Source organism: Melospiza georgiana, chromosome 3 (assembly GCF_028018845.1).
Source record: "Melospiza georgiana isolate bMelGeo1 chromosome 3, bMelGeo1.pri, whole genome shotgun sequence".
NCBI classification, from domain to species: Eukaryota; Metazoa; Chordata; class Aves; order Passeriformes; family Passerellidae; genus Melospiza; species Melospiza georgiana.
Window position 1 is genome coordinate 22,807,625 of NC_080432.1, and position 144,179 is coordinate 22,951,803.

A 144,179-nucleotide genomic window follows, 5' to 3' on the forward strand; every position below is an offset into this window, starting at 1 on the left:
AAGACAAAGGAGGAAAGAGATGAAATAGGAGCTATTTACAGATACTTAACTTTGGTGCTGTCACCTTCATTCATGGCAGAAATGTCACCTCCTACACACATCAGAGAATGCTCCCTCCACAGCTGTGGTCTGTCAGTGAGGAAAACCAGGGTTTGTGGTGGGATGTGAAAGTGTGAATATTGGCCATGATCAGCCTTGGGAACTTTCTCCTGCTGCTGCTGCTGGCAAGCTTTCTGCCCAGAAGCTGGACGACTTTCTGGTGTTCTGTCACCAATGTAGCTTTAGATTTGGACAAATATCCTATCTGAAGGGCATATTTGGCCTGGGTTTCTGTTTCCCCAAAAGCTTTATAGACCTTTGTGGTGGTTTGACTTGTGTACCTTGACTGTTCCTCATTCTTTTTTCCTTTATGCGTAAGTGTGCATGCTGTTAATGCCAGGATGGCAAAGCAGGCAGAGGCTAAATATTTTAATTTCTTTTTTTGTTTTTTTTTTTCTTTTTCTCCAAAGAGAGTCTTTGTAAGTCATTTTATTCCTCATTCAAAATCCAATCCTCTTCCCACAGTTCAGTGTCACTGCTAGCATTTGGTAAAATCACTCCTGTAATGAATTTGAATTGAGATGTATGAGGGTGACCAGTGGCTTAATGGCACAACTGTAACTACTCCTTGAATCAGCTCCTGGGTAATAAGTGAGGTAAGAATAGCTCCTCATCTTGTGTGCTGCACTACCTGAGCTTCCTGCAGGCAATCATTATTACCTGCTACTTCATACTCTGTTTGGCCAGATAATGTCTTGCAATTAGGCCTTAAGAGCAAGCGTTGGAAAGCTCTCCATAAAAGCTGATTATATTTGGGCCCAGCAGCACATCCCTACCACCATTCTCTGAGATTTATCACCTTTTGGATGTCTCTCTGCTGCTGCTCTGATACAGAGGCAAGCTGTTTATCCAGGCTGCTGCAGTCCAAACCTTCAGCAGTGGTGCAGTGGCGTAGCTGCACTGAAGTCAAGGACAGTGTGGCCTGGCTCCTTCTCACTTACATCCCTTCATTTTCTGTAATGTGACCTCTATCCTGCTGGCACTTTTTAATTTCTTTTATTGCCACACTCTTTTTCAGTGAGTATAAATACCGTGTCCACATTTAGTCAATGGATCCACCACTGGAATCAGCCCTGCTTCCTGGCTTTTCCATGATGATGCTGAAATGTTTTTGTGGGCTCTGGGAGAAAGGACACAGAAAACCCTGAAAGTTTGGTGAGTGTCAATAGAGTTTGGAAATGAATCTTCATGGATGCTTACAGGGCCACGAATGGAAGGGATGGGCAGTTAAACAGCCCCACATCCTGAGGGCACAGCAGCTCCTTTGCTCCTGCACAGCAGCCAGCCAGCACAACTGGCTCCCCAAGGACAGGCAGCACTGCAAGCCCAAGCTGAGCAGATAATTCAGCTGGGAATCTGTAAGGGAATTTCCAGCCCTCCTGCATTCCACAGAGGCCAAGTGAGGCATATGAGGCCACGTGCCTTCTTTCTCCTTCCACAGCTGCTGTGGTTTGGGAGGGTGCACAACAATATTCTCTTGCTTTGTATTTGGACAAACAGCATTGATGTCCCCAAGGCTGAAAATGCAGCCTCCACATGTTACTGTGCTAGCAAAGGCCACATCACTTTACCCACAGGCCAGGCCAGTCAGGAGTGACACCAGGAGAAACGCTGCTTAGCACTGAGCATGAGCTAATGAGCCCTAATGAGATTTCTGTTCAACTTGGAGCACGTGTAGAACAGACTTGTAAAATATAATCATATCACTTTCTAAGAGACAGTACAAAGACCTCACCTCTGAGAGCTTGTGGGTCTCCAAGCACTTTGAAGTTCATCTGGGCAAGCAAAAATTAGTCAAGGTCTGGTCTTCATTTGACAGGGTTTAACAGGTTGTCTTTCACCTTTGTGGTGCATCTTAAAAACACCAAAGGAAGGTGGCCATTAAAGGTAAAACAGTCTTGCAGTCTGGTTTCAGGTTGTTATGCCTAAACTGTGGTCAGCTTAGTCCCAAAAGTATTTGCTTTTTTCATCTCATACAACAGGATGTGTCAATTGTTGATAAATTATATTATGCTAAACCATGTCATGTGAGTGAAAACTGCAGTCGAGATAAGAAAAAATAAATATATTGAGGTCAGAAAAGTGAAATATATGGTGGAGTATGTCCTTTTTTTCTGCTTTTAGCTTGCAGCACTCAAGAGATTTAAATGTTTTTTAAACATCTAAAACTTTTCTTCTCTAACCCATCAGTGAATGACATCCCAGCATTGTCACAAGGGTGACAGCAGCCACAGGAGCCCTTCTGAGTGAAAGACATGCAATCTGTCAGGGTGGGCAGGCTAACACAAATCTGTTAGCACTTGCTTTTCCTACACAGGTCAGAGTCTTCTACACTGGCCAGATTTCAATTTGGGTAGCTGTACATCTGTTAGGGCTTCAACTGCGGCTTGTAAAGTTTGTTTGAATCCTTTGAAGAGCAAGTAAATCCTGTGGAAATGCTGGGGATGGGGTTTCAGAGACAAGGGAAATTTGAGATCTTGGCTGGGATGTGAGGAGGAACCCAGGAACCCCAGCGCTTCTCTGTCCTTCCTCAGCTTCCCAGGGTGGATGCCAGTGAGTCCCTGCAGGCAGCAGGGATGCTCCTGCATTGCCAGGCCACAGCTGGGTGTGCACAGGAGCAGAGTGCAGATGCCAAAAGGGGCTGCAGGTGGGCCAGGGGGAGGTCAGAAGTTTCATGTGTGTGTTTGCAGCTCAGGAGCCCAAAGCCCAGCTTGGGCAGCTCTCTTTGGGGTTGTGCACAGATCTGCACCTCTCTGGGGTCTCTGGCTGTACCCCAGAGAATCTCCCCATCACCAGGCAGTAAATTTTCCATTAATTCCCCTGATATAATCTGTAAAATGATGCTGGAGGTCTTTATTTGCTGCAGAAATGGGGACAAAAATGGACATTAGAGCTGCAGAGCGCTTTGATGGCATGGTAATGAGGGCTATAAAGCACCTCAGAGATATGGACAAGCTTCTTTCTCATCATCTGCAGAATCTCATTAGCCTACCTGCCACTCTATTCTGTGCCTTAAGAACAAAGTCAGGACCTCATTCTTCTCCTCTGGCAGAGAGCTGGGCCTGACCTGCTCCCTCTGCATCGAGAGCAATTGCGGCAGATCAAGGATCACAGGCTCCTCTTTGTCACTCTTTGTCACCTTCCACGCCATAACCTGCTTCCTGACAGAAAAAGCGTCAAAGGACAGCTATTCCAAGGATGAATATATCACTGGGCAGTCTTACAGCACTAATTTGAGCTTTCTGAAGCAACTTGGAGTTGTTCTTTTTCATTTTTTCCAGGGCTACAGCTGCGTAAAGACTTAGACATGCCCATCTTTCCTTTCAATGCTCATTTGCTTGCTTTCAAGTGCATGTGTCATTTTTCATTATTTTATATGCTAAGGGGAAGATCCTGAATTTTTTAGCCATGTTTGGCAGAACCTTGTTCCATAAGTAATCCTATTAATTCCAGTGGATCTTTTTGTGGAAAACAGGACTGTTCAGCAGCAGCTGAGGAGACCCAGCAGGAAGCTCAGGGAAAAGTGGAAGAGGAAAATGGTTGCCAGAGATTGGAATAATATTTAGGTTTTAATGTCATTCCACATCAGCCACTGAATGAAGCAAAATAATTTTTTTTTTTTTTTTGCTGTAAAAGCTCCAGCAAAAGTAGGAAAAGCCTTGGATGACCTTCAAGGGTGCTTTAAAACAAATCTGCAATATTCATTCTCACTGTATAGTGCTAAAAGAAGATTCAGTGACTCTTTGGCTCCTAATTGTCACCTCAGGCAGCTTATTTAGCCTACCTGTCAGGAAGGTAAAAGTACACAAAACACTATTCCTGCTAAGTAATTGAGCCACTTTTTTAACCTCCTTCTATCAATATTAATAATCTACTTTAATTGCACAATGCTTCTTTTTTCTTTTCTCCTTCTTCTTCAATCTGCTACAGGGATTAGTTAGTCATCTGCATCTTCTTTAGAGGCCTTAACAAATGTTAATTTTTCACTCTTGCCTCTCTCTATTTTTTTTATTAAGTGTCAGAATGAAATTAATTTCCCGGAAGGATATTTAGTGTCTTTCATGTATCAATCACAGCTGAGTTCTTCCTTTTCTCATGCAGAGATGGTTTCTCTTAGGCTGTATGAGGTCAAAAAAAGAAATAGAAGATAGATACATTGTAAAGATATTTCTATTTCGGATCTCTTTAATGTATTTTAATGCTGGAAATGCTCACCCAACTTGAGTGAATTTAAGGAAATTTGGTTTTCAAATGGCCAAACAACAGGTTGTTAGCACTGTCTATGGGCCAATTTTAAGTATGAGAGGAATTAAACAAATTTTCTCTTTACAGATATCTCTGTACTTCAATCTTTCAAACTTCTCATGTATGCTCTGCCAGGCAGCTCTCCTTCTTTAATATGAGATTATAATTATGGCATGTGGTGGAGGCATCATTAAAGTTTCTTTAATTCATTTTATGTCATAATAAATTGTACTTGAGAGAATTAATAGCCTCTTGAATTCTAATGAGTAAGGACTTCAGGTTTGTCACTAAACTGTCCTGAATGGCAGGTTTGTGAACTTTGAAATGCTGGGCAGAAAGCATTGCCAGCCTATTTTGTTCATGCTGACAAACAGTTCTCCCTTCTTTAGGGATTAAAGACTTATAGCTCAGTAGCATATTGTAACCATGCTCAAAAGCAAGTGGCATGAGGAAAAACATGAAGAGTCAGTCTCTATTTTAAACATCCTAGGGAGATTTTTTTCCTCCCTGAGCCATAAGTAGAATCACAAAAGGATTCAGGTGAAAGAGGGACTTGGGGAGGTCCCACGTGTGGCTCAATGTGAGGTCAAACTGGGCTGCACAGGGACTTATTCAGTCTGGTCTTTTAAGCATCTGTGGAAGGAGAGAATATGACCTCTCCAGCAGCTTGTGCCCCTGCTTCAGTGTCCTCAAGGTGAAAAATTTTCTCCTTGTATCCACTCTGAATGCCACTTATTTCAACACAAATCTGCTACTTTCTGCTCTCGCACCCTTCACCTCTGCAATGAGCCTCGGTCCACTTGTTGATCATCATCCTGCAGGCTCTGGGGACTGTTTTTATGTGTCCACAGGCCATGTCTTCATAGGCACTGTGGGCTACTTTTAGCTGCCCACTGGCCACTCCTTCCCTGGGCTGAACAAACCCTGTTCTCACAGCTTCAGCTCACAGACCAAGCGCTGCTGCCCTGCCCATCGTGGTTCTTCCCTGCCCTCCCTCAGTTAAATGATGCCTGGGCATCCCAGAATGGATGCAGTGCTGTCCAAAAGTCCTGAGTAAAGGGTAATAACCACATGTCTCAATTTAGCAGCAGATCTGCTTCCTGAACAGGCAGTGCCCACCTGCATCGCTGCAGGGACTTTGTCCTCCACAGCTTTGGGGCTTTGTGTTTGTCTGTCACAGACATCTTTTATGAAAAATTGAAAAATCCTTTCCTTAGGATTTTTCCTCCTAAGAAACTGAAAGGCCTCAGGAACAAAATGTAAACATTGATTATGCTGTGGAATGCAGCAAGTGGGTCTGTGATTGGTCTCATGTGGTTGTTGCTAATTAATGGCCAATCACAGCCCAGCCGGCTCGGACAGAGAGCTGAGCCACAAACCTTTATTATCATTCCTTTCTATTCTATTCTTAGCTAGCCTTCTGATGAAGTCCTTTCTTCTCTTCTTTTAGTTTTAATGTAATATATATGATAAAATAATAAATCAAGCCTTCTGAAACATGGAGTCAGATCCTCGTCTCTTCCCTCCACCTGAGACCCCTGTGAACACGGTCACATTTGTCTGTCCCTGTTGGATTCCATGGGTTTCCCCTGGTGCTGACGTGGGCAGTGCATGGGTATTGATGCCCATGGGCAGGCTCCTTGACTCCATACTCAGGCAAGATTTCTCTTTCCTCACATCCCTGACCTTCAGGTACCTTTTTCTGGCTGGGGAAGGCGTCAGAGGAGAAAATGCGGCGCAAAGTGTGATTCTAGGCAGGCTTTGGTGTCTCTTGTGCATTATTTTGGTCTAGTCAAACCCACTCATGGACAGTGCAAAGAAAAAGTACTTCTATAACTGTGCTTCTGCAGACATGTGAGAGAAACCCAGCAGATGGGCTGCGTCTTTTATTATCGGCTGGGGATGAACAGACCTGAACCCGAGGAGCAGCACTAGGTGGAAGTGACAAAGATTAGTCTCTAACTTCACTCTTGCCTCTTGCATATGTCTCCTGTGCTATGAAAACACATGAGGTGCTTATATCCTCAGATTGCCTCAGAAAAATCACACAGATAAAGGGCTGAGTGGGAGCTTGTTAGCCATCAGGCCATAAAAGTATTGGGGCAGAGGGAAATAAAGAAAGTCAAAACTCCCCTAGCCCATAACACGAGGTCACTGAGAAGTGTCAGCAGAAACATTAGAAGTTTTTTAGACCCTTCCATGCTGGGCAACGTCCTTCCTGAGCTGAATAGATAGGTAGGACTGTTTACACAAGATCCTAATTCATCTTCAAGCAGGAGGAAAGTAAGAGCCACAGTGCAGCTACTGGCTGCTGCATTGGACACAGCTCCATGTGATGGGCAGCTTCTGCAGGGGTGCAATTTAACAAGGGAGAGACAACAGCCAAGTTGTGAGGTCAAGAGTCAGGCAGCCACAGGAAATCGTCATGGGCATAGTTCCATGCAGTTTCTGATCCTTTGCCTCACACGGGTGTGTTCTATTCCCGAATCAATGCGCTCCCTCTGGTGGATGATTTACCATCTCTGCTCCACTCCGCTTTGCAGTTGAGGTTTCATGCGAGCAGATGGCTAAAGGAACTGAGAGAGCAATAATACTGCTTTTATTAGGCTACTTTAAGGTTTTATGTTCTCGGCACCGAGGGCACAGATAAAATCTGTCCATTCAAATGTATTTTAAAATAATCCCCATTCACAGAAAGAGGTGAAGCTAAAAATATTCTGTTCAGAATGGCTATTTCTGGAAAGCGCCTAAAACATTATCTTTTTATCAGGTCAATGATCTCTTTGCCTCAATGATCTGCTGTTTTAAGACCCATGTTGGTCATTCAAAAAAGGTAAATCAGTGATGTGTCAGTGACCTTTTTAGTAATTTCCTCTAATTTCCTTTTAGGATCTGCTCCAGCTCACATTGCCAGCTTTTCTGGATAGAAAACACCTTTTTCTTCTCATAGCATGGCAATCAGGACAATAGAGGCTATTGCAGCTTGTAAAGCCACGGGGAGAAACTCTGTGCTGGAAATCCTCAAAAGCGAAAGAAATATCCACTCTGAAAGGATAAACCTCTTTTGGATGTGTTTTTTATGTCATCTGCTCATGCAGGTGATTGATTTGCCTACACGTTTTTAGAGAATGCTTATTGTTAAGCAAAGCCACTGATAAAGAGGCATTCAGTAATTAAACAGAGTTCTGAGGCTGGGAAACATCAGTAGGAACAGTATTTACTTAATTAGCTGTCATGCTGTGTTTCAGAGGAGAGAAACACAAGCAGATGCTGCTGTGGACTTGCTTGCCTGTAGGTTGAGGCACTCCAGCACCTGGTGACCTTCCTGCCTTAAGGAAAAGAGCTGCTCCCACACATCCAGCAGCTGGATTTAGGGGCTGACCTGGCCACATGAACACTGCAGAGAAAGGGCTCAGAGCTGTCTTTGAAGCAAGTTTATTGAGGGCAAGAGAGACAGAGGTGGGGTGGCTCATTTTATTTCCCACTGTAACCTCATCCATCCAGGTGACAGCATGGCCCAACACAGGCACTGCTGCTTGGTCAGAGCATGGAGTCTGCAGATCCCCTTGGTTCCTCTGGCTCAGTGTTTGCAAAATTCAACCAGAGCTGATTTTAGAGGCCAGTGCTGATTTTTAGAGGCCAGTCCTATCCACCAGACTCCCTAACTACCATCTTAAAACAAGATCCCCTGTTGAGCACATAACCTTGAATTAACTGCTTGTCTCAGACATCATCTAATTTCATAATCTGTAACATCATCATTGAATATCTGTCATAATTCACTTAATTGCATCTCTGTTGCTACAGTGCTTCAATTTGGGGAAATTTCTGTTTTCTTACTCAGGAAAACAGTTTACACTCTCAAGACCAATTTGCCAGCTGGAGCATAGTTCTTCTGCAAATGGATGCAAAGATAAGGCTCTCATAAATATCTGAAAGCACCATCATCTCTGCATTTACACTTCCAACAGCATGAATCTCAGTGGCAGTGCATGCTTGCTCCTAGCACTGATGCTCTGATGGGGGTCCTCTGCAACAGGTTCTGTGGGTTTTCAGATGTGGCCATAGCTCCAACCTGGCGCTCAGGAGTGACTTGGGAGGGCAAATTCCACAGAAAGATACCAAGAAGGGTTTTTTTCCCCCCTTCTTTTATAAGAATTTTCTTCCCAAGAGGAGATAACTGTGCTCCTGAGTTGGGAGTGAGAGGATCACCAGCTGATTCATCAGTGCAGGGGACTTGCTGATGTGGCCGTGTGACATTTGACATTCATGTGCAAAATTAGGACAGAGTTTCTCAGCTCAAAACATTAATAGACATCAGAATCTATTCCTCAAGAGCTTGGATGGTATCTTTAAAACAACTCAGAGATCCTTCTGAGTGTTCATGTATCCTCAGGGAGTTTTAGTGTGGTCCTGATTTAGTGCTTGTTCCAATATGAATGAAATGTCAGTTCTGTTTAGCATACTAGCCTGATTTTATTGAATGTAATGATACTTGCATATTTCCATCAAAATCTTATCTCTGCAGTATTACAAGAGAAACTTGCAGTCTGGATAAGGGGTTTATATTATTTAATAATTGTCATCTCATTCTTAACTGATGTAAGTGAAAGTGGAGCAGTGTGTACAGTACTGATAAAACAGTCTCACCAGACAAAAATGGAAAAGAGACAACCTCCCTCCAATATTTGTTCATTACGTTCATGATTTTCTACTGAGCATGACCTGATATTTTAAAATATCTCTATTTTACTTGCTGTATTAAAATCAAGCATAATTATTATAGTTTTGGTTTCCACTAATTAATTGGAAAAATCCCTTGTAATAATTGTGATATTTTTTGATCTCCTGACTTTTGTATATAGAAGAATTATTGCCATCATTTGAAACAACTTTCATTGTTTGATATATGAATCCCAAAGTTAATCAAATTGTGATGTCTTCATATCAGTGAAAATTGTTTTGACATTCAGAGAATGTAACCGCTTTTTCATAAATATTACTATCCATTTCATCAGTATAACATGACCTGATGAACATATACTGATGAATTTCAGCATGAAGAGATACAGCTTAAATTCCTTTTTATCCAAATACTCCTGTACCCTTTATATGCCTGAAACTTTGCATTTCATATTTTGGAGATTTTCTCAGCCTGCTTTTAGTCTATGACTAGCAGGAGTTAAGGACTTTGTATTGAAAAGACAAAACCCCAAAAGCCTCAAATGATTTGTCTTCCTGGCATTTGTTTAAATCCTGAAGTGTGTCGTTATTCCAACTTTCAGTGGGCCACAGCAAAAATTTAACTAAATAGGAATTTCTTTGATCATAGGGTGCAATTCTGCAGTTTTCATCCCACTGAGGATGAAGGTGACTGAAGGTTTTACTTATTTCAGAAGACCTTGTAGGTTTAAGATCTTTCAAAGGAAAGGGAAGACAGAGAGATAAGGAAAAAGTCGGTCAGTAAGGTTTCAGAAATTCTTTTTTTCCTGGCAGTCACTGTCTTTCTCATGAAACTTAGAAAAATGGACTCTGTTTTACACATACAACTAAAAGAATACTTTTACAACTTGTTATAAGCCTACCATTGTTAGAAAAAAAAATCATGATTTTTCCTTACTTTTTTTCCTAAGTGAATCTAAATTCTCATCTTGAGTAAGCTTAAATGAATGGGGGGAAATAACAAATATTTGGTACAACTGGGGTAAGTCTTAAGTTAAGTTTAAGAATTATTGCAATTATTTTAAAAAATTTAATTGGTTCCCTTAAGGAACATCTATATTATGAGGCTTGTTTTAAAAGTGAGAATGGTGGAAACTTTTTGTCACACAATTCAGGGAAAACATGCTGTCTTTTGTCTCATTACATTTGTTAATGCTTTTTGATTATGAAAGACAAGGAAAAAACCCCAGCCATTTAAAAAACTATGACAAACAAGCTAACAGCAGCTTTTAACAAGATTAAGAAATCCTTCCAAGCAATGGGAAGGATTAAATATGAGTCAGATTCAACAGAATCACCCATGGCTCCCTCCCTTATTTAAAATGCACATGATTTATAAGCTCTGCATGTCTTAAGCAACTATTTACAGTTTTAAAGAAAAACAAACCACTAGAACACTCAAAAAACCAAATAATTTTTTTAAAAAAACACCACAAAAAAATATTTTTGTCAAAATGCTCATTTCAGGTGCCTTGTAGAGAAGTTCTGGTCCCAGGCAATGGCCTGGTGCAGCTTGACTCAGTGACAGCAAAGAGTTCACAGGGCCCCTTCCTCAAGGATTAATATTTGTAGTGAGATAATTTAGCTCACTCAAAGAGTAAAAAAATATAAATAGGGACTCAAAGACAAGATTCAACATCCAAGCCTTCTGATGATATTCTTGAGGCTGTTTTCTTCCTGTTGTGCCACAGTCGTCTGGCAATATTTCTAGGATTTCTGTTCTAGATGATGAAATTAGTTTACCAGTCCACAGGGACAATTTGGATTGTGGTGTTTTCTTCTGTTTGGATTCCAATAAAGGTGCCAAATGGAAAAAAAAGATGAATCAGCAACTGAAAAATAATCACAGTTGTGGGGGAAAAGGCATTATTTAGCTCTGGCTTCAGGTCTGTAGAGCTCTTACCCCATGAAGTGGACTATATAAAATACTACCACCCTACTTTTGCCTAAGAGAAATACAAAAGCAGGGGTCCTTGGATCCATGAATGGGAGCATAAATAGTGCCATAAATAGAGTGCTTCACCTTTAGGGACAAAAAAAAAGGGTCTGGGCTGTAGAAAGTAAAAATGCTTTGTTGTCCCTTGGTCTCACCAAGCAAGACATGAAAAATAGTGTAGCTGAGAAGGAAGAACCTTTCCCCAGCATGTTAAAAGAGCCCTGGTTAGTACAGCTGGGCCCCCTCATTTCAACACCACTTGAAATACAAAACTCTCGTGTCATGAAAAATCAGCATTTCCCATCGCTATCCCCACTCCAACGCCATAAGGAATGTGGGGTCACAAAGTGAAACTTGCAGAGAAGTCATCCCCTAAGAGCCACATGGTTTGTCCCAGCTTTTGGGGCGGATCTTCCATCCAGGGAGCTGGCCTGGGAGGTCTCAGCGTTCCTCCTTTTCCGATAAAGGGACGGGCACAGATGTGAGGGCAGAGATGTCTCCAGCCCTCTCCTGCCTGCTGCTGCTGCTCCTGGCGGGCTGCCTGGCATGCCAGCACCCTGCCTGCCACTGCTTGGGCAGGGTCTTCATCTGCCAGGAGAGCCAGGTGGTCCAGGTTCCCCGGGACATCCCTGCCAACGCCACCGAGCTGTAAGTAGGGAGAGGGAGCGGCTGGGAGCAGCAGCCTTGAGGTTGGGAGCAGCAGCTTTGTGGTTGGGAGCAGCTCCTTTGTGGTTGGGAGCAGCAGACTTGTGGTTGAGAGCCTGGCTTTCCAAAGGAGCTGCTGCCTGGCCAGCCAAAGGTCAGATTTAGAGGAGTCACTTGGGAGACTCCAAGCCGGCTGTTTGCAGAGCACAGCCCTTCCTCTGATGCTCGGTCGATTACACCTTGAAACTCCTCTCCGTTTCTCTGATCGTGCTCATTGTGAGGTCTCTGTTAAGGAAGGATTTTGCACGTTAGAATACAAAGTGCGGGCTAAATTTGAGACAAGCATCCTTGGTGCTGTGACAGTAATTTGAAGCATAAAGTCTAAGCTTTCTTTACAGCTTTGCTTTTAGCGCTGTCGGAACGTGCAGAGCAACTTGTCTGCCCCAAACAAGTCGATGATGAGTGTTTGTTTGTACTGCAGGAGCTTTCCAAAGGTTTGTGCTTGTTTGCCAAGAAGGAACTTAATGTTTTCCCTTTGAAATCTCAAAGGCATTGCAGAAAGGACTCTGAAAACATTCAGAGAGGGATCCTCCTCTGCCACAGGAGCGGCGTGGCTGTGCTTGGAGAGAGTGAACAATGTGAAGATAGAGAGGGGGTTTTGTCTATCTTAAAGCTTCTCATTATTTTTCATAAAAGTAACGTGAGCAATGAAAAAATAACGTGTGGCAGCTGTTTTCTGTGTCAGTAGCACAGGCAAGCAGAGGAGCTTGCGCAATGGCAAATATCTAACTGCAAGTGATTGTTTTCATTTTAATAGTTTGAAGGCAAATATCACCCTTTGCCAACACCCCCACAGACAGCTGGCATTGTTACAACATAAAGCAAAACCAAAAGGAGTAGTCCTGGATAAAGCCTTTGGTAAATAAGTGGAGTGGCAAGTTCGAAGGGAGGATGCAACAAAGAATGATGTGTCACTAGTAAGAAAAATACACCCCCATCCCAATTTTACACCCCACAGTATATCCATGGTTATTATGCCACAGTTTTCTTAGGGTAGAAATTTTGTTTTCTTCTTAAGGAGGGGTTGTTATGCTCACTGACTAAGCAGACTGCAGTGAAAACTTGAGAGAAATGTCTGAATTAACCACAAAAGGTCAGTAAAAGTTTAAATCATTCTCACAACCAGAGGAAAAACTAATCCATCTGTGATTTAGGTCATCTAAATCTTGAGTGCACTGTGCTTCAGGCATGTACAGCTAATTTTGTTTAATTTTGCTTTGATTGTTTCTTTAGATTACACAGTTAAGGTCTGCCTTCCAGGGATTAAGCAAAAGCATTTTTTAATTATTTCTGCAAAGAAGCAGAGTTTTGCTGAAAAGCACCTGTTAGTAAAATGGGATTTGTTTTCTCCTTGTTAACTTCTCGAGGGTTTGTTGAGGATGCTAATTTGTGGGTTCTTAGCACAAGTGCTATTCTCTGAAACAGGCAGAATACAACATTAGTGTGACTGAAAACAGCAAACAAATCCTTTCTTCTGCCAGTGCTGTGCAAATACTGGATTTAGAATCTCTCAACTTGACTCTCTTCTCACTTTCTCAAAATAAACCAGCTTTTGGTTTCTCAGAAAGTAATTCAGGTCCCATTCCATCAGTATAGCCCTGGGACTGATTTCAGCATGCCTTAAAAATTTGAAAGCTGCCTAGAGTAGCTTTGAATATACCAAACCTTAGCATTACCAAAGGCAGATACATTAGCTGAAGAGCTATCAAGTGACAAATAAATCTTAGATTTTTCCTTCAGGATCAAAGGGGAACTCTAGAAAAGTGCTTTCCTCTGCATCTCTCCACTGAGTGCCCAGTGGGGTGATTCAGGTGACTAAAATAAGTTTTACTGCTCCAGATGACACTGCAGGTACACTCCTGCTAGCAGGAAAATCTTGTTTTATGTTTTCTCAAAAAGTCTTAATGGGTGAAAAGAGTTTTTTGATCAGTGTACCAACTTTAGCACTGAAGGCCATGGTGTCTAAGAACTCTGTACAGGACACAAGCAGAGACTTCTTGCTACATACAGATCATACAAGGTACTTTTTTCACCTAAGAGCTCATTTCTGGGAGTCTGGATGCAGTCTGTTTTTATTTATATAAATATAAAGGAGAGGGATTCATTCAGTGCACTTACAGCTCTTCACCTTCCCTTATGTGATCTTGATAACTTTCCTAAGCTATCTCAAAGTCCTTCCCTAGTGTCTTTAAAATGTTGAATAGCATGCTGGTGAATGCTTTAGAGTGAGAACATGAGCCTGATCAGCCTCAAGCACTTCTCCCTTTGCTGTGTGTTTCTATTTCACTACAGCTGTGTCTGAAGTTGGGACACTCAGCCAGCTTAGACTCTTGGTAGGAAAACTCATGATAAAGGTAAAAATAGTGCCCTCCCTAACAATTATCTCTTTCCACTGCTGGATTTTTAAATTGTTGTTATTTTTTAGTGTTTAGTGTTGGTCCTGAGCATGTGCTGCCATGAGGGGTTTCTTTGTGGCTGGCTTCCCAACAGAGAGAGCTTGGGCTGCAAGGGAAACTTGAGCTCTGCAGTGTGGTGCATGAGACAGGGGTTTGCTCCTGGCTGGATTTAGCAAGGGTGTTGCAGAGGGAAGGCCGGCAGCCTCTCAGAGTGAGTGATTTCATTCTGTACTCACCTCATGGAAACAGAGCAGGGATCAGAATCCACATGATTCCATCACTCTCATTTCTGCCACTTCTACTTTTTCACTTACAGGCCAAAATCTCATGAGAGGATAACCACAGCTTGGTTTGTCCATTGCTTTTTTCAGACTTCCAAGCATTCTGCAGGTGCCATGTTCTGAGTTACAGGGGAGGCTGTGGTTATTAGCTGCTTTGCTTTATAATCTTTGCCTGGGCAGAAGAATTTTTGGTATTTTTTTATACATACCATAATGCCTGAGAGATGGCTCTGACTTACAAATTTGGAGTCGATCTATCAGAAACCAGAGTCCAGCAGTTCAGATGGGAAATGTAGGCTCACCTGGGTCAAGTATTAACAATTATTTTCCTCTAGGGAAGAGAGGAGGGAGTGACTCAGTAGCAATTGCAGGCAGTTTGATCCCTGAAGATCTATTCCAGCCTTAAAATCCAGTGTCAAGTTTTGTAATCCATCATCAGTATTCAGTGGGATTTCATTTATTCATAAGAGGCCTTGCTTTGTAGTGCAAACAAAAATAACATTCTCAGAAGGGATCCTTCTTAAGATTTAACAAACTAAGTAGAAACATTTGGATAGCACCAAGTAACAGGAAAACAGGAAATGGTCTCAAGCTATGCCGAGGGCTCATTGTGTTCAATATTAGGAGAAATTTCTTCCCTGAAAGGGTCATCAGGCATTGGAATAGCTGCCCAGGGAAGTGGTGGAATCACTGTGGATGTGGCACTTGGGGACACGGCTGAGCGGTGAACAAGGTGGGGCTGGCTTCGCAGTTGGACTCAATTATCTGGGAGTTCTTTTGCAGCCATAATGATTCCATGATTCTAGGAGGCAGTTCAGCCATTGTCAGAGCAGTTTAGAGCTGTGTTATATAGAGTGTTTTCTCCCAAGCATCTGCAAACTATAAACAGCAGGGTTTTTTACTTGCTCGCTGCATAGGTGTTTTTTTTACAATTGCTCAAGGATATTTACTTTAGACTATCAAGTCAAGGCTGAGTAGATGTCTGAGCACTAAAACATCAGCTGCCTAGAAATAGCAAGTCCTGTGCTGTGTACTGAGTGAGTCAGATGTGCTTCCCAGCGACAGAAGCTGCAAATTATGTGAATTGTAGCTGCAACACTGTTACTGACAGCTGCAATTAGGATGTTTCTTTATTCTTTCACACTTAGAGTTGAAATTACACTGAAACCTGCAAACAGCTACACTTCTTGCTTGGGTGTTTATACTGATGGACTGACCTTAACCTGAGAAAGGCAAGGTGTGAGAGGATGAAGTAAACTCACAAAATTAAGACCCATGAAGCTTTGAACTCTCTGTATTGTGGTGATAAATCTTACAGTCAATCAATAATACCACTCTCATCTTTTCAGGAATAAGATGAGAATGTTTTCACAGCAGAGCATATTGAGAACGTATTACATGCTGACTAAAGCCTTTTTAATTATTTTAGTTTTTAATTCAAACCAGTTTTGCATCTGTTAGGGTTACATTCTTCTCTTCCTGAATTTATGATCAGCTCCTACTTTGAAACAGAAAACAACAGAGTTGCTGTAAGATTGCTGTCTGTATATCAGTGCAGTGGTCCAATCCTTAGGCTGGATTCTTATTTAACATTTTAATTGGGAGGATAAAAAGAAATGGGTAGATCATAAGAGAGGAAGAGAAAGAAACAGAGGAAAATTACACAAAAGGATAATAAACTCAGCAGGACAGATCCTTGGCTGGTAGAAATGACCAAAGATATATATATATTTACAGAAACATTCAATTTCTAAACCTCCAGGAGCTTTTGAACACAGGGAGTTGTACTGCACACAATGGAAGTGCCTTGCAGTGCAGTTCTCTGCTGGCTTAGTCCTGATGATATAAATAAATACTTGCACATGGCTCCCACCTTACTTATAGGGTCTGCAGCTTGGTGCATGCATGAGAGAGGGATGGCAAAGTCTGAAGATGTATAATTGTGTGTATATATATATATATATATATGCACACACATGTATGTATGTATGTATGTATGTATGTATGCATGTATGTATGTATGTATGTATGTATAAAATATATCTTTGCTATGAAAGGGCATTCACTTAAAATTTAATGACTTGCTAAATCACTGAGCTTTTTGCAGGGAAACAGTGAAAGCCAAGACTTGATTTTGTTTGCATGCAGCATTGGGAGGGTACAAAGCTGATGCCCTTCAATGGGGTCAGCTACAGAGAGATTCTCTCAATATATAAATTCTGGTTTTTCCAGCAGTCTCTGTTATACACATGCACACACACACACAAACCGGCTGTGTCACATCCCCACACATGTGAAACCAGGCAAAATGGGCTCCTGGGATGATGAGCTGAAATAAAGCCTCTCTGTTAGACATTTTAGATATGTTCTGGTTCAGTTCCTACAAAGAATCAAAACGTGCCTAGTGAATGAGATAATAATAAATGTTTTTCTAAAGTGTTTGGAAGATTAAAGTAGTCATTTGTGGGAGTTACATTTTCTTGTCTCAAATATGGTGTCTTCATCTTGTGTGCCTCCCCATTCAAGTCATTAATATAGTTAAAAACCCAGGAGAGTTTGACAGTAATGTTATTCATGAGATGGGATCTGGTAAGATACCAAAGTTAGTGTTGAGGCACAGCAGGAAAAAAAAAAGCCCTACTAAGATCTGAAATTAGCAGTTTTAAACTAAAATGTGGTAAAAATGGGGAAGCTGGTTAGCCTAGGGGACACTGCAAAGTAGGACGGAGGTCTGTCTTTTGCTTCTCCAATGAGAAAATGAATCACTGAGCAGATTTGAGGAGTCATGAATTCACTGGTGTCACGCACCAGTTAATTTCCTTTGCTCTGAATGGTGTGTTAGGCTAAACACTTCCACAGTATGGATGATTTCCTGTCTTCATTTACTCCTCGTACGACAGTTTCTCACAACTCATCAGTTTTCACTCTGCAGAAGTAGAACACTGCATTCCAGACTTTGTTGCCGTCTCATGTCTAATACTGCAATGTATTAACTCCATCCCTCATCCCATGCAGGGACACTTTGGCACAGGGAATCCTATTGAGTATCACTCAAAGATGACTGCTGCTAGCTGGGAGAGCAGAGCATACTCAGAGCTCTAGGGAAATGCTTTCATGAGTTTGAGTGACATTAAAGTGCTTATGTGGCTCAGTCTCAGCTTCAATGAGCTGCCTTCCCATCCCTCACAGAGGGAGCTGAGGGTGTTTATGAAGAGAGGGATGCAGACAGGGCCGTGTGTGTGGGCGCCACTGATGCTCTGACCCAGCTGCTGTACTGTAGGAGCTACCAAGCCAGGCCAGTTCATCTGTTATCCTTGTATTTGTTCATGCAGTTGTGCTTTCAGCTCCTCAATCACATTTAGCATCTTGGGAATTTGAGTTAATAATTTTCTAGATCAGACACTTAGCTGGTTCATATCAGCATTGCAGTCTCGAAGAGTAAAGCTTATTATCTCCCTCAATATCCCAGGCCATGCCAATTAAATAAAAAAATAAAATTTAAAAAAGCTTCTCAAATACTTGATAATCCCAGATAAATTTCTGAGATGATTTCTGGAGAAGAGATTCCCCAGTGGGACAGTGCCTGTAAAAGCTGCAAATCACATTCCCCTGGAAGAGGGTCACACATAAAATGTGTCACCTGATAAGCCAGCAGGAGCCCGTCTGCTGTGCCCCTCCAGGGTTTTCTGTGCAGATGCTGAGGGGGTTTCATCAGGCTGACATGTCACTGGAAACACTGCTTGTGCGAGAGTTTAACAAGGGTGACAGGAGAAAGTGGATGAGGAATGCCACAAAAACAGGAAAAGAGTTGCCCAGAGGAGAGATTATAAGTAAAAATATGCATCCCAAAGGGAGAGCTGCTCTGACTGCCAGCAGTGTGTGTGCAGGAGGGGGTCCTGCAGAGGCAAGCAGAGTTATCTGCCAAAGAAAAATAAGCAAACCTGTGAGACATCCAGCTGAGGAGCCAAAGAAACCTGTGCAGAGTTCAACATGCCTCACTGTCTCCTCTCCTGCTGGCAGTTTAGTTTAGTTAGTTCTGCTTAACTTTCCCAAGTCCTTGTGCAGGCAAGTTAACAGATAATTGGGGTAGGCTCACAGTTAATTTAAATTGTCATAGCTTCATTAACTTCAGTGGAAAGAACTCCATTCATTTTCACCATCTGGCAATGGGGAGCTCTCTCAGCCATGTGCTGTTCATTTTGGCAGCAGCTGATTGGGAATGTGTTTGTCTCTGTGTATGTGTGTGTGTCCAGTAAACAAGATAGTTTAGGCACAAAAGGCAGGTATTATTTTTCATAGCAGTCTATTAGTTTTACACAGTGAGGGGCAAGCACTCTGGTAGAAAAAGCCACTTTTCTTTGTTTAAGACCTTGACCTTTTCAGAAAAAATCTCTAAATTATTTCACGCACTTTGCCTGTGGTTTGATTGGGCTGCTCTTATTAGCAGTGAAATTTAAGTCATTAAAATGAAGCTTATTTCAAATTATAGGTCAGACCAAGCATGGATTTCATATAAGAGTATAGAAAATTATTTCTTGTAATTGTCTCACATACACTATAATAAGGAGCCTGACTTCTGCCTTTTACTCAGGTGTAATTTCTTTGATCTTGAGGGTCTAGGGTCAGAAAAGCTTGTGGTTTGTTTACTTTTGCTCGATGTTTTCCTCCAACTATCCTTAGGTCGTTCAGGAGCTCAGCCTGGAAGGTAGGGATGCTTTTTATCTCCCATTACCTTATCAATCCACCTACAATCATTTGCTCCTGGGTAGCTGGAGGAGAACTTACAGACTGTTATTATATGCAGGGGGAGATATGTGTCTGAGTGAAACGAAAACAGCCTCCAACCCAACTCAGCTGAACAAATCCTTGCTTCTCATAAGTGTATTGAGCTTGCTGAGCCTCCCTCTTTGCCTGGACTAACTAAAAAATGCTCTATCCTTATAAGTAACATACTCAGATCTTCCTATAGATAGGACAGCCTCAATTTTAAGCATGTACCCACTGGGTGAGCTGCAGGCTGAAGCTTTCAGCTCTTCTCACTCTCTTATCCATTGAAGAATGCTATTACTGGTCAGCATTTTAACATATTTGCCTGGAAATTCTGGTTTGTGCATGCCTATGGAGCATGATTCTGAGAATGGTCCTATTGGCACAAAGTTTCCCCATATCCACATACATGAGGATGTACTTTCTGATATGAATCCTTGCTCAAATACAAGTTAATTGGAATTTATTTGTAAATATTTATTAGTCAGGAATCTGTGTATCTTCAGTGATTTTCCAAAAACACTCTGTGCATAAATATGCAGTGGGTAAAATTTCCAAGTTTTCAGTGTTTCATTCATCTTTTGTTTGAGAATGGAGCAAGAGGAGGATATATTTTCAAATGAAGATGAGAAGATTTTATTTTTTTTTATTTGAAATAGTAGCATGCAATGAATGGATGGACTGTGTGAAGATTGGAAAAGAAAATGGTGCTTGTTTTCTCACGAGATTTTTTTGATGCCCAATATTTATGTTCCAAAATTTTGGGATACCATGATATACTTATAAAGACATCTTCCCTCCTTCTTACCCCAAAACCAAATCCTACCCCAAGAAGTGTGCCCACACACCTGTGTATGTACACAGAGTGTATGTGTTTAACTTCTTCCTGCACCAGTTTGGCCCTGGGAAAAGGGGATGAGATTGGAAAACACCAGTGTGGATCTATAGCTGTAATTCCTAAAATGGCCCAGGCTGAGGTGAGAGAGTAATAATGGTAGGAGACACCCTCTGCCTGTCCCTTTTTCCCAAAACCAGGAGCAGAAAGAAGTGATATGTGGTTATTTGAGGTTGGTTTTCTTCACTGAAAAGGATGTCACAAAGGCAGGGTAAGAATTATAATGGTTTTCTTTTGGACACACCTTTGGGAGCCTTTTAATGGTTTTATATTCTGTGCTATGTCTTGTGCTTAGAAATAATCTCTGGTGTGACAGCCCTGCCTACACTTGGCTTTGAGAGGTTTGGATTTCAGGGCTTACCTTCAGGGTAAGCTTTGATTTCTTTTTTTCACCATCACATGGTATAACCACATTAGGCTGCTGCCTTTAGTAGCCCAGTAGGCATTTTTGAGGCCCAGACCCTTTGTAAAAGGGTTCTGTGGGAAACATTCCTGCCTGTGAGAGCCACAGACATTCACTGAGGTAAGAAAGCACATCTGTCTCCAGCAGTGGAAGCACCACCTGTGCTGCTTCCTCTGGCATCTCCAGTCTCTCCACAGCTTTAAAAGAAAGAACACCAACAGCCAAATCCATTTTTTGCCTCTTGACAGCTACTGGGAAGCAATCAATTCTGAAGAGTCTTTCCTTGGAGTCCAGTCTCCCAGCAGGAATATTTGTAGACACACATAAATTTCTGAGCAAGGAAGGTATAAGTAGAGGGGCTATAAACCCATGGAAAGACAGTGGCTTGATGCTAAAAAACTTCTCTTGTCCCCAAAGTTTTCTTTGGCCAATGGCACTGCTATGGAAATTTTTGCTTTTCATTTTTGGCAAGTGAAGAGTCATAAAAGCAGAACAGGCTGTGTTAGGAAATGACAGCAGACCAAGAACTACCTTGGCAGAACAACTTTCTAGGTGGAATTACTGGTTTGGGGAAATACTCGCTGCATCCGAATCCCACGAGCTGCAATTTCCTATCTGCAGTATATTGTTGCCATGGCACATGAAGCCCAGACCTCATTCTCCAGTCCTTTGAAATCAGCATTAGTGGCCCCTGTGAGGGAATACCTTACAAAAAAATCTAGGGTCTGATTCCACAGGCGTTCATACACATCCTAATTGCTTGCCCAGGCTGCTCCGCTGCTTCCCAGTGGGACAAATCGCAGGTGCAAAAGTACCTGTCTGCTCTGATTTGCAGATTCAGGACTTTGTGCTATTGCAGTAGGCAGGAAACCACTGTGGGGAAAAATAAAATGGGCATTGAACACGCAAATGAAATAGCTTTTAAAAGTTTGCATTTGTTTTAAATTTTTAGGGGAGATTTTAATTGTTTTAATAGGCCACGTGGAATTGATAAAACTGTTTTAGGGCTCACAAAGTTTTCTATCTTAACAGATTTCACAACGTTCCTGGTAAGTATGTAAACATAATTTTATCCATTACAGTAACAGCAAAGCTATGGGCTGCAAGAGACAAGCAATTTCCCAAGAGTTCAGGGTTTAACCCCATGGCTTAGCCTCACCTTATTCACCAGACTGTTCTCCTATGGCAAAATGTTTCCCATTTCCAAATAGCAAATAAAAATAAATACCTCTTGCATATTTGTATTTCTTTCTAATAACTATTTCTCAGCAGAGAAAGTTATAACTCCATTATTTTTTAATATCAAGTGAGGTGTAAAGTTTCAGGACTTTTTTCCCTGAAATGCATTTTTATTGACCTGGTACATCTGCATCATCACCTCTTTCACTTTCTTCTTTCCTATACTTTTCTTGTATCAGTTTCTGTCACTGTATTAGAAGAGCAGCATTTCCCAGCAGTGTTACAGCCAGTAATTTAAAGAGAGCTGAGGTGGAGATTTTGTGAGTATTTCAATTATGGCTAACGGTTGGCTCCGTTATGGTCAGTAGGGCTGCCTATGGAGCACTAATTGGAAGGTTCTCACCCTTTTATGAGTTTAATTGCTCTCTGTATATTTCTCCTTAGCTAACGCTCTTCATAAATGCATGAATGTTGCATCCACAGGATTTTTTTAGTATATGTTTACAGTATTCATATAACAAACAAACAATATTTCTTTGACTTCCTTCAATTCTCTACATGCTATGCTGTGTTATGTCAGTATAACGTAGAGAAATGAAGGAAGTCAAGGAATATTGTTTGTTTGTTATGTGAATATGGGCCCACACCCCAGACATCATGTTGGTTTTGGAACACTTTAGAAATTGGAGCATGTCCATCCTGAGCTTAACAGTGCACTGTACAGGCTGGACAAGGAGCCAGCAGTTTCCATGAAGTTCCCACTGAGGAGAGGATTGATTCCCATTCCCTTGCATGTACTGATGTCCTAGCCTGGTGGGGACAGCTTGCAGCCTCAGGGCTGTGGCCCAGCACCAGCTCAGGCCTTGCCATTTTGTTTGTCTGTTGAGAGGTGTGGACGCTGTCTGGGAGAGACACTCTGGCGACACTGCGAATCAGGGAGACTGGGTCTTTGTTCAAGGCTTTGAAAGGCTTTGCGTTTTTTTCACCCTGGGTGTGAGGCTGCCAGGAGCCGGCCTTGGTTCTAGGTGTGCATTCATCTCTCAAGTGTCCTCCAGGCCGAGGTGGTTATCAGCTGAAACAGGCAATGAGGCAAGGGGCGCCTCAGGAGCTCCTGCTTGCGTCTCCTTGAGGATTTTCTGCATTCCACAGAAAGCTTGTTAACCTCTGATCTGGTGGGGTGGCGGATTGCTATTTTTATTAGGCTGGCTTGCTAGCTAGAGTACATCTCTACAATGTCCATTGTGTACAGGAGTTTATAGATTTCTGTAAAACACCACATGCTGGTATCCTACTTTTATGAACAGCTTTGGGCTTCAGCCTATGTTGCATAGCAACACTCAGGGTTTTGTTAGTCTGAACTCAGGTGATTCAGGATGGCTCTCAATCTTAGAAGCCCAAAAGTCCCAGAAGGCTTTAGCTTCAATAAGATGCCAACTGCTTTTCTAAAAATGGCCCAAAGAAGGAAAAAGGTGCACCTAGACTATGTGGAGGTCTAAATTTCACCTTCAACATCAAGTATAGCATCAGTGTAGGAATTTCCATGGCTTTGAGTTCCTCCCTAGTGGAAGATCTTTTTCCAACCTCAGTATCTGTATTTCAGCAGCTGCCTAATAGAAGCTTCTGCCCATATTTCCACTGCCAGCCTGCTGAGGAGCATGCTTTCCAAGCTATGCCTAGCTTGCATGGTCATCTGAATTGTCTTTGCCTTTGCTGATCTTATTGAAGAAGAGGTGATGGAAAATACTGCCCGAAAAGAAAACAGTGTCAAACCAATCACTAATCATTCCCTGCTATCTCCATGCTGAAATAGCAATACTCACTGAGAGGCTACTTCTGCCAGATAAAGGATAATCACCTAAAACATCTGTGTGCCTTAGAAGATTACCCTTGAGTGAAGGAGATAGGAAAATCAAAAAGCATAAGCAGAGGCAGAAAATATTTTGATTGTGGCTTTCTATATTTTCAATGCTTCCTGTATAGGATGTAGAAGAGGCTGTGATGCTTAATTTCTTTTTTGCCTCTTACACAGTAAGACCAGTTTTCCGCAGAGTGACCAGCCCCCTGAGCTGGTAGACCAAGGTGGAGAGAAAATAGACCCCCTGTAATCCAGGAGGAAGTAATTAGTGTTATGCTGGGCCACCTGAAAACTCACAAGACTATGGCACCAGATGTGATTCACCCAAAGGCACCAAGGGAGCTGGTGGAAGGGCTCACCAAGTCACTCTCCCTCATTTACCATCAGTCCTGCTTAACCAGGGAAGTCCCAGACAGCTGGAGGTTGGACAATGGCTCATCCATCCACAGGAAGAGCTGGGAGGAGCATCCAGGACACTACAGGCCTGTCAGCCTGATCTTGGTGCCAGGGATGGTTATGGAAGGGATCACCTTGAGTGTGATCACAAGTGCTCACAGTGTGAGCACATACAGGAGAACCAAGGAACCAGGCCCAGTGAGCAGGGCTTTGGGAGAGGCATGTCCTGTCTGACCAGCTTGGTTGTTTATGACCAGGCAACCTTCATTCCCCGTGGGTGAGGGAAAACCTGTGGATATAGGATTTCAGACTGTCTGTATTTCAGTGCAGTCTTTAATGCTGTCTCCCACAGCATTCTTCTGGAAAAGCTGGCAGCCCATGGCTTGGATGGGTGCACTCTTGGCTGGGTAAGAACAGGCTGGACCCAGGGCCTGGTGGTGAATGGCGCCACACTCAAGGTGCCTAGTGATGTCCCCAGGACTCAGTACTGGGGCTGGTCCTGTTCAATATCTTTGTTCATGATCTGGATGAGGTATCAAGGGCACCCTCGATAACAGACGACCCAAAGCTGGGTGGGAGTGTTGATCTGCAGGAGGGCAGGAAGCTCTCCAGGGGGATCTGTACAGGCTGGACAGATGGGCTGAGACCAACATTGTGAGGTTAAGCAAGACCAGGTGCTGGTCCTGCTCTTAGACCACAACAACCCCATGAAGTGCTAAAGACTGGGGGCAGAGTGGCTGAAAACTGCCCAGCAGAGGAGGACCTGTGGGTGCTGGTTGGCAGCACTGAACGTGAGCCAGGTGTGTCCAGGTGGCCAAGAAGGCCAGTGGCATCCTGGCTTGTCTCAAGAATGGTGTGGCCAGCAGAACCAAGACAGTAATTTTCCCCCTGCACTTGGCACTGGTGAGGCCACACCTGAAGTGCTGTGTCCAGTTCTGGGCCCCTCATTTAATGGAGACATTGAGGGGGTGAATAGACTCCAGAGAAGGGCAATGGAGAGGGAGTCCAAAAGCAGCAGAGAATATTCTTTTAAACAATGCAGCCTTGTAAACAAAGCCCTGGGAAATAAACATCCTTTACAGCTGTCAAACCCAGAGCAAATGTTCATTTTCTCATTGCCAGAAGCATTTCTTAATCTGAGAAAGTGAGACAGAATGGCTGTGATCATACCTACTCTTTGAACAATCCATTTGCAAGAATAGATATGAATGTCACACTAAAAAAAAAAAAAAAAAAAAAAAAAAAAAAAAAAAAAGTAGTTGGCTATTGAGGTGAAATAATCAAAAGGGGTGAAATAACAAGCTCTGAATCTAACCCAGCAGGTCAAGGGGTATAAATTAGCAGCACATTTTCTTGACAAAGTAATCAGCTACAAAATCCATGCATTCTCACATTTTTTTCCAAGGCCAACCTGTCTTTGAAACTTAAAAGACTTTTTGCCATGTAAAACAGAGGGAAAAGATAGGATATTCCGCAAGGAAGCTGCAATTAGAGTAGAGTAATGTTGCAGACCTTTGAAATAAATCTGAGGGAACACGTAATGATTCTGGAAGGGTGAGTGTGAAACATCACAGGGACGTTTCAGGTTCAGTGGTTGATGCTGACTGTCATTTTTTCTTGCCCTTAAGCTAAACCAAACATGGTTAACCAAGCCTCTTGCATCAAATTCTATCAGCTAGATAAGATGTGCAGCACTTAATGTACAGAATGTTGGCTGATTGTGGATGTCGCCAGAGAAGAATGTGAGGCCAACTCATTTTTTTGTTAGAAACTCTGATTGGGACAATTCCATCTCAGCATGAAGAGATCACTGCACCACTGATTGATTAACCTCTGTTCCCATTATTCAGGTTTCTGCATGCAATAAATTGTCTGTCCAATACATATTGAAAAATCAGTGGAAGAATTCCTATTGATTTCCATTGGATTGTGTCATAATATTGGGCCCAGTCTTTTACTGCATTGCTTTAGCACTTGGTCATCAGCAGTGAAGTGTCAGCTAGCAAAAGCTAAGGAGTTGTGGCAATGTTTTTCTCATGTGACTCATGAATGGATGTTTAGAATAAAATGAGAGCATTAGAAATAGCTAACTTCTTACACAACTTATACCCTTTAATTACCTTCTCTCACAGCAAGTTATCATTGTTTTTAATTTAGCAGATGCCCTCAGATTGGCGAAATGTGCTGTTTCATCCCTGCTGGAAATGTTGCTTTGTTTTCTTTATTTAAATTTTAATATGAGACATCCAGGAGGTGGAAGGAGAGCAGGGGTTTCAAGCACCCTGACATCCAGTACTGTATCTTATGTTTCCCTAACTCCCTCTTCAAGGTGAGCAGTCAAGATAAGCCAATGATCTGCAGCCCATCTAATTTGTTTTTCCATCATTTTCTTAAGTTGTCTTATGCACAATAATCATTACAGTGTAAGTGACACTGCTGGAAAAATCAATTCTTCCTCACTGAATAGAAAATAAATTACACTATGCTTGAATCATAATTGGTATTTTGTTTATTTTGTTGGACTTCAAGTTAACCACTGGGTACTTTGCCCAGGAAAGTTCTGTGTCTTCTGGCAAAGGCACTGCTTGCTATAAACATTAAGGAATCTACTTCCGATCGAAATGTAATAAAAAATGTTCATGGATTTGCACTGAATTTTCTGTCAGATGTTCAATATTACGTCCTTGAAGACTATAAAGTCTCTGAATATTTATTAGCAAGATGGGAGTCTGTTCCAGATAGGCTTTGAACCACGCTCACCACTGGAGCATGTGAATGACTTTCAGTAGTACATCTGTCATAAATTCTATTATTACAAGATTACTATTCCTCTTCTGCTGTTTATCTATAATTCAACCACAACAATGAAAAAGACTCTTATGTGCTATTCATGAGCACAAATCCCACATAACTGATGCCAGCTTTTCAACCTGAGGATGAATGGGAGTCAGCAGAGGTTATCAGCACCTTGCATTGTTCTCACACATCTAGGGTGTCATCCCAAAGTGTGCCAAAAACCTCTTCAGTTTTACGATATTTGATAAAACAAATTCAGGACTGCTGGTTTGTACTTGGCTTAAATTAAACAAAAAGTTTCATTGGAGGGGAAGAAAAGGGGGCTGGGGCTGTTTAAGTGCTTGAATTTTCTGTGAGGCACTTATTCCTCAGAGCAGATGCTCAGGGTGTTCAGGATGAAATCCCTGTGATGAAAGGGTGACCAGGTGCCAGGTGACAGGATAAAACCCCTGTGATGAAAGGGGAGCTCCTCAGTGACCAGCTCCTCCCATTAATAAGACACTGCAGCTTCCTGAGAGCAAAGTCCCTTTGGAAAAAAAGAATCCAACAAAACAAACAAAAAAGGATAAAGAGGAAAACAAGGTGCCTGTGTGCACCCATCCCCTCCCATTGCCCAAAGCCTGATTGAAGTTCATTCACCTCCCCTGTTCCCCTCCAGTGGATAACCCTTGGCTGAGCACTGGGGTTAGAGAGAACTTCCATGGTGTTCTCCAGCACCATTTCATAACCTACTCCATGGAAATCCACTTTTCCAGTGAGCTGACCAAGAATCTCTTCACCTGAGCATTAAATCCCATATATAATGCAGGATACTTGGTTCTTGCTTATCTATTTAGTTCTGTCCTCCCTGCAAACCCCTACATTTATCTTCAGGAAAAAATATTATTTTTTGTGTTTTATTTTTTATTTTGAGCTTTTTTTTTTTCCTTCTGGGGAAAAGGAAAGGGAGTCTATGTTTATGTTTGGATAACCTGGAGTATTTTCAGTATCCAGCTCTGTGTACAGCTGTTCTGGGAGAGATACTGAAAAGCTGCAAGTGGATTCTTTTGCCATCTTATCACATTCAGACAAGAGAAGACACCCCTTGGCTTATAATGATAAGCTACAGCCTTGATCGATTTGATCTGTGCTTTTGTTCTTCTTCATAATCTGAGCTATTGATTCTATTTATTAAAACTAATTTAAAAAACACAAGCCCTGAGTGCTCTGCTGTTCCAGATCAGGCTGCTCCAGGCAGTCTGATCTGAAGCTAATCCATTCACTGCTGATTTATTTTCACTTTGTTTTCAAGCAGAGTTCTGTTCTGTTTCTTTTTTTTTTTTTTTGTTCTCTGTTTTTCTCTGAGAAAAAAGGCATTTTGTTTCACACCTCTAGTGCAAGCAGGGACACTTAGATTCCTTTTTCTGATATATGAAGTGAACTCAGGAAAGTTTACCTGACTCTTTCACACAGGTTTTTGTTCAGAAGGTGTCCTACTGTGTATTGTTCTCTGTTGTCTTAAATCAAAGCACTACCTTTATGCTAGGAAAAAAATTTGTTTGCTTGAAAGCACTCAATCTTGCCATCTAGGAGTTCATGGGAGTCACCATGTTCCTAAAGTAAGGGCCAGCAGAGGAAATCTTTTCCCTGTACTTCCTGGGAAGCACAGGTTTGTCTAAGGCCTGGCTGATAGTTCTCTAAAAATAAATACCTTTATTCAGACTTAGATAAATAGAATGAAGCCCTTATTATTCCAAACAGATTAAAAGAGGAATCTTAAGGAGACAGACACTTTTCAGCACCAAGCTGACTTTGAGTTTGTGGGCAAAGATCAGCATTTAGTGACTTAGTTGTATTCTATTTACTGTAGGTGCATTTTGTTAGTGATGCCATTGGGCCTTCTTTCCCCCCAGTTTTATCACAATTATTTAAATCTTTAACCTCCAAATTATTTGGCTGGTTCAAAGCTCTCTGAGTGTCCAGCTTGTGCAGGGACTGCACATTGTGCCTACTGCATCTTTCAGTGTTTGCTGCTGCAATCTATTCTTCCCACAGTAAAAATAAAAACCTCATAGTCAGTTCCTAATTCATGCTGAGGTCTGCTTGGTCATCCTCACAGTCTAAAGCCTGCAATTTCTTTTGCAGCATGTCAGAGCTATCAGCTGGAATCAATCAGGCAAAACATAAGCCTTGATATTGTCATGATGGAAACAGGCATAACGTAATATAGAGTAATATCCTCTGAAGCCTTGGTGTGGCTTTGAAAACACTGGGCTTCACTTCAGAATCAATATGGGCACAGCAAGATGGAGTCAGTGTTGCTGAATACATCTCTGTAGGTTAGAAATGCCTTATGTAGTACATTAGGAAGTTATCTTTGTTTTGACTTGGGAGCCACAGGTAGATTATTGATGGGATACTTGCTATAACCAATATTTAAGTAAAACCACAGTTGTTCAGATGCAGTGAGAAACTTCCCACAGCTTGTTTACAATGTGATCTTGCCCCAGACCTTCACAGAGATGTTGGATAGCCCAGGGAGCATCTTCTGCAAGGGGTCAGCAACTCAAATTTGACCCATCAGCTCCAGCTGAGGCCGTGCTATTCCCAGTTTCCACCTCCTTGTCCCTGGGTCTCCAGCCCAGCAAAGGCAGATCATGGCAAGTTTCTCCTTCTGTACAAAGGGTCCCTCTCCTTTGCCTGCTCTCTCCCTGCAATATCAGCTGTGGCTGTATGTGAATCAAGAATCCTGTGCACTACAGGGAGTGTTGGGAGCTGCTAAGGGTAGCTTAAGAATCAGAGAAGCATTCAAGATACTTTAGCACAATACTCCTCCAGCCTTCAAATAATTCCAGCCCAGGGGGTTGCCTGGTATTTGTGTTGAAACATCAGTCATTGCCCACCCTCTCCAGGACTTCTGTGGACCTCTAGCATCCCTTTAAGCTTTCCATGCCAAAATGTCAAATTGGTTATTCCTCTTACAAAATTCATATCATGTCTTTGATCAGCATTAGTGCCCTCCTCTTTACCTTTCCCAATACTCAAATACACTTTTTGAGATGGAAGGGATCAGAACTGCACCCTCTGCTTTTACATTAGAGAAGGGAGAGGAAGGTTTTAGAGAAAGGGTGCAGCAAACAAGTGACACAAAACCCTTTAGCATTTGGAGTATTATGAGCCTCAATTTGCTTTCTAGTCCACCTTCCAAAGAGAGCCTGGGAGAAGAGTAAGGGACAACTTGAGACTTTGCACTGGCAGTCCAACTGGCCTGATTTTACAAAGATTATCAAAATTACCTAGGAAAAGAATTTGTGGAGAGCTGAAACATTCTTTTAATACTTCCATTATTAGGGTATGCTGAACTGTTCTTGTCACATTTATTTTTGGTAGTGTCTCGTGGAGCCAGTTCTGTGCAATGAAATAGGAGTCTGAATGAGGTGCTGAAAGCATTAAATCCTATCAGCAAGTGCCACATCCACATGCCTTTTTTTACCCTGTTCTATGCAAGGAGATGCCTATCAGAGTCATTTAGAGAGCTGATGTCACAGTCAAATCAAGAAATATGATGGAAGGGTGTGTAGGAAGGGGGCAGAAGTCTCATCCATTGAGGTTAGATGTTGCAAAGAATATATTTTCCCAGGCATAACTGCTAAGCTCATTCTTAGAGGTCTTCCATAATCTGCAGCTGTGCCATGTGCAGGTCAAGTTTCTCCCATCTCTATTTCACTCTTCTATCACCCTTTTTAGGAGTACCATGTATGTTTATTATTTTTAAGTGCTCTGTTGAGGGTTCATATTTGAGAAGCAGTCTGAAGGGGAGAGCAGAAAACAGATCTTTATTCTGAGCACAACCTAGCATTTCAGCTGCCAGTGTGGTCAAGGTGGCCTCTTTCTGAAACAATGCTACTCACTTTCAAATACAATAAAGGTCCATGCTTGACAACAGTGCAGGCTTTGTCCTCTGGATTACTGAGAAGAGACCTGTCAGTGTTAAAGGAAATAGTACAGTTGTTATTTTTAAGGATCATTGCACACTAGCTGCCATGCTATATTTAGTCAGGGGCATCATCTTAATACATGAAAATAAATCCATGGCTAAAGGAAGGTAGATAGATAAATTCAGCTTTTTGCAGTGGCAAGGTAATTCCAGCTAAAATAATAGGGTAATGCAATTATTTCTTTTGTTTTGTACAAGGAGAAAGAAGGAGAAATCCTTGCTTTTTCATTCCCTATCAAATTGGTGATGTCTATGGGGGAGGGACCTCAATAACAGAGAAAGACTGTCAGGGAGAAGAGACACTCTCAGGAGAGTGCAGGACAATATTGGAAGAGTCCAGGCACCTGCAATTGATATCCCTGTGATTGTTTCCCTCAGCAATCTCCAAGAGATGAGCTGAGAAAAGTTCTTGACATAGGAGCTCTGTGACTGGGAAGAGGACCAGGAATGTGGGAGTGTGTGGTGAGCAATGGCAGTGAACAGGAATTTTTACAGGACTTGAATAAAATGCGCAAAGTGCATTAAATTGCGAGGACTGTGAGCTCTTTCACAATTACAGGAACCTGTTGCTCACTTTAATCTCATGGGTACTCCCATTCTCAGTGTGCTTTGTGGCTCACTCCCTTTCACATGCAGCAGCAATTCCAAGAACCAGCCCCTGAAAGATTCAGCAGAGATTCAGATTAGAGGAAGGTATGACCAGAGGAGATTTCCTTTTTTGCATGCTGCTGGAGTGACCTAAGTTTGGGATGTTTTTCCACTATGTCACTTTGAGTGTTATTTCAAAACTTAAACTTTTAAAATTTAAATGTGTGCTTTGGTAGTTAAAAAGAGGTAAACTCTCCCCTTGCCATGGTGCTGGAGAAGCAGGAGCGTTGGGCACAGGCCCAGTACATTTCTGCATTTCAGGATAGCTGCGTCAGCACAAATCTGGTGCCCTGGGAAGAGCAGAGTAGGTGCTGTTTGACCCCTCCTGCCATAGAGGCTGTTTTCCCAATAATTCCACTTGAGTTAATTGTGTTTGACAATCACACTGCTCTTTGGAAAATACAGCACATAGTAGATAGCAGAGAGAATATTTACTTTTGCAAAGCTTATATTCAGATAGGAAAGAGGAGTACAGTGTCTCAGTACTGTTTCTTAAATGGTTTCTGACTGCTCTGGCACTGGGAGTATCTGATATCTCATTACAACTTCAAACAAGCCTTTGCATGTATCCAAATTAATCCAAATATTTGGTCGGGACCCTGTTACTTATTAGACTGTGTGCTAAGTAGGGAATGTAACAGTGAGAGTCTTTCTCTTTATTTCATTAATATTCTGGGATATTTATTTCATTAATATTCTGGGATATTTCACCTGTGTCCCATGAAGCAGCCTAGGTACAGTATCTATGAAGATATGGATAGGAAAGGAGATAAAAAGCACTCTAGCTGTTTCTAATGAATTTATCAAGATAAAGTGACACAGTTACAAATAATTAATTTGATGTTTTGCTATCCAGTGATGGCTCAGCAAGAAGTTCTGCAGAAAAGCTTCCTTTTCTCTTTTACCTTTCCTAAGGCACCCAACTCAGAACTGAAGGGATTTTGTCCCTGCAGGATTTTTCTCAGTCCATAAAAATAACATCATGTATGGTGGCCCTGCCAACATAGAAAGTCCCAAAGTCTTAGAGGCAGAAACACCACACACAAAGAACACTTGTCACCTTTTGGGAGTGACCTCAGGCAATGAACAAACCCCAGTTCTCTCCCTGCTGTGAAGTAAGACCTTTTTTGACTCATTCTTGGGACAGGAAGAGTCTAAGTGACCGGCTGTGTGTGAGCAGGATGGCTATTCTTGCACTGCATCAAAAGAGGGGAGGAAAGTTGTGAAGACAATACCTAAAAAGCTTCCCATCTGATTGGACTGTGGACATTTTCCAGAACTGTATTTGCCTTGACAATCTGCCCATGGGAAAGAACACAAAGTGAAACATTCTTTTTGCAAGAACAAAATACCCAGTACTTGTACAATGCTCCTTTTGTCAGGAAAATATGCAGAGATATTAATTTAGAGCTATTAACATAAATGGATGTAACACCAAGAATGTTGCTCAGAGTGAATGAATTTTTAATGGCTCCTCCTCACCACAAAGATGGTTGCAGATATCAAGGTCAGGTTTTAAGGAAGCTGTACATTCATCACATGCTGTACATTTCTCAAAGGCCCCCTGCAAGTAAGCTGTGAGGAACAAGGATGTGCTCTTCTAAAAGTAACACAGTGTCTTACAGGATAATCAAAACTAATAAAAGTATAGCTATTTGTAAAAATAAAGCAATCACTATTTCCTGGCTCTCTGTAACCAAGATGGGATAACTTCATTCACTGATGTTATTTATCTTGCACAGAACACTTTTCACAGCATGCCTTTGACATTAATAGAAGCAATTTTAGCTGTGCTTTCAAGCTTACTGCTGTCCTTTTTTGTGGTAACTCATTCCAAGCAGTTAAACTCTTCCCAGATGCAAACATGATAACTGTGATTCTGCTCAGAGGCCTAAAGAGGACTTGTTTGTTGCAATTTGTGCCCTTTTTCTCTGTATGTGTATACACTGTAGAGAAATCCAGAGCTCCAGATTTGCTTTGCTACAGCTCTGGGTGAGCTTAAAGCAGTGAGGAGATCCTCCCTGCCAAACCAGCATTGCTTTTTCTGCTTTACCTGATGTCATTGTGTAGTTACTGCTGCTTGCTCCTAAATCTTCAACAAAATTAATTGTCAGGGACTTTACAAAATCAGTTAACTCACACAGGCAGCTGGTCTGAATAATCACAACTCTTGTGCATCTCCAGCTTTGCCTCAGTGTAAATCAACCCAACCTAAATGCACTGAAATAACTACAATAAGTGTAGACCATTCATGAGTAAAAGCCTTGGTGTTGCATTCCTTTTTCTGATTAGGAGTTTTGCCATCTTCTCTTTTTATTTTCTCCTGTTCCTCCATATCCTGATTCCTCCCACCTTATTCGAGCAGAGCTATTTAAAAGCATCTTGGAGCTTTATTTTTAACTGGCTGCACGTGTGACCTCAGAAGGAAGCTATCTGCTGTGCCCTGGGGGATGAGGCAGCTACTGAGGACAGGGTGTGCTTTGTCCAGAAATGAAAAGGCTATCAGTGCTGAGACTAAACATGCCTTGGCTTTGGAAAACTAACCCAAGGAGGAGGGAGAGTAAGCTTTACAGGCCGGTTGCTTGACCACTTTTACAGTCTTTTACATGCTTGGTTGTTTTGTTGGTTTTTTGGTTTGGTTTTTTTTTTTTTTTTTCCTCAACAGTTTTCTGCTTCCTTATCTCTCCTTATCAGCTGTTAGCTGCCTACTGGCACTGTGGGCAATTAATTAGCTGACCTAAGCAAGGTCCTCGGGGAAAAACAAATCCCAGAGCAAATTTGCTGTGTGCCTGCGGGAGCAGCATCACAGCTCTGCTGAGAAAACAGACCTGTTGTTATCCCTGCTCTGGTGTTGTGGGCACTGGGCAAGTGAAAAGGGCATTGGGGGTGTGATCTTGAAATGCAGCTTCCCTGCAGCTTTTTGTGGCTGGGGGACATTATTACACTGCGTAAGTGTTAACTAAATTTAGAATAGGAATGCAATCATTGCTATTAATTATCCTTTTAATCTAATTCCAAGAAGAAAAGGAAATTGATTTTTATGGGAGGCCTGATAAAGATTAAGAAGTGATTTTTCATCAGCTTGCTACACTTATTCCTTTTAGATTCAGACCTGCAAAGCAAATGGACATCGCTAAAAATTTTATCAACACAGTTCCAATTGTATTTACTTTTTCTGTAAAATATTTTATTTAGTTGCTCACAAACCAAAATATTTTCTTTCTCATAGATGCCCTTTACATCTCTCCCAGACCTGAAGAGATTCCCAAGCAGCCTTCCTGCTAGGAGGACACATTCCCTCCCAGATTAACCCTACGTTTTCTGTCTTCTTCATAAAATGTGCATTGCCTAGATTTTCTTTGGAATACTCACCTTTACCAGCTTTTATTATCCCACAAGAGGAATAAACCAGCTGCACTGTCTAGATAACTTCTTCCTCGAGCATTTAAAAGGGATGAGGAGCTGTCTTAAGCACATTAGGTGGATGCAGTGATCAGATGCTTCAGTCCAGATTGTGCATGTTAGCAAGGGATTATGCTCTTTCTCTCATAAATCCATTTACATGTGTATGAAGTAGGGCCTCTCAGACACTGAAATCCATGTCTCAGTTGAACAAATGAATTGCAAAGCTCTTCCTCCATTATTCAAGTGTGCCTGAGCTATCAGGGTCCACTCTTTGAAATGAATCTGTAGTTACATGTAGAGTCATTATTAGAGAAATATTCTGCTTGGCTTTGGGTTTCTCTTAAGATAATGCCATATCTCTCTGAAAAGATGAGCCAGGAGGATGGTGGGAGATGTTTTTTGTCACTGCCTGTGGCATTCCTCATGATCCTGCTTTACTCAGCTTCACAAAGTCCCTACTTGAGAATCCCATGGAATTGAGGTGACTAATACAAATCTTTCCCCGTTCTTAAATTAAAGCCTCATGAGTGTTGAAAATAGCTTAGCAGCATGACATGAATGCACTGTAAAGACTTTAAAACCAAAAAGAAAATAAACCCAAGCTTTTTGCATTTACCTTGATGGGTTTTGAAGCCTGATGTTTAGCATCCAATTTATGACTTTTGTACTTCTCTCTGCCTGCTGTTAGGAAAGGGAAAACATAGCTTTGTCTGAAAGCACCTACAAGCTACTTAATAGATTCCAGAGGTTTTCCACCTAGGCAGCTGAGCAGGAGAAATACTTTAATGTTCATATATATCTACATATGCCCCTTCCCAGTGAGGTGTTCACTAGAACCAGGCCCCAGTCACAGTGAAGTCAGATGACAGTGTGAACCCATTTCAGGGAGCTGGAGGCTTACAAATGTTCTTCATAAATTTAAATTACATCGCATTCCGCTCTAAGGAATCTCATTATTCATTCTGGTGAGAATTAGGACAGAAGTTTAGGGCCAAAGTGACACAGATCAATTGATTTACACCATCTGGGATGTGGTCTGCAGTGTCTATTTGTCTCCTATTACAGCATGAAAAGCAAAATATTCTTTCACTGTTGCATTGACTAATCAAGCAAAAACAGAATAAAACCCACGCCACCAGGATGCAGGATCTTGTTGATTTGTGCATTTAATCAAGGGCACGTTAAATAGGTCCTAGAATCAATTTGCCTTCCCCTGATATAAAGCAAAAATTCATCTGTTGCTTGTGCAAGAACCTCCAAAGCAAGAAGCAAAAACAAAGAAACAACAAAGAAAAAATCAAAAAGAATTACAGAGACTAAATTAAATTTCACTGTAAATCTTTGTTTGACAAAATGCACATTGCTGCAGAGGATTAGAAGGTGATAGCATCAGTCTATTAGCTCAGAGATTAGAGTAAAAATGTTCTTCAAAATCCTATCACATTTATTTCTTTGGAACCAAAGTTGGTGATTTAGCATTATGGTCACTGAATCTTTTTTGGCTTTTTATTTTATTTTCCTTTGGTCTTTAAGTTATAAAGTTTATAGTGTCTGCTTGATATAGTTCATTTTAACGTCAAGAATTTGCAATTTACATGAGGCAGAGAAGATAATTCCACAATGCACACACTTTTCTGATTAACTGTGTGTGACTTAAGTAGATCTAAGAAATGTGTTTTAACGAGTGTTTTGAAAGACCTAAATTCAGCCAGGCTTTATGATGCAGAAATTGTTTTATTTTTTTTTAACCAGTCTAATTTCTGATAATCAGTGCAGTTCTTTGTTGTGCAAGGTTATTGCCAGTGGCAGGGGGAGGCCTGTGCCAAGGAAGGGAGTTGGGAAGAGGGGACACAAAATCATTGTGGGAGCAAGTTCTGGTGGAAAATTTGTGCCAAAGAGCACCTTATTAATTATTCAAAAAAACTTGTGGGACCAGGGTCTGAGAATTCTTTTGATTAATATGTAAAATGCACCATTCTGAACACAAATGGCTAACCTCACAAACACAGTGTAGCTACATTGGCTTCAGATTTCCTTTGCACTTTTTTTTCAGAGACAATTAGCAGAAGTGACCTGTATAGTTCCACTTTTTTTTATCTTCTAATTTTACAAGCCTTTTTAATCACCCGTACCTTGAGCATCAGGTATTTAAATAATGACATCCAGCCCTCCATCCTTTCATTAAGAGGTCAATCTCTTTTCTGTCACTGGAATCATGTGGGGCTGCATGAAAGAACATTAATTTTTCTCAAGATTTTTTTTCTTCATGTCTTATGCTCTGCCTGTCTGAACTACTTCAACTGAAGACTCTATTTTAAGAAAAGATCAATAAATCTCTTCATAACTGGAAATGTTAGAGGGTTATTCCAGAACATTTTAGCAGTGTCTGATAATTTCTGTTCTTTGCATCATGTCCTCTATGGGCTCTGAGATTAATTTGCCACTGCGATATTTCTGTGATACTGGACACAGCCATACAGAAACAAAATGCATTGCTATTGCTTGTTCTTCATAGTGGTATAAAGTGCAAGTCATCTGTGTCAGTGATGCTACTGTTTTAAACATCAGGTTTAAATGTCCTGTATAAATAAACAAATCTACAGGAGATAGTTCTGTCCTCATCTTGACAGGTCTAGCTTTAAGTTGTAACATTTTTTAGTAGCTTTATAATACAGGAGTATACTCAAACCCATTCATGGGACAAATGAAATTGATACAATAGAGGTATGTAAAACAATTAAAAATGAGAAATGGAAAAAAGCTGTGGGAATTTTGTATGTTCAGTCCAGAGAAATAGAGAAAGTATGAGTAGAGTAGAGTAGAGTAGAGAAAGTATCTCTACCAATAAACTACCCAAGAATCACTTTCAACAGATATTTAAGCCAGGATTTAGAAACCTCTCCTGGATATCATTGAAGCAATGGGCCAGACTGAAATCTATCCTTTTACATAGTGAATAACAATAGTTAATATTGCCATTTTTATATTTCCAGCTATGTGTATTGCCTTCCCACAATGCAGGATAACCATGCGACCATCTGGTGCTTGTTTCCTTTTCCATGCTTCCTGATGTGTCATTTGTTAAGTTTTTGGTGGCTCCAACACTGGAGTCCTTTCTGGGACCTTCTCATGCCTTGTGCTGGGCACCTGGCTCTGGGTTTTCAATCCCACACCATTCACTGAATATTTAGGCCTTTCAGTGCTTTCCTTGCTGGTACCTAAGGGCCAACATAAATTTTTAGGACCAAACACTGCAACTCTGTCTTAAGTACACATTTTTTAAAGGAAGCTTTTCTTTACTTGCTTCCCTTGACATGAAACATGCTTGAGCAAAGGTGAGCTGAATTCATTTATTTGACCCTAAAATAGTGCCAGAAACAAAACCTAGGAAATGCTTTCCATTTATTTTCTCCATGTACCTCAGAAAGAATTGGTACTGAACAGCCAGTATCTCATGTTAAGTGCAGATTGATTCTTGGAGACTAATTGGTGAGATTTATTGACACTAAAGAATTTGGCTAGTTATAATAGATTCTATTCATTATGCAATTGATAATTCAATGAGTAGCTGGTTCTAATTTTCACTGTTAGTTATGCCTTTAAGTCTGACTTTCTATAGCTCACACAGAGATGTTTAAAAACAATTAACCTTAATTTTTTTTTAGTGGAATATGAGATTTCAGCTATTAAACTTCAATTCTGTTTTAACTGCTTCAGGGCATTAGACACGTGGATCCTGAATTCTGGCACCTTATTAATACAGGATATCAGGATCTTCTAACAAAGAAACTCAAGGTCTGATTTTTAGTTTTATGCAGATGAGGCTTTTCTCATATCAGTAACCCCATCCATGAATGAGGTTTTCTCCTTTTCATTAGTTTCTGTATCAGACTGTAATTTCTTGTTGTGGTGAAGCACAGCATAGGCCAATGTTTAATTAAAAATTGCAAATGTCCTGATGACTTGTGCCTGCAGAGAGAGGATTCATTTTAGCACATTGCCATTAAAAAAAATGATAGGTGGCTTTTCAGACAAAGCCCTTTATTTTAAGGCTCAGAAATTAGGCGTGCATTTCTACAAAGCAGAGTTTGAGAGAGATTTCAAAGCAGATCAAAGTTAAAGGGTTTCCTGATGGTTCAGCTTTGTAGCACTAAGCCTGCTGGGTGTTCTGCAAGGATCCATTGTACCCATCCTCTCTGAAAGCACAGCCTCAGCTTTGCATGCATTACACCAGCCCCGTTTTCAGCCGGGTTTTACAAATTGCCTAATCCAGGTTAGGCCTTTTCTGGAAGCTCTTTTATCCTTCTAACATTTGCATAATGATCTCAATACTGTAATTCTTGTGTGACAGTGTGTTGAAGCTCTTTCTGATTTACATTAACGATAGTACAAGAATAATGAAATACAAAATTGACTTCATCGTCTTTCACAACTGAGAAAACCATAAATTTCAATGTCTAAAAAAAGTGTTGGACCAAGTTCATTCCTGGTGTTATCACTATGACATCTCTGGAACTAGGTGAGGTGTGCATTGACTTTTTTTGCTTAAGTAAATATTAACTCATGAGGGGGTAGAGTCTATTAAAGACCTACAATTAAAAAAATGTGAACTTGTCACATTGGTACTCTGACAGAATAATAGGGGGTTTTTCCCCCTAAAATTTTGATTAAAACATGATAATCCCCATTGAAAATTCTCAGCTAATCATCTGAAATAAAACATAGATGAGGATTGCATGAATACTTTATGTGAATGTTAAGGAAGTAAGTCTCTAGTTTTGAGGCATTGTGTTAAAATTTGCAGGACTGCACAGCCGGTAATAGCAGGCTGAGTTCTCATTTCTGTCCTCCTGCAGACCTTACAATGAGACAGCATATGAGCTGACAGGTGATCCTAAACAGCCATGCAAAACCAGTTCTGAGATGATGAAAATTAGGGGTGGTCTGGCAGATATGCTTACTAGATAAAATAATTCCATAGTAATGCAGAAAAAAATTCATTTCCCCTTCCATAGAAAAATAGAATAAGTAACTGAATCCCAGGGTGTGATGTATGTATGTAACATGTTCATGTGTGTAACTTGGGTGGGTGTTTTTTTTAAAATAAGGAAAAAAATCCTTTTTAACAACTGTCTCTTAATGCAACCAATATCTGATGGCTTGTGACGAGCAGGTCATGTCATATGCATTTGTTTGTGCTAGCTTCTTATCAATGATTAAATGTGTGAAAGAAAACAATCATGCAGATGACATCTTATTTCTCTGAGGAGTAGTAGAAACCCTATATATCATTGGCTGGGTTGTATCAGAAGTTTTCTAGTCCTTTTTGTTTATAGAGATTAAAGAAGACAACTCCAGGTTAACAAAAAGCCTTTCACTTCAAATATTTCAAATGGGTATTTCAAATGGGTTTTCTTCATAAAGCATACTCTGTGACCTTTAAAAATTATAAAAATGTTGTCCTGGTGCATGTGTGATCAAGTACTCCAAAGTCCCAATTTTGTGACACATTGTGAACTAATTAGAAGAGAGACTGTGAGAAGCCATAAAGTTATTAAAGTTGCAATGATGGGACACAATAGCTGACCCCTCAAATTATCTGTGCAGCAAGCAGGTCAGGGAATTTTCCTGCATGAGCGTGGATGGAGCCCTTTACAGCCTTGAGTAAGCAGCTCATCCCAGTCTGGCTCCACAGGGCTGCTTCATCCTGTGCTTGAGCATCACTCAAAAGAGCAGTTGAGAGGAGAAAGATGCTGTTCCCTCTCAGCAAACAGAGAAGCTGCAAGTCTGGATTTCTTCCTGTAGTAAAAAGGGAAATGGCAACTATTAATGATGCTTTTTACCCTGAGGAGCCCCAATGCTGTGCTGAAATTTTGGATGTTACAGATGTATTTAGATGCCAAAGACTTCAGCCATCCTTGTGCCTGTGAGAAAGGCTTCTCCTGGGCTGGCAAGGCTACTGCACAGTCCTGTGCTGTGAATAGTAAATAATCACCCTGTTTTCTCTATTTTCAGGAGATTTGTCCTCACCAAGATGAGAGTAATTCCCAAAGGAGCTTTCACAGGACTTGTTGACCTAGAGAAAATGTATGTATTGTGTTAATATTTACTAGGAAACAACTATTTTACTCCAAGCAGCACTTTCTGATTGCAACTCCTTTTACAGCCTGTGAGCAAGTTCCTATCACTGAGCTTCATATAGTTTTATCTTTCTGTCTAAAGAAAAAAAAATGGAATGGTTTTTTTATTGACACCTTCCAGAACAATGTTGTCATAAATACATTTTCATATCAGCAACCAGGCAGTCTTCAGTCAAAGGGTTGGTTGAGCATGGAGTGTCATTGCAGGTAATAAATACAGGGTCATAGCAGAAGACCACAGGAAACTGAATATTTTGTGAGTTTTGGAATGAAGCAGTTGGAAAGATTAGGGAGGAAAGAGGTCCTGTTAATAATAGGCCAGCTAATTCTCTTTTCACCGATGAATTAAATAGGATTGTTTTGTGCATGTTAGGAGGCAGCTGGCAGGATGCACGAGAGAATTTTCTTACAGGTGATGGATCCAAAAATCTTAGTACACAAAGAGTGTAAGCAGCTCATTTCTGTGAATTTTAGTGATCAGCCTGGAGGTACAATTATGAGCACCTTTGATGAACAGATGTATCTTGCATTCATTAGTATGCTGTTGTGGAGGCATTGCAGCTCCACCACTAGAAGGGAAAACCCTGTGTAACATGTTTCCTACTTCTCTTTAACAACAGAAAATCTAAGGCTTAGCTGGTGCTAGCGCCAAAAATTATAACCCTCACTGTCCAATCTGAGCTATTCTGCCTCATGTATGATTTTTCTGAAATATCTCATATATGGGCAAATCCCATTTTGCTTAGAAACAGAGCAGCACTTGCACCCTGACAGGAGGGGATCACAAACAGGCTGTTCACCCGGGAGCACTCTGAGTGGGAGTAGGGAAATTTATTTTAAATGCAGCACCTTTTTCAGTGCTGTATGTGCAATGGCAGAATTCCAAAGGACATTTCTCTGCATCATTCCTACCCTTCTCCCCTGTACTCCTGCATGAGTAAGGGATTTAGCAAGAAGGTGGTGAGGGTTTGTTTTAGCCTTGTCCTTATGGAAAATCACTGAGCACTTTGGGCTGTGAAGTGGGCTGCAAAGTGCATTGTGAGCTGCTTCTGTTATCTTTAATTACTCAGAAACCATATGTCAGATGTGTATGAAGGCATTGAATGGGATGTTTCTAAGTGGTGATTTATTGTTAACCAAAAAAATTATATATGGAAATGGGCTCAATTTGAAAATACATCCATCTACTAGTAGTACATGGAGGAGAAATGGGGACAGTGAGTTTATAGCGAAATTTCCTTGAAAATAGAAGTGTGATAAATATGTAAATGAGGCAAATTAACATCAACAAAACTGTGGTATTTGCAGATGATATAGCAAACAGATAAAATTTGAAATAGCTCACAAATCCTAAACCTAACCCATAAAACATTCATCAGAAATATTCATGATAATGTAGAGACAAAAAAAGTCAGTAATCAAATAATAGATTTGCATATAAAAACACAGCCTTTGTATGAAAGCCTTTTTACTCTTGCAAGATCATGCACAGAAAGAAAGATTAAGCAAACTGTAGCCTATTTAAGGAAAACAGCTATTAATAATGTGATACCTCCATATGGTAAAATGTGGATGGCCTGATGTATACAAATGAGACACTTCAACGTAGTGTATGTGTGTGCTCCCCTAGAACTGAGTAGGCTAAAAATGGAGAGTGACAATATTTCCTAAATGTGTTACTGAAGAAAAACAGCATCTTCTTCAGTCCAGCATAGCTGCACTTGGGATTTTCATCACTAATACATCATTCCTGTGTGTGTTTCTGAGAACAGGGTGGGTGTTAAAGCCCAGAATTTGGAGGGAAATGGTGGTGTTTGGAATCATCCCTGGGGAATGAGGCAGTTGAGTGCAAGTTGGAAATGTGATGGTCAGAGGCCATCTTGGGCATTGTTGGGGCCTCTCGCTGGTCAGAGTGACCCCAAGAAGAGTTCCAAAATCTCTTTTCCCAGCCCAGCGCTTGAAGAAGGAGTCAGGGCTCTTCATTTCTCAGTCTCAAGGTTGTTTATTGTATCTTATATCTATAAAACTCTTTCTCCTGTCCTGCCGAGGTCCATCCAGCAGGACAGTTCCAGGCACTCTGCCTGTCCCTGGGATGGTGTTATGTCTTTATACTGAAAACTACGTATACAATGTTTACAATTACATCCCAATACCTATCACCTATGTTAGACAGTGAGCTTCTACTCTAAACCAATCTGTAAGTGCCACCATTACAGCAGAAGATGGAGGCCAAGAAGAAAAAGGAGAAAGGCTGGAAATGCCCAAATCCCTCCAACTTACCCTCCTGAACTCCCATTCTAAAAACCCCAAAATCTACTTTTTCACCCCGTGATAACTTCACTATTATTCTACCTAAACTGTTGTGGTTTGCAGATATTCATCTAAGGTTGGTAATTTGCTCCATGGGTCATAATCAAAACCACAGGGGCATCTTGGGCTCTGTGCCAGGGTCTCTGAGCCCCCTGGCAGGGGTCTTGGCTGCTCAGGACAGCCAGAGGGATCTCCTGGGTCTTGACAGGGCATAGCAGACTTTGGCCTGTTTAGGACACTGGTTCAGAGAGTCCTTTGGGAAAGAGTCCTGAATAACAAAGTTCAGGAAGGCTTCAAGAAGGAGATCTTAAAGGCAGAGAAGTAGTGTCTTTATGTGCTGAAAGATAAGAGCTGTTGGAGAAGAAGACAAACCAAGCTAACACAGAGCTTTTGCAGCAAGCCAGGGAAAAAATAGTTTATGACCTTTGGAAAGGTCAGGCAACTCAGGAAGAATACAAGGATGTCATTAGGTCATGTAGAGAGAAAATTAGAAAGGCAAAAGCTCAGTTAGAATTCAATCTGGCCACTGCTGTGAAAGGAAATAAAAGGGGGTTTATAAATATATTAACAACAAAAGGGCCAAGGAAAATTTCATTCCTTTAGTGGACCCAGGGGGAAACATTGTCACCAAGGATGGGGAAAACACTGAGGCACGGAATGCTTTCTTTGCCTCAGCCTTTAACAGAAAGACTGGTTATCCTCAGGACATCTCCTGAAAGGAGGTTGTAGCCAGGTGGGGCTTGGCCTCTTCTCCCAGGCAAATAGGACAAGAGGAAATGGCCACAGGCTGTGCCAGGGGAGGTCAAGGTTGCACCATGGAGAATGTCAAAATTTCCAGAAAGGGCATTGGAAGGCATTTTAAGGAGTTGGAACAGGCTGCCCGTGGAAGTGGTGGAGTCACCACCCCTGAAGGCGTTTTCCATAAACGAGTGGACATCACAGGTTTTCTTGACATGGTGGTGTTTGGTCAAAGGTTGTACTTGATGATTTTGGAGGTCTCAATGATCCTTGAGGGACCCTTCCAGGTCAGAATATCCTGTGAAATATCTGTCTTTTCCAACCTTAATGATTCTATGATTCTAGGTTAAATCAGGGATAAGTCCTCCCTCAGAATCCTAACTCTGTTATATTTCTTCTCAAAGTGAATGAAGGCTTTTGAATTTTCTAGTTTTCAAAGAAAAATAATTCCTCGATATTTTCCTGCTTTTGCTATGCATTTTAGTATCTTCCTAAACATTTAGTATCTTCCTAAAGGTCTCAAGATTCTGAGACCTTTAAATCAATGTATTTTGCCAGAAAATGTCAAATACTTTTCAGTCAGAGTATCCAGGCAAGTTTTCAATATTTTCTATTTGAACTGTCCAAGGACTTTCCATAATGGACACTAATGACCATGATTCATAAAGGAAAAACTAGTGTGACTTGGAAATGTTGGCATGGAGATATTGATCTGACCTCCCTGGTGAAGCCCCAGTTTTAGTTACCAACATGAAATCTTTTAGGTTTCATCTGAACTTTTTTGTTTGTTTGTTTAAATTTGGAAATGTTGTCATTGGGATACTTCTGCCTTTTTTTTTTTTTTGAAGAGTAAGAGCCCATTTGAACAATTTTCTAGTTTGTCATTAACTTCTCAACCGTCTAAATTCCTCCAGTTGCTGACAAAACATGAAATGACCATTCTACAGGCTGTCTTATGGTGCAACAACTTTCCTGAAGAATGTTCTGGGAGAAGGATCTTTGCTTCTTAAATAAAATGTTTGGAGTTATGAAATAACCTTATGGGTTCAAAATATCAGAGGCTTCTCTTACTAAACATGCAACTTGAATTTTCCTACAGAAAGCCTTTCAGAATCCCTCAGGTCTGAGGAACAGCCTTGCCATCTTGTTGCCAGCAGCTCTCCAACTTCTGCACAACTCTGGCTTCATGTCAATTTAGCAAATAGGTGTTCAGGAAAGCAGATTGGTTAATTTTGCTACATGTTTAGTCTACTCCTAGGTCTTAGTCAACTGGAACGTGGTAGTTCTTCTGGATTTCTGCTTAACTAACTTATTTACACTCCCAGAGCTAATTAACCCTCCAGTTACTAAATTAAAAAGCAATCCCATGCAGGCACATACCCGGCAAAATCAATCTGACATGCTCAGCAGCAGCTGTGTCATCCTCAACCTGCACAGAAAGAGCTCAATTTGGAGTAGAGAGAGTCAGAAGCAACACCAAGTCTCTCTTTTTGTGTTTCTGAGTTTCCTGTTGTTACTATGAGGTGGCAAAGTAGATTTGTGAATCTTGATCTAACAAGGCTTGATTTGGGCATTATATATACAGGAGGCTTGATCTGATTGTGTTACCCTGTGCAAGGAAAAGAGGCTTCATGTCTGTACCCTCAGGCACAATCCCCTTGAAAATTCATCATCAGTTATTTCTTCTTTTTGAAGGGTTTAAGCTAAAACATAATGCTTTGGTTCATCATTTGCTCTCAAACCCAACTTATGTGCAGCCTAAGGAAACTCAGCTGTGAGGATGAAGTACTTCTGGAACTACAAGATGTCACAGAGGGGAAAAAAGCACCATTACTGGCCCCATTTTTATTTTGGAGTAATTGGAGGGAAGCACTTTTTTAGCAGATGCTGACAAAGACACATTTTAAGAGCATGAACCATGGTATGGACAACAGAGTTTGATGAGCTAAACCCATAATGAGCTCTGGAGACCATGGAAAGCTAAAGGTTTGAGGGTGGAGGGAAGCCATCAGAGCTGACACTCCTGGAAAAGGAAGTTTTCTGTCCATGGAAGACAGCAGCTGTCTACTTCTTCCTCATGAGTTGGTAGAGAAAAATAGCCCTGAATCATGTATTTACTCAATTACTTAGTGCATTCAAGATTTTCTGGTTTTCTCTTTGTTGAAACTGTGGATCCGTTGATAGTTCCTAAGGACAAATGCTGCTGCTCTGTGACCTAGACACACAAGCGCCAGCTAATTTCACAAACAACCAACCTGATGGGTGATGCTCAAACCTCTCCTGTTTGCCCCTCTAGGCTAAAAGGCAAGTCCCACTTTCCTTTGACTCAGCTGGATCACACTGAGTGATCACACTGAGATCACCTTTTATGTTTTGTCTAAATTCAAAGGAGTTACTTGTGGACAATGGAGACCAGAAGACAGAATTTTGAATCAAGGGGTGTCTCTCTTTCTGTGGGGGAAGGACCAGAATTCTTGCCTTGGTTGTAAGTCTCACCTAGAAAATTTGCCAGAACGCGAAGATTTCACTTTCTCTAGAAAGTTATAACAACCTGGCAAATTGATGCATTCACCATCCAAACCTTCTTCAGCAGTAGCCATCAGGCTGCCTGGGCTAGCAAGGGGCCAACCCATCCCATGTGCTCCTAAAATCAGCTTCATTAAGCTCCTGCAGGTGACTCTGTGACACTTTTCAGCATAGAGCCCAAAGACGTGGGAGGGAAGGGGGGAGGCAGGAATCACAGGATCGCCTAAGGAAGAGCAGGCTGTGTCTTCTGCTGTGTCCTCTGCTACCAAGAAAGCTGTTCAGCATTTCACAGCTTCTCCAGTTTTCCTTGTATTGTGTGCTGCCTCATTTGATATGCAAAAGACCAGGCTTAAATAAGTTCATTTCTCAAAATGAGAAAATGGTTATGATTAAGTGTAGCCAAAGCATTTCGAAATTTTGTCTAGGCAGGAGTTACTTTCTACCTTTTGTTGCATCATTTGGATTAATCTGCTTTTTATTTTTTTTTTTTTTTGCAAGTGGAAAAATATGGATTTTAGGATCTGCTGTGATATATAAGTTAAGTAGTGCATGCTTATAAAAGTATTTATTTACATCCCTTAGGTGAAAGTGGTACACAGACCATTCTGTGTACCAAAATATCTACTGAATAAGGTAAAAGTCACCCTTTGGTATCAAATACTCCAGGGTATATTCTCAAGGTGCAACTCTATGGATATTAAATTCTAATTTACATTATAGGAACTTCTGTGTAACTTTCAGCATCTTGAGGGCAGGCCGTGAAAATAAGTACGCTGCTTAATGCATTTAAATTAGTCTATGCATTTTCTCTCAGGGAACAGAGGACTACTGTTCAAAAACATTAAGGCAAGTAACCAACATAGGCAAAGAAATTTAAAATTCAGGCAGTTATCCCAAAGAATAAATGTTTGAATGGGGCCATTGCTGTGATGTGGGACTTTCCCTGCAGCCCTGGACAAGTCAGCAGGCTGGTGATCGGGCAGGGAGCAATCACAGGAGGCTTCCTGGCTCCTGCAGCTGGATTTGCAAGTCCCAGATGTCCCCACCACAGGTGACAGTTAATTTTGGATGGTGATCAGTGGCTGGAACAGGGCTTTTCCTCAGAGGAGGGGTTGGTGGCACTTCAGACCTCTGGTCCATTCCAAGATGGATGCAGCAGAATCACATGAGAAAGCTTGTCCTCAGCCACATTTCAGGCTGTGTCAGTGTTCATTTGCCCCCTCTGCCCTTCGGGATGGGCTCCCACACACGGCATGTGGAAGGTGAGCAGCCACAGGAGCTTCTCCCAGGGCTCCTGTATCCATGGTGGTGATGGAGGAGCCGGGCGGAGCAGTGACTGTGCCACTGTCTCTCCGTGAGCTGCTGGGGTAATTCTCCTTCCCCAGGCAGTGCCGTTGCTTCAGACCACCCTGCATTGCTGCAGCCTTTGGAAACATCACCCCTCCCTTTATTTTCACCCCACACATTTGTATAGGGAGCCTGGTGTTCCAAATTCAGTTTATTTCACGCCAGGAGAAGCTATGCCTTGCGTTCTAAACGCAACGAGCAATGAAGGAAGGCTGGGTGGCTTTATTACAAGCCATAAACCTTTTGCTGCATCATCACTTGGTTTTCTGCTTTTCCCTGCCAAAGCTTAACTGTGGAAGAGATCTTCCACTTGTTGTCATCCCTTGCACAACTAAAAAAACCTGAAGGAGAAATTTATTATCCATGTCAGTTACTCACTGCCGATGTCAAAGAGCAGAGATTTAATTACAGTTTTGCTACATTTCAGGGAAAGATATTCTGATCTCAGGATTTTTCTAATGCTTGGATGGAACAAAATTACAAATAAAGTAAAAACCCTTAGAAGAAGAAGCTAGGAAATGTAAAATCAATTAATGGTGTCCATATCAACATTTTCCAAATTTTCTATTCAAAAAGTCACAGAAAAACACACTAATATTTGCATATTTTAATTGAAACACATCAGAGCACAAGAAAGAAGTATTCCATAATTCTTTCTATGTGGTTTGGTATCTTGATGCTTGCTTTCTTTGATAAAATAAATTTAGAAAGAAAATACATTTTGTCATTACTTGCTTTTGTTGAGCAAGAATGAGCTTTGTGGTAATGAACTGTTAGCAGAATCTTTATTTGTTAACTGCACTGGTGTGAAGCCAGCATTAAAGACTGAAGTATTTAATGGGAGAATCATCTTGCACATCATTTCAGGTCCCTGTTTTACAGCTGTCTAGACAGAGAGAGAGAGAAAAAAAAAAGGGAACCAACTTGTCTGAATGTATGCTAAATGCTTTAATGCCTTTCCCCAGTGACATACTGTTCAGATTACCTGAATTTATAAAACATGAAACATGGGCAAAAGCTTGTGTGAGTTCCCACTCTGTTTCAGGAGGAAACTTTGATCCAGTCTTCTTCTGCCTTCCTCCATCCTAATAAGACAGATAAAACTAAATGCATGCTAAATTAAGATAGCCTTTTTGCATATATCAATGTAGGATCTCAAGTAGCCTCATTCATCCAAAATGGGATTTGAGGGTGAAATGCACAGTTCTTAAAGAAAGTCTCAGCCGGTGGAAGAAAAAAAATCCAACCTAAAAAACCAACCAAACACCCCCTCTGCAATTGAAAACGTTGTGAATTATCAATATAAGATTATTTCTCAGTCGGCTTGCCCTGCTCTTGGTCAGTTTGCTGGGCTTCCCCTGCCACCACTAGGGCAAGAAGCTGTGTCAGACAAGCTGCAGGTTCAGCATCACATGGAGACAATTCCTTCCTCTGGACCATTAAATTCTGCCAGGCAGCCCCAGTCCAGGTCCTTGCATTTGAGGGATGAAGATGATTATTGCGACTGGCAAACCTAGCAAGGAGCCTCAGGACTGATGGTCATCCTGTGGTGCAGAATTTACCTTATCATCTTTCTTCTTTTCTCCTCTGGGCATGGTCATTGCATGCTGAGGAGGCTGCTCTGTCTGCCAGATTTTTGACATTCATCTCAGGTGCTTTTGAGTGGGTTTTTTGTTCTAAAGGGAAGGATGGATGCTGGAAAAATCAAAAATTTTTCCCCAAAATCTGTCATTTCCTCAGTTTTCATCTCTTTCCTCCAGAAGATTCCCTCTATTTGGAAAGAAAGGAAGTTTCAAGTTGTATTTTATTATGAGATTCATGTGATTTCAAGGTAGAATAAATGACCATCTAAGTGAATATAAAACCATCTTTGTAAATATAAAACCATTTTTGTAAATATAAAAATATGTATTTAATAATTAACTTAAAATAATTCTTAAAGTGGCAGAATAGTACATTTATAAAATTTATTTGCATATAGCACAGAACTAAGAACTCAAAATTGCCGGTTCTATTTGCATTTTACATTTTCAAATATAATTCATCACTCCTACATGGCAAAATATATGTTTTTTCATATGTGATGTGTCAGAATATTGTCCTGAATTAAATAATTATCTTTTTCGTGATAAAATCAACATATTCATTCTAATATCCCTAAATTATTTTCAAAAAATATTCCCCTTTGTGTGTTAGTTACATATTAACTCCCAAATTTCTTGATAGAATTTAGAATTAAAATGTACTGACTTGTAAGCAGAACTGTGAATACAAAATTAAGGGGTTTTAGGAAAAAAAAAAAAAGAAAAAACAGGTATTTTCTAAATATTAAAAAAGGTTTTTATTGTTTTTTTTTTATATTAATCTTGTTGAATGTACTGTAACTGTACCAGTGAGGGACTGCAACAGGTGTGACCTCCTTGAAATTGTGCCCTATTTGCTCTAAATGGGATTTGCCTCAATTTTTATTGTTGCCACTACTAAATACTGTTTGTAGAAAGAAGAAATTGGGCACCAGATTGGAAATGGCACTTCCATTTCAGGAGGATTTCAGAAACACCTTCCCATATTAATTTTATCCAGCTTTTCTGTCTATTTTAGGAATAATGCTAGTGGAATTGACATGCTGCAATGAAGGAGTGTTTCCCATTGCTATACAAATGCTGATATAAACCTCAGCATTTATGGAAAACAAATGTTGAGATGAAGTCAAGACATTTATTTTCTAAGCAGGGGATGTTGATTCTCTGACAACATTATATTGCACAGCCTTTATTTTTATTATGCCAAATGATTGATGTGGATTTAATCATTAGTTTGATGGCTCCTTTGCTCAGTGGAGAGGCAACTGGGCATTTTATCATTATTAGTGAGCTGCATTTTGATTTTTCTATCAAAGGCTCTGCTGGCCCTAATTCATCCCAGGTGTAAAAACAGAGATTCATTTTGCCCATTGTTTGTTTTGTGACCAAGCCAAGAACAATTTGCTCACAAAATATTGTGAATATTTGTTTTGATTTCTAGAGCAGGAGCCTGGTTTGGATGTGTGTGATCCTTTAAAAATAAGTAAGAGTGGTGAACCTTTTGTGACTAGACCACTCACCACATGGCAGAATTTATATACTTATATACTTAAATACATGCATGTGTGCTGGTACATACACAGAGACTAGTCTGGGAAACATTTAAATTGCTAGGATTTAGAATGGTAGACAGATACTAAGCCAGAAAATATTTTGAATGTTGGGGAGCCGACACCACAGATGGAAATTACAAATGGTTGTGAGAGAAATGCAGAAAGCTGGAGAGCTCTTGGTGTATGTAAGTTTTCCAGAGAAGTCAGCAGAAGATTGGGAGCTGGGGACAGGGACAGAACCTCACCTGTGAGAGCTGCTGATGTCACTTTCTGAAGGAGGATGTTCAAGAGAACAACATTTCTGGAACAACTGTGAGATAGTTCATCCACGTGGAGAATGTATTTTGTCCACCTCATAGGGCGCTTCCTCCTCTGAGCAGAACAAATTCATGTAATAAATAGGGTGTTTCTCGGCCAGGAATGGCCTCTCCATTTTGTCTTAAAAAAGTTTCTTCACTAAAAGCAGGAATAATGCAGCATTTCAAGTGGGGACAGAATTAAACCATTTTTTGTTATTTGGAAGCATTGTTTACTTCTGCCTCGCTTTTCTGCTCAAGAGCACAAAGATTTACATCTTTATCTGGAAGTGTTTATCCTTCCTAGCGTAATTATGAAGTGAAGGTGCTCATTAGACATGTCTAATCCCTTTGTCAATCTTATCTTTTATTTGGAATGAGGATTTTATACTGGCCTGTTTTTCATCCTTATTCCCCACATTTTTAAGGCTTCTTGTGCTGGATTTTTAAGATTGATGCTTTTCCCATCTGTGCTGCGAGAAGGGGTGAGCACGACGCGGTGAAAAGAACGTGCTTATTTATTATTTCTGTTTCCAATGAGATGAGGCTCTCTAGGAGAGCTGGCAGCAGCAGAGCTCCCTGGAGGAAGGGCTGTGGGGTGTTTCCTTTGTGGGATAAAGGGGCTGCAAGTGGTAGGAGAGCTAGAGGCCAGAGATGGATATGTGCCACTGAGGGTCTGCCCTGGAGAGCAGGGAGCAGCCCCAGGGGTGAGGGACAGGATTTGGAGGAGGTCTGAGCAGAGCTTGCTGCCACAAGCCATTGAGGAATTTGGCCATTCAATGTTTAGAGATGGTCTGCACAAAAGAGGGGGACAAAAAGCCTGTTGCAACAGGACAAGGAATAGTGGTTTTAAACTAAACTAAAAGAGGTTCTATTTAGATCACATCTAAGGCAGAAGCTTTTCGCTGTTTTTTCGCTGTTTTTGTGCTGAGCCACTGGAATGTACTGCCCAGAGAGGTGGTGGATGAGCCATCCCTGGAAACATTTAAGGTGAGGTTGTCCTGGTCTCTGAGCAGGACAACGTGGTCTAGTAGATGTCCCTCTGGGAAGGTGGACTGGATGACCTTGAAAAGTCCCTTCCAACCTGTACTATTCTATGGTTCTGTGAACTCCAAACCTCCAAAAGTATTGGACGTCAGGCTAGGGAGGATATAAAATCTTCCCAGTTCTTTTCCAATATCCTGTAAGGTTTTTCTGCTTTGAACTTAATTATCCTAGTTGATATTCTAATAAAAGCTGCCTTTTTTGAGCTTAAAACCCTCTCATCCTTCTTTGAGACATCCTGTGCAGAGGAAGGTCAACACACATAGCCTCAAAACTCATGACTTGAAGTGTCCTCACAGGGCACTGTCCAGACTGCTTTGTCATTACGTTTTCACCATCCTGGCTCCTCCATTCCCTGATCCTGACCCTCTGTTGGGGGACCCAGTGCCATGAACTGAGGCTGCAGGCACATTTGAAGCATAGGAGTAAACTCAAGGGAGCAACAGAGGACAGAGCCAGGAGGCAATGAATTTCTACAGAGGAAAGAAAATGCATTTCAGTTCATCTGCAGCAGCCATGTGCCCAAGCATAATTGACAACACAAACTGTTTATTTAAAAATAAGCTTGGTTTTGCCTGTGTTTCTTGGTAGCAGACCTAAACACACTAACAAGTAAAGTGGTTTTTCACAAGCCTTCATCTGTCAATATCAAGGATCCCGTTTTGTATTCCCAGGACCCAGAGTAGCTCTGAGCAGCACATTATATTTCCATCCCACTGTGCTGCCAGGCACTGTGCTTTCAGGGTAACAGATAACATGTTAACGACTGAAACAGGCTGTAAAAATGAGGGGGGAATTGTGTCAGCAGGAGCAATCACTCAGGTCTCCAGACAGAGGGCCTCCTAATGGGACCTCAGCTAAGCACTGCACAGGCTTAATTCCCAGGCAGCACCTTCCTGTGAACTGGACAGTCTCCAGGTTTCAGGCACCTTTGCCACACAGGGAGATTGACTTCATATGGATAAAAAAATCTAGGACATAATTGTTCTTGATTTTGGTGGTGTGCAGTCAGCATCTGTCCCAGCAATGTGACAGTAAGGTGTATTTCCATCTGCACATGCAGGGGTGCTTCTGTTCCCCATATTTTGTGAATCTGTTGGCAGGCTGAAAGTTCTCTGCACTCAAGGGGCAAAGCTCTCATTTGCCACAACTCCTCTGGATCACAGGAGACAGAGCAATAATTGTTCTTTGGGGAAGACCACCATTCTTTGAGGAAGACCATCCAGGAGCCCTCTCTTCCTCTTCTTGCTGTTATTCACTCTCAGTAGCCTTTTTGTAAATCTGTCGAGTTTACTCCAGCTCTTACTTCAGCGCTGACCTTGTCTAATCGTATTGATTGTTAGGAACTGAAGGTTAATTAGGAAGCAAGTTGCTATGGCAATTCTTGAGTCACACATATAAAGAGAAAATACTGCTAAAACCACCAGTGCATGGTGACTATTAGCATAGTTAAACAAATTAAAAAATATAATTCATTCAGATGTATGCTGGAATTCAAATGAAGACCTAATACGCTACAAGGAAGTTTTTCCCTTGCTACCACATTTTCCTCTTTCATGGTAGGTTTTTTTTTTCCTTTTATTTGTATGTTGAATGAGTTATACAGAATTTCAGGACTAAATGACAAAGTAGGCTTTGGGTTGTTCTCCACCCCCACCAGGCAGCCCACACAAAATATGTCACAACAAGTTTGGTGTGACAGGAGAACGGCTCAGGCAGAGGGTAATGGGACTTGGAACCCCCCAGATTTCTGGGTCATTTGTTCATATCCAGTCTGCATGTGTGTGATGAATGTTTTATTTTCACTTGGGTGGGCTGATGGCTGGCGTACCAGGGGAGGGTGAGCTCAGCCTGTGCCCTCAGGAGATGGTGATTCATTGCAAGCTGGGGCTGCCACAGCTGGCTGTCAGCAGCAGCAGCCTCTCTTGGCCAGACTTTGAAATGGGGTCTCAGTGGGCGTCCAGGCTCCTTCGTGGGGCACTGTGGGACAGCTTGATTGCTTTGGCCATGCTGTGCCTCATCTGTGGATGAATGGAAGATTTTTGCCATCCACATCAATAAAGTCTTTTTACCTCACTTTTAACTAAATGTGACCTAAAAGAAAATCAAGTCTGTTTCTCCCTGTTTAGTGGCGGCCTTCCTTCTTCTCCTCTGGCACCTTCCTGAGTAATCATGTCCCTGACACATCTGAGCTCTCCTAACAGGTCTCCATCAGTACATTTTTAAGGAAGAGGACATAAGAGCTCGCTTCCTGGTGCCACCCTTCTGGACTCTTTGAATGATGAGGCAAAATGGATTTAGGAGAGTCACAGGTCTAGATGGGAGAGAGCTGTGTCCTGAGGTCAGGTCATACCCTGGACTCCAGGGGACTTTCTCTGCCCCTCTCAGTCTTCAGTGGATGAATGTCCTCAAATTGACTTCAGCAGCATACAGAGAAAAAAGTGAGCAGAAGTGGAGTTGTTTTGTAGCATTAATCTCTTTTAACAGGTCTAATCGATAAATATTCTCTGTGTGGCTTCTTGGGGCTTGCATGCTCGCAGAGGTTCATTCATTTCACTGAAAATATATTATAAAATTTATTGGAACTGTGTGCCAGTTGAAAAAAGACAAGAACAACAAACAAACACACACTCACAAGAAAACACATACAAAATGAAATCAAAATACACAAGTAGGTTTGAATTCATTAGGATCAACTAAATCCAAAACACCTGATGTGGGGCTTTGTGTGGTCCTGAAGTTAAATAGGTGCCACTGTCCTGACCTTGCCATTTTGAAGTAGCAATTGCACGATTTCAGGACAAAGACAAAAATTAAAACCCCATGTATTTAAACTGCTACATAATCTGTCCTCACCAAAGGCATTCAGGTGGAGCACAGGGCATTCACTTGGAGAATTTTTAGCCAGAGCCACACTGCAGACCCATCTTGGAACTGGTGGAAAGAGTAAAATGCCACCCTATTACCTTTGTGTAGAAGAACTTGGTGTGTGCAGGTGCTGCTGGTTGCTTTCTGTTTGCTGGATATTTCTGCATGTAAGAAAAATGCTCTTCTGTCCAGGCATCTGGTCCAAATTTCAGTAATTTCAAGACAAAGTATCTTTTGGAGAGAAATCTGATCATGTTCCATAATATTATATTTGTTTCTTCATTTTGCCATTAATACTATTTAAAAACACGTTTTTTCCATCTGGTAGAAAAAGAAACTATACCATTTTTCTCTTAGTTTTAATTCAGTATTTAACTTTCCTTTAAATCTGAGCTAATTTGCTGTCACAGGATTGCCTTTAAGTTTGTGTACTTCTGTGTTCTGTGTATTGAGCTGTGTGCTTTCTAGAGAAAACACTTATTCAAAATTGCAGGAAAATATGCACTCCTCTAAAATGTAGAATGCTAATGTAAATACATATCAACTATTAAAATCAATGAATTTTCATTCCTTCTGCTGCAGAGTCTGAAATCTTCTTCAGTCTCAAATAAGATTGAGATATTTATCAGAAAGGACAGGTTTAATTTTATTTAGTTATTGATTGATTGATTGATTTATTGTGTCTCATCATCATGACTTTTCCAAATGGTGATTTTTGTGGTTTGGCATCTCTTCAGGAATTGTTTTTCCCTCTAATCAGTAGTGTTTTCTCATAGGGTTTTAGTGGAAATACAAAAAGGTTTTGCCAGGTTTGAGCGCTGTGAAAACACTATAAGTTCCATTTTATTTACATCAATACAGGAAGTCAGACACAAAAAATATCATAAGTATATGCGACACTTTTCAGCAAAGGAATTGGCACAGCAACTTCTAAGGAAAGCATGATTTTTTTTTAATTCAAACCACATTTGCTTTTCAGCCTCTTCTTTAGTGCCGTGGCTAGGGAGGAAGACTCCTCTTTTTCCTTGATGAGGAAGGAAGAGCAAACTCCAATAAGGCTTTTTGCATCACCTCTAGGTCAAACTTTCTTCTATGCCCCAGGATAGAGGGGAGGAGAATGATTCCCAGGTAGATCAAAGCACTCTGGCACAGGAGGAACAGGCTGCTCCCAAGGGCTGAAAATTGCCTCTGGGTTTTGCCTCATTCCTATGGAATGGTTCTTCCTGAGGGCTCCCCATCAAAGGGCTGGGCCCAGCCTGAGGATTTCCTTGTGAAAGCCCCACAAGAGCAGAAAGCCTTTTTTATGTTTTGTGCTTCTCCAGAGTGGGGTACAGAGCAGCCTCCTTGGAAACGGGGTGAGGTGTGCAGAAAGGCAGCTGCTGCCTGCTTTCAGTGAGTAACAACCATCCTGTGGCCATGGATTTATTATTTTTATTGCTTTTACTGGAATATTGTGTGTATACACACACAAGCACAGAAATATATTCTAGTGAATTTTGGCCCAAGCTTTATGACATCTTCCCTTATCCCTGTTAACACTTCCTTATTCCTGTGCAGCCTTGCAGAGTTTGCTGATAAGGATTGTAACTCAGGTGGAAGCATATGATTTTCCAAGGTTTCATAGTGGACAGCTGTTCAGTTATTTGTAATATAAATAAGACGCTGGGTGTCTTGATTCAGGCTCCTCTTTGCTGCCACTTGGCAAAAGGGGTAGGGACTGTGTGCAATTCCCATGTTTCCATGTCATCTCTGCATCTTCCAGTACAGAACCTGCAGATTTGGGGTTAGCAGTAATTTTTTCTGCTCATGATGATATCATAATTATATAAATAAGTCTTGTTGCACACCTGTTTTGAAAAGCTTTTGATTTAGTAGCTTCTTGGTGGTGTGTGTTTTTTTCTCTGGCATTCTGTTGCAAGGCAGAGGTTTGGATTTAACTCTGGAAATATAAAAGAATATCCTTTTCCTTGGTTAGGTTATATGTAATCATACAAACATTTATGCAGTACCATCTTAGCTGAGCCTGGTGCCAAAGCTCAAGGATAAGAGTTTGTAGAGTTCACTTAGACACAAAACATAAGGACAGTAAGTTGCTTTGGTGGAAGGGAAGAATGAATGCAACCAAAATAAAGACACAAGGAAATATCTGTGCTGGAAAAGAATATTTCTCAGGGAGAGCTCTTAACATTGAATAATAGAAACCTAAATCCTTTCAAGAGAACATTTGAAAGATGTAGTGCATGGTGCTGGCAGCTGTTGGATGATGCCTATATTTATAATTGGCCTTAACATTAGGCAATGCTAATATTTTTCTTATGATGGGTCAAGTCATGGAGATTTATTTTCACTGAAATGAAAAGCACTGTGTGTTGTATGTACTATATGATTTGCTCTCGTGAATAATACTCAGTGTTCTGGGAGGGTTTTTAAAGCAAAAATTCAGGAGCAAGAACAAATATTTTTTTTTAGAATTTCCTATCTTAGCTAAAATGTTTAATTGTGCCTATCTGAGGCACTTGTTATTCTGGATATCCGTTTCTGTAATGTATTTGAATTAGTAATGAACTGTCCTCCAGAGGCCTCTCATGAGTGTGTGCTTCCTTAAACATTTCAGAACTGTCTGCTAAGTATCTGGGAGCATCTGCTCCAGGAGGATCTGTTTGGAAAGGCTGTCACTAGACTTTGGGTTCTGGAAGCCACATGTTCTCCCAGCCCAGGACACTCTGCCTATTGATTTTTCCCAGAAATTATTTGCTGCACTTCCTCGTTCAGCTGCTCTGCTGAGTGATTGTCTCCAATGCAATTTCTTCATCTCCCCAGGTCATCTTAATAAACTATTCATCATTAGCTGGCTACTAAAGCCAAGAGAGGAGTAATAAAAGATGTGGCAATAAATGCTGCTTGCCCATTTCCAAGGAAGGAGTTACAACTCAGGAATATCAGCATCTCTTAAAGAGAAGGTCCCTTCCTCTTCCATCTTTGGTCTCCACATCCTCTGGAGCCCACCATGCCTGAGGGGAAAAAGTGCCATTGACTGAGTGGGTGTTTCTTTTTTACTCACATTTTTCTGTCTTCCCTGCAAGCTTCCATAGCCATAAATAAAATTTAGTAATTCCTGAAGTGGGGGGCAGCAGATATGTCTGTCCCAGGGGCAGGAGGGCACTGAGTTCTGAGCCCCATCTCTCTGGGCTGCCTGTGTGGAGCCAGATTTCTGTGGAAAGTTGCCATTTCCTCCAAAGACCCTTTTTCTTGTTTGACCCTACAAAGTTTCATGCATTTTCAGCATTGCTGGCAATAAACTGAAAGGAGTGTAATACACTCCCTTAGTGCTGGAGTATGAGCAGATATCTGTCCCCCAAACTGTACTGATTATAAAATCAATTCTTGTAATGATGTAGCTTCGTCTGTGGGATCTGGTTGTTATCAGTCCCAATTCTGCAGACTAATCATGTGCCTTTTCAGATTAGAGAGACCAGTTTAAAACCTTTACATGGACAATTAATTTGATGCAACCAAACTCTCCACAGACTTTCATCTGGACTGCTGGCATGGTGCTAAAGCACAGATAGAAATAAAATCCCCTTTGCTTCTGTCTGCCGTGCAGAAATTTGCATTTTATTTTCTTTCCCAAGCCTGCAGGGATTTCTTTGAGAGCATGGTTTCCTGCCCTTTGGAGAAGACAGGAAAGCACAACATTGGCACCTCCTGATAATCTCCCTCAAAGACTGATGCACTCTCTGACTCCAAGTGTGGAGCTGCCATTAGTGTGCAGTTGGTTAAATGGGTTTTCCACCTATTAAGTAAGGCCAGTACAACATGTGTGTGTGTCTTCAGCAAAGTAAAGAGATGATGAGAAGAGTCAGTCCTTGATTTCATTTCTGAAACATCAATATCTGCTAAGAGATATTACCCTCTAACTCCCTGGTGTTCAATAAATCATGGCAGGGAGACAAGTTTTTCATGTTCACAAGGAAAAGTGACAGGAGAAAGTGTCAACTATCTATTTTTTAAAGGTCAAAAGTCTCTAATATTTTTAAGAAAAATGGCTTTCCTTTTGTAACCTGTTTAAATCAATGGAGTAGCATTTTGCTGTCACTTCAGAGGCAAGTTTTCAAAAGTAGATTTTAGACTGCCTTGTTTCTGATCAGGCTGAAGGAATAAGAGCCACTCCATCCATGACAGGGAGACGGAGGAGACAGAGGTAGCCAGGTGTTTAATTTCTCAGTTCAGACACTCTCAGGCAGGTCCCTTGGGGGCTCACCCAGTGAATGCTGGGCAGGATTGCCTGGGCAGCACCACATTTACCTGTGAAACTTGACATAAATTGTGGCATCAGTCAAAGCACTGAGTAAAACTGACCTGGAAAATTGCTCTAAAGAGCATTTATATTTATAGAAAGGGGGCAAAATAAGCACTGCTGGCCTTTTTTCCCTTCTCCTTTCCCTTAAATGAGCACAATGCTGTTGATTTGTAGCAGTACAGAGAGCACAGTGAGGCCACCTGCTCTGGGAATCAGTACCTTGAACCTCCAGCATCACTGCTGATTTCAGAGTGAAAGAAAAGCATTCCTGGGAACCCACAGGACAGCTATGCCACAGAAAAACTGCATCAAAGGTGAAGGATAATAGCCAATAAATACCCAATTATAATGTATCACAGGAAATACAAGGTGAGCAGATCAGGTGTATAACCTGTGTACACACCTGCACTGGAAGGGAATTTAAGGAAGGCTGTAGGAGTTTACAGGGATGGAGTCACCACCAGGAGAACAGAGCAGGACTGTGTGCCTGGAGAGAGGAGAAATCCCTTCTTCACCACATGTGCCACATCTGTGTGCAAGGTGCACACGCCAAGCAAGGACCACAGAGGCCTCGACAGACAGGGCAGTCCCATATGCTATTTCACCACGGAGAGAAGAAATGCAGAAATCCACAAATCCCACAAGAAATGCAGAAATCCACAAGTCCCACATTCACTGTGGCCATCAGACAGCCAAACTCACCAGGTGGGCAGCAGTTTCTCTCTGTCATTCCTGCTGCAGGAGCTACAAGGTCCTCATGCTCTAAATCACACATCCCTGGGCATTGCGTGAGGGGCTAATGCCGGTCCAAGCTGCTCTTCTGCCTCTTGTGTGCTCTGCTGTTCTTTTGACACGACTTACCACTCACTGATCTCTCTTATCTGTATATAGACATGCATATATAAGCACACAATTTTTAAAAACAGTCATATTTCCAAGCGGGAGAAGAAATTACCTTGCATCCTATCCCTGCATGCTCCACTCTGATCCTGAAAGGAATTCCTGTCATAAAAGACATAAACTTCCAGTCTATTATTCTTTTGTTATTTTGGAACATTAGACCACTTGGCCCCGAGTTTGTGAGTTTATTACAGTCATGTTTTTTCTGTAAGATGTTGGTTAGCCTAAGAGACTTTTCCTTCAGTGGACTACAGAGAAACTGCCATGAACCCTAAGTCCTTTGCTAACAGAATTGTTTAAAAGGCCATTTTGATGTGTCTTGATTTTTACAGGTTGCACTGCGGGTGCAGCTGGTTTGAAGAGGAATCCTTGCTCTGGATCACACTGTGCTCTGCCACAGATGTCACAAAGTTGTACCCCCAGCCTTGCCTAAGGGCAGCTCTGCGGGCAGATTAAATTATTTTCCATTTCTCTCTCCTTTAACACAGGCTCTGACTGTCACACATGGAAATTATACACTGCACCCAGTTGCTGGGAATGGGTAATAGTGATTCCAGTTTGCTGCTTTGGTGGCAAATTAGAGGAGATCCCTTAATCGTGTGATGTCACATCTTAGAGTCTTACATTCCCTTTGCAGAAAAATAAAAACTGTTGCCCTTTGTGCCTTTGGAAAATGCCTTTACTGAATGCTATTTCCTCTTTTGTATTTGTATGTATTTGAGTGAACAATTTATGCTTTCAAGGATCACTGGTGATTTCAACTCTGCATGCAGCGAAAACTAAGCTCAGGCAGATGCCTAAGCACTTTGCAACCACTGGGTGCTTTGGATATTTGGGGTTTTTTTGAAGAAATTTCCCCTGGTTTTTTTGCACACCATCTATTCCAAGGCTTGTCTGTTTGAGAAGTGATGCTGGGTTTGCTGGCTGGGTTTCCTGCCATAGCTACCAGTAGCACTAATAGTGTCATTCATTCCAAACAAACAACGTAATAACAGCCCTATCTTCTCTCTTGATGACATATAATCAGATTTGCATTATGAACAATCATCTGTTTGTGTGTATTTATACTGCAAGACAAAATACTTGCACAAACACTAGCCAGCAATCCCTTTTTTCTCTTTGTAGCTGCTGCCTCAGGTGTTATTTGCTCTCCTCTGCAGAGGATCTGAGTCTGCTGTGTTGGTTGTTTGATGTGAGCAGCAGTGGTGTGCACTTGTAATGTCATGGATGCCTGTATCCAAGACAGTGTTTGGGATTTCCAGGAGCAGGTGTGCACACTTTGCTAGGTATGAATAAATAGCTCACACAAATTATGCAACCAAACCCCAGATTAGTGATGCCTATTGTTCATAAGGTCATCACCACCAGGATTTCCTGGAGAGAGTGTAGCAGAGGATCCAGTTCATTGCCTAAAGGGAGAGAGGGTCATTTCCCTCACCACTGCAATCCCCTGAACACAGAGGATGCAGCCCAGCACCAGGAGGGTTGCTGCCTTCTGCCACTGACAGCTTTCCCTTCTGTTACTATGAGATGCTCATAACCTCATTAGCTGAAAAAGAGGTTTGCTTCAGCTGGAAGACAAAAAAAATGTCATTGTAAATGGACATATTTATATTCATTACCTGTTTAAAAAAACCAAGCCTGTTGCCTGTGTACCTGTGAATGGGCATGTTAGAATAAAAGCCAAGTCATTTCCCACATCTCTGAAAGCCCCCTCACACAGGTGTTATTTAATTCTGTTTAAAACACAATCTCCAAAAAACCTACTATTTTAAAAACCTAATCTTGCAAAAACAGTTTGGAGATTCCTATCTTCCTCCCTCTCTTCATTCCTTTTCTCCACCATGAATTCTCCAAGCCTTCCAGAGTGCCATGGCCTGCTGGTGCCCCAGCTTAATCAGATCTGTATCTTCCATTTCTTGAATCAAAACAAAGCCAATAACCTACCACTCTCACAGGAAGCCAAAACACTCTTCTGATGCAGAAACATTCATTTTTAAGCAATCCATTAAAAAAGCTGTGTCATCCAAGTTGTTGCAAAGTTAGATAGCAGATTGGATCATAAAAAATTATTACCCTCAGCAGCACTATCTGCTGGATGAGGTCACAACTGTATTATGTTTTCTTAATAACCCTTTTTTCCCTGTGTAAGGTCAACACATCTGCAACATTTTTTTCCTGAACTTCTTAGTGGCATGAAGTATCTTCTGACTAAATGTATTTGTTGGTGTTAAACCTGATGTTTTTTCTGAAGATTTTCTTTTTTCTAGACAACTGATTTTTAGATTGTGGGGAATGGCAAAAATACACCTGACCACCCAAAAAGAGCATGAGGAAAACCAAACCAAACCTCAAAAATGTGAGACACCTCCCACCTTGTTAAATCTTAGAGACTTAGTTAGGCAAGTGAATTTTATATTGTCATATAAATACCTCATATGGAGTATGAGGTATTTATATGCTTCTATTCTATTCTATTCTATTCTATTCTATTCTATTCTATTCTATTCTATTCTATTCTATTCTATTCTTCTTGATATTTCTACTTATATCTTGTAATTATTTTTAAAGCAAACAGGAAGATGATAAAAACTCTTTGAAGTATCCTTTGCAATGTCTGGATATCTCACATGGCATGAAGGAATCTCTCTTTCCAGGGATTTTGTTTATGCTGAAAATTAAGTAATTATGAAACATTTTATTGCTGCTGAAAATTAAGTAATAAAGAGGAACGCACTCACATGTGACCTGGTGGTTCAGCACTGCTAAACAAATGCAGTCCTCAATGTACCCTGCCAAGCACCTATTGTCAGTCCTCGTGTACTTTTATTTTCCTATTCTCCAGCCAGTTTAGAGCTCCTGGAGCAGAGCAGAGTTGGATTTCTTCCATTAAAAAAAACTTGAGGAAACAGAAGGGAAAACTTCTTATTAAACTAAAAAATATTAAACCACTAAGGCATTTTTTAAAACTGAAAAGGTCAGGTGAAAAGCATGTCTTCTTTTGCAAGGCTTCTGTTTGTCTTAAATGGGCAGGTAATCTGTCAGGTATGGTTCAGCTGTTACTTAGAAGAGAGTGGAACACATTTATATTCCTCTGATTAATTTTTGTGATTATTTTTTGGCTGTGCACCTGACATTACAATCTCTTGTTTTACCTCGGGCCTATTTGAATCTATTTGGAACCATCATAATTTCAGAAGAACAAGATATCCAGGAACAAGTGTCATCCCGTTTCCAATCTATTTATCCAAGGTTTCTTTCCAAAAATGTGTGCAGTTACCTTATGATTAAAATGCAACAGACCATGACAATATCACTGAATTACAGCTGTATTACAAATTTTACTTCCTACATCTGACCTCAGCCTGAGAAAATAACATGTTGGCACCATTTCCAAAAAAAATGGCAGTGAGGAATCTTTTGGCATGGCTGTCTTTACCTCGACCTTCCTGGCCAGTGCCAGGATAAGTGATGGGACTGGGACAGGGGACGCTGCAGTAATGCCCACTTGATTCACCAGGGGAAATCCTGAGCTCTAAATTACACCAGAGCCCAGGCCCACAGATTAAGAAAGCAAAGAAAGATGTGTTCTGGACTAGCAGGAGATGTATTCTGGTGTGGTGAGAGCAGTAAAACTGGCCATTTATATTCTGCAGCTCTCTGGCTGTAAGTGGGCATTAACTGTGTGCAGACCATGTCAAATGAGGTTTGCTCCAAGGTGTGGAAGACTTCTTCATTTCTGTGTTCTCCAGCTGCTGCTAGCAAGGGCATATCTGCTGGTGGCTTAATTTTAATCTCTGTTCTTCCCATTGAGTGAAGACAGCAGTGTCCTGTTGCTGAAGTTGTGCAATATTTCTTGGGAACTTTTTAGCTGTCTTTGTTTCCAGTCACCTTCACCCTCCTCTTTTCTTCACTGAGTTAAAAGGTTTCATTAAATTTCCTTCAGTAATTAGCAATGTCAGAAGGCCAGAAGCCCATGATGGATAGACCCTGACTTCTAATGCACAGGGAATGGTGACAGCAGTACATGCAGGGCTGATGCTGCAGATACAAACTCCAGCCTCAGATCTCTGTTCCTGACTGTTGTTGCTGCTTGCCCCTTGTACTCATCAGCATTTCTGTTTTCTTATCTGATATCCACCTTGGTTTTAAAACTCATCAGTAATCTGAGAAGTTCCTTGTGAATTTTTCACTTCTCCATTTTCCGCTTCACCATGACTTGAAATATCTTGACTTCTAAATTATTTTTCAGAGAGATCTCACAGAATGATGCCTTGGAGGTCATAGAAGCAAATGTGTTTTCCAACCTTCCCAAACTACATGAAATGTAAGTAATGAGCAATCTAAATGCAAAGGAGACAATTATAAAGATTCATTATAGGCAAGTATCAAAGGTTTTGCAGTTTGGTTCAGGTAAGCACGGAAGAATTTGTAGCATTATAGGAGCAATTGAAATCTCCCTTTGTCTTTTCCATCCTCTTATCTAGCTGCCCCTTTCTTTACCTGCTCAGGCAAAAATTTATCCTCAGATCACTGCCAGGATCGAAAGGTGGTGGGGTCTGCCTGTCCATGGTAGGCTGCTCCCTGAAATCATCCAGATCTTCTGCTGCCAAAAAGAAAACCTCAGCATATTTTTCCACTGCATCATGGGACAAACACAATTTTAAGATCCATTTATTGATATATTTTTTCTCTGATGTTTCATTTCCTCTTTGCAGAAGAATTGAGAAAGCCAACAACCTCGTGTACATCGATAAAGATGCCTTCCAACACCTTCCAAGCCTCAGATATTTGTAAGACCTTTTGCTCTTTACAACTCCTAGAGTCACTTTGAATTACACACCTGTGTGTTTGTCCAGCTGGTGCTGAGCACTTTGGGTGATAAGACAGGATGGTTCCCTTCCTCACTACCAGTTGCACGTTATCAAGACACATTTTCATGCCTGCACATTCCTCAGAAAAGCTGAAGATAAAGCTTCCACAGAGGAGTCCCACACACAAGTTCCTCGAGCCTTTCTAAGCAAGAGGTTGAAAATGAGTGATGAGCAGAGGAGCTGGAGCTTTCTTACATCTGTAGAAAAAAATTTAGGTTGAAATTCCTCCTGGAAGCTTAGAGACAAAACTAAAATCTCTCATCTGTCTTTGCTATGGTGCTGCCTTCTATTATATGTCTCATACATGATGTTAAACATTCAGATTATTTTTTCTTTGGCAAAGGTGGTGTTATAGCCATGGTCTTCATAAATGCCTGATGTGAGATGATTAGATCCCCAAAATACAAACATATAGCTGTATACAGATAAAAAATAATTGTATACAAAATAAAGCTCTATGTACAGCTTTATTTCCTCAGCCAGCCTCATCAGGAAGGTGATTTGCACCTCTGTGGTTGCCACATCTGCTTCTGTGGAGTTGCCATCAAAATTCAGTGGTAACTGAATGCATCCTTACAGAAAGCTGGTTACTCAAATACATTTTCACTGCTGTTAGCACATGGTTTTAATGTGACTGATGATCTCTCCTCTGTGTTAGAACCCCAATGAAGTCCAGTGGACTCCATTTAAAACTAGTTGGTGTTAATGGTGGCAGCTTATACAGCTCAAATGGTGCCCTTTGGTGAGCGGGACACCTGTTTGTTCACCCAGCAGGATGCCAACTTAACTTTTGTATGTCCACCAACCTGAACAATAAACCCTGTCTGATGTTCCTGACCGACACAAGAAACCTCACTCATACAAGAAGCCTTGTTTTCCTTACTCATGTGAGAAACCTGGCCATGGTTTGTACATTTCAGTACATAAAAGGAAACATTTAATTGTCTGGTTAGCGATTTTATAAAGACAGTATGAAATTAGGTCAGTGGTTTGATAAGCATAGCTCCCAGTAAGCCAAGGAGTGTTTAAAGTCTCTGAAAATCACTAATATCTGACAGGTTCTGGGCTCAAAAAATGCCAAGGGGCATTGCTTTGAATTTTTATTTTAAGATTTGAGATTTAAGACTTGGACTTTAGGAGATAAGGTGTATTTAGCACTACAGAAGCCATTACAGTTTAAACCCTCATTGAACTGGAATATGTGTCTAGATTTGGAGTAGGATTTTTGCTCTTCCCAGTATTTTGACTGATTCCCACTTTATCAAATTCATCAGGCATCTTGGTAAACTTTAAATTTTGTGTTTGCCTAACTGAAACACAGATTTTCTCTTGACAGTGGGGAAAAAAAGCTCTAAGTTTGCATTGTCATGAGAAGATATATCATGTGCCTTTTTCCTCCCATTTCAAGCCTGAGTCATTCAGCAGTGACTGCTGCCTTTGAGTAGTTCTGGCCACCTAAGACACAACAAAACCACAGCATTTGTTTATTCCATGTGAAATCCCCAGAACAATCTGCTGTGGGGAGTCCGGTTGTCAGATGTACAGATGGGTGGGAAGAATGAGAGCACATTTATCTCACATGAAATCGAAGCAGAAATGTGAACGTACTAAAGAACACACAGTGAGCATTTAAATATGGGACACAGAAATCATAGGGGAGGGTAAATTCACACTTTAAATATCTGAAATAGTGAAAGTTTTTCTCTTGGCACTAGGGGATGTTGAACACTTGTGAACACTTGTCATTCCACGCTCTCATGCATGTTTGCTCAAACATTCAAAGATTTCACCTATGTAAATTTCAGCTGCAGCAGCAATCCTATGACCTGTAGAAGCAACAAGTTGAAAATAAAGAGGATTTCTTGTCTACCTGACCATTCCCCTGTCCTCTTGAGCTAGTTTTACTTGCTTGTTGATATCAGAGGAAAGTGCATTTTGAAGTTTTTCCAAGGTTTTTTCTCCTGTGAGCATGGAGGGCTAGAAGAGACTCTCCAGCTGCTGTATCCTATTTCTTCCCAGATCCACTTCATATATCCCATTAATTAGGTGCTTTATTGAAATTCCTGATGCTCTTCACTGTTGCCTGCTTTCCTCCATTTTCCAGGAGAGGCTTTTCTAGAAACTTAATGATTTGGTAACTAGAAGATTTCCTCTCGTTTATTCACTGCCCCTCAGATCATGTTCACTCTTGTGCCAGAGCTTTTCTCTAATTTATGTTCATAAAATCCATCTTTGGTGCTTACTCCACTAATGGATTCATGCTGCATCCCCTCTGTGCCTTCATTTTTGGAGGTAAAACCCCCCAGCCCTGCATGACTATAGAGAGCTCAAAAGGGGCAGGTTCCATGGCTGGGAGCTTCTGAAGAGATGAATGTGGGGTTTGTTCTAAAAACAGGGGTTGCTGGGGGTATAAATCTGTGCAATATCGTTGGAGCCACAGCATTTCCCAACACAGGGACTGGGAGCAGGACACAAAGTTCTTGTTGGGGACTTTGTGCATCCAATGAGCAGGGCGTGATGCTGAGTAACATCATGCTCAAATCAACATGCTCAGATCACCTCTCTCTGTGTTCTCCCCTGCATTTCTGGAGCAAGGATGCCATTTTCTCCATCCCCTGGCTTCACTGACTGGTGCTCACCCTTCTGGAAACTGAATAGGCAGAAAGCTTTGCTGTTTGAAAGGGTAGGATAGTTAATTTAATGAGAAAGCAGAAACCTTGATGGAAGGCTGTAAAACACCATCTGATAAAGGTAACCCAGTCCTCATATTCTCCTTCCTATGACATGCAGGGAAGAGGCAGTACTAAAAATATAAGGTAAGGTGTCGAGGAGGTTAATAGATTGATGTTTTTTCTGTTCTGTTTTGTGGTGGTTGTTCAGGGTTTTTTATACAATACACAAGCAAAAGGTTTTAAACATGTGGGACTACAGTTTAAAATAATTCATAAAAGAGTAAAGCATCTGTGTGGAGCAGCTATTGCAGAAATGATAAAAATTTTAAGGCCATGAAAGGAAACTTGTAAAACCCGGAAACTTGTAAAACCTGGAAACTTGTAAACCTGTACATCACTGCCTAATTTTCACATTAATTGCTGTAAGTTAGGAAGGAATAGCACATGGTTTTGTCAATATCTTGTCACATAACAGATTAGGTGATAATGTCTGACTGTCTAAGGAGGTACAGAGTGACCAAGCTGCAAACAGCATCTCGAGGCACAAGGACTTGGGTACCTGCCCATCCTTGGATCATTGTGGTTCTTCTGAAGCTCCCAGCTATGGGGACAGTCTGGCAGGGTTCAAGACACGTGCTCTGATTCATTACACAGTTCTGGGGCTGTAGCAAAACTCTTAAAACACAATGCAGAAAAACTTGCAGAAAAAAATTAAATTTACTGGTGGCTATCGCTCAGAAAACAAATAAAGAGGAAAAAAAATAAATTAATCAGTCTCAATGTCCAAAATTGAGCCCAGGCACTACAGCCCATTAGTTTAATGACCTTTGCAACACATTGTTTGCAAGGCTTTCTCCGTGTTTCTACAAAAATAGTTGTAAAGCCACTGGGTCATTTTTATGGGCAGGCAAGAAGCTCTAGCTAGCCTTGTCAGTCCCCTCGTTGGTTTCATGGGCTCATTATGGCCACCAGCTGCTGAATATTAATATGCTTTTATCTCTGTCAGCTTGGAGACAAATGCATTTCCTCCCAGCCCCTTTGGCACTCCCTTTGTCTCCTGCATCATCATTACCAGTATGGCAAAAACACAAAGGAGAGGAAAATGCTGAAAAAACACAGAGCTGAACAGCCTAAACCTTCTAGAAACAGGCAACCTTAACTTTCCCACCAGTCTTTTAGAAACAGTGAAGAGAATTGCTAATTGGTTTTCTTGGGTATATGCCAGAGAGACAGGCTGCTTCAAAATGGTAACTTACTGACCTTTTCATGGGTACAAGATTATTTATCTGGCCCTCATTAGGGAGACCTGTGCCATAGTCTCCTTAATAATGTGGTGATGGCTTTTCAAACTCATTTTCTTTCCAAAATTAGTTCTCATATGTGATCTATGTCCTTTGGTTCATTTTTGAGGGGTGTCCATGTCCTGTATGAAGCAATCTCAGCTTACAATACAAAGATTTGAATGTAACAGTTCTTACAGGTTAATTTTGAGGGCATACAGCTGAATTCTTGGAGGGGAGGGAAAATATAGGTCCCAAAATTGTAGGTTTTGCCTGCAGAAGGAGCAGAGCCCAACTCCAAAGTCTTTCAGCAGTCAACTTGTGCCTGTCTGGTGCTTCCTAAGCACAAATCTGCATTTGCTGCAGGTGCAGCAAACCCCACAGAACTCCTGACCCTTTTCTTGGAGTTGACACTTCAATAAAAAGAAGTGATGCCCCACTCCTTCCTTTGGCCTCACTGTTAAAGACCTTTCCCCAGGAGTGGGGGCTGCAGATTTCAGAATACCTGAATCAGAGGGATGTCCTGCTGCAGCCAGGCTCACAAGCACCATCAAGTGACCAGTGTGACTAAGGGACACAAAAATAATGCTTCCTGAGTGAAGTTGTGTTTATCTCTGCCTACCTTGAGTTTGCAATTTAGCAAATGCCCACAGTAAATTGATGAGGTGAACTGTGTTCCCAGATTTGTCAGAATAGCTCCTACAATTTGGCACAAAAAAAACCCCCAGACAAATTGCTATATCTGGAGATAAGCAGCCAGAATCTTTCAGGAATTAGTTTCTGAAATTTTTTTTTCTCTGCTGATTGTGGTGCTCTGTTTTCTTAAGTATTGACTCTAGTAAGCCTTTTCAGAAAGACAATTAATACCTTGGAAAGCAGCCATCAGCAATCTGAAAAAAAAATATTTCCACCAAGCTGTTTATGCATGGCAAGGGGGGACTCATAACACAGATTAAAGAGGACACTTGTTTAAAGTGAGGTTACTAAGGATGTATACATTGTATGGCAAATATATTGACAAAGCTGTCCTGCAGGAAAGATGTTCAGTAAATTGGATTATCTACATTCTAAAAAGATTATCCACTTTAAGGCCTCTGGAGATTTGCTGCTGGAATAAAAAGAGAGGGAAGATCTAGGCTGCAGTCTAGCTAAATATTTTTTCAGTTCTTTTTTCTGCTTTTAATTAAAAAAACATCCTCTCCTGCTCCTAATCACCATTCTGTGCCTCTGTGCAATCAGTGCCTTGTACCACCTGTAGATTTACTTCAATATGAAATGATTTTTCAGAGATTCTTCCCTCTTCATCTCATGCTGCTCAGTTGACACCAGTGAAAACTGAGCCCTGAACACTTTGGAATTACTGGAAAGATCAGAACTAACCCAAGGCATTGGGGATGGTTTTTCTCCCATGTAGGGTGAAAGCCCTGAGAGCCAATGTGGAATTTTGATATGCTGGGATCAAGTTGCCCCTGGGAGCAGGGCTTGAATAGCAGATGCTAGAACCCTGTCACCTTTCATTGCTGCACCATGAGAATTTCTTGGGGAAGGACTGCAGAAAGAAAAGCTCCTTATGTCTTCTCTGCCCTGCAGTAGCCACACACTGCTTGGCAGCAGTCTCCTCCTTCATTTTCCTGCTGGGGGAAATGTATGCCACAATTTGTGTTTAAAAGGGGCTTGTAAAATAGGATTGCACCGATTTTTAGCATATGACTCATTTAAAATGAAAGGCAGCTTTCCACTAAAACCCTGTATATCTTCAGTAATTTAGAATGTGTATTTTTAAATATTGTAAGGGGGAGTTACAGGTTCTTCTATTGCTTCTAATTTTTTTGGTGAAGTCCTTTTATGAAGTGTAAGTGCAGAAATGTTTTAAGTAACAAGGGCCTTGTATAATTCACCTGCTTCATTAACCATGCTTTCTATTTAACTATATATAATAGTTTTTCACAGGCATTTTTGTGGAGCTTTCTTGGTCACATGTGACAGCTGTTATTTTTAAGTTAACGCAATGTCAGGCCACTCTGAACCCTGAGACGAAACAGTCTTGACATTTCAGCAACTTTCCCAAATTGACTTCTTGAATATTCACTAATACTGCTTTAATTTTTCCCTGCATATGAACTATTGCTTTCTGTTACAACTTTGAAGATCAAAGTTGTCTTTTCAGCATCTGAGGATACCCAGATACCATCTCAGGGAGCTCAGAGCAGTACTTATGCAAGTGAATGACTTTTTCATGGACTTATGTGTCACCCTGAGTTCCCAAATGTAGGATTTGGTTGTCACATGGAGACGTTCAGTTTCAGTTCAAATTATGAAACCTGGAAGACTGCAACTCTCCTGAAATGATCTAGGTTCATAAAAAAACATCATGTGAACAATCTTACCTTTTTCCAGTCTCAACCAGTCCTTTGATCACGATTCAGCTATTCAGGAATGATTCTGTTTAAAAAATAAATAAATAAAAGGGAAAAGATCTGATCTAATAATAAAATAATGTTGTTCTAAGTGCCAGGATAAAAAAAAATAAAAAAAAAAATTACATATCCTGTGTTCTTTAAGAAACCAATATTCTCAGTGAAAGGTTACCTTCTTTACCATCTCATATATTAAAAACACAAAGATGTAATCAAACTTTCAAGAATCCATATTTTCTCTTTGTTTGGTGGGGTAAACATGAGACTTTTTGGTGTCTGGGAAAAGCTCCCAAATGTTCAGAGGCCAGTCCAGCCCAACTCCTCCCTCCAGCACTGAGCCCTCCTCCCAGCCACCAGCAGCCACCAGTCATGGCAACATCACATTTTTCCTGACCTTGCCGCTGCTCTGGATAACAAAATTTGACTAAATTAGATGTGGTCCATCTCTCTGGATACCTGTGGCCTCAGTGGCAGTGAGCACAGGGTTATTCTTCAGAACCAGCAGCTCTGGGGTGGTGTTTCATGGACAGGAGCCACAGTGCAGTGGCCAGTGATGCTCAGTGCAGAGGGAGGGTGGAGGTATCTAGGACAGAGGCTTGGGTCCATTTCCAGCTGCACAAACTGCTGAAATGTTCCCATGGTTTTGGCTCCTCACTATCAAAGGTGCTGGGGAGTAAAATATCCTAATTCTCTCCTAATTTCATCAATTAATTTCCCCTGTAATTAATATGTCCACTGTTTAAATTGAAGGTTAAAATTGTAGTGGGTCGATACTTTTGTCTTAAAACAGCCACCATGAAAATAATTATCCTGTGTCAGTGCAGTTGATTTCTTAGAATATGTTGGGAAATTAATATGGACAATTTACTGAGATCATCGGGAGGGACTGTGTTATCATCCAAGGTAGGGTTTCTCCCTTTACATCTGTCAGCAGAATTCAGCTTATACTTTGGACAAAAACCTTTTTAAATTACGATGTCAAGTTTCCTACTGAGAAACCCCAATTTGTGGCTAAACTCTGCCTTTTGTGACAACCATTTTCAGTCCAATATTCTTTCTTCTTCATTAATTGCTGCCTTCTTTCCAGGGGCAGACTGAATAATCTTCATCTTCTCTTCCCCTTAGGTTAATATCAAACACTGGCCTTCGGTTTTTACCTGCTGTCCACAAGGTTCACTCTTTCCAGAAAGTTTTGCTGTAAGTTTGAACGTTTGCTTTTCACTTTTTGAAAGCTGCCTTTGACTGTTCTCCTCCTCCAACAAAACCTTTCTAAACATGATTCCCCATGTGTTCATTTATTAGCTCTGCAGTGTTGATTGTGATTTTGCAGGCACTGATGGTCAGGAGGTCTGTTCTCTCCAGGTCTCCCTTCTACAAAGCATTGGAACTTTGACTTTACAGACCACTCTTCCTTTAACTGCAGTGTCTGGGTGGCCCAGGGGACAGCCTTTGACTCCTCTTTCAGAAGTTGAAATCCAAACCAGGATGGTGGCAGAGGAAATTTGCTGTCGCCTGGTGAAAATTTTCTGACCTGCATGGGAAGAGTCACTGATCTCAGAGCTGAGTTCCATCAGAAGTGGCCACACCACAAAGAAAAGAAAAATAACAACAACAGCAGCAAACTACACCAAAACCCAAACTCAGGGGGTTACCTACCATACCCTTTTCCATTTTCCTCTGTCAGTAAAACTGCCCAGAAAATTAAAAATTCTTACAATGGAAAACTCCAGTGCCAATGAGGAAAAAAAATTTGTGCAAAACTTTTTTTGTGAAAACAGGCTGTCAATTTCCTAAAGCACTTCTTCTGCAAAAAAATGCATATCAGAAAAATTTGGTTTCTTTTTCACTGAAAAATATTTTGACATGCATTCCTCAGTTGGTTCTTAGTATAACTGAAAACATTTGGAAAAGATTTATTGTTAATTCACATACAAATTTCTGCATCTTCAGATGTTTGATTAGATGATTTCAACCTGCAGAAACATTAATCCTGCAATTATTAATGGCTATTTTAGTAATATCAATTAATATCAATAAAAATGCATATAAAACATAGAGGTGATGCCTGAATATAGTGTACAGACATATAAGATAAGAAATCAATTTCAGGAATACATTTAATATTTGTAATTCTGAGAACCTCAGTTCATTGCTCCTCAAAACCATCAAGGAAATGCAACAGCTATGGCACAACAGGGAATTTCACCTGTACACCTTTGTGTTTATCATCAGTCTTAACTAGACAGGAATTATTGTGTCCTGTAGCAACAAGAGCTTTTAATTTTTTTAGATGCAACTCCTCATTTTCCTGTAAGAATAAACAGACCTTGATACTGATTGAGTCCCAAACTAGACCTCAGTTCAAACCTTGGACCTTCTGAGGTCAATAAAAGAATTCCCCTTGGCCTCAGCTGTGCCAATATTTAAGTCCCAAAGACAGATCTTGAAATTTATAAAGGGCAGAGCTTTAGTAGAGGGATGCAGTTCACTCACATGGGTGCTGTGTTCCCTCCCTATTCCTGCCCCTGCTGCCCTCAGTTTGCTGAATGAAGCCTCTATCTAAGTGTCACTCTGTGCAGAGTTGTGGTTGCATGGAGCTGTCAGCATGAGATAATTTTTGCACTTAATTTCAAGCTTTGCAGATAATTAATTTTGTTCTGTGCTTTCCAACAGAAACAGCATGGAAACAGCAATATCTCCAGTCTAAATTATGAGTAACATTACTTAACTTCTTTGAGGCCTATATTGAGCCAGCAATAGAATGCTCCTTTTTTTTATATATATTTTTTATATCAGTCACAACTGAGGAAAGACAGAAATTCTTATTTGTCCATTCAACAAATTGCACTGACAGGGGTCCTGCATTTAAGTTCTTAAGCACATACAAAGCTTATAAGCAGCCCTGTTGACATCAGCTGGGGAATGATTCATGGGCTGGTAGGTGCCCTGCTGGATCAGGCCAGAAAGGCTAATGGCTTTCCTCCTTCTGTAGGGAGGCTGGGAGAAGGGGTGGCTCACAGCCCCCTCTCATTGCATTTTCTGGGGAGTATGTTTGCTGGAGGAGCTATTTCATCCACCTCGGGGTTATAGACCTGAGCTTATATGCATTTTAATGTCTTCAGCCTATTTGGGAGGAAGGTATGGGGGTGTTGGAAATGTTTTGCTCCAGCCTTTTTTTATCAGGAATGTTTGTGCTCTGCGGGAGAAAAATGTCTTGGAAATTTTGGTTATTACCCTCTGTCTGCAGTACTTTCTCAGATTGAATATAGGGGGAAAATACTGTGTTTGAAGCAGCATATTGTATTGAAAGGCTCGTAGAAGTACAAAAAGGTGTAGTTTCTATTGTATTTTATTTTTCAGAGATATTCAAGACAATATCAATATACGTACAATTGAAAGAAATTCATTCATGGGCCTGAGTTCTGAAAGTGTGATTCTGTGAGTAGACATAGCAAATTCATTATTCTCCTTGTTAGCTCATTTCTTTTCCAGAACAGGGTCAAGGATAGCAGGAGTTGGGCACTTTTTCATACACTTCCAAATTCAATTTGAGATTTTACATCTCTCCTTGCCCCTGAGATCTCTGTATTCTGTTTCTCTGCCATGAAACAAATGAATGCTTTTGGGTTGGTTTTTTTTTTTTTGTTTTGTTTTTTTGGGGTTTTTTTGGGTTTCTTTTGTTGTGTTCTATTCCTGCTCTTTATTTTAGAAGCACATCAGAGAGTGAATTTAGTAATTACCAATGCCAAGGTTAAACACCTACAGCTACAGTTCCCTGCGATACAAATTGTGTTCAAAAGGATGGCACGACTCATAAATATTTACAGTCAGACACATCACTCAAAGACATTTATTACTTGGGCAGAATGTATGAAGATGTTGTGGAAATGTGGTTTCCTTGTACACAATGTTAATGCATTGGTACAAGTGGGTTCTCAATGCAGTTTGGAGCTGTGGTTAGCTGGCCCTACATTTGATTTGAGCAGTCATGTATTTTAATGAACTAGCTGGCTTCTTTGATCCTTTCTCTCTGTATATCAAAACATACTGTTTGCTTGCTAACAAGCTGCCTTCCTTTCACTTAGCCAGTGGCCAGACTGGAAAAAATTCCCACTATGTGGTTTACCTGGCACACTGAGAGAGAAAAGCGAAGTTTGAATTGACTGAGCTCACGTCGATTCTGGGGGAGCAAGGTCAGACCATCAATAACCAAGAGAAGTCATTTGGCTTTATCTCTCCCTTTTCCCTATCAGTTATGCACAAGCTCTCTATACTTTTCTGAAGTTTTAAACACACACACACACACACATATGCACACAGGCTTTTTTCAAGTATTTATTTCCAAAGCACTGCGCAACAAATTCTATGTTTGTTTTCATGATACCACTGGAGGGTAAGATAAATAACCCAGAGTTTTGTTGTGTTTTGATCTCTCTGTGCCACTTGAGCAGCTTGAGGTTGGCTTTCTCCTTTCTCCTCAAAATATTTCATTGCTTATATCAGGAAGAAATTCTTTACCAGGTTGCCCAGAGAAGATGTGGGTGCCCCATCCCTGGAACTGCAAAAGGCCAGGCTGGATGGAGCTTTTTGCAGGCTGGCCTAGGGAAGGTGTTGCTGTCCATGGCAGGGGCTTTGGAACTGGGGGATCTTTAAGGTCCCTTCCAGCCCAAATTTTCTGTGATTCTGTGATTGTCACAGGCTCCTCACACCCACCAGTGTGTGCCGGAGCAGCAAGAGCTTTGTGAGCAGACCTGGCCTCCAGCACCCTGATCAGACAGTGTCCTAACTTTACTCTAGTTCTCCGCAGATCAATCTGGGACAGAGGCCCTGCATGCACCCTTTGAGAGTCCCTGATTAGGCTTTCCTTGTGCTGTGATGAATTTCGTTCATTTTAAGAACAAATACGCCTCTTTTCTATACAAAACTGAAGACCCAGCAATTCAGCAGAGTCACAGCAACATCATTTAGTGCAAGCAGGCATATCAAGATGATTGAAATCATCCAGGACCCACTGAACCCCCACATTCTAGGGAGAAACCATTTTAATAGGCTTAGCTATGGATGGCTCCAAGCATATTTTCACCAGTAATTTGGATTTAATCTTATGCTATGCATGGGATCAGCACAGGTGGGAGCTGAGGAGACATTTGGTGATGAAGGGCTAGAAATTTGTGGAAGAAATCCACTTTGTTCCCAGGTCTGCATGCAACTTAGGCTCCGAGATAGAGCCTTTCCAGTCCTGAAATAGAGTGTAAATTCCTGTTCCTCAGGGACAGTGACGTCTTGCACGGGGTGAATTTTAGAGTTTTAAAAATCTGTTCTAGCCATGAAATGATAAGGAAAAGCCCCCATGTCCAAGCTCTGATCTCTCCTCCATTGTCACCTTGTAAACATAAGAGTTAGTGGAGTCAGTAAGGATGCTGGTTGAAGTGAGGGGAGAATATGCCTCAATATAAATTCATCTATGTGTACTATAATGAGGTCTCAGGATTTGGGTAATTTTTTTTTTTCTCTTTTTACTACTCAGATGCCAGGTGACAGGAGTATATAGTCCACACTGTGTGGCTACAGTGACTGTTTTACAACCTTAGTATCTCATTGCATTAACATCATGTTCAGTGAGAGAATGCAGCAAGTGCTAATAGTGTGATTAAAAACATATCTATCAGCCTGGCAGCTACAAATTTATAAGATCAATGCAATATAATAAATGTTTCAAATGCTGTAAGCAGGGACCTGTCTCTCCTCCGTGCCTGCTCACTCATGTCTAATGGTGCTGGCAAGTGAAGGGGACGGTGACAGCTCTCCTGATCCATCCTGACAGACATTATAGACACAGAGATATGTGCATCTGCCTGTCATGGTCAAAGGAGCAATCCTTTCAGCCAGACCCATGACTGATTTCCGTGCTGACCTTAGCTCACCACCTCAGACCTCAGATAAGTGGGTCACTTGTATGCTCAGCTTTCAAAGTGAATTAGAAAAGAGTCCAGGTTGGCTGACAGTTTAATTAAATCAGGCCATTTCTGCCATCAATCAGCCCTGTCACTGCCTGCTGGAGAGGGCGTGAGCTGCGCGGTGACGTTTAAGGCGAGATGAAAGATTGCACCGTAAAGATGATAAATAGAGCTGAACTCAATGTAAATTTTGAGCACCGTGAAGGGACAGAGGGAAGGTCATTAAACGTTAATTAGCTAATGCACCAGAGTAAAAACTTGGCAGAGAGCCCCAGGAGCTCCAATAGCCAGGTTCACTACCTGTGGCCTCCCCCTGGGGAAAGGAGCCTGGGGAGGGAGGGCTGGGCAGCAGGGCAGACAGGGAGTGTAATCTGTCAAGGCAGCAGTGTAGGAGGAATCACCTGCTGCCTGGGCAGTTTGGCTGCCCCCTGAGCCCTCCTGCCTGGCTCAGTGACCATCATCTCCCCTCCTCCCCGTGCCTGGCTGTGGATGTCAGCCCACGGCACACAGCAGGCTTTTTTCCCTAATAACTAGCAAAGGTGAGACCATGGCCCAGCGTTTCAAAAGCATCTTGATAAGAGTAAAAGTGAGTGGCACTGACAGCACCAACAGGAAAGATTCTGGTCACCCTGGCTCCTCTGCTGCCTTCCCAGTGGAGCCATGAGCAGCAACAGCATCTTCACCAGCTCTGACCTTACTGTGGAACTTACTCCAGCTGCCATCTCTCATGGTTGCCCTCATCCACCCTATTCATGTCTGCCCCCTCCAAAGCCTGCCTCCACAGGCTGGGATTTGTAGAAATTTCACCATTTCAATGTCCATTTACCAATTTTGTTTGTTTGACATTCCCTGTTTTGAATTGCATACATTTCAATCGTGAAGCACAAATAAGAACACAACTCTCTTCTCCTTTTCTCTGTTGCAGATGGCTCAATAAAAATGGAATTCAGGACATTGAGGATCATGCATTTAATGGAACATATCTGGATGAGCTGTAACTATTTCTGTTGTTTGCAATTCTGAACAATGAAGATAGTAACTTCTGCAAGATTTTTTTTTTTCGTTTAGTCTCAGATTGTTTCAGCATAAAATATTGTGTCTTTCAGAAATCTAAGTGATAATCACAACCTAGAAAAATTACCAAATGAGGTCTTCCAAGGAGCCAATGGACCTGTTGTTTTGTAAGTAGCAGTTGGATAACATTTTTCTCATTACTGACTCCTTAGAAAAGGTCAGAGAAGAACATATGAATGCCAGTCTGGATTTCAGCATCTTGCAAATCTTGGAGGTCAAGACCAGAGGTCTAGCTCTGAATTTTAAAAAAAGGAAGCCATAACTGAAATATCAGTCTAGAACTTTTATTTTCACTTTGTCCTCAAGTTTTTGTGAGTATTGAAGGTGAGAGATTTAGATCCAGGATCATAAACTGGATCAAGAGAGGAGTCATTCTGCTTTGTTTTATCTGCTAAAAAAAAAAAAGCTTTTGGTTTTCTGTTTGAGCAAAATCAAGACTGGGTGAGTGGTTCTAATGCTGAAATCTGAATTACTTGCCACTGAAAATCTGCCCCTGCATCTGTGCAGCTTGATTCTGAAAGGAAATTCCCATCCTACAAGGATGGGGATTGGGATAGGTATGAGATACATCCCACACAGTTCCAGCAGGATGTCCTTGGTGAGTGATGAGGCGGGAATCAATAACTCAGCAGTAGAAATTCAGCAGTAGGATGCTCATGGATCTCAGCCACCATTGCCTCAAGCCACAGTTTGCCACAGCCTCCAAAAATATATGAGTTTGCACATCTGCCTGTGTTTCTGAGCACAAGCCACCACACGTAAGGGCTGCAAGAGGGATGTGAGGTTCTTTTTCATCTCACTGATTCATTGGAGCCTTTCTCTCTTTGCATCTACCCTGGTTGTCCAGAAAGGGCTAAAAGTCACCCCAAATAAGTGAGAAGGGTCATTGGAGCTGTTGGGAGATTTTGCACAGATGCTAGAGTGGTTACACATCTGAAGAGGAGGGAGAAAAAATTATTAACCTTCAATTGAGTCCAGAGCTCATCTGAAGGCCTCATTTTCCACTGTGTGATGATCAGTGCATCTATGATATAAAGAGCTGGGCTTGCTGCATTCTGCTCCACTTCCATTGTTCCTTCAAAGCATCTTCTTTTTCTTGGAAAAGACTGACACTGGAGCATCTTTGAATCAGTAGTATCTTAGGTGCTTCTTTGGGAAATCATTGTTTCCTGTAGAGAAAAATAAGTGCATTTTCTTTGCAAGCTATACTTGATACAATCATATTCTGGAGGTTTATCAAATTGATTTGCCTGTAGTTGAGATTCATTTGATAGTTCAATTTCTAACACTGAGTTATTTGTGTAAAAAGTTTTCTGTTCCATTACCAATACATCCACTATTGTGTGGATGGGAAATTACCTTTTTATCCTGGCTGAGATCCTGAGAGAAGAGCCTTCTTACTCATCCATCACCAGGGATGTGCTTTCACTTGTGGAAATGATTGACCCATAATCATATCTTTGCTGGGACAAATCATATTTTTGCTGTTGCTGCAATCAAATCCGTGTTGCAGACTGCAGTGTTCTAATAGAATGAATATCAAGGTGGTTTAACTCCTGATCTTCCTGGACCAGTGTTAAGGAGTCAATTAATGCCAATTTCTATTTTATAATCCATCATATTAAAGTAATGTAAAAGAAACACAAATAGACAGCACCAATCATGGGCCTTGTGCAGGCTACAGAGTTTCACAAATTAATTCCTCTCTCAGACTTACAGCTCTTGGCTGAATTAGAATCTCTCTTTGGGAAAGACATCAAATTTTGAGTTAAAGGATTTCAGCGTTGACAGTAAGCCAGTAAATCAAATAGCTAATAAATCCCACAACTATACATATTCCTTCTACACAGATATACACTCTCTTTCCAACTTTGAGTTTCATAGCTTCAATTTTCAGCTGCACTGTTTCATTTAATGGTCTGCAGCTCCTCTCAGAGCTGCAGTGGCTTGCACCAGCCTTTGCTGGTGTCCTTGGTTCTCTGGCTGTGTCCTGGCTCAGTGCAGAGCGAGCCATGGCTGTGCCCCATCTCACCCTTGCAATTTTTCTTCATTGATAGTCCCACATTTGGATGCTGCAGGAGAGCTCCAGCAGATCCCCAGCTCCACAGCTGAGCCCTGAAGTGCAGCAGAGATCAGTTTAAATACAAGCACGAAGAAAATTGTTCTCCCCAGTCCGCCTATCCTGCTCTGATTTCTGCTCCAGGAGCTATTTTTTGCTGTTTCTGTAGGTGTCTTTCAGACCTCATCAGCTGGTCAGTACTTCTGCTAATCCAACAGAGACTCCCAGAGGGAAAGGGAAGTGTTTGGAGGAGAAGGCAGATTCATTTTGCTGTTCCTGCACCAGCTGCTGCCAAGGCTGATGAGTCACAGCCAAGCAACAAAAACACAAGAACACGTATTTCAATTGCTGATGCCTTCTGGTTTGATTTCCTACTGCCACTTTATAATCTTCTCCATCAGGCTTATTTAATTTATCAAGCCTCTAACTAGAGAACAGCATCCCAAAGAACCTCTGTGCTGAGGTGTGTGTGGTAACTCAGTGGAGTAATTTACTAAAGCACCTGCACAATGTCTGTGTTTGCTTTTTGGGGCTTTTCAGTGGTGTATCCATAGCTATCCCTCACAGACATACTGAAAAAAAACCCACGGGGTATGCAAAGCACTTTCCCTAACTCACATCTGTTTATGTGTGATAATGAGCATAAAAAGAAAAGTTTCTTCAATAAGTAACAAGTCTTTGTGGGAAAACTATTAAATATCTTTGAAACTATTTAGAGATGATGAAAGATTCAGAAAACTTTTAGATATTTTTAAGCTCTATCCCTATTCATATTTATTTCCACACAGTGTAAAACCAATTTGGATGCAGTCATGCTTTTTATCTAACAAGCCAAAGGAAACATTTTTTTTCCTCTGCTCTTGTTCAGAACTAAGAAGTTACACATTCTCTTAATGATGCCATGAGAGTTGCTGTCTCTGGATTTAAGCAGAAACCTGCTGTTTAGTTTTTGACTCATGAGCACACACTCTGGTGACAGTTTTCATTAGGCAGAGCACTGAGGCCAGCATCAGCATCAGAGTGAAAATTGAGGCTGCTCATTGCAGCCTAATTGCCTCTTCAAGCGTCCAAGGTAGAAATCGATGGCCCAAAATTTCTCATCAGCTGCCAGGTTTAGCTCCTGTAGAAACAGGCCCAGGACCTCAGGACCTCTTCTGTGAGAGGTGTGGCTTCTCTCAGCCTGCCCTGCAGAAGTTCATAGCACTTTGGAACACACCAATCTGTCTTCTGTAAAAGCCACAGTCCCAGTTGGGGGCACAGGAGTGGGATTTGTGTTTGCTCCTCTCTGCCACAGCCCATTGTCCAGCTGCTGAAGGTGGCACATTCCTTCAGAGCCTGGATGTAAAGCCTCAACTGTGGGCACAGCATGGACACAAGATCCTCTTTACCAGTTTTACAAACTGCTTCATCATCTGCCTATGAACTTCTTAGTCTTGGCTGGTGTTCAAATAGAGCCCTTTCCTGGTACTAATTTTGCTTTCTAGACCAGAGAACAGAGGTGCAAATGTGTGTATGGTACATAGTAACTGTCTAAACTTTATTACATGCTGCTAAAACCTGGTCTCCCCCTCACATGGCACCACTCTCCTGTAATAATGCAATAATAAAAACAATTTGTGCATGTTGGGTGATAGAGATCAAATAAAATGTCCTGACATCACACTGTCAAAGATGAACTGGAAATTGTACCTTTGAGGGGACATGGAGAAAACTGCAAATATTGTCAGTCCAATTCCTTGATTAGGGAGAAATCTGGTTTTTTCTTGGAGAATAAGGAGCAGAGCAGCTGCAGCAAACCCTGCATCCCGGATCAGTCTCAGGCTGTGAGAGCACAGGGCTTAAAGGAGGAAGAGTGATTTTGTGCAATTCACTTTTACCTTTGCTCTTCAGAGGGAGGAGTTGATGTCAGGCTGTCATGATCTGAGGGACATGGTTTGTGTCCCTGCAAGAGAATTGCAGAGATGTTTTGCCCCAGCTGCTACAGTCTGGAACGATGGGGATGGATTTTCTCTTAGCCTGGAGATGGAGCACCCTTGGTCCTTCTTCCCTTTCTTCGCTTGCATTGCACAAGTCAAGATTAAGTGTATGCAGAACATGTTTCCTTTTAAAAGCCCCCCTAATGCTCCCTTTAGTTCATTCATGGCTGCAGATTCCATCACTGCCTCTGATAGCCTGTCCCACAGTAATTGCCTTCACATAAACCCATCTCTCCCAACTCCTGCAGTCATGCCCCTTTCTTTGCTTCAGTCTCTGCTATATTTGTTTTCTAAATATCCAAGAAGGTTTTGTTGGGAGTTTTTTGTTCCTAACAGGCTGAACAAGGCCACCCCTGCCTCTCTTTAATGTTTTTCTTCCTAATGAGTACAAAATCTGATATCCCCAACCTGTACCCACGTGTGAGCTTCTCTCTTTGTGTTTATTGCCTTTTCCACAGCAGCCTTCCCATGATGTGATGTTCATATAGCAAACTTATATTGTGATTTCATCAGCCATTTTTTCTGTCCTTTAACAGTATTATGGGATGATTGCTTCAATTCTGGGTATTTACTAAGCTCAGCATCATATTGCAGTAATAGTTTATGTGCCTGCTAATTTCCATCCAGAACATTGTGGGATTTTTTTTCTTTTGTTCTCACAGACTAACACCACTTGATTGTTGTTTGCAATGGATATTACCTCAGTTTGCTGGAGGAACGCCCAATTTAGCACTGGATCATCTTTTCGGTGTTGATTTCCAGCTGATCTGTTCCCAGTCACTACTCAGAGAATGAGTAGGACAGTAGAAAACACATATCCATTGTTGAGCAGTAAATTTGCTTTTTACCAAGATTTTCATATGTTTTCTTAAAGGGATATTTCCAGCACGAAAATCAGTTTCCTGCCAAGTCATGGATTAGAACTCATTAAGAAGCTAAGAGCAAGGTCTACATACAATTTAAAAAAGCTTCCTGACTTAAGCAAATTTAGATCTTTGATTGAGGCAAACTTCACCTATCCTAGCCATTGCTGTGCATTTACTAACTGGAAAAGACAAAAGTAAGTGATTTAACTTGTTTTTCTTTCTGGTGCTTTTCAGCAGTTGATAGTGAATTAAATAAAATTCCTCAAAGTGTGGATAGAAAAGGTCTCTTCAGTGCAGGTAAGTAAACGGATGGAAATAAATGAATACACAATACGTCCAGGTTTATGCATGCCACACAGTGCACACAGGGAATTATTAAATTTTGGTAGCATCAGCACCTTCCCCAGGCACAACTCTGCCCTCACCTGTCATAAATCCTTCTTTCACTGGGACCAGCCTGGAGCCACACTGAAGATATTAACCAGGAAACATTTGATAACTCTTTCAGAAGGTGACTGGAGGGAAGGCTGTGGTTGCAGAGAAGCTGGTCAACACTTGTTCATCACTCCAGGAGGGCAACAGGACCACTGAGTGATCCCAAACTCTTCTTTTGGAGAGCCTCATTGAAGTTGGAGCACTGCCCAGCCAAGCATCACAGATACATTTTCTGTTGAGTTCACATTCACAGCAATTTGGGACATGTTTTCTGAGCAGATCCATTTCACACAACTCAACAGAGCAGGGTGGGAGGCTAAGGTGCCTTCTTAGGCTCCAAAAGCAATTTTACATGATGTTTTTTATTTTCCATTACCAAGTTGCAGTGAGGCTTTAGGTATCAGTGATTCTCATTGAGTATTTTCACCTCAGTCACACAGTCTTGAAACGTTCACGTTTAGTAGTTAATGAACCTTCTGAATCTGTGCCACTGGAAAACATGAAGAACTGTTTCCTACAAAAACCCTTGGTATTGTTTGAAATTTTTCCTTCACTTCATGTCCTGAAAGGTTTGGACTTTACCATGAGAGAGAACAAATTATGAACCATTGTTACAATTCAAGACAACATCTTCAGAAGTGGCATAAAACTTCAAAGAAAAGTAAAACCACACAGAGAAAGCATAAACTGTTAGCAGCTTCTCTTTTAATACCCTTTAATAGCCCTTTGTTTTACTTTTAGCATTGTATTGTCTCCAGACAAGGGAAGATAACTGAGTTTGCTGATAACTAATAAATATCTACATGTGTTTATAAAACTGTGTTAAGAGCATAAGTGTGATGGTGGAGACTGTAGTGATGACAGAAGTATCTGACAGAATCCATCATCCATTTTTGGTCCAAAATGCTAAGTTTTCACTAGAACAGTTGATCAGCAGACAATGTTCCCACACACTTGTGCAGTCTTATGCAGACACAGTGCCTGGTGGCTTCTGAGCAGAAATGGGTCCAGTCCTTCCAGAACTGGTGGCAAAGTGTTGTTTTCCAATGAGTCCAGTGAAAGCATGCTTAGTTCTGGATGTGCAAAGGAACACTGATATCACTCTGATTGATATTTTCAAAAGTATTTATGTGGCTTCTGGGCTGCTTGGGCCTAATCAGGACCCAAATCCCAGAATCCAGCCCTTAAATTTGGCAACTGGACTTTTCAAAAACAAAGTAACAGTTGCTATTGAAGGGAAGCTACAGGAGGAAATAGTCCTGACCCTGTGGTAAGCTCTCAGTGTCTAGTCCCCTCACCTGGGCTTTGAAAAACTTCCATGCCACACACTCGCACATGGAATTGAAGTCCTCAGCACTCAATTCCCCCTTAGTACAGCCCCACTTTTGGCAGCCTTTCCCTGGCTAGCAAGAAGGCAAGGAGAACACAACAGAGCCCTTTGCACAGCCTGGGTAAGTGTAATTTTGCAAAGAAATGCCAAGAAAGCTGTGAAGAGCTCACACAGCCCCAGTGTGGATGTTCGGGGCTGGGCTGGAGCACCACGCCTGGTGGGGCTGCTTCTGGAGCAAGTCTGGTCACAACTCCACTTGCTGGTCAGCAAAACCGAATTGAGCATATTTATCCATGCCTTTAACAGTTACCATTTGTATTTTCTACCAAACATTAGGCATAAATGCAAAATTATGAGAACCTATTACCTAGATGAACCCTTCCTGTCAGCTTCTTTTTTAACATAATTAAAAATTTTCACTTCTTTCACACGGTCATGTGTCTTGTAGTGAAATTGGTGTGAAACTCAGATCCTCTCTCCAGATTAAAGAGAGAGAAAGTGGATGCATGTGTTTGGTTTGAAGACTGAAAGTATTACCATACACTTCAGCAGAGATTAGTCACACATACAGTAGCTACAGTAGCTACACCCTCTTTCATTTCAAAGCAGTTTTCATGACAGCTGGCACAAGCTGCGTGTTCACTGAAGGCTGCTCAGGCTGTTTAGAAGTTATTAATACTTTGCATAGTGCTTGATCACACAATGTGTAATATTCCTTTGGTGAGAGCTGTGCTTGGCTCAGAGCAGCAGGGATTTATTGTGGTGGTGGGAGCCCTGGTGTGACCTGGCTTGTCATGCACATTCACAGGAGAGGGACATTCCCTGTGGCCATTTGGCTCACAAAATACTTCCAGGCAGTCCAAGGAGTACAAAAAGGATGTCTCATCCTCATCACCCCCAGAAGTGCATTTCTAAGGATCACAGCAGCAGCTGGTGTTCACATGAGAACTCTGGGAAGGAATTAAGACAGGGTTCATGTTTGATTTCCCCTTTTTGAGACTTCCGCAGCACTCAAATCTCTAGATAAAATAAGTTACCATAGTGGATCATGCTCAATCACCTCTCCAAAAACTGTCTGCAGCAGCAAACAGGTGCTGTGGTGATAACGGAAAGCTGAAACCTGTTACAGCAACAGCGCTTTCTAACTTTTGGAGGATGCTACATCAAGCACAGTTCTGCCAGTCTAAGAAACACAATTAAAACATAAGACAGTTTTGATTTGTTTTCTCATTCCAATAAGGATTATGTGCTAAATATTGATCTGTAGTTTGAATAATATGGTGCTGGCCTAAGAAATGATAAGCTGCATTCTTAAGACAAGTCTAATACAGTATGTTGAACTCCCTTCACATTTTTCTGTAACTGGAAAATAATATCCTTGAAGTATGGATAGGGCAGAGGCTGGATGTTAAAACCCTCAACTTGACATAGGCCATTAGGAACTTCAGCAAGATTTTGGCTTTCCTTGACATAAAGATCACCTTCTGCCCAAAAGAATGGCATTGATATGACTCTGTCCTTACATTTGATTGTTATTCTTTGGAGGAGCTGTCACTTGAAATCCTACTTTTTCAAAAAATGTGGCAGCATCAAGAATGGTGTTTGGGCCTCATCTCACAAGAACATACTATCAGTTGCTCACAACTCACTTAATGGCACTTTTTGGTGAGGATGATTGGCTTGAGATAGGACTTATTACAGAACACAGGTCAAGACTATTTATTCTGCTGAGCATGTTTCTCAGCACACAACATCCTGCTGCCAGCAGATCCAGACGAGGCGCATAAAATAACAACTTAAATAACAACTTGTACAAAGGTAGTAATTTTTGTTTATTTTTGTCAGAGCACTCTGCCAATTTCAATTTTGTTCTCTAGGTTGCCCTTTCTGCAGTTTATTCTTCTAGTTTACTTGAGCAAAATAATGTTAAACAGTAAGGAAAGTTTACAAAGAGAGGGAATGAATTAACTGTATGATGACACCCATGGCGGCAACAGGAAGCAAGGACCCAAACATCCCTTGGGAAATAATGTTTTAACTTGCTCTGAGTGCACTGCACAGCCCAAAGGGTGAGAAACAGAGGGCAAAGACATGACAAAGAGTCAGTATCAGAGGATGGCTCTTCCTTCCCTTGGGAGTTTCATCTTGCCTGCTGCCAGTACAGGAAACCAGCAGGACACTCCCCATTGCCCTTCCCTGGAGCAAGCACCTTATTCCTTGGGATCCTGCTTTCATTTGGGACACAGGCTGTAAAAATAAGTCAAGAATTAATGAATTGTAATCATCAGAAATATTTAATTGTCCTTACAAATCACTCTTGCCTGGGTATATATTTAGATCCAGGCAGTGCCTCCAAAATTTTAGAAAAACTTTATTTTTGCCTCATGCTGAGAAATGATTGGCTACAAACATTACCCTCAGTTCATTTTCAAAGAACCAACAATTGCTGTAGCTTTCAGTGCCCCCAAGTGCCTGTTGCACTAAAAAATGAAGGACTTTTTCTCTGTTATTGCTCCTTGGAAGCCTTTATTCCCTTTCAGCCAGAGAACTGTTGATATATTGATCAATACTCTAGACCCTTCACTCATCCTTATGCGAGTAGAACACAGGAGAGCAAAATGTAATGCCTTGTTATTGCTACTGTGACCTTCATAGTGAATATTTGACCTCACAGAAAATCAGTTTTCTGACTCAGTTGACAGGCAAGATAAAAAATATTGATAATGGTAGAGGATGTTCAGAATCTCATAGGAAATGTCCCTCACCTTCTGGTGCTGGACCTTCATTAGTTTTCCTTTCTTGCAGACCCTTTAAACTCAATTTTCAGAAGATGTAGTGAGTGCAGAAAGTCAAAAGGTAAAATTAGGTTACAAAGAAGAATTCTCCCTTTTAGGCTGCTACCAGTTGTTAAAAATTTCAACTTTACTTGCCTAGAGAGTTCTTCTCTCAACTGTACTCAGAGTCAGGGTGGAAGATAAGCTGGGGTCCTGTCCTAGAAATTACACATATAAACTGCAGTCTGGCTTGTAGCTGAATGTAGGCAGAGCTGAACTGGGTTGGTTTTACAACAAAACATCAAGTATTTTATTCCATAACTCAGATTAGATCCAAAACTGTGGATGCAAGTTAATGGGACAACCAAATTCTAAGGCAGCCAAAGAGCTGTTGTAAAAACTCACTGTTCATTTCATGTTTATACTTGATATTTCTTGATATCTATGATCTTGTTGGAGGTGATCATCTTTCTATCATCAGCCAAAATATTTGTTTCTTCTGTAGTCTATGCATAGAGAAGGGCACAGAGCTAATACTCTACAAAATAAACCCAAACACAAAACTATCAAAAATGCTAGAATTTACTTGTGCTACTAAAAAATCTTAAAGTGTTTTAAAATGCTTTCTGACAGAAAAAAAAAGCAACTACTGCTTGCCTTAAAACATTCAGTTTGGTTTTGGTTTGGTTTGGTTTGATTTGGTTTGGTTTGGTTTGGTTTGGTTTGGTTTGGTTTGGTTTGGTTTGGTTTGGTTTGGTTTGGTTTGGTTTGGTTTGGTTTGGTTTAGTTTGGTTTGGTTTTGCTTCACTTCACTTGATTCCTAATCCACTTATTTTAAAAAACAGTTTTTAAGCAAAATGGTCTCCTGTGCCTTGTGTTTTGGTTGGCATCTGTCATCTAGAGATTATCTGGAATCCTGAATGAATTTATTTGTGCTATTTACTTGTGTTACTGGCTAATCACTAATATGATATGAGATACTAAAAATGAACAGCACAAAATGGAGTTTTGTGCCCTGGCAGAGTTACAAGATGGTGGTGGTCAAAACCTTTAGAAAAGAGAGAATTTGAGAATTCCTAGCTGACTTGACTCATTCCTCAAAGCTCAGTGTCACACCAGTGTTCATTGTCATGCATTGCCCCCATGCTTGTCAGTGACAGCTTAGGTGAGAAATTCATTTCTGATGAGGGAGGCTTCTTACAGACTGTGTTATCCAGGTGGATAGCTGCATCCTGAGTGTTAGGCAAACATTAGCTTTTCATTTCCCGTGCAGTTTATGATGTTTCCAAGTCATTTACATGTTCTTGTAGTATTTTATAAATAGGGACCAGCCGCACTATTAATTTCAGGCTCCAGGGTAATCTATATAATCAGCTAACCAGAAAAACTGTGCTGTTAATGGAAACCGGAGGATTTTGTGTTTGTTTTTTGCCTCATACTGTGTTTCTTAGCTTCCAACTCCACTCTTTTTACAATTTCAGGACTGAATTGCATCCAATATGTAGCATATCTCAGGTGAGGCAAGACTTTGAGGAGAAGCCTGGCAAAAAACTACAGAGAAGGTCTGCAGCTGAAGATTATATTTCCAACTATGGCATAGGATTTGACCCAGCAGAGAATGAATTTGACTATGGTTTATGCAATGAAGTAGTGAATGTAGCCTGCTCTCCCAAACCTGATGCTTTCAACCCATGTGAAGATATCATGGGATACAACATTCTGAGAGTCCTGATATGGTTCATCAACATTCTAGCCATTACTGGGAACACTGTTGTCCTCATTATTTTAATAAGCAGTCAATACAAACTCACAGTTCCTCGCTTTCTGATGTGCAATCTTGCCTTTGCCGACCTCTGCATAGGAATCTACCTGCTCTTTATTGCCTCTGTAGACATCCAGACCAAAAGCCAGTACTACAACTATGCCATAGACTGGCAGACCGGGGCAGGGTGCAACGCCGCAGGGTTTTTCACGGTGTTTGCCAGCGAGCTGTCGGTGTACACGCTGACGGTGATCACCCTGGAGCGCTGGCACACCATCACCTACGCCATGCAGCTGCACCGCAAGGTGCGCCTGCGCCACGCCGTGACCATCATGGCTTTTGGCTGGGTGTTTGCCTTCACGGTAGCGCTCCTCCCCATATTCGGGGTCAGCAGCTACATGAAGGTCAGCATCTGCCTGCCCATGGATATAGAGACACCCTTTGCCCAGGCTTATGTTATGTTTCTCCTGGTGCTGAACGTGCTGGCGTTCGTGGTCATCTGCGTCTGCTACACCTGCATCTACTTCACCGTGCGCAACCCCAACGTCGTCTCCTCCAACAGCGACACCAAGATCGCCAAGCGCATGGCCATACTCATCTTCACCGACTTCCTCTGCATGGCACCAATATCCTTCTTTGCCATATCGGCCTCGCTCAAGGTTCCTCTCATCACGGTGTCCAACTCCAAGATCCTGCTGGTTTTGTTTTACCCCATCAACTCCTGCGCTAACCCCTTCCTCTACGCCATTTTCACCAAGACTTTCCGCAGGGATTTCTTCATTCTCCTGAGCAAATTTGGTTGCTGTGAAATGCAAGCCCAGATTTACAGAACAGAGATCTCCTCGTCTGCTCATACTTTCCACACAAGAAATGGCCATTGCCCTCCTGCATCAAAAAACGGTGATGGCACTATTTATTCTTTAGTTCCCCTGAATCACTTGAACTGAAATGCTTGCATAAATTTGTGTCTGAGGCGGTGTGCTAATCACTTGCAAGTATGTGAATTTGAATAATGACTTCAGCATAGCATGCAAACTTGTTTTTTATGAAAAGAAAATTCTTTCCAATTCCCTATTTTTGTTCAATGAACAATCATCAGAGATGACATACCATCTTCATCAGTTCTTGAAGAACAAAGTGCTGAAGTGTTCGTGTAGAACTGTCTCAAGAAATAAATGAGATCACAAACTGGTATCTCCCAGCATGCGGGCAGAGATTCCCTTCATTCTAGGGAGTTGTTAGTTGCTTATTGAGAACTAAGTAGCGGTTATATACAGTTTAAAAAAAAAAAAAAAGTAGAATTAATTTCTTTTCCTGTGAATTGTGTTATAGCAATACAGATAATTAGCTTTTTTCATTAATCACATCTCCTGGGGTTACAGGAGACAGAAGGCCAATTTAAGCCCTCCTCCAGCACAGGCTTGCTAGGAATGAGAATATCTCGTGATGTTTCCATTTCTGTTGAGCACAGCAGGGAGGCAGGAGGCATCTCCAGCTATGCTGGATCTTTGCAGTTCCACACTGTGTGGACCTGCCTTACCCTGCACAGAAGTGTCACTTTGGGTGGTGTTTGTGTTGGTTTAGATTGGCAGGCTCAGAGAAACCTGTTTTTTCTGAGTTTGTATTAAAGAGTTGGTTTGGTTTAGGTTTTGTTTTCAAGGTAAGAAAGAGCAAGGGCAAGAGAAACCCCTCATAATAAAAAGGGTGTTCTTTAAAGTTGTTTTCACAACAATTAAAGTTGAATTCACTTGTGTGTCTGGGAGCCTTGGATATGCCAGCATGGGCCAATGGGCTGCTCCACCAAGACCTGTGAGTCAGGTTTGCCATACAAGAGCATTTGTGTATTATACTGCCTGGGCTGCACAAAGAACAATGACATTAGATGTGGCTTCTAAATCCCTGCACAAAAGTTCATGTGAAATCCTAATTTTTTGTATACTCCTTTTAGGATTTCTCCTTCCCTTCTAAAAAAAAAATCCTTTGTGCACACATTATTATGTGCTGGTCCAGATTGGAAATAAATCACAAGCTGCATATGTTAAAATAACAACCAAAAAAAAAAAGATAAAAAGAAGAAAGAAAAAAGTTTAAATCAAGATTTTCTGATTTTACAGGGGATTTTACTAACATCTCAATGAATGTACAGAGTTTTAACATGATCTGAATATCTAATTTTTGCATGGTTCATCATTCCAAATTGCAACAAAATTCATGGATGGGTAGGGTTTTCTCATGCTGATTATGTGTCTGTGTGTGGATATGTGGGCATAAAGAAAACACCAGGAGAGCAGTCTGGGCTTCATTCCCATCTCACAAACAACTCACAGTTCTGCCCCATGAAATTATAAAAGCTTGGAGTCTCCATGGTTAAATGTGATGTGCTTTAAATGTTCCCTACCTACAGCTCATAAAATTTCAGTAGCAAATCTTGATGCTTCTATCCATAATTTCCCCTGTCATCAGTTTCACATTTCAGCATCTGAATCTTATGTGAATAACAACAGGAGGTGATTATTCATTCAGCCTAGCCAGGGAAGGAACTATCAGCTCCCTAGTGCATAAAACAGGGGAGATCAAAGACAGTGTGTTTTGGCGGGGGAAATTTCATTACTCAACACAAGTAACACTCCCTCCAAGATCCAGGAAAAGGAAGAATGAAAGAGAAAAGTGGAAAAGACACTTCATCTCCGGGAAGATCATCTGACTACTCAGAGGAATCATTTTTTTTCACCAATGCTTTATGTCATATACTGTGTGCTGGTGTGCAGCCATTAAAACCCATCCCGATGGAAGTGACTGAATGATGATGTTCCAAAATGACAAATAATCTAGTTATATTTTTAAAGGGTCCTGATTCTATTATTTGCCTAAAATTGAGGGATGTTCTTTGGCAAAGACTACCCCACTTTTGATGATAAATATGCAAAATTCTTGCAACATGTCACGTCACACATTTTTTGGCTGAGCTCTGTTCATTTACCAAGAATGAGACCTGGCAGCTCAGGAAAACACAAGCACAGCAGTCTAGAAGCCAGTCTAATAAATCCTCTCACAGATAAATCAGGCACATGAGCTTGATACAGACCATCTACTCCATGCAAACCCATTGCCCAGACATTTGCAGAATCAGAACACAGTTAAATATGTTTTTCTAATTAACATCCCTGAAAAGAGACCCTGCAGGGTTCTGTCTTGTACCCAGAGTCAGACCAGGGCCTGGGATTGAGCCTCCTAGCCCATGGGCTTTCCTCCAGAGGACACATGAGTTGATACTTGAGGAGCAGGTAAAGCCTGCAAAATTGGACACCTTGCCCCGTGTAGAACATGTCATGCTGCCCACACATGCTGCTCAGGAGCTCTGGTGGCAGCTCCAAAGCTAAAAGACTGACTGTGCAGTTACCAAGACAAAATTCTCCCTCTTCCAGTCCTTAGATCTCCTTGGCTTTAGCTATTCTTTTGATTTTAATTTGAAAAATCTTCCACGTTGTGAAGGACATTGTGCAACCTGTGTCTTTTCCTGTGTGAGATACTGGTATTTTTGTATCATTATTTTTTATTTGAAGAAAGCAGTATAAGAAAAAAAAATACCTCAGGATACATTTTGTCCGTGCTTGTAATGTACAAAAAAGCCTGCTGGTGTTTGGTGTGGGTTTCCTCAGCTCTTGAACAACATGTTTATGTTGCAATCTCTAAACTATTTTACATTTCCCTTTCCGAAATCTGTTTTAATAAAACCAATATCAAAACAGAGTGCCTTGAGAACAAGTGTGTGGCCAGAGATATGTTGACAAAGTATGCAATAAATGTTGCTGCTTATCTGGAGAGTTCCATTTATGCAGTGCAGCCCCCACAGTCAGGTCACTGTGACCTACAGATGAGAGACTCTGCAGAGAAAACCCTCCTGGAGAGTTAACAAAGCACAGAGAGGTGTGCTTGAAACCTCTTCAGCAAATAACACAGGAGGACTGACCTGTCTTTGTTTTAACAAATCTCTTGTATTAACTCATATTTCTTAGGAAATAAGATATTTACCATTGACAGAACTCAGACATGCATGTTTTTTTCTCTTTAATTCATATGAACAGCTCCTCTTATGTGATGCATTCTAATTTTTTTCCCCTCATTTTTAGAGCCAGGATTTGTAATTCTCTTTTGTTTAGTATTTTGCTCGAACAAATAAGAGTATGACTGTGTGTGCACATATGCTCATGTGAGTAGGAGAGACAGACCAAAGGTAATGAGGAAACTGAATCAAAGCCTAGCTCTGATTCACAGGGAAAAACTGATAATTTGTCTATTATGGGTAGAATTGACATTCATTGTGGCAATTCATTGCATTTTAGTCTTCACCAAGCCCCCAAAAAGGCTGAGTTAAAGAGTTATTATTTTGTTTGCCCTTACGGTGCCATCACCAGAGTGACAAAAAAGAGACTGTACTGGCAATGAGAACACAAAAAGCAACTTCTTAATATTTTTGATAGAAATATCATCCCTTCAGGCATGTACCTTGTGGACAACCCGAACCTGACCTCCCCAATAAACATTCATCAGGTGTTGTGGTGGGAAATGAGAAATGGGGCCACTTCAGCTTGGCAGACTAAAAGCATCATCACAGAAATTGCCACCATGGGTAAAGGTAATAGGAGCATCAGGAGCACCTGGTCAAAAGTGCCAATAAAAACAAAATCCTAACTTGGTAGAGAAAATGAACCATGATCCATTTTCTTTACAGCTTTGCTCTGGGGGTTACACAGATATGCCAAGCAGAGTTTGCTCATTAGAAGGCAGGTCTGTGTTTGAGCTTGTTAAGAATTCAAGATGAAATTTGCATCCCATTTAGCAAGTCTTCAAATCATTTGACCACATTTCTTTCCTGTAGATTCCCTCCTAATCATTCCACTGAGGACACAGCAGATAATCTTACATTTAATTTATTCAGCCTTGTTGTTAAGAGGAGTTAATAATGCGAAATGATTTATCCTCAAGGAATAATTTAACCATCCCTCCCCTCCCTGAATGAAAGAACAGAAAAGAAAGGTAGGTCTGGTTCAAATGGTCAAGCAAGCACACACAAACCTCCTCACAGATTTGCATCTTTAATATGGGCATATGCAATCTCCCATGGTGTATGCAAATGGGAATTGCACATACACACTCTTCTTCCCTGAGAGCTTTTGTCTGAGTACTTGGCTACAAGCACATATTTGAAAGTCTGGGTGTTGTTGCTTTAAAATATTCAAGAACAGGAGTAGGATTTTATAGCTGTCATCTGGATAATTAAACTCTTCATTAACAGTTGTTCACAAACCAGTAGGTGACCTTTAATTAGGGATAAAAGTACTCAGGAATGGATTTCAAACGTTAAGAAACTGCAGAGGAGCCCTTTTCTCTCCACTTCTCCAAGTCCATTGAAAATCTTTTGTAAAGCATTGGTTTTCCAAGAGAAATTATGCTGGGTGAGGCAAAAATATGTTTCCAGGCCCAACTCATCATATATATGCTTTGTTTAACCTTGCTGTAACAAAAATATTGTATTTTCTGTTTTCTGCCTCACGCAGATTTTGCCATATATCACCTGGGTCTTTGTTACCCCAGCCTGAACGCCTGCACCAAGTCGTATCTCCACCAAAAAAAGAACAGGAAAAATCAACAAGTTCACAATGAGAGCAGTGCACAGATGGGAACGTGCTGTATTTGTGAGTGGGTGGAAGATTGCCGGGCAGAATTGAGCTATATGGACATTTCTGTTGAGTCATTTGAATATCCAGTGCTAAAATTCTGCATTAAAGGGGCAGTTTAGCTGAAGAATAGTTCCCAGGAAGAGAGCAACAGAAATTTGCATGGAAAAATTCCTATGGAGAGATAAAATTTAAAGGTAAAGTTCAAGTCAGCGGGGTTTAAAAGCAAAATATTGATATGAGAGAGTATGTGCTGTCTCTGGAAAAAGAGATAGCAGCTCCTTTAGGAGCCATCCAGGCACCACACTGCACCAGTCACCTTTGCACTGAAATTCTGGGTATTTATTGTGAGCTACAAATATCTGATTAGCTTTAAATGCTCATATTTTGTTCTTTTCTTGGCTGTGCTGTGTGGACAGGCACGTAGCCCTTGGACATCTATACTTCATTGCCTCAGCCTTACCCCATTCCACAATGATGGTTTGTGCTGTCTGTGCTTGGAAGTGTTCTGCTTTTACTTGCAGTCATGAGAGGAACAGAATCCACATCCCTTACAAACACTTGTTCAGAAATCAGCAGCTGGAAGACCAGAACTCTGCTCGTAGCTCTCTGTTCTGGGTGCACAAATCATTTTATGCTGCCCTGCAGCTTCTCTGTCTCTCCTTTTTTGTTATTTGAGTGACTATTATGAGGATAACTGGTCCTTTGCCAAGCTTGAGACATTCTGCTTTGAAGTTGTCATTGTTTGAGCGAGACAATTTCCAAAAATCAGGGTGATATGAACAAATCCCTCTCTCTGACTCTACAAATTCCCTGGACTTTACGGGGCGGGGGGGGGGGGGGGGAGGGAGGAAACCTTAATTTTTACATAGATTATTCACAATTTTCCTCTCCCGCATTGCCAGCTGCATTTCTGTCTTGTCTAACAGATGTCATGGTGGCATGGGGCAACCCTAAGTGCCCTGGGGAGACTGCAGAAGGATGGGGGAGGAAACATAGTCTGGATAAAGTGGGGACATCGAAAGCTGGAAAAGCACACCCAAATTAGAGCAGTTTTTAAATGACCCCCAAATGCTCCAAGAACTACCAAAACCCACATCAAAGAAAAGCCCAAAGCCATTCTATTTTTTCCTTCCTGCCACCAAGGCCTGCAGTCAGAGAGGATTCCCTGATCCAATGGGTCTCTGAGTATAACCATAGGGTCTGGCTGTCAGGAGGCTGTGCCAAATACCAAATTCAGCAATGACACCAGAAACAGTGATTTTGCTCAGTGCTGTACCTGTCCTGAAAGACTCTTTCTCTATAGAGTTAATAGCCTGGACTGGGCAAAAAATTGCATTGAACTAGGCTTTTTTCTGAGGTGGCATATCCATGGTACTGTTTTCAACCACATCAATCTAACCAAGGTTTGGGGTTTTTTTTTTCCCCAGCAACTGCTCCTGCTACCCAACATTACCTTTTTTTTGGAATGCTTGTTCTTCCTTCCTTCCTTCCTGGAATCCTTTCTTTCTTCCTTGCTTCCTAAACCACTGCTGCCCACAACCACCACTTTTAGTACCAGTTTTCCTTCCTTCTGTGGATGGCGGCATCTTTTCGTGTGATTACACTGGAGTCCACCAAAACACTCATTAGTCCCTGAAAAAGCCTTCAGGGTGTCAGTACTCCATTTTCTTCCAGCAAGGTGGAGTTTTTTTCTTCATGGGAACACTCAGGATATTTTTTTCCACACACCTAATACCATCATAACTAGCACTCAGCTTCAGTGTCTATCCTACAGCACACCATTATGCAGACATGAGGTTGGTGGTGGTTTTGGTCTCAGTTTCACCATCCTTTCTGCACTTGTGTAAACCAGACAAGTGTCATCATTCTCAGATCCTCACTAGAGACCTCCCAGTTTGACTGTTCAAGCTGTAGGTACTAGTCCTGTTTTGATGCTCACCAGAAGAGACCTGCCTTCATCCCTGAGGAGGGTGAGCTGTGAAGTCACAAGAAACTGAGGAGGAAATTGGTGACCTGTGCTCAGAACAGCCTCACCCTTGCTCAAACACCTCGAAGGACACTTGAAGGGCAGCCAAATCTCACATGTAAACATATGTGAGATTACAATTTTGCCTCTCCCCTTGTGGCTGTAGTTAAACCTCCATGTATCACACAGCAGCACCAGTGCTGTGTCCCAGAACTCACAGTGCTGAGCTGCAGTGTGTAAAGCACAGTGGGACCTCCCCTGTAAAACATGCATGCATGCATTTGTCACCAGGAGTCAATAAAGGTCTCTAAGAGTTAACTAGTTAGGCAATCAGACAATTAATTATGCAACTAATTAGGTCTGACCTAATTTCTGGAAAATAACCATCCAGGAATCCTTTGGTTCGCTTCCTCTCTCAGAATAATTCATCAGGAAATACATTTCCTTTCTGTGAAGAGTCCCCCTGTGAGTTGCAGCCCAAGTGGCTTCTAGTTCCTTCTTTCATAATTAAAGACCCTTTGTCACTTTGTTCAAAAGGTGAGAAGCACCACCAGGGCTGTGCCTGGCTCCCCCTTGCCAAGCAGGCACAGATGGCAGCGCCCGAGGCTGTGAGCGAGGAGCTGAGGCTGTTTGCATAATGCAATCTCCACACTTCCCTCAGCTCTGCAAAGCTCCAGTTAACACTTGCATGTAGACAAGGTAGGCAGAGAGCTCCAGAGGGACCTCACTTGTCCAGGATTCATGGACATTCACGGGGAGAACTCTGAACTTTGAAGGTTGGGGTTTTGAGTATCCCTTTGGTCTCGGGAAACTGTTTGAGGGAAGGGTTTTTCATGAGACAAGATGATGATCTGCCCTACTTTAATTAATACTTGCTGACACAAAGGCAGGTCTCCAGCAATGCCCTTCTTATCCTCGTGGTCTTCTTCCCCTCCCAAAAGACCAAAAGAATGAAAAGGTTTTTGAAAGTTAAGCCTGGAGAAGCACTCACTGCTACTAGGGTGAGGAGCACTGCAAATAAGGGAGGGAGGGAAAAGGAAGGAAGGAAGGAAGGAAGGAAGGAAGGAAGGAAGGAAGGAAGGAAGGAAGGAAGGAAGGAAGGAAGGAAGGAAGGAAGGAAGGAAGGAAGGAAGGAAGGAAGGAAGGAAGGAAGGAAGGAAGGAAGGAAGGAAGGAAGGAAGGAAGGAAGGAAGGAAGGAAGGAAGGAAGGAAGGAAGGAAGGAAGGAAGGAAGGAAGGAAGGAAGGAAGGAAGGAAGGAAGGAAGGAAGGAAGGAAGGAAGGAAGGAAGGAAGGAAGGAAGGAAGGAAGGAAGGAAGGAAGGAAGGAAGGAAGGAAGGAAGGAAGGAAGGAAGGAAGGAAGGAAGGAAGGAAGGAAGGAAGGAAGGAAGGAAGGAAGGAAGGAAGGAAGGAAGGAAGGAGGAAAACAAGGTGCACTTAACAGGAGCTTTTGCCATATTTCAGAAGTAGAATGATTTTCTTAAGTCTGTAACCAGAAACCAGGTGGTATTGAAGCAAAATCTTGCACGTCCTGTGTTTTTCAGTGAGCAAAGAGAACATGGCTGTCTGAGGAGAGAGTCTTAATGAGGCTTTCAAAGGTTTTATACTTCTTTTTAATGTTGGCAGACTCTGAGGGCAAAGTGCTGGGGAAGGAGGGAAGAGGATGACAAGGAGAACGAAATTTCTCTTACTTAAAATACACCTATAAAAATAATTCCTTCAAGGGGAGTGAAAAGATTTGCACTGAGGTGGCTCATAAAAAAAAAAAAAAAAGCAATGTTTAATTTTTTAAGCTGGGCCTCCTAGATCAAACAATGCTCTGCACAGAGACCAATATCCATCCCTGCTCAGAGAACCAGCACAAGGACTATTTCCACAAAAAATGACCTTTTAAAGTGGGGCTGACATGATGTGTAAGTTTTGTGCTGGCCCTCTGCACTGCAGCAAATTGCATGTTGAGGAGGGAAGGCTTGTCTTTCATGTCTTTCGCCCATGACAAATGTCCCTTGGCTGCCCCGTCACCCCCAGCCCCTCCCAACACACATTTGTTTATGTGCACCTCGGGCTCCAGGGCTCTGCATCACACAATAGCACCAGAGCTATTTAAAACACACTCTTTTAAAGTGAAATGCATGGTAAAATCCTTCCCCAAAAGACAGGTGACTCCTGCCTATTGCCTGGGATCAGGGCAGCCTTTTTTGAGCTGAAAATCACAGAAAGTGGCAGACAGGCTACAGGAACACCTGAGCTCCTATCTGTTCAAGCTGTATGAATAAAAAATAAATTAAAAAAAAAAACGAACAGAGGGAAGAAAGCAAAGGGAAGGAATGTCTGATTTGAGTGTCTCAGCTCTCAGGCTCTTCGAGCCAACACTCTTCCCTCTGCAAGAGGGTGGCTGAAGGGCTGGAAGATCCTGAAACCCCCAGCAAATCCATCTTGTGGGCTTGTCATTGCTTCTGACATGGATTTGTATCTGCTCTTACTTAGAAACAAACCCAATTAACTCCTCTATTAAATTACAGCCAAATTTACAAGCATACACAAAAAATACCTTCATGTTTCGTCACCAAGCACCACTTTCACCATTACTATGTGCAATTATCTCACTGCCTCATCACTCTAGGTTTTATCTCTATATTTCCTTACAGTTTTCTTGAAAGAAATCTTTTCCTAATCAAGCCCTTCCTAGTGCCAGAAAGCCTGTCTACAATAAAGCCCTCCTGCAGTCCTCCCATGTATGGTCAGGGCAGGGATATCTCCACTAGTGGCAGAGTAAACTCTCTTCCTGCCTGCCCTGGGTTGACTATATGATGCTTTTATCCCCGATTGTCTTGTTCTCTTTAGGCTGAATAACAAGTTTTGCACCTTTAAGACGTGTTCCAGAGAGTGAAGGGGGGAGAGTAGAAGCGCACAGTTTTGTTTTCAGACATTGCCCTCCTCCTACACATTCCTGCTCCGGACTGTGTTGTCTGCGGATGGACAGACAGCGGGACAGAGCTCTCTTTTGCTTTTAGTCAGTTTAGCTAGCTGAGGCAAAGAAGTTCCCTGGACTGTGGTTTTTTTCCCTTTTCTTTGGAACTGAACACCCAGCAGAGCACTGGCAGCTCACACCTGAGGCCCACCAGGCCGGGCCTGGGCCGCCATATTTCCAGCGCTGGAGGCACTGAGTGAGCTGAACTGCAATCCAGGGAGGGAACTTTCTGACTCTGTCATCTCTTTTGGAGCAGCAAGGAGTTTTATTGTTTAATATTGTTTAGGTGTTATTGTTTAATAAACAAGTTTTTTCCACTTTTCTCCAAGGAGGTAGTTTCTCCTGGACCAGTTTTGGGGAGGGGGCGATTTAATCTGCTTTCCTAGAGGAGCCCCTTTGGGGGGTCTCTCCCAAATTTGCTCTGAACCAGGACACAGCCTCACTCCTGCACAGGACAGGCAGTCCAGGACCCCATCCCTCTCTGCTTCCTGGGCAATGATATCAAATACCAGCAATCACAGCAGGATCTGCAGACTGACTCAAGCCTCTGCTTCACCCCTCAGAGGTCACCAGAGCTCTGTGCAGCCTGGTAAACCCAAAAATGGATATGCAAGGTGTGTTCTCCCCAGACAGAGTGGTAGGTGCTGCAAAATGAGAGCCAGACCTCCGTGCTTTTGCAGAATTGCTTTTGTTCACGCTCTGCAGCAGAGCAACCGGCAGAGAAAGGCATGTGGAATAAGTGAGCACATATTGTCCCACCTGCTGGGTGGGCATTAAAGTCAAACAGAGGGTGAGGGCAGTGTGGAGAAGAGCAGGCAGCAGAATGGAGAGTCCCTGCCCTCCCCTCTGTTTCACACAGGTCCCTTGTTCTAGTGAGAATTTTTTTATACAGGTGCATATGATGAGCAAGAGAGCAAGAGTAGAGCTCAGGAAATGAGGAAATGAGCATGTTGTGCTTTGCTAGGGCACTTTTCCTGCTCCTTGCTCCTTGCTAAGAGCCAGGACACCAAAACAAGGCAGTGCTTGAACGCCATTAACTACACAAGGGCACGATGTGCAGGGTCCATGAGAGCAAACTGAGCTCCACAGCTACTCAAGGGCCCTGGCTTTGGGTGGGGGGAGAGTTTCCCCTCAGGTCTACATATTCTTTGTGCACAGCATTCTAAAAGCTAAAGCATGCACTTGTTCAGAGCAGGAGAAAGCACACAGCCAGTCTGGTCACAAGGAGCAGGAGGCACTTGCAGCTCTGCTACCATTTCAGCTCTTCTTGTCTCCTTCACTGCTCACCAAGTTGCAGCACATTTCTGTAATTCCCTTCTGTGCTCTCCTCCACCACCTCCCAAGGCATACATGTCCTCTTCTGAGGGGCTTAGAAAAGAAGGAGAAGGAGAAGGAGAAGGAGAAGGAGAAGGAGAAGGAGAAGGAGAAGGAGAAGGAGAAGGAGGAGAAGGAGAAGGAGAAGGAGAAGAAGGATAAACCTTGGCCTAGCCCAAAGGATCTGTCCTGATTTGGGATAGACTTTTGAAACCGAAGACTGAACCCTTCAGAAGGTTTATGTACATTATGATGGAGAGGAAGGGATGCTAGTAGTTATAAAAACACTGAAACACTCTCACATTATTTACAGGACATTTGCTGGCATTTAATAATAAGAGGAATAGTAAAGAAAGCTGCTGTGCTTTAAGAGCACTGCCAGATAAAAAAAGCACTGCTAAGCAGCCTCCAGCCACAAAATCAGGCTGACTGGATGCATAAAGCCCACACTCCACAGGTGGCCCAGCCAAGCTCCCAGGATTGAGAAGCTGCTCCAGAAAGCAGAAATGCCAGTAGCTGGGAAATTGCTGTGAACACAAAATTTCCCCCTCTTCACATTCCTATCTCTTAGCACATTTTCTCTCTGCCTCTAAGCCCTGTGGGCAGAGAGCAAGGGAACAGCAGCCACAGATAGGGGCACCTGGCAAAGGGCTGTCCCCACCTGCTGGGTGAGGTGGGACCAGAGGACAGGCCAAGCTTGTGCAGGGCACCTCAGCTCTCTGAGAGCGCCCTGGGGCTTTGTGACCACCTCCTATTTCTGTACCTGGAATGTCTTTTTGTGGTTTCTTATCCATTCCCTTAATGGGATTAACTCACAGTTGTATAGAATACCCAGTCTCAACCATCCATATTCATAATTCAGAAACTTCCTTTTCCTCTTAAAGCAGAAAGCAGCTGCCCTGGATTTCTGAAGCATCCAGTGTTTAGCATATGAATGGGATGGCATTAGCTACCCTGCTGCTCAGTAGCTGTTTGTCCATCCAGACTCCACCTGTGCATCTGCCAGGAATGGACCTCAGGCTTTCCAGGAGCAGGGAGTATATCCTTTTCCTTTTTCATGCCTCAGCTTCACCAAATTTTTCTGGACAGCTCATTTAACCATTTCTCTTCCCATGACTGAGGGAGAAGCAGCTGCTGCCCTCTTCCTCCAAACTTCTCTTAGACCAAAATTATTCCTCCCAGAGCTTTTTCTACTTTATCTGGAAGAAGGATTTGACATTTTAGTGTAGCTTAATGAGAATGTGCACATGGTTCCAAAAGAAAAAGCAGGTCTGGCTTCTTGCTTTGAGGCCACAGACCAACAGTCTTCACATAGCAACACACACTCCATATTCGGTCAAGCTTCCATTGACCTCTGAGCCAGTTTGGACAAATGGCATAAATTTTTCTGCAGAGACTTAAGGTCCTGACACTTTTGAGATTGTTGCAAAGTAAAATGTAGTGACTTGTACAGCTGCTCGGGTCAAAGATGGATTTTGACCTCTGATTTATTTTTTCCATCTTAGAAAGTAAGGTTCCACAGAGCTGCAGAGAGGGTTTTTTTGTTTACTAACCAGTTCAATCAGTAAAAAAGTTGTGGATTAGCAAATCCTATGCTTTCATATCCCAGGAAAATGTGCTCATTATACCAGAGAACTTCTGACCTTGCAAGGCTTTTAGGTGAGGCATTTAAACAAAACATTCCACCACCTTTTTCATAGTAATGCCCATGTGCTGGCTGCCATCAGGACATGCTGGGCACCTCTTTTTCCCCTCTGTTTCAGTCCTCAGGGACTCCAGCATTCCTGGCACACGTGCAGCAGCTGGAAATGCTCACTCACTGCTCTGCTTCCTGCATGACTTTGATCCGTTTCAGGCCATCACATCCCAGAGGAGTTTATCATGATGGACTTTCACAGCAGTCACTTTGTGCTAGTGGAACTGTAAAAATACTAATAAATTCTGGGCTTGCTTTGTGGCAATACAATAGGCTTTTATGCCCAAGGCTCAGGCTCAGAGAAGGACATGAAAACCAAGGCTGAGCAGCAGGAACTGACAGAAGTTTCTGAGTAACTGAGAACTTTTGAACAGCATAAAAATCAGACATTTTGCCTGTGGGAATACAGAAGAGCTTGCAGCCAGGAAAGCTGGCATAGGAATGATGGGCATGGCCCATGGCAACACCGAGCTCCTGGGGCAATCCAGGCACAAAGAGAGCAGGCACTTAACCCCAAAGAGGACCCCAAAGGGCACATCCAACCTGCTTGGGTAGCTCACCCTTGTCCTGGTCTCTGGGGAGTGTTCCAAGCTGCTGAACATCGAGGGAAACATTTCCCATTGCCCACAGAGACATTTTCATTCCACGCCTCATGGACCTCAGGCTTGCAAGGTGGTGGAAAGGACAGGCTTTCATTCGTGGCAAATGTCTGAACTCTCCTGTAGAGGCCACAAACTGGAGGGCACAGCAGCTGCCTCCTGCTGCAGCTTCTGGCTCCGGGGAGAACTGTGGAGCCAGAGCTGAGGTGAATGAGCCATGTGGGATGGGTCCATCTCAGGAATCCAATCCCACAGTGCTCACTCTGCCTCATTCACAGAATGCCTTGCAGGGATGATTTCTCTGGACCCACCATCCCTCCCAGATGGCAAACAGCAGGCACAGCAGCCTCTGGCATGCCACTGTCCCCTCCTGCTCCCCCATCCAGGTCAGCCCTGTGCCAGGGAGGTTCCTGCTCGGTGCTGCTGTGCCTGGGAAATGAGTTTGTCTGAGGCTGGCACTGTGGTGTGCTCCCACACACAGCTGCACAGTGAGCTATTTAACTGCACAGGCAGTACTGAGGCACAGGCTGCAATGACTGTTGTCTTTCTGAAGAGAAAAAAGGAACATTACATCATGCCTATACCGAGAAACAGTCCTCCCTTAAGGACAACAGCACAAAGTTTACCTCAAAATGCATGATTAAAATGTGTGATTAAAGTGCAAGGATGCTCACAGGGAGGGAAGGGAGAGGCTGGATTCTTCCCCCCTGACTTGTGACCTTGCCCTCATTATTCCTCTGCTTCCCACCTGTGGGAGACACCTGTTTGGAGTTAGGATGGGGTGTCCAAGGAAATTTTTGTGGTCCCATCTATGGAAAAGCAGCGAGACACCCAGCATCTCCTGAGGGTCTGAGGAAAGCAAAGGACTGTGAGGGTCCCTGAAGTACACATTCAGTTTTGGCATGGGAGGGTGAGAGGGAACTTCAAGGGATGCTCACATGGTTGGGTTTGACCCATGGCAAACCCTGTAAACCCATCCCTGGAGGGACTTCAGCACAGGCAGGTGATGAGAATTTAACCCCTCTGCAACCATTCTGCAAGTGCTCAGCACTTTGCTGCCTCCTGCATGTCAACTGGAATATGCACAGGAAAAAAAAAATGGCTGTAACAGGGCTGAGTCAGACCATGGGCACCATGGCTGTAGTTTCTCCTGTGCTGTGTAAAAGACCCCCCCCCAAATTTTAATTCCACTGCCCCTACCGTTGAAGCCGACAGGATGCATTTAATACCAGGTGAGGAACTGGAGACAGTGCTGCACACATGAAGGAACCTTTACAGGAGCATGACAGAAGAGATTCACTCAGCAAAAAGGTAGATTTCATCCTGATGCATCTTTGGTCATGTACTGCTGAAAATATGTCATTTTGTTGCTGTGTCTCCTCTGTCTCAAATATATATTGTATCTAGAAGAAAATCCAGAGAAACAGGTTATTTCCAGCCCTGTAAGAGATGCAGATTCACTTCGGGATTTCTCTCTCTGCATTGGCAAAGACTTACACTGTGCTTTCAAGGACATTTTTATGTATTTTGGGGTTTTTCCACTTATGGGACAAAAGAATTATTATATCAATAAAAAGACAAGGTGCTCTGTGAGTCAGTTCTGCTGTACTGAGGTTACAACTCCTGTATAAAGGTCAGCTCCCTGAGGTCCCAGTAGCTCCTACAAAACACTCCACATGCTCAGGAGGAAGAAGAACCTCTGAGTTTCCTTGTGAAGACTGTGGAAATAACTATTTTCCATATGTGCTTGGACAAAAGTTGATGCCCAGGTTATAAATTTTGAATATAGGCAGCTTAAATGGGCTGCAGGGCTGGTGCTCTCCCTTAGTTTGCCTAATATCAGATACACTTTGGTGCTTACACTTAGAAACTGGTGTTAAATCTTTAATAAGAAAACTTATTTTGATTTTTCTGCATTGCTACCTGTACCACCATAATCTATTGATAAAATACCAAGAATATAAGTATCTTATATTGGCCCAACATGTTCACACTATTTATTAATTATAACAATGCCAGAGACAATTTATTTGAAAAATTTGAGAAAAGTCTGCAAATTAAAACAGCAGCAGCAAAACTCCCACAAAACGAATCTTAAAACACCACCATGTTCCTGGAGCTATTCCTGGAAAGGTTGTCATGTTTGTGTGAAATCCTGGGGAGGGAATGTGTGCAAGCATTCTGCTCATCATGAACCCCAAACACCCACAACACTGCTAGATTCAATGTAATAATGCGATCTGAAAGAAGAAAAACTGCAAGCAAACTGAACAACCCTTCAATGCTTTTTGACACCCAGAAGGGAAAGGTGCCCAAGGAATGTTGATTTTGCCCCCAACACATCAGAACCACAACAATCAACCACTAGGCTCCAAGAAAATCCTAATGCCAGGTTGCCAACAACAGCAAAACCTGACCACAGAAGGGAGAATCAGTGTCTGAGGAACAAGGGGCTCTCTGTGGAATGGTTGCTCCCATTAAAGCTGTACCTATGGTCTCCAGCACCATGGACAGAGGCTGTGCCTTGGAAAATATTTATTTTCTTGTCAGAAGCAGTGTTAGTGAGCATCCATGTCTGCTGAGGAACGTACTTGGGGTTTGTGTAAGAGGAAAATGAGAACATGAAATAGAATTCCTAGTTTGCTGCCTTTCTCACCGCATGCAGACTACAGACTCATTCCAATGGGATTGCCTGAATTGTATTAATTAGTAATTATTAAGGTAATTAGTAAAGGAATATTTGCAACAAAAAAGTGTGCTTTATCCATATACTCATAACATATATGGTTTTATATCCCAGAGGGTGGTTGGGCACTGGAAGAGCTCCCCAGGGCAGTGCTCACAGCACCAAGCCTGACAGCACTATAAAAGCGTTTGGACAAAGCTTTCACATACATGGAGTGACTCTTAGGCTGTCCTGTGCAGGACCAGGAGCTGGACTGGGTGGTCCTGATGGGTCCATTCCAACTTGGCACATTCTGTGATTGTGGGGTTCCTCAATATTTCATTCCAGTCACTGATCTTGTGAGAGTACTGAAGGCTTGAAGACAAAGGACATTCCACCTCACATCACATAAATATGATTTACCCTAGGAACATACAGAGTGCCACCCTGACAACACGATCACAGTGCAGGGTTAACCTTAAACCCAGGAAGGGACAAAACTGAGCAACTCATTGCCTAAATCATGGTGTAAACCCAGACTGAGCCATCCAGTTCTCATCAGGTATGCACAGAGTGCTTTTCAGATAGATAGAAGACTATATTCTTCTCAGGGCTAGCTCAAGGCTCCTTGGCTGTTTTGCTGCCTCAAGGATGAGGGCAGAAATAACAAATGCAGACACAAAGCAGAATCGCAGCGAGAGCCCTCCAGATCCACCCAGCACTGTTCCCCCTGGCTAAACAAAACCAGACAGTTTTTTTAAAAAATTCTTTCTTCTTTTTTATCTGCTTGATTGGAGGGTCATAGGCAGAAATAGATTTTTTTGGAAATATTGCTACATATAGCATTATGATTTTTCTTCTAGAATCCGAAGTGACTGGCCTGTCTTTATTGGAGCAGATGCTCTACAGCATCAAAATCTTGTATTAATTAATTGACTCCCTGCAATTAATCAGTGTGTCCATTCCTATAGGCAGGCTAGAGAATTGTGGTTTACAGACCTGGGCAGCCTTCCACATTCAGCTCACTGGGGCTATGAAAAACACAAGGAAAGAAATGATCTGGTACATAACAAATATCTAACAGGGACTGGCATGGAGTCTATTCTATCTGCTCCTGCATGTGAGCTCTGAAGAATGAAGGCCCAGAACACTTGCCGTGTGGATTTTATTGATGATCATGAAACAAATCAATGGAGATCCTGACACAAGAAATTTGTGCTGCTCTGGAGGCAGCTAAATTATTCCACTTGCAATCTTTGCTTAAGATTTGCAGTCACTAAGAGATCTCAAAGAAAGTCCTGCTGGAGCTAGGACCAGAAACCAGTTGAGTATCACATGACTTTTGGGTATGATGGAAAATCTTCCTCACTGCTGGGTAGAAGGGAGTTACTGAGTTTAAATATTTCAAGCTGCAACCATAAGAAGAGAGAAATTCAGACATATTTGTCTTTGCTTCATGACACAGGGAGAGAGGGAGAGAGAGAAAAAGAAAGGGGGAAAAACAGGAAGAAAACTATCCGAGCTGTTGTCAAATTGTGCTAAAAGGGTTTGTTACTGCTAGCAGAGCCTGACTCGGTGTAAAGAGAGTGCTTTAAATGTGTGAATATATTCAGCACATCTGCATATGAGCCCCAGTTGTTTATGGTGGCTGCCCCCTGAGGACAGGCACTCCCTGCTGCCTGAGCTGCATGAAGCTGCAAACCCCTCTTCCCAGAGGGAGCACATCTCCTGTCTCCAGCAGAGACGTTCTGCAGAGATGCTCTGCCAGCTCAGAGGCAAAGGCAGACACATTAATGATGTATTAGTGCACCAAAAACTGTTCTAGGATTCAAAGCTGCACTCCAGTGATGTAGTTTAACCACAGGAGGCTTGTGCTGAGTATTGAGGTTACACAAGGATTTTTCTTTCAGAAGTAATCTCCCTCTCGGTTTATTTTGCTTGGATTCAGTGTTTTGTTGGATAAGTTAGGAAATTGTGAGTTTGTATTTTTTTTCCCAGTTTTGCATTTCATCTGAAAATTTATAAGAAATTTGTTTCAGGTCAAATCAAAATATTCACATTTACCTGAAAAATGCCACAGGAAAACTCTAGGAAAGACATACATTCTGGAAGAGGTAAAAAGTCATATTTGGCCTAAAACTCAAATGATTTGAATATAGTTTTCTGTTGGATATGGTTTTCTGTTATATAATCAGGCCTTATAGTTTAAGCAAAATTTGTGTTAAGTTTAAATGGAAAACACCATGTTTTGTGAAAATTTTAAAAAGTAATGTAAAGCATTGAAAAAATTCTTTTGTTTCAAAAATAAATAATAAATTAAGAGCAATTCTTCACAAACCATGGGTTTTTTCAGTAAATTAATTGTCAGTGATTTTTCTCTTTTTTCCCTTTTCTCAGTTGGTTGCTAATTAACAGCAATGAGAAATTTCTAGTACCACAAAGAGGAAAGGTCATAAAAATTGCTGTGATCACTGTTGTAAGCACTCAGCACAAGTCATCAATAATTGTAATGGTCTCAAGAAAAACCACAAGTTAGTCCTGCCTTACAGATGGAAAACATGAGGCACAGATCCTGAAATCACCTTGCTGTGGTCGTGCAGGACATGTAAAATTGATCAAGTAGCACAGCCCAGGAGGAGTGGAGCTGTGGGGAGAAAAATCTGAGGAGGCCCAGGATATTTGCACTGGGTTCAAAGCGCCCGCATGAACAATTCTTGCTGTGTGTTTATTTCTAGTCTGGGCCCATAAAGCTGGACCCACATTCACAAGCAGAGTGCAGCAGGTGCAGGCTCTGAAAAGGCCACTTGGTCCAAAACAACTCCCCAGTGGGAACCAAAAGTAGGGTGAGGAGAAATGGGCAGGAAATTAATTTCAAAATACACTTCAGTTCTGCTGGAAGATGCTAATGCAGATACTGCATTGTGCGTCCTAAGAGAGCTCAGGTCTCTCTGAAATGCTAATTCTGGACTCACTTATATAATTTTCTCACTTCTAACTTGCAAGAGGTCTATTGTGAAATGGTTTGAGTGTTTCAATAGTAGTAGCCAAAAAAATGTAAGTTTCAGGAGTAGTCACAGTCACAGCCTCAGTCAGTCAACAGCTACTACTCATTGCCAGAAGAGGTAGCCTGTCCCAATCCTGTTTTTCAAACACAGTTTTCTTGGTGACATCACCATCAACATAATTACTTTAAATGGGTTTGAAAGCACATACCAAGAAAATAATAATAGTTTAAAAACTGTACTGATAGAAAATCAAATAGCCATGAGTGAATCAAGAATGAGTTCAGACTGGAAATCAGAAAACTGGTTCTGATTATTAAAAAAAATGAAACTGAAGTAGCTTACATAGAAGATAGTGGGAACTGGGACCTCCCACTGTTTTAAAGTGAGGATGATATATTAATGGGATTGTATAAAGAAGGGACTAAGACTGTATCAATCCTAAAACTTCCAAATTCTCAATATCTGCATAGTAGGGAGTGGATCAGATCTCACATGTTAATACTGCTTGTTCACATCCTATCTATTCTCCACTTACACATGCCTCAAATCTCTCAGAGTAGCAGCACAGGGGCATGGGAGCTTCTTTTGCTTTTTTCTTCCTCTTTATACAGCACACACAACATGGGTTCTGAAGGACTGGTCTTTTTCCATCTTCTTCTGAAGCACAAGAGCTTGTCCACAGGAGACAGTGCAGCGTGTGCTCAGTGATATTAAACCCCTCCAGGTGGCCATCTGTCATTTTTCCCCCATTAGTTCAGGGTTAAACTCATCATCTGGTTTGGAATCAAACTTGTTTTTCTATACATCACTCTGCAGCAATCATTGTTTCCTGGCTGACTGTTTTTAGTTTCTTTGCTTTCCATCTTTTTCTGCGGCTTGGGATGGGCCCCTTTTCAGGGCAGTTTGGGATTTTTCTCCAGCTAAAACGTCAATTTTGGAAGTCTTGGGACTCTGGAAATGCCCTCAGGTGTCCTGTGACACACTGGATTTGGAGGGTTTGGTCTTTCACCACATTTCTTCAGTTTATTTTGTAGCAAGCTGAGCAAGCAATAAATGTAAGAGCCAAAGGGATGCTGAGACAACTACTGAGAGTTTTGACTACGACTTTGTGTCTGCAGTGAGTGAAGATCCAAAAGAGGGCTGAACTCTGGCTCTGACAGCAGGTTTGTGACCCAGTGCAGGTCTTTACATTTCTATCTACACCTATAACTTATTCTGGAAGAACCACTGTGTGAAACATTTCTCCTGGAAGATACAATCTGAAGGAGAAGGCAGTGAGGAGCACAGACCATGTGATATTAAAGGGTTGAGGCAGTAGAGAGAAAGGGACCATCTCTTCTCTGCATTTCTAATGGATTTTGCCAGTGGTGCATAATGTCAAAGTACCAGGGAGCACTTGGTGCATGTGCATTATTCAAATTATGCACCTTTTTGTGATAACTGTTACAAGGAGGAAGCATGGATGGGTAAAATGTGCTATGGAAACAGCATGTGGAGAAATTATCAGTATGTACACAATGATAATATTAGGCAGTAAAGGTGCTACCAAAATTGATTGATGTGCCTTAATAATGCCTTTCCACTTTCCTAAGGGAGTCAGAAAACAAATGGAGGCAAGACTGCTCTGTGTTGAAGATGATATTTTGTATGTTCATATTTCTTTTCAATCACTTTCTAGGAAAGGATTTTGCATCAAGAGTATAATCTTCTCCTAAAGAACTCTCCCAGTATGTTTCCCTTTATGAACCAACATTGGCTGTTATTAAAATACATATTTATTTACATGGAACTGAAAGCCCTCTTGTTTCACTTGGCTTCTACAAGTGTATGGTACTGGTAAATGTATCAGGTCACTGTGCTCTTTACATGAGATTATCTCTTTTTAGATCCTGCTCACAAATATAGGAATAGACTAGAGCAAAATATACTTTAATACATAGCAAAATGCAAAGTACTTAAAAATAAAAATCATTCTATTCCAAATGCTTTGTTGGGTTGGGGTTTTTTTGTTTGGATGGTTTTTTTAATGAGTTTTGCCTAAGAGTTTCATAAAAATCAGATGGGTATTCTGAAGCTCTTGCCATCCAGAAGCACTTATTGCAGGGATGAAGATTGTAAAGGTGGCTTGAGATCTCAGAGCTGAGCACTTGTGTTCATAACAAAGAACCAGCTTCCCATAATGGCAAAGTTATGACTGTACAGAATCATTAAAATTCTACAGGAGAGGAAATATGGTGTGATTCTGTCAGTGTAAGCAGCACTACCAATGAATGCTTTGCCCAAAAACCCCAACCCTCCACAACATTTTACTGCCTTTAAACTCAAACCTGACAGCAGATTCCCAGATTTTGCCAGCTGAGCTTACTCACCTCTTCAGACTGATGTCCCTGCTCATTTAAACCAGTGAGATATTCCTCATTTCTATAGTGTTAAGGCCAGGAAGGCAATGTTGGCAGTGGTACCTGCTTGGCACAGAGAACCTCACCCAGCCTCACCTGCAGGAGACTTACAGCTTACCTGGGAAGGTAGCTAAGCATGAGTAGAAGCTCGAGTGACCCCAGCATAAGATGGGTGAGAAAAGAAAGAAAAGCATGCTTTAACATATTTCTGTCCATCCATTTATGTAATATCTCTCCCACCTCTGTCCTTACTCTTTTTTCCTGCTGCATTACAGAGCTGCCTTTTACCAGAAGCTTCTCCTCTAGCTAGGGTAGGATTTTTATAGTTGCCTCTTTGCCTTGGATAAATGAGACAAAGCCTAGTAATAAAAACAACTTTAATTTCTCTTTTTTAAAAAGGGCCCACCATGATATCTCCAGACTGCTGTTTCCATCAATATGGCAAGTTCCTGCTGCTTTCCAGAAATCAAAATGTACTGTGTTGACATCATTAAGATGAGTAAATTGATATTTTATAAACCTAAAGCAATAATTCAGCTATTATTTTTCTTTTACTACTTATGGATCCTCTTCTATTTTCACATGATATCTCCTTCAGAGAGCTGCTAGATTAATTCGTCTGTAATTTGCTGGGTCATTCGATTTACCCTTTTAAATTGTGACATAATATTAGCTCTGGCATCCCTCAGCCCTCTTGCTCCAAGACTTGCCAGAAATCAGCACAAGCAGTTCATAAATCTCCTCAGGCAACACTTTCAGTGCTTCTGGATACAAGCACTGTAAATCCTGAGATTTTAAAATGTTTCACTTCAGTAGTTGCTGTTTAACATCCTCCTTAATTAAGAACAGAAGAGAAAGTGTTACCACACATGCTCTTAACATGAAACCATCATTCCCCTTCTCCCTGGGCAAAGAACAAACAATTATTGAGCAGTCCTGAGGCAAAGCTTTTGAGGAGAAGCAATGTCTTTGTTAGACTATCAAATAGTTTTGACCATGCTGATAGCAGGTATAATAACAGATTTTATCACTGCCTGAAAAATCTGCTTTACCTCCATTTTTAAGCTACCATGGTTCCAACAGCACCCTCATGACAAAGATTTCAGTTTTTTAGTATCAACATAATTTTATCATCCTTCTCTATGACTCTCCATGCACTAATGCTAAGGTTTAATCTGTTCCTCAGGCTGTTCAGCACTGTCTTTAGCCTCTTTCATCAATATTCTGAATTTTATGTTAAATTTAAGAGCTCCACACTCCAATTTCCTATTGGGAATGTGTATGGATGTGCATACACCTATTTGGTTTCACTTACAATCACTGCCCCTCCTTCTCATCAGCAGGAGGTTGTGGCCTGCTTTTCCCCCACTGCTGAATTGCAGAGGCTTGAAATTTAATAAACATTTCCTGAAGAGTTTTCTATTACTGTGTGTACTCTGGTGTTTCAATTTTTCTCATTATGATTTTGTCTTTTGAGAATTATCTCTTTTTAAAGCAGAGAGGAAATTGCTGGATATGTCTGCCTTGCAGTCAGGATCAGCAAATGCAACTGGGGTTTTCTTAATGATATTTAAAATACATTTGGGGTTTTTTTTTGTGCTTATAAAACTACCAGTCATATTTGGGAACTCTAAGGTTATGGTGTGAATGGAAGAATGTACATGTGCTTCAAAATTTGGCCTCCTTTGCTTGTTCCCTCTGCTGAACTCCATTAGGTTATAAGGGGTTGGTGGCCTCTTGGTGACCTCCCAGCCCTTCTGTACCTATCCTACATGCAAGAACTCTTAGCCTTTCAAAAATAGATCACTCTGGGGTACAAATGGCCTTTTTGACAGAGAGAACTGCTTCCAGCCTATGACAAGCACCCAAAACACACACCTCTCTGCACAATTTAATGTTTCTACAGAGGTCATGCCCAGTATTTGGGCACTCCAGATATTTAGGGCTTCCAACCAGTTCTCAGTACCCCTGAGGGCATCCAATTTCTTTTCATGTGTAATTCCTCTTATTTATTGCCCAAGCTTCTTGGTTTGGTAGGAAGGCTGCTACAGATCTCCTTTTCCTTAAATGCCTCAGTGCTCTGCTTCTCTTTGTTGCTACAACATGACAGAAGCAAATGTGCTGTGTTAGTGTTCCTAATTCTCTCTCATTTTGGGAAAGAGAAAAATCTTTGGAGTCACTTTGGTCAGGCAGCTCCCCAGAGGATGGAGAGCTGTCTCAGACCAAGGCACACATCCTCCAGCCACTCCCCTGCCACCCACAGCTCTGCAGTGCCAGCACACCCAGGGATGTGTGATGGTGTTCACAGGGGTTCTTGGATGAGGGAAGAGATGAGAATGTTGACTCCATATTTCAGAAGGCTTGATTTATTATTTTATGATATATATTACATTAAAGCTATACTAAAAGAATAGAAGAAAAGGTGTCATCAGAAGGCCAGCTAAGAATAGAATAGAATCAGAAGGAATGATAACAAAAGCTTCTGTCTCGGACAGAGAATCCAAGCCAGCTGATTGTGATTGGCCATTAATTATAAACAAACCAACATGGGCCAATCACAGATGCACCTGTTGCATTCCACAGCAGCAGATAATCATTGTTTGCATTTTGTTCCTGAGGCCTCTCAGATTCTCAGGAGGAAAAATCCCAAGGAAAGGATTTTTCATGAAAAGATGTCTGCGACAGGGATGAAACTCTCCCTGCCTCACTTAGAAGACACTTAAACATAATGGTGTAGACAATCATGCCCAAACCCCTTCTTAAATATACTTCCTCCTGTATCTTCATGTTTCTAATATTCATTTCATGATGCTTAAGCCCAGCTGTCCTCTCCTCCTCCCAAGTGCATTCACTGCAGAAATCTTCTGGATGCCATTATAGCACAGTGACATGGACCTATTACACTGAAATTATTGACAGTGCTGGTTCTGCTGAGGACTATTTGTGCAATTCACTGCTGTAGCACATGAGAAGTGCCTCCAGCCCCATTAATCACATCATTTCCCTAGGATCTTAGGCATTATGACCACCAGGATATGACCTGCTTCTCCTCTAATATCTGCAGGTTATGGGCAAGCCACCTTATAATGATGCAAACTCACAGCATCAAGAGGGGCCTGAAGGACTAAATATTCATTGTGCATTATATGAAACCCACATGGAGAGCTCTACCCTCCCCCAAGCACTGTTCCTCCTGGTCTCACTGCTGTTATAAATAAACTGCATGCTGGCTATGCTGCCTTCACAAACTGGAGTTCCTCAGGCGCCTCTTCACAGCCTTGGGATGAGCTGCAGAGATTAGCCCCGGGTGTGCAGCCCTCAGGGATGTACTGTTGTCAGCTCTTCTCCCTCTTTTTCTGCAGGGGAGAGGAAATTTGACAAGTCCATGTAGTCCTGATAACAAAGCCATTATGGGAAATGGAGTGAGAGTGGTGCTGCTTGCTGTGTTGTGCCTCCGTCTGTGCTTCTGAACCTATTTAAATTCTCTCCCGTGTCCACAGACCAAGTGTGGCACTCAGCACCCTTGCAAAGGCCTCCTCACATTCACATGGTGAAACATGGACAAGGCAGTGCAGAATATTGGCTGGGCTGGAGAGCCTGGCTCACTGACTGAGGCATCTTGCATGTTTTAGTAAAGGCACCTAGAAAAAGTGTTGGTGTTTTAAGGCAGCAGTACATGGGATAAACATTCCCCTGGCTCTCTACAGCAAGCAAACATTCTCTTCAGCAGGACATACTTGCAGATAATCAGTTCACTGTGAATTCTTGGTACAACACAGTGGCCCTGGACAAATGCAGGATTAAAGAGCACTGATAGAAGCAGTCAGCTTAGATTTTCCCTGCATATGAGACTCACCCATCTGTGATGAAAATGCAGCATCTGTCACTCAAAAAAACTCTGAAAAGTTGGAAGAGATTCCAAGAAATTTCCTGACAATTATTGGGGGATTTGAAAGTATGCTTACAGAGAACCAATACCAGGAGCTCCAGCTATTTATCCCATCAGGCCTGAGTGGTTATGGTTACTTGGGTAGGTTCTAAAAATTCCTATCTAGCAGTTAAATGCATCAAATACCAAATGGATAGAACCTGAGGCTACAAAAAAGGGTGCTAAAAATCCAGTGCCATTTTTACACGATATTTGTATTTGATCACCAGATCTATTTCCCAAGGGTAAATTCGATTCTCCACCACAGCAAAATGTTGCATTAAAGGGGGAGGGGTTGGTTTGGATTCACTTAAAATTCAAGTAAGAATTAAATCAGGCCAGTCTTTTGGCCTTGATGGCTGCTTTGGGCTTTCCAGTGTGTGGAATTTCTGTTCCTGACCTGCAAAAGAGGCAGAAAGTTGTCCTGCCTCCTGCCATGGCCAGTGCAGACCCCTCCATGGGAAACCTCAGCAGGCACAGAAAGAGACCACAGCCAGAGCATCCCCTTCTCCTGCCACTGCAGGGGATTCCCTGCAGGTCAGGTATGGGTCTTTTCATGCCCTCACTCCCTTTTATTTCCCTTCCTTCGATTCAAGGTGCTCTGACACTCCCAAACTTACACCCCATGGGGCTCAGCTCCTTCTGCACCTATCACACACTGGTATATTTTTCCTTGAAGTGGGTAACACAGATCTTTTGTCACTCTGCATCCCTGCCTGTGGCAACAGGCTCAGGCTCATGGCTTCGGTAAGAAAACCAGACAACATAAAAAGGGAAATAGCAAAACTGCCTGTTCATTCCCACATGATTATTCCTGGGGTGACAGGTGGCAGGGACACTCAGCTGTCCTCCCTCTCCTGTTTTCCTGGATAGGACAGAGCCTCCCTTTTTAGGGTCCTGTTTGCACACACACACTCAGCAAGGTCAAAGCAAACCTCCTGCAGGCAGGGGACAATGCACATAATTCAAAGCACACTCAGTCTGCAGCAAGATGCTGAGGTGCTTCAGGGTCCTGGCACACTGGCTCTGCTAAGATTTAGCTGGCATGACAGAGGACACTGCCTTTTCCACCTGCCTGTCCTCTCTGTTTATCCCCAGCACTGAAGCAGAAGTGCAGGTGATGGGGAAGTTCTAATTCCTGGTGCCACAGTTCACTGCCTCGAGACTTAATCCAAACTGCAATTGATTGTGTAAGCAATTAATAAGACAGAGTGATAACTGCAGCACTCACTGCAGAGAGGATGAAGGCAGGCCAAGTTATGACCCTGCTGGAAGAAGTCTCCAGCCAGAGGAGGGAACAGCCTGATAATCACTTAAATCTTCCCCCCATGAATCACTGGAGTTTGTGCAGCAGAGTCTTTAATTCACTGTAATTTAATTCTCTGAGGCATAAAGCACAGAGATCTACAGCCACTTAAAACCCCTGAGTGAGAGCATCCAGGCATGCTATGAATTTTCCCACCTCTTCACACCTCCAGTTCAATTTCTGCCTCTCTCACAGACGTGGACCCAGAGCCACATAACTGCTTTGCAGGCTCAGACTGCTGCAAACTCCCTAGGAGAGGTCTGGCCACTCAGTGGCTCATCACTTTAACCAGAAATGGGTTTTTTTAAAACCTGCACATGTGACTCCTGCCCTGCTTTGCTGATTACATCCTTTTACCAGTCCTGCTGTGAAAGGTGCATTTTCTCCTGTTTCTGTGATTAGGTGGGAAGTGCTCACCTTTCTCATTTGGACTTGATATTGTCTTCTGCAGAGATATTTTTTTTACTTGATGCAGGTATACAGCAGAGTTCCAGTAGATATAAAATTATGAATTTTGAATGCATATGTTAAAAATTGAGTATCCTTAATAAGGTATGGATCATCAGCACTTCTGTTTTTCCATATCACTAAAAACTCCCATAAAGACTAAGGCAGCAAGGTTTGGAATTGTATTTTAATCATTTGGGTATTTTATGTAAGAATTGTTATTTTAGATTCATGTTGCTGAATACATACCTGAACTTAACCGGGTTTTAAGGATAAAATCTTCTGATTTGTCTTTTATTCAAAGCCAATTAATATTTACGTTTTATAGAAGGCTGAAGCTGGGCTTTAAGATGAATGAATTCTTCATATTTAGAACCATAACATGTCACAGAAAGTTGCTTCTTTTAAACTGTAAATGTTGTGCTTCCCTGTACACTCCTTTATAGGGCAAAATATAGTGATGGTGAGGAAATGTTTAACTCAAATAGAATTTCATCAATCTTAGGAAAGTTACTATGCTTTTATGTTTAGTTCAGAAGTTTGAGTTGGATATTAGGCAGATTGTTTATAAGAGTTTTTTTTCATACATGAGCAGTATATCAATCCAAGCTTGTAGAAATTATCACAGTGCAAAAGTGGCTGATATTTACCAGTCAGGAATTTACAGTCATATATGTAAATCCTTCCCTAATGCAATGAGTAATTCTGTCTGTTCCTATCTGATCCCTTATAGAAGAGGAAATGTTGGAACTAAACCTGCGATATCATGTTAGAAATGACAGCTGCAATTGAAAAGCAACTAGCAAACCAGGTTGGCTATATATATATATATATATATATATATATATATATATATATATAAAATTATGTATATAAATATATATATTATATTTATATCCTATATAATATATTTATATCATATATAATATGTATTATATGTATTATTTTATATATATAAATATATATAATAGATATATTTTTATCTATTATTATGTATGTATATATAATATATTTTATATAATATATAATATTATATGTATTATTTTATAACTATAACTATAAATACACAAATATACAAATATATAAATATATATTTATATTTATATATAAATATATAAATATGTATATTTATATTTATATTTATATAAATATAAATATATTAAAATATAAATATTTTAGCTATTACAATCAGCTATTTCCAAATTCCCTCAACCAACACCTTTCCTCTGAAAATCCAGTGCTGGCCTGCAAGAAGAGGGAAATTAAATTGCCCCACAATTCCCACAGCAGTGATGGACCTCAGACACTTTGCAGCAGAGCTCTGTTGGTTCATCTGTTCCCACCTGTGCCACAGCAAACTTCCAGAGCCCCAGCAGTGCTGGAGGGCAGACCTGTACCCCACCAGCACTTCTGCAGCCCTCACCCCTGCCCCTCTTGTCTCTCCAGGGCTGAGGAGCCCCATTCTGGCATTTTCTGTGGGGTGGGAGCAGGGACTGAGGACAAGCTTGGGCAGCCACCTGGTCCTGCTGTTCAAAAAGCCTTTGGAGCCCAAGGACCGAACCTCTCTGGAAACAAAGAATTTGATTTTTTCCTGAATCCACCACAGCTCCCTGCTGGCAGATATTGTGAACAAGCTCTTACAACTTGTCTCCCTTTTCTGATTAAAAGCATTATCTGAGGCATTATGTGAGGCTCGTATTTAAGGCATCAGATTGGAGGCCAGCCTTGGCTAAGTGACATTCCTTGCTAGATAAGCATCCTGAAAGTTTTGCAGAGGGTTTGTGCTTCTGAAACGAACTGTAATGATACCATAAATAAAGAGCACCACAAGGGAGGGCTCAGATTGGATTTCATCCTTAGCTGGGTGATAAAAGGGTAGCACCTTTTAACTAGGATATGAAAAAACCTTTCTGTAAGGGATCCTCCAGAAATGAAATCAAATAAACACACACAATTAAAAGGGAGAGAGAGAGAAAAGCAGAAGGCTGTGCAAGGGCAGTTTTCCTAGGGAGAATGGAGGTAATAAGAAAATATGTAAAATATCCAGATATAAGAAAAGGCACGTGAGCACATCAATCACTTTAAACCCTAATCCTCAAGTAAATTCCAGTCTTTTTCTTACTTCTTAAAATAGAAGGAGATCTTTAACCACGTCAGAGGAGTAGATAATAACCACCAGGGACTCAGAGAAACTTCACTACCAACAGTAAAATTCTCTTCTCTATAAGAAACAGCAGAATTTTAGCTTTCCAAACATAAATAGGGAATGGGATAGAGGAAATCATAGTCTGCCTGAGGGGAGTATTTTTTCTGGGTGGGATGATGATAGTTTTTTTCAGCCTGTATCACTCAATTCATTGGTTCTCTTCTTTCATTAATTTCTATTAATAGAATTTCTATCTCTGGCTTTACACTGAACTAGACCTCATGAACAAAGGTGATCTAACAAAAAATAAAACACTTTACACTAGTAAAATCAAACATCTGAAATGTTGTGTGGGAGAGGAAAAGCACATCTGTGGAAAAAATAACTTCTCTCCCATACATCCATATAAATGAATGATTTTATAATGTAAAGAGAGGTCTACCACTGCTAAGCCTTGTCAATGAGATCAGAGACAGGGCCCTGCTGTCTGCTCCTTAAAGTATATTATTTTTTGTTGGATCACCTTTGCTCATAACATGGCCATTGAGAATTTAATGTTCTCACATATTTCACTGTCAGACTTTATTGCACATTCACGAAGGAAAGTAATTTCATCAAGTGATAGACTACGAACGATACTAAATATAGATTTATTGGAAATTCTGGTGGAAGGTAAGAGAATTCTTTCTGCCAGCTGGAATAGAGAGCTACAGCCAAGATATTTTCTTACCTGTCCATCATTCTCAGGGTAAAGAAAATGATGAGAGCTAGGTCTAAAATCAGATTAACACAGCCATGCCCATAAGCTTATTTTTCAGTACTCATTTTTTGCCTTACTTCTGGAAGAAAAATCAGTTTCAGTCTGTAGACTAAATATTTGGTCAGAATTTACTGATTACAGCAAATTGCTTGGGGAAAAAGAAAAAAAAATCCCTTTGCAATGAACTCCAGTTTATGCATCTAGACAGAACACAGTAATATATTTGTTAAGATAGTAACATAGTACCATATTAAAAAGTTGGTAACGTGTGAGGATGACCATGGCTCTAAACTATCAGTTTGTGGTTGTTTCTTTTGCAGAAAGTTCAGCATCCATTGAATTTTGCTTTTCGCAGCATTTTAAGTGAGGACAGGACTGACTTTAGTAAGTTAGAAGCCAAATTTGATAAATTTAATGTTTTCCCTCTAATACACCATCTTAAAATAATGCCCAGAATATTTTATTTCCTATTTTTTCTGCGGCTGCTTTCTTTTCACATGCCCTGGTTCACCAGCTGATGCCTCTCATGTTTGCATTCCTGCCCTGCAGGTTCCCTCTCCATGGGCTATTCCTAAAACAAGGCACAGTTCCAGTGTGCACTGTATCCAGTGGCACATCTCTGATTCCCAGGGCCAGGAGAAGACAACTTGAACGAAGATGCCAAATATTTCACAGTGCTGTTCTATCACTTCTTTGTGGCCAGGCAGATTATCCCTCTAATGTGAAAAGAGCTGCCAGACTCAGCCATCCATGTGAAACTTGGCCTGGATGAGGCTGAAAATGCTTGTGCGAGCCCTCAGGAGGCCAGAGCTTGATTGAGAACCCCTTTGTGCCTCTGAGGAAGAAATATCATGGTTCACCAAGAGTCTGGGTCCCCGCCAGCGCCTGAGGGACGTGGGCAGCAGAGTTTCATTGCTCACTGCAGGCTGCCTCAGGGCTGGCCTTGCTGGGCCACCCAGGGGCTCCTCAGCTCACTCCTTGTGACAGTGACCAAGAGCAAAGGCTGCAGGAGAGCACAGAAACAGAGAGGAGCAGACAGAACTGAACCCAGCCCCCAGGATGCCTCAGGGAGGGATCTCTGAGCTGCCTCCCTCCCAGCCACTCTGCCTGCCCATCTCCTTCCCACCAGACTCCTTCCCACCATGGACTCACCAGCAAGCAGAGGAGGATCCCAGGCTCTTTTGTGTGCCCCTTTTTCCTCTAAGATATTTGCTTGAGACCTCCATGGGCAGAAAGAGAGGAAGATGATGGCTTGTGTTCATTGCTGCTCTGTGGAGGAGAAAGTGGAGAATCACAAGGGAGCAGATGTGCAAGACTGGGAAGGAGAGGTGACCCAGAACTAAACCACAGGGGACAAAGGCAGTGACACAGTGTGTGTGATAGTCAGAGAACTGTGAAATTGGGGTAAAAGAAAAAGAAAATTTAAAAAAACATTAAAAAAAGAAGAGTGAAAGAAAATAGTAAAGAGCAAGAACATAAGGTGCCATTGCTTACTCCAAAGCCAAATGCTCCAGCCAGCTGTGGAAGGAATTGTCACCCCACTGGCAGCAATATCCCACTCACAGATTTTGATCTGTAAGTCAATCACACACTATTTTATTGATAATTACTCAGCTCAAGGCTATGAAAGTGAAGATACAAACTGATACATATACATAGGGAATTAATTTTAGAGCATTTTAAGGAATCAGTAGTATTTCAGGAATATGATTCTTTGTCTCCACTGTCTTGCACCTCAGTTGTGCACAGCTCTTGCACATTAATAGGTCTGAGGAAAAACTTGGTGCTTTTGAAATGCAGAGAAGGAGGTTTTGGCCTACTGTTTTGGGTGTTTAGGATGGCATTCATTATCCAGTCCACTGTCCCATCATTCTTATTGTCTGCTATCATCTAGTTTGAAAAATCTATAAAATAGGATTTATTTCATTTAACTTCTAAGAGCTAGAATAATTAAGGTTTTTATTTCATTCCCTTCTCATGAACAGTCAGGAATATACCTGAGTGCATCTACCTCAGATTTTATCACATAAGTTTATTAACTTAATTTGAACTAAGCTACCACATTGATAAAGGGCTCCAAATGTAGGCTCAAATATCATTTCCAGACCAGTAAAGCTGGTGCTTTATCCTAAGGCTCTGCCTTGGGCCCCAGATGTGCCCACCCAAACACTCCATTTAAAGAAGGAGCTCTATCACCATCACAGATTCCCCCAGAGACCCTTTGATGGGTGAATGCCACCCGCTCATTTCCCTCCATGCCACCAATTTCCCCTTTATCATCAGATACTCTCTTTCCATGGGGAAGGTAAATCTATCCCAAAGTCAGCATCTCTATTTGAGCCACAGCCAGAGCTGTGAGAAGATCTCCAGAAGTTCACAATTCCTAACACAGCTCCCCAGCTAATCCTGACTGGTACCACTACAGGAAAACATCAGTTATGAGACAGAGGCAAAGATGCACAAACCAAGTTAAGGGGAACAACCTCTGCTGTTTAAAAGTCAGTATTCAAAGTACTCAGGTGCTAATTTGTTTTACCTGGAGCCTGTACAAGAAAGGGTTTGAGCTCCACGTGGAGACATTAGAGCACAGCTGAAAGGAGTGACAGGCTGACAGAGCACCACAGTGTCCTTCTAATGCCCACCCAAGGATCAGGCAGTCAGATCTCATCCTTCCCATCTGTCACTGTGACAGCCCAGCCATCCTCAGAGGCTTCCTTGAACTCTCACACTTCCCACACAATGGGGTCAAATGACAATTACTTCACTTAATGGCATCTACGACACACCTGATGACAGCACCATTTCCAACAGCACCCAGGGAAGAGATAAGTTCTGTGCAGAGATAGAGCCTGGTGCTCATAAACCAAACAAATTGCATCATGTAGGCCAAATAGCTGAAGGGCTGTCTAGCTGCCAGATTTCACAGCCACTGGGTAGCCTGGGTAGCCACCAAATCTGACCTACACCCAGTCAGGGTCAGCTCACAGCCTGGGAAAGAAAAATGAATGTTGCAACGGCCTGATTCTGTCAAAAGGGGTTTTATTACAGAATTTTATCAGGGGGAGAGGTGATCTGAGAAGAACAGAAGATGCTTAGAAGTATTTTCAAAGAGAAAGTGACAAACAAATCTTTGCAGGGAGGGATTAGGGAAGGGGGAGAAAATATGGGATGGGCACAAGGAGAAAATGGGATGTGAGACTGGTTGAAAATGGGATGTGAGATGGGTTGAAAATCTCACAGAACTCACATGAAGAACAGAGGGGAACATGAGGAGAAGCTCTTTTTAAGAAGACCTTAAAAACAATGTGAGGGTAGGGAGCCAAGCAAAACAGGAAGAATAACAGCACAGCAACTTTCATGCTCCACTTTTCCCTAACTGACAAACAAAAGGATGGGGAGTTCCTGCAAGATCTTGGACCTAGGTGTCCTTGAATCCTACAGGGTTTCTGTTCCCTCTTGTGAGCTGGACTTGGGAAAGCACATCCATGTGACATTACACTCGTGTCCTCCACGTGCTGTATGTGCTGTGTTCCCACCCTTGGAAGGCCCCTGAGCCCCATCCTTGCAGACTTAGATCTGGAAAATCCTTTCCCACCTGTCCTAGACTGAGTTGCACACTGAAACCATGTTTCTAATTAGAGACTTAATCCACAAGTGTTCACCTCAGCTCTGGCACATCTCTGTCAGGAGGGAAAAATGAGAGCTGCTCTCAGCAGCACAAGCCAGGGATCAGCTACTGGGGTCAGGGCCAAAGGGGCTGCAAGAGGCAGGCAGAGATGGACCTGCATCAAGTACTCAGAGAGTTACCACCACCTCTATAGAGTAAAATAGGCAATTTCAAATGGAGAAACTGGTCTGTGTTTCACTACCAGAAGAGTATAAACAGAAGAGGGTGGAGAACACTCAAAAATTACACGGACTTTTCACCCTGCTGTAGCATGAACTAAAAATGTGGATGGTAATTACAGCTCCCTGTGTTATCGTAGCTCTTACAAATAACAATTTTATTCCCACCAGAGAGAAGAGGGGATTGATTTGCAAAGTGAAGAGCTGAGGTTGGTTGATGGAACTTTTAAATTCAGGAGGAGACACGTCCTGAAAGTCAGAAATTGGTAAATGAATGTAAATCCACATAAGACCTTAATTCCACTCAGTTGGAATGATGCCTCAGGACTCCCTTATCACTTTACCGTGACTCTGCTTTTGAACTGAGCTCATCATGAGCCCACATCCCCAGACCTGCAGGCTGCCACTTTCTGCACAGACAGAGCAGCACAGCTGCTGAATGCAGAGCACCCTGTCCCTCCTACAGCCCCACAGCCTTTTCCATGCAAGGCCACTGGCACTGCACTTTCCTTGCTCTGATCACACCAGCAGCCCCTGATCCCTCCCCACCACTGCTGGCACTCCCTTGGCCAAAAACAGTGCTGTGCCTTCCTATTTCCACAGCTGTGGAGAAACTGGAAAAGGCGCACTCATTCTTTCCAGGGACCCACCAACATCCTTCCTGGCACAGTGGTCACGCAGAGGGTTGTGACTTTCCCAGATCATATCAAGTGGAGCTGCTCCAAAGTGCCTGCTCGCTGTGCAATGCAACTGCCTGCAAATGCAGCTGGTGTGCTTGCCACTGCCAGGTTCAGGGAGGCCAGCTCACATTTGCATGTCTATGCTTTGCTACTGAGCTTGCAGAAATGTGGTATTTATAGGAACAGACCTTCTGGGAGGACCCAAGCTTGCTGAGATATTGGGCAGAGTCAGCTAAGTTTCTCATTTGATCTAATTTGAAACTCGCTTGTAAAAGAGTGTAGCAAAAAGTTTTATGACATATTAAGCTGTGTGAGTTTGCAGGCTTTTTAGGACCTAATATATGGTGGGGGGAAAGAAGTAGAGAAGGGAACAGCGAGATAAATTATAATGAAGTCTGAAATGCAGTTAGATATTTCATACACAAAGGAGATGGTTGTGCCAAACTGCCCTTCTGGGCACGGTCTCTTCCTGATGCAGCACATGCAGCTCTGACCTGGAGAGAAAGTTGAGATTTAAATTATTTCCTAATTAAATTAGGAAGAGGTGTTTAAGTGCAATTTACATTTGTCTTGCAGAAGAAGGGGCTGGGGGCATGTTTCCATTTGAGAGCCACGTGAGCCTGGGTTGGGAATTGCTGCTGGTGTGTGATGCCCCAGGAGGTGTCACCCGGGCTGAGGGTGTCACTGTGCTGCCACAAGGCAAGCAATTGATTTGGTCATTGAATATCCCCCTGTCCCAAGCATCACCCATGGTTTAGGGTGGTACTGGTGGCAATTTTTGCATTACAAGCACATCACCAGTTTCCTGAGGATATAGAGGGGAATTAAAGCCAAGTGCCTCCATCCTGAGCGTTTGTGAATAAAGACTCTTCTCTTTCCCTATAAAGGCTTTAAAAAACATTTCTACCCCCAGGACTGCCCCCTTCTCTCTTCAGAGGCACTGTGTGATGTTTTGTGTCGTGAAGCACAGCACTGGGTACTGTCTGTCAGGTCATGTTAAGCTAAAGGAGTGGCCTGCAGCAGAGACTCAGAGCGATTCCCAATAAATTGTCAGCAGACTGGAAAGCAAGAGTTGCCCATAATTTGAATTTCATGCCAACTCGTCACAGAAATCTTATGTGACAGTTTGATGTGCCCAAGAGCTTGCTCAAATAGATGCCTGCATGCTCAGAAATTCTGTATTAGCTGCATCTTGTTGCCCACACGGCCTGCTGGACACTCGCTGCACAGCTTAACATTGCTCTCCCAGCACCATGAGTGTTTAAAATAAAGCTTCATCAGTAGTTTAGAGAGCCCAGCTTCTAAATGTAACAGCTGTGTAGAAGAGCAAAGCTGGAACTGAGCTTTAATTTGGCAACAGGAAAAAACAAATTGAGATGGTTTTGTCCTGGCTCGAACAAGGCGTACCCGTGCCATCCCTCTGGGCTGCCACTCTGATTTAGGCTCTGGTTTAAGCCCAGGAGAGCTTCTTCTGGCCTCTCCAGGAGGCAAACAATTCTGCAGCATCTGCTCTATGTCTGCAGGAGCTCCATGCAGCCTGGGTCATATTAAAGCTCCACTATTCACACAGGAGAAGAAGTGAAGGCAGTACAGAACTCTGGCACCAAGGTCGTTGCAAGGAGCCGTGGTCTCTATACCCAGGGGTCTGTAATCAAGGAGTTTCTTGTGGGTAACATGGCCTAGGAGAGCTTTTAAAAGGGATTTAAAGGAAAATACTGAGGGGGTTTATGAATTTTTACAGAAGTGTATTCAGGAATGAAAGGCAGCAAGGGAGAAGACAGGGAAGCATTTGCAGTGCCAGTAAGACAAAGGTATTGGAGGCTGCTGCCTTGGGCAGGAGAGGCAGGAGTGACATCTTAATGAGAGATAATACTTAAGGGTAAAATCTGTCATTTGCTGGAGTGAGGACACATAACAAGTGTATTTACTGCTTGACAGCAAAGGGAGAGCTGTGGAGAAAGAGAAAATGAAATACATAGCCTAAGGGATTGGTTAAGAAAATTCTCTCTGTCACAGCACCAGGGACTGATACCTGCAAGACGTAAATAATGGGCAGTGCTTTCTCATTTTGCATACCTTGCATGGATGAGAATGAAACCGAGAGTCTTTCACTCAGAACAATCCCTGATGAATTCTGTCCTTCTCACATCATTTCACAGAACAGCTAGAACACCTCCAGGACACTATGGTTTGCTCTCCAGACTTTTTGGGTTATATCTGTTCAAGCTTTTAATTCCAGCATGAGCAAACTCTCCAGGTTCCATTTGCTGCAAAGGAGCTGCCAGTGGCTCATTCCAGCCAACATTTGTATTCACTGCAACCTGGACTCCTTTTTTTGGCCACCAGTTGATCAGCCAGGTTGAGGGAGAGAGCAAACCTCAAAACCAGCAAGAACCTCTGACCAAAACACTCAGAGATCCTTCAAGCTTTGTACACCACCACCATAAATTCAATTCACAAGCCAAGTTAAATGATGACAAACTACTTAACCTCAGCTGGCACCTTTCCTGAACTTTTACTTATGGGAAAATCCAGCAGCCTCATGAACAGATCTGACACTGAGTTTCCAGGCACAAATACAGCATTAGTGTAACTGCTGGGATGATTTCTTCTGCACCTAATTGCTCTTGAAAAATGAGACACCACGTGCACCTAAAGGTGAGAGTGCACCTGAGATAAATGGCAATCTCTGATCCCTCCTGCTGACACAAGGCAGAATGTATGTGCCAGATCTTTGTTCAAGACAATAAGCAGAGGGCAAGTGGCAGCTCCTCATTTTTCCAGGGAACACAGAAGGTGTTTTTGTCTCACACTGCCAATGAACAGGTTGAATCTGTTTATGATGCCTTGTAGAAGGCAGGTGGTATCTGCTCGGGGTGCCAAGGAACAGGTAAGTGGCATCTGCTCATCATGCTACCCAACTGTGAGTCAATTAACATTAGGGTGGATGTTTAAAATGCTTTAAAATGTTGAAATTAGAAGCCAATTACAGATCAAAAAAGAAAAAGGCAAAAAAATAAAAGGGAGATTTTTATCCCTACTTGTTTATCTCTGACAGTTTGGAGACCACCTCACTGACATTCCTCAACTTATTGCAGATTATTGTCAAAACCAAACTCCTTTAGAGACACCTCCTGCAAAGTTTTGTCACACAGCTGCCCTGATGGGTCCAAGAAACTGAGTTAAGGAGCAGTGTCTGTGGAGGCAAAATTCTGCAGGACTTGCAGAGGGTAATGTGGTCTGGTCCTTCTCTGCATCACCTTTTTTTTCATAGTTTTGACATATGAAAACCCCAAATGCTAAACACATCTCATGTTTTTCCTTCATGGTAGTAGAAGGCAGAAGCCATAAAGAGGGAGCCAGTGCTTTCTTAGTGACATGCACTCTCATGAATGGCCTTCAGACAAACTCATATCCCTGGACAGAACCTCATTTTCCCACATACCTTCTTTCAAGTGCAGAAACAGTGTGAGAAAACTTCAGGCAAAATTATACTAAGCAGCAAATTTTTTTCTCAAAAATCAAAATTGAATATTTCCCTTGGTAGCCAGAGCTGCACTTCTGGGTTATTTAATTCTTTTCTAGCGCTACCAGTTCCTTTCACCAGCTTCCCAGGCTGTTCCAAAAGAATGGATACACTTATTCAGCTTGTGTCCTGGAAGCTGATAATTGTTTGAGCACCTTGCTTTGCCTACCAGATCTCCCCTGTGTGTGTTTCAGCTCTGGCTGGGGCTCACCCAAACACCTCCCAGGGCTCATTTGGGAAGGGGCAGCTCGTTCCAGCCCCAGCAGCAATTGGTTTACACTTTGAGAAGACATTTCAGCAGACATGGAATTTAAATACAGGCCAAAAAGGAGTGGAATAAATGTTAAACCAGTGATTCAGGTAGTCAAACACTGCCTTTTCATGGCCAGTACTCCCTTTGGAGGCTGCAGGAGGCTTCAGCCAATGCTGGAGGTTACTGGTGGGGAACAAAGCTCAAGCCCAGTTATTAATCCCATTGATCTTATAAGATCACACCAACTCTGTGCCAAGACCCTAGAGAAGCCCACTCAATTTCTGAGCCCCGAGAACCACCACCCAGGAGAAATATTTATTACAGTGAAAATAAACTCCCACAGACTCTTCCATTTCTACTTCAAAAATGTGATTAAAAACTGGAAGCAGCCTCCTGGTTTGAAGGGTTGTATAAACCTTCAACATTTTAATTAAATGCTTTATGTGTTAGCAAAACCACAGTTATTTCAGGGGATGGTTATGACCCTGACTTGTAATGTGAGCTCAGCTCACCACGTTTTCAGGACTATAAGAACAGACAGAAAGGATAGACTGCTTAATTTTTTGATAAAAGATAAAAAGTGAAATTAGCTTAAGCCTTCAGGTTCTGAGGCAGACTCCTGCCTGACCTGTTCTCACACCTCTGCTACAAGCCAAACCAAATCTACATTTAATAAGAAAAAACACATTCAATTATACAGGTTCAGTCCACTATTAGATAGACAACGAATATAAGGCTAAAGAGAGGTGACAAAATCAAGCAGAAGCAGCATTAGCACATCTTTTTCATGAAACATCAGTATGCACCAGCTCTGGTAGTCTGTGATTTACAGTATAACTGAACATTACCTGCATTTGACAAACACACATTTGAGGCCATCAGCTCGAATGAATTTCAGTGCCTTCAGAGGAATAACTCCATTTATTGTTCTTTTAGTCTTTGAATACACATGTCCTCATCAAGTGAACTACACCAAGCGTTCTTGAATGTGAAGTTTCCTCATGACTGTACAGCAATAATTATTGCTATGGAGTGGAAGCAATTCTGAAAGATGCTTTGAAATTTTAAGGTGCCGATTATAATTACGTGTTCCCAGCAGTTTAGGAAGAAAACAGGTCCTTCAGCCTGACATCAGCTCCCTTCAGCCCCTGCTCCAGCCTCACTGCTCTAAACACGCACAAACACACTCCAATACACAGGAAACAAATTTTATTATGCCTGCAGGAGGGCCAGGGGCTCTGATTTTTAGATCTCTAAGATGCTATTTGGGGACTGAAGGGGTTTGTGAAGAGAATAGCAAGTTGGAGTACCAGTAAAAACTCCCAAAGTTATTTGAAATCCCTTGCATGAGCTGATGAGATCTTTGAGGAAGGGCAGCATTTTGCTTCCCTTTCTGAGGTTTGCCTGTTTGCTGCACTGCAAGGTGTGCCACACATTTTGGAGGAAAGGAGGAGTGAAACCTGAGCTCTTGCCCAGAGCTGTTCTGAGCCATGGCTGCCTCCCCTCAGCAGGACCACAGGGCACAAAACAGTCCTTGGCCTCCCTTCCCTGTCCATAAAATACTCTTCTTGCTCCCTGCCTTTTCCAGGGGTGAGCAGAGGGAACAGGAGATCAGGAGCTGTCATGGTTCAAGCTCCCTGGAAGAAATCACAGCATGAGTCAAGCTCTCCCACCACTCCCAGAATTACATCTCTGCTTGCAAGGATAGAACCAATATTATGCTTCCACACCTCCCAAAAACCAGGAAAATGAACTTGAGCAATCTAAAGCTAAATAGAAATAAAATGCAGGCTTTGTGCACACAGTGAATTATTTATATATTAAAAAAAAGTCATTCTTTGAGGGCTGCTGCTGCATTCAGCTTGGATTTCAGATAACCCAAAAAAACTTAAGTTCCCTCATTTGTATTCTTAACAGCTATTCATTGCAGCCATGTTGATTTCCCAGGATGTTTGATATTGGCTACAACAAAGTTTTGTCTGGACAGATTAGTGCAAAAGGATTGTTCTTCATGCAAGCATACGTTTATCCCCACAAGTAAAAATATTCAGCCTGCAAACAAGATCATATGTGATTAATTATTTAGCAAATGCTATCTTCCAGTCTTCCCATTTGAGAATTTTAAATTACCCAGCCAGAAGCCAGAAGCTACTCAGTTTAAGGTAGCTGTTCTGTTACACAAAGGTAACAGGAGACAGTGAGACTGAACTGTCTGAAATCAACATAAAATCTTTAGACACTTAGCTCAGACTGGGGAAAAAACATTTAAGAATACATTGACAGAAAAACTCTCTCATTTCAGCAATGCCATGGCTGCAAAAATCCAGGAGCGCTGATGCCATGTAAGTCATTACTGCAATATGGCACAACACATTTTTCTGCAGTGCTGATGTAAAGACAGGATTGTCACCCACACATTTCTCCACCTATCATTGCCAAAGGTACCAAGTCCTGTGTTTCCACATGCATATTCCTTGACACTGACTGTGACTGGAAATGTACATGGAGCCACTTTTCAAGCCCAGCTGGAGGGAAGCCACCTCTCTACTCACCATACAAGTGGGCTGAAACTGCACAAGAACCACCATCACCATCTCTGCTCCCATCTCCATGAGCTGCCAGATGGGTACACATCCACATACTGCCTGCACTCCTCACACTGGGAGTTGGTTTATTTTCTCAGCCTGTACTACATCTGTGCTAACATCTGTTCTGCAGGATGAACCCGCTTTCCACGCCCTGCAGAAAATGGATCTCACTGCCCCAAGGCTGAAACTCAAGGGATTTTTCTTGATGATGACCCTCAAATTCATCCCAGACTGAACCACCTGGCAGAGTTATCTGCATTAGTACTTCTCCACATTCCCTAATCTGATCCATTTTTGTGGTTTGTAACTCACCAAATAAATAATTTCAGATGAAAATCCTCCACAATGAAAATGCACCATTGCTGTGGAACTCTGTGACAGTAACCTTTGTGATAGTAACCACCTTTGTGGTAAAAACTACCTCTAACCCCGAAAAATGAAATCAAGGAATTATATGTAGAATGGTTTTATAGTCAGGAAAAAGGCTGACAGTCTCAGGATATTAAAATTGAGTTTTGATGGTTTTTATTTCTGTCTCAGAAGTAACTGCCTTTTGTCAGAAATCCTGGTTGGTTGTCATCCCAGTGTCTATTTCCCCTATCCTTTTAACTTACCAGAAAATTGTATGGGTTTTTAAAGCTGTATGTTTTCACAAGTTCGGTCCAAATTCTCATTGATAACTATGAAAATTAGGCATTTCTTGAGTGACCATTGATGATTTACAGGGGCTTCTTCAGAAAGCAACTAACCAACCATTTAACTAATTCCTCTGGCACCACTAGAAACAGCCATTCCTTTCACTGGTTAGGATGAAAGAGTAGCAAAAGCCCATTCTGGGGGACAAAAAAGTGCTTACCTCTTGAATAGATGATTTAGGGGACAGAGGTGTTCATAATATCTTCAGAACCACCAGTCAATTTCCTAAAGTGCCTTAATCCTGCTTCTATCTTATTTCTTTTGGGGGGCAGATGGTCACAGAATTTAGTGGGGGGTTTTAATCCCTTTAGCAAGTGTTCTTGCTGCCCTGTGCAATATTGCTACCATTCAGGTAGGTTCCCCCTCATCTAAGCCAAGAAAATGTTTTTCCTCTGTAGGAGCAAGAGAGAAAGTTTAGCTGATGTCTTGAGACCCATCAGCCATAATAAAACTGATCCCCTCCTCTGGTTCAATTCAGGACACCAGAGCACTCCTTAGACATTTGAATATTACTTCTGCAGGTCTTAGAATAATTCAGTCTTTTGCCTTCCTTCCCCTAAGGCATATTTAATATATCCTCAGTGTAAGTCATTCAAAGGCTCCCAGAAATTACTTCAGAGCCTGTGTGAGGCTCACTGGGCTGCAGAGACTGGCCTGAGGCCATTCCACCTGGCGCTGTGATTCTGCCTGATTTTGCAGTCCAAAATCCACGTTGGGTTGGTAACTGCTGGGAATATGTGTCAGCGTGGATGCTCAACAGCTGTTGAGGAAACTCCTGTAAGCAGAATGGATCTTATGCATTACAAATTTTATTTGCTAAGTTTTAACCCACAGCTCTGATGGGAAGGTTTCTTCCAGAGCAGTATCAACTCTGAATAGTTCTGTTTCTGGCTTTTCTGCAGCCCACAGACTTGTAAAAACCATGTCAGCTTGAAGATTTCTTTATGGTTTCAGCAGCATCTCCGGGCTGTTTATTTGGAACAGGATTTTGCAGCGGTTTTGAAGGAGCCAGCCATCTGGACACCCTCACTGAGCACTGAACACTGTATAACAAGAAGACACATAGCAAGAGGCATTTTTGAACTTCCATGCTGCTTGACAAGAGCTGATCTATCTGCAAGATGTGCCTGTAGGAGTTGTTTGCACCATCTCCAGGGTCACAGGCAGGCACCTTGATCCAGGCCAAATGCAGGTACTCCATTGTCAGAACTCAGTTCATCCCTCTGGGTGTCCAGAGTTGCTGAGGACTCCACCAGGGAGCTCAGAGACCCTGGCACACAGCCCAGAGCACCTGGGGATTTGATTATGACCCGTGGAACAAATTACCAGCTTTGTATGAGGACCTGAAAGTCACAGAAGTTTGAATAGTATAATAATAGAATTATCGCAGGGTGAAAATGTAGATTTTAGGATTTTTGGTATGGAGGTTATGGGCACAAGATGGAGGAACCTGGCTGTGTCTAGCCTTTCTTCTTCTTCTTCTTCTTCTTCTTCTTCTTCTTCTTCTTCTTCTTCTTCTTCTTCTTCTTCTTCTTCTTCTTCTTCTTCTTCTTCTTCTCCATTTTCTGCAGTGATGTCTACACTTTGGGATTGGTTTAGAGTAGAAGTGCACTGTCTAACACAGGTGGTAGGTATTGGGTGTAAATATGTTATACGTAGTTTGTAGTATAAAAAGACAACACCGCCTCGGGGGTGGTCACAGTGCCTTTGGCTGCCCTGCTGAGCAGATCTTGGCTGGGCAGAAAGAAAATTTTATAGATAAGAATTAATAAACAACCTCAAGACCGAAAACTCAAGAGCTCTGACTCTTTCTTCAGACACACAGGCACACAGAGACATCCTGCACATCTCAGGGCAGCAATTAACAACCAAAAACCCGAGACTCCATTAGCTTCATATATTAATTGTAATTCCTCTCAAATATTCCTGGATTATCCCACTTTTATCTGGAGCTGGGCCACAAAACTGAGATGGAAACTGAGCAGCCCGACACCCCTGCAGTGCCAAGGAAAAGCCACAAGATTCTTTATTCCTTGCTGTCCTGCAGCAGGAGCAGGGATGCCTGGAGCTGTGAGATGAGCTCCACCTACATGATGAGGACCATGGCTGGATAATACCTGCTCAAGGCATCTCAATACCCAATTTTCAGACCCAGAAGGGCTAGAGCCTCCCCACCTTTGCCAAGCAGATTCCCAGTGGCTCTGGCAATGAGGGCACCCCCAGGTGCCTAGGAAGGCACAGGAGCCATGGTGACAGAAGGCTGCAGCTTGTGCAGCTCCAGCTGAGAGCCATAGTCTGGGTGTGCTGAACACCAAACTCCCATGCCTCCATCTGGGTATGCAGATGGGGATATTTTTAACCTCTTTCCCTGAACTGCATTTTATGATCAGGAGTGGAGTTATTGCATGTCCAGGTGAATGGCATAAAAATAAGTGCCTTAATATTTGTGAAGCATTTAGGTACAGTGCCAATGAACAATAAAGGAGAGCCCAGGAGGAAAATAACAATTGTTATTTTCAACTGCTGAGTAAGGTTTGAAAGGTGTGTGCAAGTAATTCATGGGGCTGCTCAGGGAACAATGAGAAAAACAGAACTAGCAAACATCCACTCATTCTCTGAGCATCCCTCTTCTGTGCACTGAAGGCACGGAGAACCTGTGGAAAAATAGTGTTCAGGCATGTACATATTGAACAGAAACTCAATATTTGGGTTTGGACAGGCAGTCTAATTCTCTAACTTCTCCTTTTACAGGAAGGGGACATAAAATAGTAGAGTAAGCAGATGAAATTAAAGAAATTATATCACACAGGTGTTTTCATCACACCTAAAACTGTTTTTGCCCATCTATTCCACAAATATGACATTGCAGCACTTCAGCCCCCAGAAGTATAGAAATAAGTTTGCTTCAAGTTCAGTGTTCTGGTGCAAATTAATATCACTTAGTCCTCAAGACAGCAGAAACAAGGAAGGAAAGAGACTTGAATCTAAAAAGATTTGTGCTACATCCTTTGTTGCTGAAGGATATTGGCCAGTGTTCAAGGACTTTTGGTAAAGCAACTCTATACAGAGAAGAAATGCTCCAACATGCATCATTATTTTTTCTTTGCCTTTCTAATTGGGTAAAACATGTATTTGTGCTAAATATTTTGTGCTTTGAAGTGCCAACTTCTTGTATTTGCTGATGAAATAATATAATTCTGTTGATATATGCATCATTAATTTATGTTATTCCATTGAAAAAAAAATGCTGGATTTGCTCAAATATTTTATTATCAAGCATTTAACATATGCTGCAGAAGGAAATCCAAACTAGATATTAGTGCAGGAGACAGACCTGAAAGAGCAGGTGCTCATGTTCTGTTCTGAGTCATTAAAATCAGTGGAATTGCTGGGATTTATTTCAGCAGGACCAGGCCAGCACATTCATAGAGGAAGGATGGCTTTATGCAAAAGGGACCCATAGGCCCATTCTCTATTTTTAGTCCTGACACAGAGCCTCACTGCAATCCTGATTTAAGTCATCTAATCTGTGGTGCAGCAATATTAATCTCGTGCTTTATAAGCTCACCTGGCTCCACCACAAATTACTGCAAACCCTTCTAGAAGGCTTAACATGTTTCTGGCTTTCAGTGATCACAGGCCAGGAACAAAACACATCACAAAAGCTCAAAATCCAAGGAAATATGGATAGTGCAGGAAGAAACAACAATTCCTAATGCCAAGAGGTGCACACAGTTTTCTTTCTTTGGGACCTTTCAGCCTCCAAACTTTGTCACCTTCCCCACAGGACACATCCTATTCCATGAAATTCCTGTTGTCCCCAGTCAGGCACAGCATTTCCCAAGCCTGATCTCTTCCCCACTGCATCTCTGCAGAGCAAGGCACCAGCACAGCCCCTGAAACATGATTTGAGAAGAAGCACTTTGTGTGCATGAGAGCTGGAAGGTCCAGCCTTAGACCAGCTTCACTGCCTGGAAAGTTGATATCAACAGGAGCAACACATAATGCTGAAGTTCTCATTCAAAAAAAGCTTCTCAGAAGTCTTCATTCAAAGCCACAGCACTTGCCTGCTTTGATTTTCTAATTTTTCTTAATTTTTTTTTTAATACCACTCGATTTTACTGCATTTATTCCACGTCCCTCTTGCATACAAGGTCTTGATCATGTAACTCTCTAACTCATAGGTGACTCAATCCTCTTCAAATCATAGTATTTCCACAAAAGTCAGTGCTGAAAAATGATCCCACTCTCAGTCCTCCCTGGCATCAGAAACTGTGGAGTGTACTGGCATGACCCTTGGTCTGTGTTTTCTTTATACACTTAATCTGAAACTGCTCCTTCCAGGACACTCCAAATTCTCCATATGCCAGTGCTCTCCTAACTTCCAGCTCTGAATTGCTGCAATACAACTTTATGAGAAATTTAAACCAGTCCACTGGTTGTTATTCATTGCACAGCACGCTCTTGGAGTTTACTGGCAGGTTCACAGACACAGGACTCTCCATCCTGCCTGCTCTCAGACACATCTTTCTGCTGAATTTGATGAGGCTCATCCAATTTCCTTCAAAAGAGGTGGTTCCTAAATGGTATTTATTTGTTTTTCTGCTTATGAACAATTTGAAATTCAAATATTTTCCTAGGAAAGCAGTAGATATATACCCTATTGGGTTTTGTGCAGTAAAATTAAAAAGAGCTTATTTTAAACTTATAATGGTGGTGGCTGTGCTAAAGAGAAGTAAATTATTAAATGAAGCTAACCATAAATCTGTCAGAGTAAACTCTAGAAACCATTGCCATAGGGTGGTAAAATGGCTGTGCACTGACTATTGTTTTACTATAACAGCTACCATTAAACTGCAGTTTTATCACCACCATTATTGATTTATTTTCCTGAACTTCCAGAATACAGCCCTGTTAAAAATCTTAATTCAGAGCGTATTTCTTCTTTGTTGGCACTGAAAGAAGAATATCAGGACTTTCCCCTTAGGTCAGAGGTAACTGTGTCACTCACACTGGGCTGCAAAGAGCCCAACAAAATAATATCTGAGCTTTCACCTGGAGGTGAAACTCTGGGCAGGAATTACTCCCTTAGCTGACACAGAAAATGAGAGGAATGTGTTGGGTGTTTCTGTCATGAAGGAGGGATGAGGCTGTGTCTCCAAAGGAGCTCAGACACCACAGATCACCAGCTGACGAGCTCTGACCAGAAACCTGATAACACACCCGCCAAAATTATCCCTACCTGTGGCACCTGAACTTGTCCAAAAGTGAGGTGAAAATGCCTGGTCACCCTGCCAGCAAAGCCTATGACAGACTTGGCACCTTGAGGGGCATTCTTGGAGGTTTTCTGGATTCAGCTAGCCAGGCTGAAAATGGATGCTGAGTTCCCAAGCTGCTGGAGAAACTCAGAGCATCAAGAAACAAGTTAATTTTGGGCTATCACACCTAAGTTTTGCAGAGCTGTAGACCAAGCAATTAAATCAATGCAGAAAAAAAGATAATTACCCAACTCTCTCATAAGCCCTTCTTCTATAGAAACACTGATGGCTGTGGGAGGAGTCTTCCTCTATTCATCCATGAGCATTTTACAAAAAACTCTCATTTAAACCACCCTAAATTTTCTACTAACAATGGCAAGGCCAGCAATGCATCTACACAAACAGAAAAACTAATGAGAAAAAACCAAGTGCAGGGTCATCAGATGATAGATCTCTGCTACTGCTGGAAAAGCAAAAAAAAAGGTATCTGGCTAGGTAGGAGAGAAAAGTGCTTTGCCTGTGCTATTCTTTCTATTGCAGTGCCCTTTATATATGCAGGCTGAGAGGAATGCATCATAAAAGGTGACATTTTATAACAGCAGTTTGTAAATTTTACAGAAGCTTACTGCCTGTAAATCACACAGCTTATACCCTCACTGACTTTATTACTGCAAACCCAACCGTGGATAAACTCCATGCCAGTTTACTTTAAATGTATCTTTTTTATTCAGACCTAACTGAGGTCTTTTAATATTCCTCTTCTTCTAATGATAAAGCCATCCTGATAATCTTATTTTCTTGACAGACATTTTGAAGGACTCTATTGTATCTTAAAAAAGCAATTCCTGGTTTGGGTAGTTCCTATCTTAGCATGTACTTCTGCTGTCAAAAGATGTGCTTTTCCCCTTTATTTCAATTACATGCATTTATTTGTAGTCCAAATCCTCTCATCACCTAACCCACTGACTTGCTTCACAGCCAGACATCACAGAATGGTTTTTACAGGATCTCTGCACAAACCTGTCCTTTATTTGGTAACATCCACGTTTATTTCAGAGCAGAGTTACACAATTTACTCTCCCATCTGTGCAGTGGATATATTCATGGGTAATCTTCTCAGGCATTAATGGAAACCAGTGGCACAAATTCCTTGTGCTTCTGTGAGAGTTTTGTGAATTATCTTGTTTTTCCAAAGAGCTTCAAGGAGCAGAGTGCCCCAGCAGATGAGTTCCCTCTGTTTTCAGCCATTCTTATCCTCTGCTTATGGTCCTGTTCATACTTCACTTTCAGCCCTAATAAAAGTTAAGGCTAGATTCTGCTCAAATCTCTGTTTCAAGGATGGAGAAGACCACATTTGGAAACCAGTGGGGAAAGCTATTTCCTCAGAGTGGTTCACAATGCAGCTATTGAAAACTTGAGACCTATTTTCCTTGGCAAGTCGAGCAGGATTTGCAGTCAGGTTAGATGTAGTGCTCTCCTCTGGAGCTCAGGGAAGTGCTGGCCGTGCCAAGGTGTTGATTGCAGTGGAAATCTGTCAACATGGAGCAGCAAATGACATGGCCCCTCTTCAGGCCCTGCTGCTGGCTTCGTGCCTGCCTGGAATCACATCCCTTTCAGCAAGGATGCAGTGAAGCTCCCCTGATACACCCTGGCTTACACTGAGGGCTTGGCACCAGGAGCTGGCTGGCATCCAAAGTCTCTCAAGACTCTGAACAGCACCTCATGGCCCCTTTTGGGCTCTTGAAACCCTCTACTCCTTTGCTACAGAACCTCTGCAGTTTTGGGAAAGATGTTTCATCACATGGATGAAACCACCTCCCCTTGTGCCTGTTCTAGCCAGCAGCATCAAACTTAAAATTCAACCTTATGGTGCCTTATTGTCTTTTAATTTATTTACCATGAATAAGGAGGCATGTTTATTTTGACCAAAATAAATATTAAATCGCATTTTCTCTAAGACAACAAGCAGCTTCAGCACGTTGAACTTTGTAGTTTCACGGCCACTGCCCAAGCAATAATAATTTGTTAAGATAATTGAGATTTCTGCTACAACTTTGGAGTATAATGGCTTAAAGACACCTTAATGTGAGATTGAGATGTTTTTAAACAGGTCTGTGATCCTACAGATGGAGGGCAGTGCCTGCTGAGATATTGCCAAATCCCAGGAGTTTGGTTTTTTTTGATGCTGATGCAAACTACCAGCAGATAGTTTGCTAGGTTAGCATGATAGTGACTTTCTGTGATCACATCCATTGACCAATAACCTCAATATCTTGAGAATAAGTGTGTCAAGCACAACAGGAATTCCTTTAGTCCTCCTCCACAGGGATGAGCAGTCTCTCTGAACACACCACAGAGGACTATGAAGGTGTTCAGTTAATATTTACTGCTGATGCTGAAATGGAGATTTCATTTCCCAGAAGACATCCTCAAAGTATGCACATGCAGAATCCATTTACTTCATCTTTGGTCCTCAGAGATGCATCAACACATAAAGGCATTTAATTGCTGCATTTTAAATGCCCTGCTTGGAGATTAAATATTACACAGAAAAATGGATTCGATAAAACGGAGCACAAATCATTACAATTCCAAAACATAAATCTCTTTGTTACTGCTCTTTTGCTGCTGCTGCAAATTGTTGGCATGTTTTACTGGAGCTCTTTTTGTCTGTTTTTTCTTTTAAAGTCTGTACATAGAAAAGAGGATGGAAAATGTAGGTGGAGGGTGAGGGCATTTCTTTCAGCTGGCTACAGTGAGATGAGGAAATATGTTTGCTTCATAAAATCAGATTTTAGCAGAATTCTGGTTCCATATGGGAAATAGAAGGGGTTGGATAATTTGGAAAGGACTTCCTAAAGATATTCCAAAAGAATGAACTTCTGATATCATCCATTCAATGAGCCAGGACATCTTTTTTATATATGAAATTTAATCAGCATTGTGTAATGACATTACATTTTATATTGCAAATTACATATTGTAATTACCTAATTACACATTGTAAATATATGATTACATGAATTTGCACCAAAATTCATAATTGCACTTAATTACACTAATTGCATCAATCTAAACTAATCAACTACAAAATACAAGGAAAACTCATGCAAACAAAGCTAAAAAAAGAAACATTTTGAGAGTGAGCTCACGCTCCCAGAATACCCAGAGACACAATATTGCCTTATATCTGGAAATAAAATCATAAGTAGAGATGTGTGGGAAACAATTTCTCCAACATTAAGATGTTTTTATGCTCTTAAAGAAATCATTCCTGTTCTGAATTAGGGCAGACACTCCCCCAAATCTTACAAAGATTTGGGAAGGTTGGACTGTTGGGGGCTTTTTTCCTTTCTGTGTAAAATTACGGAAGATTTCTCATCTGCTCCAGATGGAAGGGATTTGGCTTCAGTGAGCTGCCAGTTTCCACCAGAAAAGCAGATATATTTGGATGCCAGCTTCACCAGGAGCAGCAAGTGCTTCACTTCACATCCCTTAAAACCTAGTCCTAAATCTCCCACTACAGCAGCAGGGCTGGATTTACCTCTGTTGTGCTGAGGGCAATGGTCAGCAGAGAGGATTTAGCCCATCCTGGAGCACATCCTCGTTCATTTGAGGCTCATGTGGCAGCCCAAGTCCTAAAATTCCCTTTCTTACAAAATTAACTCCATTAGCGTGGATATCACCATGGATGATCATAATTTACTTTCTTTGCTAATTAGTGGTCCATTTTTCTGTGGGATGTTTATCATGACTCCAGGGAAGGTTTTAGTCATGGAAACATACACTGCTTTTGATGAATTTTCAGTGATTAAAACCCATCTTACATATTTATATACATTTCATTCCTTTGGGGAACAGTTCTGAGGAAACTGATGGAATTCCTGCTGATCAGAGATAAAAATAGGCAATTATGGATCATCCCTTCCTTTCCTTGCCTTTTATCACTTCTGTATTGGTAATTAAAACTGTTGTACTGTAAATATGGCTTCACACATCCCAAATGAAGAGGAGCTGTTGCCAATAAAGCCTACACTGTGCCCAGGCAGTGTCATGGGGAAGGAAACAGAGAGATGCAGTGCATTTTCCCATGAATGCACTCTGCAAAGTCCCATTAATACTCATAATTAGATGATGAGGTGGGTGACAGGATGCTACTCCAAGGCATTCAGAGGTGCCACAATTCAGCTCAGGTGTAGAAGATGATGTGCTTTAAAAGGTTGCATCCCAGAAAGAAAATTATCTTTCTGGCAGTTTTTTCTTATTTGCCTAATAGATTTGAAAACAGAAAGAGCCTTTGTTCTGCAAGCAGCAAGAGGTGAATATTCACCCTTTGTCTCTTTGAAATGTCCCCTTCTCCAGAAGCAAGACAGCATTTTGCAGCAGGAGTGTTGTGACCCTGGGAATGTCCCTGCTGGCAAGCAGGGGACTGGGAAATGTTGGGAAACAGCCTCTGAGTCCAAAGCACAGCAAAGCTCACGTTTCACATTCCCACACCCCCTGTGTACTGCTATCTTTAAAGCCTTTTGTGAGACTCTTAACTTGGTGAGTTGAACAGTGTTATCCTCATTCTCACTGATACAATCGTGCTCTCACATTTAATGAAAACATGAGGGAACATGATGTTTGCTGTTTAACCAGCAGATCCTATCCTGAAAAGACTCAGCTCATAGAAAGCCACTACAATAAATATTGCTTATGTTCAAAGCCAGCAACACTTCTTTATCTACTGCCTCTAAACCAGCATCAATCACACAAAGTATTTTCAATTGAGCTACAATTTATGACGTTTCTATTCAAAGATAGGCAGGCCTGCATTTAAATTTATCCATGTAATCCCCGTCCTTGCTGTGTGTGACATAGTCTTTAAACACCCAGTTACACATTGTATTTTCCAGTGGATTTAAACCCCTTGGAGGTCTTCTGCAGGGCATCCCTGGTTGAATGTTAGGCCTTGATCTGCAAGGGGACTTAGGCTCACAGAGCACAAAAGAAGGATGTCTTCAAAGTCCTCCCACTGGTTCCACCTTGCCTGGGAGATGTCCCAGGTTCCCAGCACTTAATTATTCCACATCTGTCAGTAAATATCCTTAAGGCCTCGAGGCATCCTCTGAGGGATGTATGTCCTGATGACTTTGAGAGTCTTTGCATCTCCATTCCTAAACACCACTAGAATCCCATTGGGATCTGGGAGCAAACTCATCATTCCCCTGCCTGCTTTCCCTGAAAATAGCTAAGGCACTTTTACAGGGTCAATCTCCTCACAAAAGAGAAGCAGAAGAGAACAGCATTTCCCCATCTCCACAAGAGCTCAGGACTCAGAGGTGTCACACAAGGTGAGCAGCTCTTCTCTCTGCCCAAAAACATTTGACCTTCTCTCTCCCCTCACACCCATGCTCAAGGCAGATAACAAAGGGAACCTGCGTTTGCCTGGTGAAGCAATTTCACTGTAGTGAAGTCTAATCCAACACATACCAAGGCAGAAATCAAGCAACACCAAGTTTCAGCCTGTGACATCCCCAACAGGAGTGGCAGTGCCAGGCACTGAAACCTGCAAGCCCTTCCCTGGATGTAGATCTGACACTTCTCCCAAGCTGAATTTTCTTATGGATTGAATAGGGTGAAAGAACATTATTCCTCTTGGCAAAGATGGGCAGAGAGTCACAGAGATGAAATTATCCAAAGTATCCATCAAATTCAGGTGCCTGTTTGCTCCTCAAAGCGCTGCCTTGTTAAGTTCAACCTGGGTTAGTTATTTTGGGTTGCTCAAACCAGTCCAGGCTGGAATTATCCACAAGTTACCAGAAGAAAAGAAGGAAACACTTCTAAAGATGATTTCCCCTATATGCCAAGGATACCCTCTGCCTGTTCCACACACAACACACCAGAACAGACTTTCAGACATAACTGGCAGTGGGTTTGTACAGAAGTAAAAATGCGATCTTTGCCTTTCGTTCACCTGACACTTTGTACAGGTTTGGTTTAAAGGCATCCTTAGTTCTGCCCCACAGATCAAGCTGCTTTGTGAGGTCAGGAGTGAAGCTGATGACTACAGCACTGGAGAAATGGTTTCTGCAGTATTCTGCTCTCACAGCATCACATTTAAATCTGGGTGAATACAAACTGGTTTTTGTCGCAGACAACTTTTATGGAAAATCCTTTCCTTAGGATTTTTCCTCCTGAGAAGCTGGAGGCCTCAGGGACAAAATGTAAACCTTTATTATCTGCTGCTGTGGAATGCAACAGGTGCATCTGTGACTGGCCCATGTTGGATGTTTGTAATTAATGGCCAATCACAGCCCAGCTGGCTCGGACAGAGAGCCGAGCTACAAACATTTGTTATCATTCTTTGCTATTCTATTCTTAGCTAGCCTTCTGATGAAATCCTTTCTTCTATTCTTTTTAGTATAGTTTTAATGTAATATATATGATAAAATAATAAATCAAGCCTTCTGAAACATGGAGTCAGATCCTCATCTCTTCCCTCATCCAAGAACCCCTATGAACACCATCACAGATTTTCATTTTAATGTCTGCTCCTAAAGGAATCATATAATCATCCAAAGGAAACTCCTCATTGTGATTTTAAGCTAGCATAAACACTTTAACACAAAATTAAAGGGTTTTTTTTCCTTAACAGATAGTTATTTTATGTAGAGAAACGGA

At 41.7% G+C, this 144,179-nt stretch overlaps 1 protein-coding gene across 1 annotated transcript; it reads left to right on the plus strand.

The window, feature by feature from the left end:
• Positions 1 to 11,385: 11,385 nt before the first annotated feature.
• FSHR (follicle stimulating hormone receptor) lies at positions 11,386 to 90,893 on the plus strand. Its single transcript, XM_058020708.1, is given in 11 exon segments — positions 11,386 to 11,467; positions 11,470 to 11,650; positions 40,720 to 40,791; positions 64,562 to 64,636; positions 65,028 to 65,102; positions 72,678 to 72,749; positions 74,913 to 74,990; positions 78,435 to 78,503; positions 78,616 to 78,690; positions 83,493 to 83,678; positions 89,505 to 90,893. Coding segments are annotated over 11 exon segments (2,193 nt in total). The 3' UTR covers positions 90,733 to 90,893.
• Positions 90,894 to 144,179: the final 53,286 nt, after the last annotated feature.